This window comes from Schistosoma haematobium, chromosome 6, assembly GCF_000699445.3.
Source record: "Schistosoma haematobium chromosome 6, whole genome shotgun sequence".
NCBI lineage: Eukaryota > Metazoa > Platyhelminthes > Trematoda > Strigeidida > Schistosomatidae > Schistosoma > Schistosoma haematobium.
Genome location: NC_067201.1, coordinates 24,437,967 through 24,544,425, shown reverse-complemented (window position 1 = coordinate 24,544,425; position 106,459 = coordinate 24,437,967). Strand labels below are relative to the sequence as shown.

Sequence of the window (106,459 nt, the reverse complement as noted above, 5' to 3'; positions counted from 1 at the left end):
TTGATCTTATGATGCGTTCCCACACACCACCTCGATGACTTGCCCTAGGTGGGTTGAAACGCCACTCACATTCTCGTTCTTTAAGGTGGTTTTCTATTTTATTTGTATTCCAGGAACGTATAATCTGTCTCAAACTAGCGTCTGCACCTCGGAAGTTTGTGCCGTTATCACTAAAAATACGCTTTGGGCATCCTCATCTGGCAATAAATCTTGATAATGCACATAGAAATGAATCTGTATCTAAAGAGTAGGCCATTTCGATGTGAACAGCTCTGATAGATAAGCAGGTGAATAAACAGCCATAACGTTTCTCGACAACTCTACCTCGTTTGGCATAGAACGGTCCGAAGTAATCCACACCTACTCGACTGAAGAGTGGTGAATGAGTCTCGACTCGGTATTCCGGTAACGGTGCCATTATTTGGGAGCATGGCATAGAGTAAAGTCTTCTACATAAGTAGCATCGTTTTAGGACCTTCCGAACAGTAGAATATCCTCTAACAATCCAATACTTCTCACGAATACTACTCAGAAATTGAGTAACTCCAACGTGTGCGTTAATCACATGATAACGCATTATAATCATATCTGTAACAAAATGATTATTAGGAAGAATAATCGGATATTTGGTTTCAAAGGGTAAACATGATAACTTCAAACGTCCTTCCACGCGGATCTTGCCTTCTAACATAAAAGGGTTGAGATTTCTTATAGAACTTTGACGAATTAATTTTTTTTTTCTGATCACCTCGTCCATTGCTTCTTGACCTTTTTGCTGTCTAGAAGCGTTATCTCCGAGCGTCAACGGTGAGCTGTTTAGAATTCTTTTTTCGGCCGGGAACGCGATGCTTCGGACTAGTTTAATTATGTCACTCTTCGAATTTTCGATATCCTCAGCACTTAGCGCACCTAAGGTTAGACGATTTCCGTTCCTCTTGTTCAACATATTATTGATAAGCCGTCTGCAGTAAGAAAATACCCTTAGAAGTCTGGAACACGACTTGCACGTACGAAATCGATCTGGGAACTCATCATTGTGTCTTGGGAGTCCGAGATCCTCTGTCAATACATGGGCTATAGTGTTCTCAATCTTTTCTAGGTTAGGCCACTTATTTACTTCCTCCCACAAGAATCTCGCCCCTTGTAACCACTCTCTTACCTTAGCCTTATCATTTAGTGATAATCCACGAGACGCGTGATCTGCAGGATTCAATTTACCTTTCACATATCTCCATTGGCTCGGCGTAGACAACTCGTGTATAGTTTCTAACCTGTTACTCACAAACCTTTCAAACCTTTTAGTCGTATTTTTTATACAATGAAGCACAACTGTCGAATCGGTCCAATAAATGACTGACGAAATGGGGATATTTAACTGTTCCCTCACGTGTCTTCCGATCTTAGCACACAGAACACAGGCCGTTAATTCCATTCTGGGTATAGTAACAAGTTTTAGAGGAGCAACCCTAGACTTTGGTAGCAGGAACGAACAATGGATCTGACCAAAAAACACTTTCATAACGAATATACGCAACAACACCATACGCAAGCTCGGAGGCGTCGGGAAAACAATGAATTTGCCCAGATGATGGCTCAAACCCTGGTTTCAAACACCTTGGCATTCTTAAGTGGTCTAACCCTTTTATATGTCTACACCAAATATTCCATTTTGCTTGACAATCTATGGGTAACTCGGCATCCCAGTCTAGTTTCTGACGACAAGTACCTTGTAAGATCACTTTAGCTGGTAATATTATTGGGGCTACAAACCCAATTGGATCAAAGTTAGATGCTACATACGATAAAACATCCCTTCTGGTTGGGATTCCGTGAAATTCATGAACTTTGTAACATAATTCGTAGGTTCGGACGTTCTACTCTATTCCCAGAGTTCGTTTACTTGTCTCATTGGAATCGCAGACAAAAATGTTTCCTTCAGCACGGTCTTCTTTTGGAATGAATTCCAGCACTTCAACGCTATTACTAGTCCATTTAGTTAATTTCACAAGTTGAAATCATGAGCCAATTGAAGCTAGACCACCATGGAAAACCTGGAAGCACTGGACGGCCGTTTCGTCCTAGTATGGGACTCCTCCCAAACTTAGGAGTCTTTTAAAGTGTGAATATGTCAGTTTGGCTTCTTCTATAGTATCCACACTTATCAATAAATCATCCACATAGAACTGTTCTTTAGCTGCTTGCGTAACAACCCTGGGAAATTTATCTTGATTATCAGAAATCGTTTTCTGTAAAGCAAAGGTGGCGCAACATGGCGATGAAGTTACCCCGAACAGGTGGACCTTCATTCTATAGATCTCGGGTTCCTTTTCTAAGTTTCCACTTGGCCACCACAAATATCTAAGAACATCTCGATCATGCGGCGGAACTATTACTTAGTGGAACATAGCTTCAATGTCCGCCGTAAAACCTACTGGTCGTTGCCGGAACCTGGTGAAAACGTCTACTAGGTTATTGACTAAATCAGGCCCAGAATAAAGGTTCTTATTTAAAGACGTTCCAGCATACTGAGCTGCACAATCGGACACTATTCTTAGCTTTTTAGGTTTCTTGGAGTGAAAGACTGGATGATGAGGAAGATACCAAATTTGCCCATCAGAGTGGTTATCGTTTACCTTTTCAGCGTAATCTCGTTCTACATACCGAGTCATGGAGTCTACATTAGTCTTGGAACAACTTCTTATCCCGAATAAGTCGACCCTTCAAACAGCTAAGTCCACGTTCTGCTAATTCTCTGTTATTAGGTAACTTGTGTTTGTGCCTCCAAGGCAGAGCTATTTGATAGTGTCCGTTTAACCTTTGTACTGAATTTGATATAGCACTGAGTGCTATACGATCTTCTACAGACAACGATATAGTACGACTAAGTGGATCTTTGAATTCAGTTGAGTACAACTGTTCGAACTTATCCTCTAATTCCTCCTTAGCTGAGAGGTGATTGAGTGCACGATTACTTTTACAAGGTTCCCCATAGGAACCGAACAGCGTCTTCACGGCGAATGGTTCATTCGGCTTTCCAGTTCTTATCTCTTTCATTTCGTGTACACTCGGTGCGTTGCATCCGATCAACAGTTTGACATTCTCATCCTTTACTCTCGGAAAACTTATGTCTTTTAAATGCGTCCAGGATGTCATTTGAGACGTCGTTGGTACCGTCCTGCGCAACATAGGTAATCTCTCGACTGTCCATACATTTGGGATTCTAAATGACGAAGACGAGTCTAAGGAGGAAACCTCTAGTTGGACCTCTTTACACTGAATTGTGGACTGGTTATCCAACGTTCTCAATGAAATCGTCTTAGGCTCTCCTTCTAAATTCAACCTTTCTAGCTAGATCTCCTGTAATAAGCGAGGCATCCGACCCACTATCTAAGAAGGCGCAAGTCTGTGCTACGTTTTCTCCATTTCTTACCAGTACAGGCACTATTGCGAATGCTGCTTGTTTCTGTATACGCTCAACACTTTTCTCTGTACATAGCTGGGTGTTAATGTGTGCATTATTGTTATTATCTCCTTGCTCTTCCCGCTTCCTATGTAACAACGTATGATGCCTCCAATCACATCCTTCGACGGTACATGACCTCGGTGCTCGACAGTTTCTTGCTATGTGGTTCGCTTTTAGACAGACATTACACAACTTCTTTTTTGATACAAATTCTATCCTTTCATTAACATTCTTGTCTCTAAACCTTTCACATTGATCTAAGAGGTGGTTTCCAGTACATAATAAACATGACAACCCAAGAGTCCTTGGTCTTACATATGGAGTGACATCAGACTCATTCGTGTTAGCGAACGACACTCTCGTCTTATATCCTGAATCAAAGTGTCCTTTAGTATCAGCCACAGATTGTCTTTGGTTGCGATTAAAAGGGTCACCGGTGACAAGTAATCCATATCTAGTATTAGCAATGCCAGCTTGCTCCTTTACAAACTCAACAAGATCGGTGAATAGAGGCTCTCGGCCTCCTCTAATAATCTTATAAGCTACTTTTAGCCACTCTTGTTGAATGTGTGTTGGCAATTTCAGAACCACAGTTTCAATAGTTCTAGGAGAGTTCAAATCAGAGACTTAATTCATCGGTTCGAGAGTCAAACCACATGCTTGCATTTCTCAAGATAGTCTTCTCAACCCATCTGGTTGATTCCTCCTTATATTGGGAAAGTTTAACAAGTTGTTAATAAACGTGCGTGCTACGACGTGTTTTTGGCCAAACGTTTCCTCTAAAAGCTTTAGGGCCTGATGGTAACCTATCTATGGTTCTAGTATAGTACAATAAAGGATAGCGGCTTTCGATTCTCCGTCACAATATTGAATCAAGTAATTTAGCTTAGCTCTAAATCCAATATTCTCACTCTCAATGCATTCTTCGAAATTTCTAATGAAATTCCAATAATTTGTCGGTGTACCATCGAATCTTAAGACTTCTCTTTTTGGTAAATACAGATTTTTTAATATTGTATTCTCACTATTACTTATTGATTGACCGAAACTTTCACACTTCTGGAGGCGTAACTTTTCCAGTTCAATTTCCTCTTCTAACTGGGTTATGCGTAACCTAGCTAACTCTAGTTCTATCATGCTATTGTTTTGAAGTTCGTTCTTTTCATGTTGATCCTCTTTATAAACTCCTAAATGATGGGGTGATAACTCTGGAATGCCATCGGAATCGTAGTATTTAATGGAAGTCATTTCAGTAGGTATATTGAATTTACTATTCAAAACTTTGTAGGAAGCAATTTCCTACAGATTCAACTTTAAGCTAATCTCTAGATTGTCGAATACAGAGTCTTGGTTCGGCCAAAGTCAGAACAAGCAAGCTAAATTGGCTAGATAAAATGTTCGTTTTATCTTGATCGATCTTATTGTAATTTTTATTTCATTATTATTATCATTATTATTATTATTTTTGTTGTTGTTGTTATTGTTGTCGTTGGATTGACGATTTCTTCCTTTTTTTATTTTTCTTTTATTGTTCTTACTATTATTATTTAAGTAATTCTATATGAAAATATCATTATTGATTATTGTAGAAAAAATATATCAGTTTCTTGTTTATATGATGATCAAGTTTCTATGTGTTTTTACTTAGTTTATTGTCACTATGACAACTCAATTGCCTTCATATATATATAATGAACATCTAGGATGCAGTTGGACTTTGCAGATGATCTGGCCCTCCTATGGCAATCGCAACAACAAATGCAGGAGAAGACGAATAGTGTAGCAGCAGCCTCAGCAGCAGTAGGTCTCAATATACACAAAAGGAAAAGTAGGATTCTCCGATACAACACAGCATGCACCAATCCAATCACACTTGACAGAGAAGATTTGGAAGATGTAAAAACCTTTACATATTTGGGCAGCATCACTCATGAACACGGTGGGTCTGATGCAGATGTGAAGGCTCGGATCGGCAAAGCAAGAGCAACATATTTACAACTGAGGAACATCTGGAACTCAAAGCAACTGTCAACCAACACCAAGGTCAGGATTTTCAATACAAATGTCAAGACAGTTCTACTGTATGGGATGGAAACCTGTAGAACTACGAAAGCCATCATCCAGAAGATACAAGTGTTTATTAACAGTTGTCTACGCAAAATACTTCGGATCCGTTGGCCAGACATTATCAGCAACAACTTATTGTGGGAGAGCACAAAGCAGATTGCAGTGGAGGAAGAAATCAGGAAGAAGCGCTGGAAGTGGATAGGACACATATTGAGGAAAGCACCCAACTGTGTCACAAGACAAGCCCTCACTTGGAATCCTCAAGGCCAAAGGCTGAGAGGAAGACCAAACAACACATTACGCCGAGAAATGGAAATAGACATGAAAAAAATGAACAAGAATTGGATGGAATTAGAAAAGAAGGCCCAGGACAGAGTGGGTTGGAGAATGGTGGTCAGCGGCCTATGCTCCATTAGGAGTAACAGGCGTAAGTAAAGTAAGTAAATAATATAATGAGCTCGAAAGAATTGCCCAGGACAGGGTTGGATAGATTGCTGGTGGGTGGCCTATGCTCCTCCACGAAGAGTAACAGGTCTAAGTAAATATATATATATAATGATGAAGAGTTATCGATAGAATTACATATATATAGAAGTTTTGTTGCTGTTGTTGATAGGTGACTCTTAACATCTAATTAAATGACGTTTAAGATTGAAGGTTATTTGTTTGATTTTTACTTTCACGATCATGGATATAAATAATGTTGATGATGAATTCTATATTGAGGTGAAATAACTGTGTATTGGTTTTTAGTTAGTTTTTTTTAAATGGTAGTTTAGTTTATATTAATTCAACATATAAACAAATCGCGGCGAGACTCTAATTTACGGACGAACCAATCCGAGGCGTTTTACAGATTTCAAGGTTACGGCGCCAACTCCAGTGCTTCATGCTAACATACGATCGGTTCACAGGGAATTTTGTACAAAACGTGATAATTGAGAGGCTATAACAAATAAAACGGCAAGACTATGATTTGTCGACGAATCAGGTATAAGATAATAGATCTCGGGTTTTAACGCGAAATCCTTTCATCCATTTGGCTAAATAAATTTTTGGCATTATAGCTGATATCAGTTCGTGATGAAAACCCCATTTATAATTCCTGACTAAGGCAAATTATGACAATTATCGAGAACTGGATAGTAAAAGCACCAGTAACACTGGCTGCAGCCACGTACTACAATATATACGAATGATTGGAGAGCGTATAGACTCCTACATAGGCTTCGTTATGTGCATCGTGTCGTTATCCACAAGTAGCATTTTGTGCACATAAACAATATTGAAGCTATGTGACCGAGGCTGAAAGAGTTTTTGTGACTTGATCATGGCTCCAGAGGCCGACTATTTTGTAGCCGTATGGACGATTTCCTCTACTGTATGCATTACTTTAGAACCTCTGAGCCTCTTTCTAACCTTGACAAGTTTTTGAACCACGTATAGAAGTGTATCCACTTTATTTCATTGGTTTTGTATAACACATTTTTACTCTATACCGACTGTTTGTTGATTGGTTAATATTTCTCAAGGTGGCTTAAGATCCGTTCAAAGGTTGTCTATAAATCAGTCTCGCCCAAATCGCATTACAGAAAAAGGTTTTATGGATATTATTGCAATTCTAAGAGTTGAGATCATGAGTAAATGGAAGCTAGATCACCATGGACAACCTGGAAGCACTGGATGGCCGTTTCATCCTAGTATCGGACTCGTCAACAGTGCGCATCCACGATACCGCCTCGCGAGATTCGTACCCAGGACCCGTCAGTATCGCGTGCGAACGCTTAACCTCTAACCCACTAAGCCGGCATCCAACGGTGTTAATGTCTAACTTCAACGAATTCAAGAAATTGCGCCACCATCCACTATTATCCTAAGTGAATTACTATCTCACAACAGACCTGGTTGAACTCCACTAGTGGTCTAGAGGTTAAGGATTTGAGCGCGAGACCGATAGGTCCTGGGTTAGGATCCTCAGGTACGAGGTCGTGGGCATGCACTTCTGAGGAGTCTCATACTAGGACGAAGCATTCATCCAGTGCTTCTAGGTTTTCCATGATGGTCTAGCTTCAATTTACTCATGATCTCAACTATTAAGATCGCTTTATCTTAAGATATTTTTTTATTCGTTGAGAAAATTAAATATTTCTCATGTTTCGTATTCAAGTTTGAATTGATCTCTTGATATAGACGTATATAGTTTGATCATTGGATTTATGGACTAAAGTTGTGGAGTTTAATTGTAGGTTGTTCAAAATATCCCATCTCCATTCGTATTGTTTAATACATCCCTGGAAATCAAGTGCTTAATATAATTCTTCAGTTCATATTTATGTTATTTCCCTATATGGTCATTATTCCTTTGATTATTTTACTCGTCTTCATCTATTCATCTTTAGAGTCTTTACAGCCTTAGCTGAAGTGCTTAATCTACTTGGAGAAACTGTTTTCTTTAATCATTCAAACGTAATGTAGAACTTGACACATTTGACATCGGTTCATTTTGCTGTACCTGATTACCACCGGCATTAGGTGGCAACAAGATTAATGGTTAGAGAAAAGATAAGTCATCCAAGATACAATTCGAGAACAAAATATTGATTAATGGAGTGAAAGAATTGATAAGGAATCTAGGAACTCAGAATTTAAAAGGAAGATAAATAGTGAATGCATCGTGGTCATTGAGAAATATTTCGTATCTTGTCAATCAAAGTCTCAATAACCACTGATTGCGATGACCATGAAAACCTTAAATAGGCAATCTACACTGTTAACATGGCTCAGCCTAATTGTCAGTGAGTTAATGGACTGATACGTTGCTATGATTTGGGCGCCGTGAATTTCTTCCAACCTACTTCTACATAAAACAACATTACCCGTAGAGGTTTTCTGTGGATGGGCACATGTAAAACGTGTCCCTACTTTCTCATTACCTTGTCAGTCTATTTCCCATAATTATCTAGTACTCAGAATACTAACTTCACATTCTCTGGTGCAAAAACCGTAGCAGTTGGTTTTCTTAGGAGGCCACACCTCGAGTTTTGTCCTAAAGGTCTAATCCACAAGGTAGTGGAGCAACGTGAAGAGATGTAGCCCCATGGTAACCAGTAACCAATAATTGATTCATACGCCATTTGTTCCTTCAGGATACTGGAACCCATGTATACTATTGATTTGAAATGAAGGTTTCCTAACTCCCCCTAGATGAATTCTGCATATCCACCAATCCAGTTAAAGCTCTGGACATTCGCTTTTTATCATCTCAATTTCTTAAACAACGCCGCCGCCGCCGCCGTGAGAACGCAATAAGTAGGACTTCCCTGTCAGTGATTGTATGCACATAGCCAATATGAGAGTATTTGTAGAGGGGAGAGCTGATTCTCCCCACTCTCAGTTGTACAAAGGTATTTGAGTTAGTAACAAGCGTAAGTAAATAGGTAAAAAAAACTTTTCGACAGTACAGCATACTCATATAAATCAACAAGAGATTCCATTCAAAATTTATAGGTGCTTAACAACAAATCAATTCTTTTCTGTTATTATTGATATGAAAGAGAGAGAAAAAGAGAGAGAGAGAAAAAAAAGAAGAAAAGAAAAACTTTGGTCAATTTTTTATTTTCATAGTGTAAGATTTACATGAAAACCATAACATTAAACTAATACATTCAAGGCTAAATATAGTAAATTGTATCATCTTATGAAATGATCTAGCTAAATTAAATAAATTAAATAATAAACAAATAATAATGAATTGACAACAAAATATTAAAAATTTATATAGTGGAAAATTATTAGTAGTATTAATATTGAAGTGCTTGTTACTATGACAACCATAGAACAACAATAAAGATGATGATTGTGATGATGATGAGGGGGAGGAGGAGGATGAGGATGAGGAGCACGAGGAGGAGGAAGATGACGATTGAATAATATGAACTATACCAAATTGTAATAACCATATTGATGTACATAATAGAATGAAAGTACTGGATATAATATGATGAAATTGTAAAATAGATGAATAATGTAAAAAGAAACTAGAAATACTAAAATAAAATAATAAAAAAGAAAAAAAAAGAGAAGATGGAAAATCAATACTGGAAATGAAATTTAAAAAGAATTTCTATCCATTTAAATCAATCAATCAATCAGCAACAACTTGGAACTTCGTACATACATACGTGCACTACTAAGGAGTCGCATACAACAGTGAAACAGTTATTCAGTACTTCTAGGTTTTTCATAATAGTTTAGCTTCATGAATTGTTTCGAATAATCTTAACTATTAAACATTATTATAATATCCACACGCAAAAGATAAGTTCAGAGAAGAGTTCTGTTCTCGGCGAATTCATTTTCAGAGCTGTACAATCGCAATGGTTCAATAATTCAACACTTAGTAAACTCAAGTCACTCAATCAAGATAGATTCTGCTTTCAAAGTCATCTACAAAGTAAGTAGAAGTCTTCCTAAGACAATTAGACTGTATCTTCTGTGCATTGCCGAAGCACTAGACATATATCTGGAAAAATCAGAATTGTGTGTAAAAAAGTGACTGGTACAACCTCTTATTCTACTATGGTCTTAATGTCTTATAACTTTTTCTCTCTCTTTCTTCACACTCTTCGTCCTTAACAGCCATCTGCTTCACTTTCCATCTTCCCCTTATATCTTCTAACCCCAATTGGTTTATTTTGTTTCCAAGATTATTGTGATTACATTTAATCTCAATTTCAACGCTTTATGTTATTATGCTGAGCCATCCTTTTCCAATCATAATTTCCCTCACAATTGATTGATCACTGGGCGGTGATCAATGTCATGTATATCAGGTCCTTCTCAGTGCAGATCGAATGCTATCGACTATGTTGCAATGTGACCACTAGTCTAGGTGACTCGACATTGCGTGCACTATGTTGAGATAGAATGGTAGTTGGAAGTAGTCGACAGGAAACTCTGGACCCGGGTTTCGTGTTACTTGGCACTCGTCAGCAAAACGTACCTGTAATTAAGGGAACTGACGCTCGCTGACAGACTGAGATGTACTTACAATCGATTCATCACTACAGGAGGACAGTCCTAGCCCGAAGAGTCGGATGGTAACTTCTCTGACTATGAATTTGAGTGACAAGGGATCGAATTCGTCAAGGAGCTTCAGTTCCCAAATGATTACAGGTAAACTCTTATGACAAGTCCTAAGTAGCACGAATCCAAGATCCAGGGTTTCCTGTTGACTTCCTTCAATCACCATCTTATGATGAGTTTCCCTATCTATCTTTTGATGAATGCTTAAGACGTTAACAATCAAACGATTATTAAACTTTCCTTGTTTTTAAAAGAATTTCTTCATAACTTTGTTTATTTAACCTCACTGTCAACATGTCTAACTGATGTTTATTATCAGTATTATCATCCTGTAAAAATAAGTATATATATTTGCGATTGTACAGCTTTCAAAATGAATTCGCTGAAAAGAGAACTCCTCGCTGAACTAATCTTCCTTATTTAATATCTTAATGGGTATATTAAGATGGTGGAGAAGATTTGTAGCTCAGGTGGATGATTTTGATGGAGTTTTGTTTTCTGAGCTGAATGGTTTGGTCGTGGGGCTTTCATCGTTCTTCTGAACGACATCATCAGTACAAACTTCAGATAGAAGTGAAGTGTTCGAATTTCTCTATATGTGTTTCAAAGCTTGTTCTGTATACCTCGACGTTGATTGGTCCTTATTGACCGTTGTTTTGATTGTGTCTCCCGTTGGTTTGATTATTGTTTTTATGTTTGTACAAAATTTTCCTGATTGGTTGATAAATTGGATTGATTTCAATATGCTTGTTGATTGCTGATTGACCTGAGTGCCAGGCTTCTAAAAACTTTCTGGTGTTTTTGGAATTTCCTCTGTCACAGATTTCCACATTTTTCCAATCGAATGAGTGTCCACAGTTGTCCACGTGTATTGATATAAGTGACTGCTATTTGATGTTAATATAGGAGATGAAGCGGGAATCCGCTTTGTCCGAAGTAGTGTTTTTCACACTTGGCACAATTTATTTTATAGATGATTTTTGATTTGTTTTCGAACACTTTACTTCTACCTGAAGTTTGTGCTGATGATGTTGTTAAGAAGAACAATGAAAAATTCACGACTAAACCATTTAGCTCAGAGAACAAAACTTCATCGAAATGGGTATATTCCATTTATGCAGGATCGTGGATGCGCACTGCTGAGGAGTCCCATTCTAGGACGAAACGGCCGTCCAGTGCTTCCAGGTTTCCCATGGTGGTCTAGCTTCAACTGACTCATGATTTCAATCTGTGAAAATTTCTAAAATCTCCACAAACCCCTTCTGACAATATAACTATGATCATTTGTTTTTTTTAGCTCATCTCTAGATCCCCTATAGTAACAACACACATACACACATCATATTGATTAACTCACTTATAATAATCCAATAATTGAATTCTTTCAATAAATAATATCCAATCATTTAACATCAATAAATTAATAATCAATAATAAAATAAATAAACGACATTTAATTAAATAATATAATTTTAATTGATATTTTATTATTTGATATTGATTATTATCATTATTATTATTATTGATTAATTGAATGAATGGATTATGATTATGATTACATAATGATTTTTGTATATTCTTAATATAATTTTGTTGATCAAATAAAATATTCTAAAATAGAAAAGAAAGAAAGAAAAACCGGGAGAAAAATAAATAAATGAAAATAATTCATTAAAATTTGATAAATAAAAATAGTATAGGACTCTTTAACACTGTGCATCCACGATCCAGAAACCCCCCCCCTCACTTTCATTATAATCATCATATATTCATTAGTGATTGGCTTTAAGAGGTATTTCCTCGAGTTCGAAATAGGAAGATGTGATCAGTGGAGTTTAAACCAGGTCTGTTCTGAGATAGCAACTCACTGAAGACAATGGTGGATGGTGGCGCAATTTCGTGGATTGGATGCCGACCAGCCGTTTCATATTAGTATAGGACTCTTCAGATATGTGGATTCATATTCTCAACGTGGTAGTTTTGTTTTTATATACAACCTATTTAACAAAGATGGATAGTGCCTAGCACTGGAATCCAGTTTGACGCGCGTTTCGTTCTATTTGGGACTCGTCAGCTAGATGTACCTGCATCACATTGCAAAAGCAGGTGGCTATCACGAATCAGAAACTAAATAGATAACGCGATGGCGTCTGAAGCGGACGGTACCGGGTTCTAGTCCCTGGGTGAACATCAACTCTGGGATGGAGGTACATCCGGCTGACGAGTCCCAAATAAGACGAAACGCACATCCTGGATTCCACTGTTAGTTATCATCCACCTTTGCCTAAAACGTTCGTGACTTAAGGCTGTATCAAGGCAATCCGAACAGGATGCACATATGCAAACATGAGACGGATCAATTGCAGTCCTAAATAACCAGTAAAACAACACCAAGTGAATCTATTTGACAAAGTTTAGATTTATATATTACAGTTTAAGATAATGAATTATTTGTTCAACACTTGGTGATATTACTCAATCATACGTAATAATTCAAGTATTTTTTGTAGAAATCTATATAGTTCAACATTTCTTTATTACACAATATACTTAGAATGTTAACATATCTGAGTAGTAGTAGGGTTAGATTAATTCATCTTTATAATCAAACTACTGATTTAAATTTCAGTAGTATAAAAGATTTTTTCATCTGAAAGATTATCTGATACTATTGATGATGAATATTTCACACTGTTAACATGTTTAAACTCTATTGATTACAAATTATATTTACATTATTTCAGTTATAAGATGAATAACACAATATTGAACTAATGAATTCGAGATTAAAATAATTTCTAACTTGTATTTCAACTAATTCGTGATCATCATAATCATCAGACAAGAGATTGAAGGCCCCGGGTTCGAATCCTGCGAGCGGGACCGTGGATGTGCACTGCTGAGGAGTCCCACAATAAGACGAAACAGCCGTCAAGTGCTTTTAAGTTTTTAATGGTGGTCTAAGATCAATCGGTTCATGATCTCAATTAAAACTTAACAATCTCCACAACCCCTATATTGATTAAATCATTATTGGTTGGATCAGAGCTGTTTTATTCTTGGTTGAATGAACACAGAACAAGTCAATAGATAATTGAAATGAATAATTAAATGAACAAAGTTTTGGAATAATGACAATGATAATAATAATAATAATAACACAATAAATACAATCATAAGTATTATTACTTACATTGATCAATAATAATAAGCTGAGTAAGAGAACAGCCAATGATTCAGTTAATAACCAAGCAATAGATAGAATAAACAATGTTGAAACATTCATAATCCATGTAGAAGATGAAATACTGAAAATAAATAGATGTTTGCAAATTGGGAATTGGGGAACAGGGAGCAAGGGGGATAGAGAGAGAAAGAGGGTGGTAATAAATTGATAGAGTTAGTAATACAAAGAAAGTAGTCAGTTATATCATAACAAATATCAATATACTAATGTGCATGAAGCAAAAATTAGCAAGTATAGAGCGTTGATTGTCAGTGTCTGTACCATATGCGCTAAATTTTTGTTACTGTGCTATGGATTAAGATATTACTCCAGTTGGAGATAATCGACAAGAAACTATTTCTGACCCAGGTTTCTGTCTATTTGATTACTCATTAGTACATCAGCCGGAACAATTTAATGATAACATTTTACACTGCGAAAATAGATTATGTGGATTTGAATATCATTTAAGATGTGGTTATAGAAATAACACACATGACACTAGGCGATCAGCTGTGTACATTCACCTCAATTAAATTATAGACCATCCCATGCAATGAATACATTCTGATAACATATTCAACTCTGCCTGAAGCCCCTTTGAGGCTATTGCCGGTCCGAAGCTCGGATAAAAGAGGAGAGTTGGGCATCCCGTAGAAAACTAACTCGTTAAAAAATGTTTACCACAAAAAATAATTCAAATCATTTAATTTCTGTCCTAGGAGTTAGAAGGTCTTTAATTAGAAAAGTTATGACGCCTCATGGTGAAAGCCAAGTTCCTTCGGAAATCACGAGGCTGATGCCCCTTTTGACAAACAGAGCAACTATTAATTTAGGTACATGGAATGCTCATATAATGCGGGACAGCGAGAGAGTTATCCAAATTGCTGATCACATATTTCCTTTGAGCTACTCTGCATGCTGGCCACCATTGGTAAAATGCTCTCTTCTTCTGAACTGAACACAAAGATTTAACTGTTATTTCTATTAAGAAAGGTTACAGTTTTACTTGAATTAATTTATTTTATGATTCTTTTTCATAGATACAAAAATATGAAATTCATCCTCATCTTAACTAATCTATATAAAGTAGGTTGGAAATCCAACTTGGAATAAATTTTGTCGACTTAAGTGTTTGGCTTAGAGACGATTTTTTTTTCTATCACCATCGATGCCAGTTGGAGAGTTAATAATATCATACTATTGACGACTACTGACTGTAACAAAATGTAAGCCATTTCTTTTGTATTCGTCATGAAATTTGTATTTTGAATCGACACTACTAAAAAACTTTCAAACTAAGAGCAAACAGCTGTCTTTTTAACCCTTATGATTGTTTAGCTGTTATCCCTTGATTATAACTGAATAGATGTTCGAGTGTTCACACTGTGATGATCCAATCGAGTCACATTGGCTGGAATACAGTAAGACTTAAAGCGAAAAACTTTGGGTTACAAAGGTGAAGTCGTATCAATGACTGTAATAGACAGTGATGAGAGTACGATGTTTTCCTTAGGCAAGCAACATCTGCAGGGATGCGACATTCCCTCTTAAAAATACCACATTTTATCTTTTACCATAAGTTTCCGTAGCCTCCAACAAGACCTTGACAATACGAAATGAACACATTAAGTATTACTTATAAAAAAGTCACATGCAACCGACCACAATTCAGTTTCTTTTTGAGTTCAGCAAATATACTCCCAAGTCTAAGGTCATTTTTCAAATATCTCAACAAGAAGTAAACAAATGAATAGTAAAAACAATCACCTCCATATTCTCAAATAGTTACTTCCTTACGCCGGTTACTCCCAATGGAGCATAGGCCGCCGACCAGCATTCTCCAATCCACTCTGTCCTGAGCATTCTTTTCTAGTTCCATCCAATTATTGTTCATTCTTCTCATGTCTCTATTTCTCAAAGTAATGTGCTGTTTGGTCTTCCTCTCCGCATTTGGCCTTGAAGATTCCATGTGAGGGATTGCCTTATGTTGCAGTTCGATGCTTTCCCCAATGTGTGTCCTATCCACTTCCATCACTTCTTCCTGATTTCTTCCTCCACTGGGATCTCGTTTGTTCTCTCCCACAGTAGATTGTTGCTGATAATGTCTGGCCAACAAGTCCAAAGTATTTTGTGAAGACAACTGTTAATAAACACTTGTATCTTCTGGATGATGGCTTTCGTAGTTATCGAAGTTTCTGACCCATACAGTAGAACTGTCTTGACATTTGTATTGAAAATCCTGGCTTTGGTGTTAGTTGACAGTTGTCCTGAGTTCCAGATGTTCTCTAGTTGTAGATATGCGGCTCTTGCTTTGCCGATTCGTGCCTTCACATCTGCATCAGATCCACTGTGTTCATGAGTGATGCTGCCCAGATATGTAAAGGTTTTTACATCTTCCAAATTTTCCCTGTCAAGTGTGATTCGATTGGTGCATGACGTGCTTTTCGCTTTGTGCATGTTGAGACCTACTGCTGCTACACTGGTCGTCTTCTCCTGCATTTGTTGTTGTGTTTGCGATAGACGAGCCAGATCATCTGCGAAGTGTAGATCGTTCAGCTGCACTCTAGCTGTCCACTGTATACCATGTTTCCTCTCACATGTTGACGTCTTCATGATCCAGTTGATCACCAGATGAAAGAGAAAGGATGAGAGTAAGCAACCTTGCCTGACACCGGCTTTTACTTCCAATGAGCCTTTCAATTGTCCTCCATACAGAATTTGGAGTTTAATCCATCATAGGGATTGTGTATGACAATAACAATCTTCTCAGGCACATCGTGATATCAAAGAAGCCCCAATAATGTCTTGTCCATGTTATCAAATACTTTCTCGTAGTCAATGATTCTCAAACAGTACTCCATTGTCCTATTACATCATCATTAATATAACTCAGTTAAAATATAATAAACAAAATTCTCTTCCAATTTAATCAACATACATATCAAAGAAGAAGAAGAAGCAAAAAAACAAATACTTACACATTATCATTATGTTTCATTATAGAATAATTATTCCGATGAATGAATTGCGACGATGATGATGATGATGATGATGATGATGATGATGATGATGATGATGATGATGATGATGATGATGATGATGATGATGATGATGATGATAATGATAATAAGAATAAAAATCCTTTATCAATAATAACATTTAATAATGGTATTATAAATCCATATGGTATTGATATAATCAATAATGGTAAATGATTTAAAATCAATATTAAATTATTAGAAAAATCAATAAATGATAATATTTTGATTGTATGAATGAAACGTAAACCAAGTTGTCCAATTTGTTGTAATTCAATCCATTCAGAATAACTAATTGAATAAAGAAAAAAAAATGAAGATTTACGATGATATTATCAGTAGGGGTTTGTGGAGATTTTAGAAAGTTCACAGATTGAAATCATGAGTCAATTAAAGCTAGACCACCATGGAAAACCTGGAAGCACTGGACGGCCGTTTCGTCCTAGTACGGGACTCCTCAGCAGTGCGCATCCACGATCCCGCACCCCGCGAGATTCGAACCCAGGACCTATCAGTCTTTGTAAAATATCTTTGCAAAATATAAGAACAGTAGAGTAAATAATTCATTCGTGAATCTTCTATCAATTGTCTTTTATATTCTGTTTGGTTCTTTAAATTCATAATTTATTCCTATTTCTATTTTCATTAATCCGATCTTTTTAGCCTTCTGGAGCTACTTACTACTTAAGTCTGTCGACATAAGTAGCATACACTGCAGTACAAGGAAGCGTGAAACATATATATGCCACAGAAATCATTCGATGTGTGAGGGATGGAATACTGCCCAGGTGCCTAAATCGAGACAGAGGGTTTGCTTAAGGAGTCAAACCCCGAGCCTTTGACCTAGAGGTCTAATCCATAAGGGAGTAGAGCAATGTCAGGAGATGCAGTCTCTTGGTAGTCGGTGACTAACAATAGGTTCACACTCCATATGTTCCCTCAGGATCCTGGAGCCCATATGCACCATTGGTTTGGAATGAGGGTTTTACAACTCCCCTAGGTGGATCCTCCATATCCACCAACCCGGTTAAAGTGCCGAACATTCACTTATGGTCCTCTCAATTTCGTAAACAACAGTAATGTCGCTAAAAGACAGTGAGTAGGACTTCTCTGGCAATGGCTGTATACTCATGGTCATGTGAGAACATTTCGAGAAGGAGAGCTGACTCTCTCCACCCTTGACTGTAGTACCAGGGCATATCTATCTAATAGACAATATACGGATTAAGATTCTAAACATTTTGTTCCACAACATATACAGTATATTAGTTTTATCCTTTTTAAAATACACATTTATAATAAAATACTTAATAAACTTCTATTTCCATTCTTCAAAACTTTTATCGGAACTCCTAATAAATTAAATTCTTTAGTTCTCTTTTCCAGCTTGTTACAATGAAATTGAACACTCATCCTTTTTGGGTAACATGAAAATTGAGTTCAGAAAGATTGAACATTTACAATATTCTGTATGTTTCAGAATAAGGAATATAACTGGACTATTTTGTAATTGATGGATAGTGGCTAGCAGTGGAATCCAGGACGCACGTTTCGTCCTATTTTGGGGCTCGTCAGCATACGCACAGTATTTACATATGCCAATAACAGACTGATCAATTGCAGTCTTAAACCTCAATGGGAAGATACAAGCCAAACAATAACAAGTGTATTTTGTAATTGGCTAAATTATCTTAGAGGATACAGCGAATAACTAACTTCAACGAACAAACCATTTAACCAGCTTCATAGAAATAACTCAAGTAATAAATGAACATTCCCTTAAGGCTATATCGAGACAATATGCACAGTATGGGTATATACCAATGAAAGACTGATCAATTGTAGTCCTAAACATCAATGGGAAAATTCGAACAAACAATATCAAGTGAATTTAAACTTCACTCCATTGCACAAGCAAGTGATTATCAGGACTCAGTAGCTAATTGGATAACGCGATGGTGTTTGAAGTGAACGGTATTGAGTTCCAGTCCCAGAGTAAACATTAACTCTGAGATGCAGGTACATCCAGCTGACGATTCCCAAATAGAACGAAACGCTCATCAAACTAGATTCCACTGTTAGCCACTATCCATCTTTACATAATAAATGAACAATAAGTTATTCGTAATAATTTAATCTTCTTCCATAGCTTCATATAAAAGATTGATTATGATAGGTAAGTTGTTGTATCAAGATTTATTAAGTAATATATCACTTCGATTGATTTTCTCTATATTGTATTCAAGTACATTACAGGTGAATATATTCTTGAAATATATAGTTTATAAATAGTAATTTTCCACAGAATTAATTACATGAATATCTTCATGGACAACGAGTGAAACCTTATTATTTTCTTATGATTGTTATTTCTTGTGATATCACGATGAGGAGAGAATTGTATATAATACGGTTTGTAGTTGAAAGGATTCGACAAGAAACCCTATTTTACTGGAATAAGTATCGCGTCACTTAGGTTTACAGTCAAAGAATTTATCACTAAGCAGTTCAATTGACAACTAAAGTCATTTAGACCTGAGATGTACGTCCCTGTCTATGAAACTAGACAACGTAGGGTCATAAATGCGCCAAGCAAAATCAGTTCCTTCAAAGTTACAAGTACATTTTGTTGAACAAAGCCATATAGCACGAAAAGTATGTAGAACAAGATATTCTGTCAACTTCCTTCAGCCATCATTATCTTACATCTCAATATATTCCATGAGATATCGAGTTATTTAGACTAATGGGTGGTGAATTGCAACTTGCTCTACAAAACTTGATTAACATTAAAATGAACATGACATAGATGATACTGGTCACTATACAATGTTCAATTAATTGTAAACTTAATCGTATAGCCATAAAGAATAGAAAAATCAATTACATATTTTAAAATGATGATTTCATACAATGAACTCAGTTTCTATCCAAAAATTAAACCCATTTTACAATTTTTCAAAACACTTCAGGCTTAAACAATAACAATAGTCCCCATTCCATTTTCAAGGGATGAGATATAAACCATTGATGGATTGTTTAATGGTATAAAAGACATATACATGTAATTTGAATAATCAAATAAACTTCCTAACCCAAAATTTGTCTTTAATCTAGAGTAGAGCGAATTATGTGTATAGGAAGAGTGAATATGAATATTAGATATTGGACATTGGGTGTCACAACAGTATACACATTGTAACTACTTTCAAAAAAAAAAATACATAAATACATATACATTACATAATTGATAACTTACGGTAAAGATATTAGTTGAAAACTGAGAAAATGTAGTAAAACAACAACTTGATGATAATATATCTCACGAATTATTGATAAGAAGTTATGATGAGAGATTGGCAAGAAATGATCTACAACATATTTGTTTTCAACAAAAAAATAATAATATCAAAAGAGGTTTTGTGGATATTATTATGGTAATTTTAATAGTTGAGATCATAAGTCAATCGAACCTAGACTACCATGGGAAAACTGGAAGCACTGAAAAGCCGTTTCGTCGTAATATGAAACTCCTCAACAGTGTGCATCCACGATCCCACCTCGCGAGACCAATAGATCCTGAGTTCGAATCTTTCGAGGCAGGATAGTGGATGCACACTGCTGAGTCTCATAATAGAATCAAAAGGTCGTCCAGTGTTTCCAGGTTTGCCATGGTGGTCTAGCTTCAATTGACACATGATCTCAACTATTAAAAAACTAATAATAAATGAATCTACTAACAAGATTTCATAATATCATATATAAAAACAAAGTGAATTTCAATAGAATTGAAAATTGTCTATTTTTCATTAAAAATGAGAAATCTTAGTGAAAACTGGACAATAAGAAAGATGGATGATAGCTAATAGTGGAATTCAAGACGCGAGTTTCATCCCATATCGGACGGAGTGAATATCAACTCTAGGATGCAAGTACATCAAGCTGACGAGTCCCAAAATAGGACGAAACGTGTGTCCTGCATCCCATTACTAGCCACCAATTTCTGCTTATAATGCTTGTAACTTAAGATAATACCAAGGCCATTCGCCAGGATGCATATATGTTAATAACAGACCGATCAATCGCAATCCAAAACATGAATGGGAAATATCAAATAAACAATACAAAAATAAATTAAGACAATAAGAAGTCTTATTGAGATGAAAGGTATTTGAGAAGATTATTCAATTTGAAGATTGCTTATAACAGAAATTGATCAAACAACTACTAAAAAATGAGAGAACACTGGAAAATCATTCCATTCTATTGTAGGACTTTTCGATGATAACCTTGTCAAGCATTGATGGTACAACATCGTGTGTTTTGGGGGTTTATGCATTATTTGATTGAAATGATTGCAGTGGTTGAACTGACCCTTTTCTAAATACTAGATGAATACTTATTGAGATACTAAAACAATTATACAGTAACGATACTTAATAATTAATCAAGTATGAATATATGAGTTAGAAAGCTAAAATCCCATTCATTTCTGCCTGTCAAATCATCAGACACAAATTAATTTTCAAATGTAAATAATACCAATTAGGCGATCAAGATCATTTTCTGCCGATAAAAAAATATGATCTTCACTTGTAAAAGCTTCAACAATAAAAACATACTCTAAAAGTAAAATTTAAAAAGCAATGACCAGTGGAATTCAGTAGGGTCTGTTGTGAGATAGTAACTCATTGAAGACAATAGTGGATATGTCGCTCGATGTCGTGGATTGGTTGAAGTTAGACATTTAACACCGTTGGATGTCGGTTCAGTGATCTAGAGGTTAATCGTTCGTACGCGAGACTGATAGGTTCTGGATTCGAATCTCGTGGTGTGAGATAGTGGATGCGCACTGCTGAGGAGTCCCACAATAAGACGAAACGGCCACCCAGTGCTTCCATGTTTTCAATAGTGGTCTGGTTTCAATTGACTGATGATCTCAACCACTAAAAATAATAAGTAGCTCAATTGGTCCGATATTCAATTTTCGATACTAGAACAACTGATACTTGTGATAATTGGTGTTTTTTTGTGTAATGATAAAAATTATGCCAGTAGTATAACTGGTGAATGTAATGTACAAAAGCCTTTAAGGATGTATACCAGTGTTTACTGAAGCCTTGGCTATACAGAAACTGAATCCTCCTTTATGCGTTCAAAAACAATTTGTCCTTACACTTAACCTACCCTGGTAATACTGATTTATTATTCAGAATGGTTATCACATTGTTTTTGTGTACTTTGTTACGGCTTACCTCTAATCTGTCTAGTTGACCTTTTTAATTTTCATATATAAGTGTTCTTAACAAGTGTATGTGTGATCAGATTGTTCGGAATGTATTACGCTAATATATCATCACATAATTCTGATAAACCACGTCTTCTTATTGCATTATCCAAATGTAATATAACTGAATAAATTGAAATTTCCAAAAGGACAATTGCTATTTGATTTGATGAGCTAATTAAAATTCCTTCCTTATTGTTTCCATTCTTTTTTCTTTAGAATAATTGAGATTGTGTACACGAAAACTGAATGTTCTAGTATCAAATTCTCAGGGATCGCAAGTGACAACATATATGAAATTTGGTCATGAGAATTGAAACAATCGAATTACTGATTGATGAGTAAATAATGACCCATGTTATTGTTTATTTAGTCTTTCAATGATGATCGAATTCTATCAACAGATCAGTAGTGATTGGAATAGTTCTATGGTTCCTCTATATTTGAGGCGATGACGAGTTCACCTAGTCTGAGAACAGAACAAAAACTCTGTGACCAAAGAGCAATAAGCTAGCTATTCCCATGTGTCCAAGTACAGCTAACTAGAAAAACAAGTCCAAGTTCGAGACGGGGAAATATATTCCGCAAGCAGCCAGAAGCATGAGCAGTTACAACAAGCACAAATCAAACGTATATATACAGCATAAAATTGTCTATGGGAAGCGTTACAAAACAGTATACTAAAAGTAACAACGAACCAATAGCGTTTAAGATTCTCCCAAGTGGGAAATACGACATGAAAGTGAAAATGGACGCTTTTGGCGCGAAAACAAGAAAATACAAAATATTAAAATAAAATTACAAAAATAAGGTGTTTACCAAGTGAGTTCTGAGGAAGTAACATCCCCAACAGTGGTAATAACTTACAATTTGAAGTTGAGTGATATGGGTTCGAATCCTATATGACTTGTTGAAAAACACATTAACTAGCATAAAACCTTAGTTTACTCAAAAGTATTCTATACAAAATAAAATTATAATAGTTAATGTAATCGTCAAACTATTTAAAAAAGATGAAAACCATAGCAACTTTGATACAACTAATTATTGAACTTACTTTCATTAAATGAGATTAATCGAAATGTTAATATAACTAATGATAATACTAAATGTCCACATAGTAATCCACCAAAATGTGTACAATGAAGACGAATCAACTATAGTTTTTTTAACGAAAAAAGAAGAAATGAATGATGAAATGAAAATTTTATAATTTATTATTAAGTGTAACGCATCAAAACCATATAGAAACAATAATAAACTAATGCCGGCTCAGTGATCTAATACTTAAGCGTTCACGTGCGAGACTGATAGGTCTTGGGTTCAAATCTCGCAGGACGGGATCATGGATACGCACTGTTGAGGAGTCCCACAATAGAACGAAATGGCTATCCAGTACTTCCAGTTTTTCCATGATGGTCTGGCTTCCATTGATTGATGAATACACTTATTAAAATTACAAAAATCTCCACAAAACGCCCTTATGATAATAATCTCTTTAAATAAAAAATAAGTGATAAATACACAAGATATGAATAGGTTTGATGTGAATTGGTTTCAAATGTTGAGAAATGAGAACTTCTACACACACACACAATATGGAAAACAGATGTATTACATGAATATAAAGTACGGATCTGAATAGTTCAAAATTATGTCTCTGAAGAAAAAGAACATACGAATAAACAACTTAATGTGATTAGGAATACATGATATTTCTCTTTCAATCTATTAATATATTTGGCAAAGTTTGCAGCAGACAAATCAAACGAGGGAAGATGTTCAAATCATCTTAATCACTGAAATATGTATCAAGATAGATTAAACATTGGTATATAATGTGTTAAGGTTTAAACTTTTATGTTGTTGATGATGACTAACAATCAATCATTCTTATATTGATAGATGTACATTTTGATTAGATTGTCTCAATATTAACATTTTAACACAGGTTCCATTTTGATAAATTGTTTCACTTAATATCGACAGTGAGAATACTTAATACTTGATGTTTATTAATTTCAGAAGGGCGTTTTGTGGAGATTCTAGTGATTTTAATAGTTGAATTCATGAGTCAATTAAAGATAGACCACCATGGAGAACCTTGAAGCACTGAAAGGCTGTTTCGTCCTAATAGTATGAGACACCTCAACAGCGCGCATACATGATCGCGCCCCGCAAGATTCGAACCCAGATCCTATTGGTCACATGCGTGAATGCTTAAATTCAGTGGTTTATAATTTCATTGCCTATTGAACAAGTTAATAATTATCTGGATTTAGTAGAAAATAATGTAAAGTGCACTGTCGTTTAAAGCTAAAAAGCATTGAATATCAACACTATAATTCAGGTATATACAATTAGCTAATCAGAGTTAAATAAATATCCTGGATCAAACTGACAGACACAACTAAACTTTACTGAATATTTCCATTTAGTCATTATCAGGTCTCTAAATAAACGTTATACATATGTATGATTTGAAGTTCCTGTTGAAAGGATCCAAGAGAAATTCTCAAGTGAATATGACTATAATAATTAGTTTCAGTTACTTTGCCAAGATTCCTTGTTACGTCCTTGATCTGTCTACCCACTTTTGGTGCTGAGGATAACTTGTCTAATCTAGATTAAGACCTTGATGCGATAGGTTGACCGGCTTAAACTTAAGGCGAATACACGTGAGTTCGAAGTAGGGTAGAGAGAGAAGAAAACTATTCTATCAACCGATTGGTTGACAAGCACGCAAATGAGAAGACAAGACAACTGGAACACTACTCAATCTATTCTCGATTTCCTGATTTCCGATTAGTGTAAAAAGGTACATGAATAAATAGGTGACTAACCCGACCACAACGTACAATAATTAGGAAAAATACAATTATATTCAAAGCTCGGAATTAGAGTAGAACATAGGGTGCAAAATATTATGTTTAAATGACAATAACTTCGTGACAGAAAAGGGTGTAGCAATGAATCATACATCGAACGTAAGCTTATGTTCTATAGAGTAGATTAAGGACGAAAATAAATGTCAGCGTTTTACAAGCTTTGCATAAAATGAAATAAAGTTCCGAAAAATAACTTTCATAGTTTGTCAGGGCTTCTTGTTTCTCTGTTCGCACCATTCATAGAAAGATTTTTTGGAAAAAAGCAACAAACAAACAGACAATTTACGAAATTCAATACACAAAAAAAGAAAAAAATTTTTGAAAGAAAAAATAAAGAAAGAAAATTGATTAAAAATACTAATTTTATTAAATACTGACCAATCAGCAGCAACTATTCTTTCCGCCTCAAGGTCATCTAATGAACCAATCACAATCGAGATGAAATGAAACTTTCATTTTCTAATCAACTAATGATAATGATTGCAGTATGTTGGTTCAACAATTAGCCAAAACAGTTAGTAATAGTATGAAGGAATTTATCAGGAAATCATTGTGAACAAATTATAGTAAGTTAAATTGATTTCAATCATTTAAAATGATGATTCTCATTGTTAGAAAGGAGGTTTTTTTTCTTTTTGTGTGAATATTATTTGTCATTTTAATAGTTCAGTTCATGAATCAATTGAAGTTAGAGCAACACATGAAAGGACGAGTATACTGTGCGGCAGTCCGTTTCGTTTTACTTTACGGCAGCGAAACATGGCCTTTAAGAGTAGAAGAAACCCGTAAGCTACTAGTATTTGACCACAGATGCCTTAGAAATATTGCTGACGTCTGTTGGGATCACCGGGTAAGTAATAGTGAGGTTAGACGCAGGGTATTGGGGAATGATGGTAAGTCAGTTGATGAGGTTGTGAATCTTCATCGACTGAGATGGTTGGGCCACGTGTTACGTATGCCTGAACACCGATTACCACATCGTGCAATGCTCACTAGTGTTGGACATGGTTGGAAGAAAATTAGAGGTGGCCAAACCGAAATGTGGCATCAGTGATTGAAGTCACTAACTTCTAGTCTTAGGCATGTTGGTAGATGCAGACTACTTGGTTGGGGTCCGCGTGACTATCGTAACCGATGGTTGGAGACTCTTGGTGACAAGGCTCAGAATCCATCATAATGGCGTCGGTATATACACTGTTTGTCTTCCCTTAAACTATGAGATTAAAATCGCTTCATATCTTTCTTTTTACGAACTTATTCTTTGTTTCTTTACTATATAAGCAATCTTTCTTTTATATATTACTACCACTGAAGTGACTGTTTCTATCAATTTCATGTTCATCTTGTTGTGCTAATGAGGTATGGCAAGTTGGACTGATGCATATATGTGCTTGGTCCTACGTTGTAGCTGACTGACTGACTGAACACATCATAGAAAACCTGGAAGTACTAAATAGCTGTTTCGTTAGGATGTAGGAACCTCCACAGAAATGTGTTTTAATATAACTAACTAATTAATCATATGAATGAGTTTGATTTTAAGTTAAACAAAACGAGATTACAATGAGATGGATTATTTTTTGAATTATAATTGTTTCTAATTTATAAATAGACAAATGAAACAACCGTTTAGTGGTTTCAAGTTTTCTATAGGGATCTAGCTTCAATTGATTCATAAATTCAACTATTAAAATTACTACAATCACCACAAAAAACCCCCTTTCTGATAAGAATTTATAAACTTTTTCGATTGTTATAAATTAATCACAGGTGAATATGATAATTAATTTTTTGAGAGTAAATTACCTCTTTAAGACGATAATGTTTCGACGTATAACTTATATTTACAGTGTTTTTGAAATGGTAGAAAACATTTGTAGCTCAGGTGGATGATTCTGATGGAGTTTTGTTCTCTGAGCTGGATAGTTTGGTCGTGGAGCTTCAGATAGATCTGAAGTTTGTGCTGATAATGTCATTCAGAGGAACAATGAAAGCTCCACGATCAAACCATCCACCTCAGAGAACAAAACTCCATCAAAATCTATATTGTTTGTTGTATTTCTGAATTGTAGCTACAATTCAAAACCAGAAAGCATACCTGTTAAATAAGTCGGTTGTTTACATAACTTAGTAGTTTAGATAATAGTAAGTTTACGCTTGAACAGATAAACATTAGGTTCGAGTATTAATGCAATAAAGTAATGTAATGATACCCAATATATATTCAGTTGATAACTGGATTCCACTGCTATCTAATAACCAAAATTATAGTACTCCCTAATAAAAATGGTTCTTTGTAAGCTGATGGAAAAAGGTTTATAGTCTATAAGTAGGACATTGAAGGTATTGTATTGATTTGTCCTTATGTGAGTAAGTTAACATAAAAGGGTTCGTGTTACTAATTAATACGTATAAGTTAAATCTTGTAATAGAAAATGCATAGATTATTGAAACTCAATTCTTCTATCCATTATAGTTAGAAACATATTGAAGAAGTATCGAATGATTGTTACACCACTGTTTGAGACTTTAATCTCAGAGTTTTAATTAATTCTCTGTCTGATATCATACTTGAATAAAAACAATAGTTAAATGATTCTAAATACACTCGAAATAACATAAATGAAGAATTCATAGGTTAGAATCTTAAATCATAGATTATTCGTGTTTAAGATAACTGATTTGAGCATCTGGTTACCTAAAAGATAGTCAGTCAGTCAGCTACAACGTAGGATCAGGCACATACATGCATCAGTCCAACTTGCCATACCTCATTAGCACAACAAGATGAACATGAAATTGATAGAAACAGTCACTTCAGTGGTAGTAATATATAAAAGAAAGATTGCTTATATAGTAAAGAAACAAAGAATAAGTTCGTAAAAAGAAAGATATGAAGCGATTTTAATCTCATAGTTTAAGGGAAGACAAACAGTGTATATACCGACGCCATTATGATGGATTCTGAGCCTTGTCACCAAGAGTCTCCAACCATCGGTTACGATAGTCACGCGGACCCCAACCAAGTAGTCTGCATCTACCAACATGCCTAAGACTAGAAGTTAGTGACTTCAATCACTGATGCCACATTTCGGTTTGGCCACCTCTAATTTTCTTCCAACCATGTCCAACACTAGTGAGCATTGCGCGTGGTGGTAATCTGCGTTCAGACATATGCAACACGTGGCCCAACCATCTCAGTCGATGAAGATTCACAACCTCATCAACTGATTCACCATCATTCCTTAATATCTAAAAGATAACTAACAAGTGAGTAATACTGAAATTAAAGACATAAAACAATACATAGAAATGATTATGATTAGTAGATAATTCTAAGTAGTATCCGCCAACTAAACATTTTGGCACATACTTCATTCTTAACTACTTACAGTCCAACTGAAAGTTTTAGCTAAATTTTGCGCCTCAGTTGTTCAGTTTTAAGATACATATACTCTTACATTACCACCTCAAAATTATCTACATCATTTTGGTCATTGTTTCTCCATTAGATAATATATATTCTATTCTTCAATCGATATGTTTGAGTTGAAAATATTGCGTCACCTCTCAGAACCGCCATTCATCCAACTACGTCAACATACCGATGAATCGGATAGAAGTACAAGCAATTCATTATCACGTGATCTTACGTTTAACACTGATCAAAAAGCTCAAATACTCACTATGCCAATCAGTTTATATCGTAGAAAATACCTTCAAAAAGTGAATCAATGGGTAAAAGATACTACTAACATTGACAATACTGCTGATAAAAATACTAATTATTTCAATAATACACAAGAAACAAGTCAATCAACAACTCATATTGATCATCATCATCAACAACAACTAGATCCCGAAACTACTAACAATTTCATCAGTAGTTCTAATTGTAACAATTATTCAAAGTATTATTTACTTAAAAGTAATCATCAACTTGAAATGATACAATCGATGAGTAATTCAACACATTTCTTCTTCACATTGGCTAGTCAAATACAACCTGGTAGTTATGATAAAAATGGTTATCGTAAACCATTATGGACACATAGAGAACAAAGTAATGGGCAAAGAAAAGAAAAATTAAAACAAACACGAGAACTTAATAGAAAACAACAAACTAAAGGTAAATAGACATATATATATATGTACTACTTAGATGGCATACAATATAAATTCCAATTCGCCGAGGTAAAGGTTACCTTATAGTATTCGATCTCTAGACCTTAATCAACAGCTATGAGGTTTGATCATTTATGACGATCGAATTCTAGAAACAAGGTTTGTATTGAACACAGAGTATATTGAAAGATGCAGCGTAGCGGTGCAGTTCATCTGATAATGGAATAGCTAGGTATAATCACTAGGAACGTCTTTTTTTATCTAAACATTGTGTTAATTGATACCTGGTCACCATGATTGACATAACATTGACTATTGATCATTGTGATCATTCGTGTGAGATGATTTTGTTTGCACAAAAAAACCAATCATGAAGTGAACAGTTCTCAATGATAAAGTCCCTGATACAGTCAGTCAGTCAGCTACAATGTAGAACCGATCACATATATGCATCGGTTCAACTTGCCATACCTCATTAGCACAACAAGATAAACAACAAATTCATAGTAGTTACTGCAACAGTAGTAATGTACAAAAGAAAGATTGCATATAAGGAAATAATACAGATAGAAAAAATTAGTTCGTAAAAAGAAAGATATAAATCAATTTTAATCTCGTAGTTTAAAGAAAGATAGAGAGTGTAAACACCTACGCCACTGTGATCAATTTTGAGCCATATCACCCAGAGTCTCTAACCATTGGTTATGATAGTTACGCGAACCCTAACCAAGTAGTGTAGTCCTTCATACAGCCACTATACAACCTCATCTTGAATCTATATCACATTGTAAGCATATTTTATTTATCGAAGGTCAACTGATATTATATTATAGCCCAAAACCGCTAACCAGAAGCAGTGGATTATCGATCGGACTAAGGACGCGTAAAACACGTGCGAGCAGTCTAGAGTCCTCGATTGGTCCTACATCCCGCCTAGCCCAGCCAGTTAAGTCGAGTTTCAGCCTCTGTATTATGAATCCTTATATTTCAAACATACTGAATTTATATACCAATTAAACAGACCAAAACGTGCCAATAAAATATGAAACAATATTTGTACAAGATTTGGCCAGATGTGGCTGTGAATGTGGGAGGCAGTGACTAATAGACAGGGCATAATTCAAAAATGGTCAAACGTATAATAATGGTTCATAGGTCAAAATGAAGCTTATAATAAGAGGAACATGAATGTGGATAGCTTAGTTATATAACAAATATACGATAATAATATACACACATAGTATCGGTCCATAAATGGATCCTAAAGTTACCATTCATTATGTTTATCGGGACCTAACACATTGAAATCTAGATACAAAAGTTCTAACACTTAAGTAAAACCCATGGATACCAATAATTTTCTTTTTGTTCCAAAAAAAAAACGCATCAAATATTCTTAATAAAAGTACATTGAATTCTATTGTAAATCAATTAATTAGTGTAAATAATTTTTAGATAAAAATTATCTGTACTAATGAAGTAAACTATTTAATTGAAATAATCCATTTTAGTAGTAGCTTTCAAAAGTACATCAATATTATATATATATATATATATATATATATATATATATATATATATATATATATATATATATATATATATGGATAGAGAGATATATCAATGGAGCAATAATTCGGTGCGTAATTTGTTTATCTTTTAAATAAGAACTATTCTTGAAGTGTATTAACTTTAGGTAAAAGGATATATTAATGATAAATAAAGATTGTAAGTATAAAACAAATTACTTTAAATAATTTGTTTATATTTATGTATGATATAATAGAATTATGTATTGTTTTCGTCATAATCTATCCTAACAACGATGAGAGATATTCACTAACTTATCAATTAAGTTGTCTGATTGTACATTCAATATAGTTTTCTCTGCAGGAGCAGCTGAATTCACGCACTCACATGGGTATGGCGAAACCAAGAAATGAATCTGTTATATCCTAGTGAAGATTAAATTACGAGTAACTTCCGAAAACTATTAATGGGTTAATATTATATATATATCTTCCTACTGTATAACTGTTCAGTAATTAGATTATGTATATCTATATTCCTCTTATTATAAGCTTCATTTTAATTCGTAGATTGTTATTATACGATATACTGTTCTTAAGTTATGTTCAGTGAATTGATTACTGTCTCCCACGTTCACAGTCATATTTTGGCTTGATCTTGTATAAATGTTATTTCCTATTCTATGGTGTGATGTGCTCTGTTTGGCTGGTATATAAACCAAGTATGTTTGACACAAATGATTCGCATAATGAGAAGCTGTTATCAGTGTTCTAGACTCAACTGAACAGTCTAGGCGAACAAAGAATCATTAAAGACACTAGGCTACTCTATTCATACTGATTGAACGTCATTGGTTTAGCACACTTCTAAGACTGAATAAGTTATATTTGTTTAAATTAAAGCATAAATAAATAGAAAAAATCCCGTGTGGTGCGAGATCGTGGATGCGCACTGCTGAGGAGTCCCGTACCAGGACGAAACGGCCGTCCAGTGCTTCCAGGTTTTCAATGGTGGTCTAGCTTCAACTGACTCATGATTTCAACCTGTGAAATTTCTAAAACTCTCCACAAAACCCATTCTGAGAAAATAAGGACTCGAACCTGAGATAGGACAGTTGAAATTTAATCTAACTATTCAAAATATCAATAAATGATGTACATATTATGGGATTATTGACTTGATCTGAACGTATACCTTAAAATGAACTAGTATCGTTGTACAACTATAAAATTGATTAAAACTAAGTGCTCCTTATTGGCTATTTATTCTTTTTATTATAATGATAGGAATGCAATCATTCAATATAGCTGATAATAAACATCCAATTCATGATGCTGTATACGATTCATCATCAAATTTTCTACTACATTGTATGACAATTGATGAATGTTTAGATATAGGAAAACCTAATACAATATCATCATCTTTTATACTTGAAGAAGATAATGGAATGCTTACAAGAACAACATCAATTAGTGAAATGATGCAAAATGGTAAGTTATATCAACTAAATGAAGGTTAATCATTGAAATGTAATTCAAACAAGAACATCAAAGATAGTCTTATAGCATGAATCAAATAATAATAATATTATAATAATGAACAAAAAACCAGGACAACTGCTTTCATCACATTGACGAAGGTTTTAAACCCATTATTTTTATTAAAATGATGAACCAATATAAGTTAGAAAGTTATTGGGAACTACAAAGCATTAACATCGTTTTGTCTTAGTACGGGACTCATCAAACGTGTGTATCCGTGACCCCATCATAGGCAGTCGATTCGAAGACTCTCGGTCTCGCACGTGATTTCTCAACTGTCTAGAACACAGTAGAGATTCAAGAGTGTACACACTCAACTTCAATAAGTGTGTGTGTGATATTGCGTAACCATATTCCATTGTCTCTGGTGAGTTCGTTACACGACTGATGCGACTAAACTGCATTGGTTGCAACTTCTAACCAGAACTAGTCACTAGTGATCACATAACAATCGTCAGTATGGGGTTTTGAAGAATATTGATTTCTATTGGGATCACGAAGTTAGTCAAGTTAGACGATACCGTGAATTGACTGCAAGTAGACGACTTATATACCAACGGACTCCAACTTAGTGGTATAAAGATGTGATGTCATGTCACACAGAGTCTCCAATCATTTGTTACGATAGTCACGTGGATCCCGACCAAGTGGTCTGCATCTACCAACATGGCTAAGACTAGAAGTTAGTGACTTCAAGCACTGATAATAGGGATAGATATCTCAAAGATGATGATATACTACCCAGATATATAGTATATCATTATCCTGATTATCACCATATTATGTTATTACTTTAAAAAATTCGGATCAGTGCCATGAATCGATCATTGAGTTTAATTCCAAAATACTAACCTATTAACACTCATTCTTTGATACATTTCAACTTTAAATCTGTAGAATACATCCATGTATTAATAATCAGATGGCTTATAGTCACCTAAAAGGTACTTTTAGATTGTTAGATGTTATGCCATCAAATCGGTCATAATTATACAAATATATATATATTCACTATCTGTTACGTATCAAATAATTATCATGCGAAATGTTTACATTCTTCATTATTATAATTTTCTAAATCTTAAACTTAATGTTATTTCATAACCTTACATTATGTAATATCATTAGTGTGTGGAGATTATGTTTAGTTACACTTCTTTATTTATTATCTTGTTAACCTAAGTCTTTACACAATTATGTTGAAGAATAAATTTGCCCCCAAATGCCCTGGTACGACCAAGGATGGGGACAGTTAACTCTCCCTCTACAAATGCTCTCACATGACCACGTACATACAACCACTGACATGGAAGTACTACTGTTATAACTCTGTTTTCTTACGGTTATGACCCAGCTATTCCTATTGCTTAGTATTCTCGGACACCGATTCACTCGACAAGTCCCCAAATCAGAACACGGTTGAACAGGAAAGAGATTATATTCCAAATAGCAAGTCAGAAGCCAGTAGGAAGCACAATAGAGAAAACGTCAGTATATTTATAGTTTTTACATGAGAAGATTCTAGAGTATTCTCCAACTATCGACTAGTGCTGATTGGATAAGAATTAGCCAATCACAGTGCACCAAAGCAATCATGCATTGAGCATGCTTTAATCCAGCCTATGTCCCGCTAACACCTCCCCTTTGAGCAGATTCGTAGGATCTGGTGCAAGGTCCAACTGCAACTGAGTGACTGGCTTGTGCTATCGATTAGTCCATCGTCTAGGCAATGAAGAATTATCAGTTTTTCCTTGCACTGAGACTGACATGTCTGTTCCCGGCGTTTTGATTTTTCTTAAAAAAAAGTATGCATAACTTTTAATTCTCCAACATTCTCCTCCTCCGCGAAACAATGTCGGATCCTTATATCTCCAAGTTACAAATAATAGGACTTTATTTAAACGACGTTTCTCGCATTGAATGTCGGATCCACTAGAAACGACTAGATGATAATGAACGACCTTTGATTTGAGGTCAAAGTTTAATTCTTCTGAAGCATTACTTTCAAATCCATTAGAAATTTCATCAGTGGATAATGGATCATTACGGAAATCATCATGTAACAAAATTAAATTAGACTTTTGACCATAATTTGACTCAGCTGATATATTTTCCTGAATTTTATAAGAAATTTCATCAAAATAACATGCATTGTTCTGAGAACCCATGTCTGATACATTGTCATTAGAAATCGGATAAGCTGATTCAATATAAGTTTCTGTCTCACAATGATTTTGAGTAACATTCGGTATAATTGGGTTCGTTGTGTCACTACAGTTATTTTCTGAATACGAGTCCCCATAGCTTTCTTGGCTAATATCACGTGGACCATAAATTTGTTCTAGCTGAAAGTTATTTTCAGAGCTAGACAGGACCAGTAGTGCTTCATTCAATTCTGCACTCCGGGCTTCATCTACAGGGTCTGGCTCTTGATAATCTCGTATTGCCACAACTTTATGAGCATTCAGCACAGGATTTTCTTGCTGTGAGCCGGAAACGTTACAAATATTACGTTCTGATTCAGGTATAAAGGGATTTGAACCCTCCACTAGATATGCTTCTGAAATGTCTGTTACTGCATCATAAACAGATCTCTTATTTTCTGGTCGAGTGAAAAGTGTGCTCAATAGTTGTTGTTGCAAGGCTAACAACTTTTGCTGGTGCTGTAATATTAACCGCAACTGTTCTAAAGAAATCGCCATTTTTCTTTAGTTTTTCCCCGTCGCCACTGTTATAATCTCTTTCTTACGGTTAAGACCCAGCTATTCCTATTGCTTAGTATTCTCGGACACCGATTCACTCGACAAGTCCCCAAATCAGAACACGGTTGAACAGGAAAGAGATTATATTCCAAATAGCAAGTCAGAAGCCAGTAGGAAGCACAATAGAGAAAACGTCAGTATATTTATAGTTTTTACATGAGAAGATTCTAGAGTATTCTCCAACTATCGACTAGTGCTGATTGGATAAGAATTAGCCAATCACAGTGCACCAAAGCAATCATGCATTGAGCATGCTTTAATCCAGCCTATGTCCCGCTAACAACTACTCACCGCCTTCTCGCGGCATTACTGTTGTTTACGAAATTGTGAGGACGATAAGCTAATGTCCGATGTTTTAACCAGGTTGGTGGACACGGGGGGTCCACCTAGGTGAGTTGGAAAACTCTCATTCCAAAACAATGGTGCACATGGGCTGGCTCCAGGATCCTAAGGAAATAAATGGCATATGAACCAATTATTGGCCATTGGCTACCATGGGACTGTATCTAATAACGTTGCTCCACTGACTTGTGGATCAGACCTTTAAGTCGAAGGCTCCGGGTGTGACGCCTTAAGAAAACCACGTGGTTTGATCTAGGCACTCGGGCAGTATCACAATCCGCACACAAACCAATTGACTTGTGTGGTGCATATGTATTCGGTGCACCTTTGTACCAATACTTATATATTTATGATCATGATGGTGATAGATATAAATCTTAAATCTGATTAACTGAAAAATATTTTTCATATTTGATCTAATAAATCAAAAAAAGATAATGATGATGTTGATAATTAAAAAAAAGGTTTATTTAAAACTCTTTTTTCTCTTTCATATCCATAGATACTACTGCCACTACTACTACTACTACAAATTCTACTTATGAATGTATTCGATTAAAGAAACGTAAAACAGTGAATATTCCTAATTGTGAATTCATTCCAAAACAAATAAATCGGTATAAATTTCATAAACATAGGAAATATGTAAATCAACCATTCAAATTGACAACCAAAACAACAACGACAACAACAACACAACAGAATACATTAAAACGTCCAGATCCATTTGCATAGTTTCATTCCACTACTTTTTCCTTTTTTTTTTCTTTTTTTTTAAAGGAGGAACTAATTTATTACACAAATGTGTATACATTTTCTTAAATAATATTTCTATCTGAGAGATTTTCTTTACAAAAAAAAAGGAGGGGGAAATGACAATACCACAGTTATTTTATATGTACACATTAAATATAAAGATACAATTCTTGTCATCAACACAATAATGTTTGTTACTTTTTCCTCTATATAGATATACACACTCAAACAAAAAAAATTAGTGAGACTATAATTCTATGGATGACCTTTGAACAACACTGAAATGACCTTATGAATGACCATCTACTTACTTCTGTTAAATGAGGTATATAAACCAATGTGAGGAATTAGGAGCTTCAGTTGATGGTTAGGATTAGGAATTGAATTCAGGGTTTTCATTACGAACTAATATTAGCCATAATTCTAAAACGCTATTTAAACAAATGGATGAATGATAAGTGAAGATGGATAGTGGCTAGCATTGGAATCCAGGACGTGTGTTTCGTTCTATTTGGGACTCGTCAGCTGGATGTACCTGCATTCCAGAGTTGATGTTCACTCTAGGACTCGAACCCATTACCGATAATTTTTGTGCCGAAATCTAAGATCTATTATCTTAAATCTGATTAGTTCGTTCATAAATTAATCTATCAATCCTAAAGGTAATTTGCATATAGACGAGACAGGTTGAACTCTATAATGTTAAATAATTCAAGCTTTAATTTTTATCGTTATTGGTGAAACTTGGATTATTTAACATCGTAGAGTTCAACCTGTCTTGTCTATATTCAAATTATAAGAAGGGGTTTTGTGGGGATTTTTAGAAATTTCAATGGTTGAAATCATGAGCCAATTGAAGCTAGACCACCATGGGGAACTTGGGAGCACTGGATGGCCGTTTCGTCCTAGTATGGGACTCCTCAGCAGAACGCATCCACGATCCCGTCCTCCGCGAGATTCGAACCCAAAACCTATCAGCCTTGCGCGCGAGCGCTTAACCTCTAACCCACTAAGCCGGTATCCAACGGTGTTAATGTCCAACTTCAACCAATTCACGAAATTGCGCCACCATCCACTATGGTCTTAAGTGAATTACTATCTCACAACAGACCTGGTTGTACTCCACTGGTAACGGCTTCTCACTAGATCTCCAGGAAATGCCTCTTGAAGTCAGTCACTAGTGAGCAGATGATTATTATCAGAAGTGGTTTTGTGGACGAAACGGCCGTCCAGTGCTTCCAGGTTTTCCATGGTGGTCTAGCATCAACTGACTCATGATTTCAACTATATTCAAAATATCTTTAGGATCATATTTATGCCAATCTAATAAGTAGCATACTTTGGGAAATAAACCTTGGCGGGTTGATGTTTGACGAAATATTGGCACTGATAAAAACTTCAACTAACTTTGGTCAACTTACATCATTTGTGACGTACGTGGGAAGATTATTTACCAACCAAAGGACGAGTATATTGAATAGTAGTTCATCCTATTCTACATTATAGTGTTGGCCTTAAAAATATACTATAATTGTAGGTTACAAGAATCGGATTATAGTTGGGTTCAAATTGTTTCTGGAGTATATGGGGACTAATGAATAAGTAACACTGAAGTTATAAGCAAGCAATTAATTAATGAGGCTGTGAATCGTCATCAACTGAATGAGGTGGTTAGGACATGAATTAAGTGTGCTAAATCACTGCTTAACCTGACGGGAAATATCTGCCGGTGTAGAAGTAGTATGAGATAAAGTTAGGAACAGTCAAATTAAGACATAACATCACTTGATAAAGTCATTGATTGATAAGATGACCTATGCACGTAAGTGTAGTAGAATGCCTGTTTAAGGTCCGAGTGATAACCACGATCACTGGTTAGAGAAATTAACATGGGACAGAATTGGTCACTGTAACATACATGAATCCGTTCATTGTCTATCCTTAGATCCTGAGTTTAAAAATTGCCTTTCACTTTTTATAACTAAGATTCATTCTTTTTTCTTGGACTATATTACTTATGCTAAGTTTTTGCTTGTATTACTAATACTACTGATACAAATACTACTTTTTCTACTCTAGCATTTCTTATGATAATTTCATCTCACTGTACTAATATAGCGTGATAACTTGAATTTATGCATACACGTTAATTTTAACTAACTGATCATATCACGCAGTTTCGTATATAATTTAAAAGATATTTCGTCGATTGTGTCTACACTCCCTCCCCCATTAACTGCTTTTACACTAGACAAATATCACTCGGGTATTAGTTCAAAATTTGAGGTAAAAATGTACTAGCTACGACGTAGTGTGCATTTTCAAAAACGTGTCAGTTGTTAAGAATATTGTAGATAACTTTGATAATTAAGAGTATAAAGTATAAGATACAAGTATTTATAAATAGTTGTCTACGCAAGATACTCAACATTCTTTGGCCGGATACCATCAGTAACAGTCTACTGTAGGAAAGGACAAACCAGCTTCCAGCTAAAGAGGAAATTAGGAAAAGACGATGGAAATGGATAGGACATACATTACGGAAATCATCAAACTGCATCACGAGGTAAGTCCTAACTTGGAATCTTGGAGGGAAGTGGAAAGGAGGAAGCCCAAAGAACATATTACGTCGGGAAACAGAAGCATATATTAAAAGGATGAATAACAAATGAAAAGAGCTGGAAAGGATTGCCTAGGACGGGGTTAGATGAAGAGTGCTAGTGGATGGCCTATACTCCTCCACGAGGACTAACAGACGTAAGTAGGTAAATAAAAGATTTCGACCAATCTCAAAGACGTAAACCACAGAGATGTAAAATAATCATATTCATACAAACATAAATACCTCATTAATAATAAATTAAACATCTACTGGATTACTTACTTGAGAAAACCAACTAATTAGAGAATAATAAAAAGACACTTCATAAACACAATTTGGATCCAAATAGAAATCAATAAATGAAGGAGATTCTTTTAAATAATTTGAAAAGGATATCGATGATATTGGAAGTTGAAAAGATATTTCTGTTTTGTCATTTCTATAAAGAAAGAAAAAAATATCATTTAAGTTGATAATATGAAAAGTAACTATTATATTCTGATGAGCATAATGAATGGTGGTAACTGTTGGGATCTATTTTTGGACTAATACTATACATATATTCTTATTGTATAATTGTTAAGTAACTAAATTATTCATATTCATATTCCTCTTATTATAAGCTTTACTTTGACCCATAGATGATTATTATACGATTTACCATTTTTAAGTTATGCCCAGTCTATTAATTACAGTCTACCACATTCACAACCACTTTTGGTTAAATCTTGTACAGATGCTGTTTCCTAATTTATGGTACGATGTGGTTTGTCTGGTTAGTATATGAACTTAGTATGATTGAAATACGTGATTTATATCCATGAGGCTGAAATTGGTGTTCTGGTCTCTAATAGGCAGGGCTAGACAGGAAGTAGGACCAATAAGGACTCTAGACTCCTCGTACATGTTTATGCGTCATTGGTCCGGTCGATAAATCACTGTTTCTCTAATTGGCGGTATCATTATGTTATATATAATAATAGATCACAAAGCCACAAGTTATAACAAATATGCTAACGAGAATCAATCAACAATAAACCTAGTTTGGTTAGGGTCTCCTATTGACTACCTTTAGAACACCTCAATCCTGTGGCGCAACCACACAGGTACCAAGCACCGTAGTGGACTATTCACACACTGATTACCGTAAGTTAACCAATCAGAATGAAGACAACACCTCAAATATTTCGCGCGAAATTCAAAGTGCAATGATAGATAATGTATATGTTATCATTGACAAAGTGAAAATTGTCATTATTTGATTCTTAAAATGCTTGAAGTTATTTAGAAGATATATTATCCCACCATAGAGCAAATTTAAGATAGTTCCTTAAACTCAGTTACAAAACATATTCGCTCTTAAGGTGGATTGTGCGTACAAGTATTTAATGTGATTCAGTACATAGTTTAATGAAGCTAGATAGTAGTCTTCAATACTAACTTAGTAGTTACTAGATTAAGAAAGATCGGCTTCTGACCAATCGACGATCTCATTACGTTCCTATTCAATATATATACATATTTCTTCAAAAAACCTTCAACGTAACCCTGTTTTAATCAACATATTATGAATAAACTCTAGTTCATTGTTTATGATGTCATCCTAGTTCTATTTGAAAGGCGCTCAACCAGATTTTGCTGATAACAAATGAATCCAAATCTAAAAACAAATGTTCATATTACCATGTGGTTGAACTTTTTTTAATATGCCCTTTATCACCAGACTCATCTGCTCCTTTGTTTAAGAAATCATAAAGGAAATATAATTTGTTCTGAAGCTCTTCCTAACAAGTAAATTTAATTGTCAAATGTATACTGATAAATTATTTCAAGAATTCTTATTCATCAATATTCTAAACGACGATAATGAAATTAGTGTTATTTTTGCTTGTACCTTCGAGTTCCGGAGTGAACATCAACTCTAGGATGCAGGTACATCTACCTGACGAGTTCTAAACAGGACAAAACGTGCGTCCTGGATTCCACTGCTAGCCACTATCCATCCTTGCTTATAAGGCTTGTGACTTTATCGAAGCAATTCGCACAGGATGCACGCAGGTCAATAAGAGACTGATCAATTGCAGTCCTAAACATCAATGGGAAGATACAAGCAAAAACAACACCAGGTGAATTTAAACTTCAACCCATTGCACAAGCAGGTGGCTATCACGACTCAGTAGCTAAGTGGATAACCCGATGGTGTTTGGAGTGAACGACACTGCGTTCGACTCCCGGAATGAACGCCAACCCGGAAACGCAGGTACATCCAGCTGACGAGTCCCAAATAGAACAAAACGCGCGTCGTGAATTCCAGTGCTAGCCAGTATCCATATTTGTTTAATAAGATCATTGTTTTCATAAATGAGACAGAACCGTGTCTTTTATCATATTTTAGTTAATATTACAATTTGGTCTAAACAATCTTTACTAAATAGTACATCTTCCTGTTAAAACAATCAGTATAAATCATTAACAATCAATTCATTATTGAGTAGTATGGATAATGTGTATATCAAGTTTTTTCTGTTTAGCGCTGATCAAATTCTATCAATCCAGTTGCAATGTGACCATGTCTCTGACTATGAAACTGGGTGACATGAGATTAAATTCACAAGGAAGTAGCAATTCGGTCAAGATGACAAATGTAACTTCACCAAGAAGTTTCAAATACCACGAACACTAGGTCAAACTGGGTTTTCTGTCGACTATCTTTAACCACTACCTTACAGCATAAATCACTTGACCATTTTGGATAGATTGAAAAGTTCTTAGTAATCAGATAAAAGATAATATCTCATTCTTTCTGTAATGTATTGAGATATAAAGTATTAAGGATGAAATTTCATATTTTTTTTATCAATTGAAGATGTTCAGTGAAACTTATTCTGATCATATTGATTGTGATGATCACTATTGTGATAAAACCATCGATGTACTTTTCAACACCAAACTATATTCAGATTCCTTGAATTTAAGATACAGTTTAACTCTGTTGATTAAGAGTTGTGTTTATTTATTTATTTGAACGTATAAATATTGATACAAATATGCACCGGATACATATGCACCACACAATTCACATGATTTGTGTGTGGGCTGCGATACTGCCCGAGTGCCCAGACCGAAGCAGAGATATGAAGTGACAGCGTCCACCATTAATGAACATACAAAAGAAGTATGACAACCTGGTATTAGCTCTCGAATTGAACATTACTGATAGAGCTAGAGCCTATGATGAACTGTTATTAGATATGTTAACCAAAAACGATATTCGTCAGAACTGTCCAGTTGTTGCATTTTGTGGATATTTTGTTAGATATAACAGTCTCATCGTTTAAATTTACAAATGTTGATCTATCCAACTAACAAAATGCACTTGGTAGCTTAGAATACACAGATAATTTAAGATCGCAATAAAAACTGTTATTATAAATTCGATAAGTTTATCAATACAGTTTACTTTTACTGTAAAATCATCATCCATTTTCATGTGAATCAAAATTAAAAAGAATACTCATAGTATTGGATTAAAATAATTGATAGACTTCTACTAGACATTTCTGCTAATGAAGTTGTTCAGAAGAAGAATAATGAAAACTCTACGACTAAATCATCTAACTCAAAAAATAAAAGCTCATTAAAATCATCCATCTATGCTAAAAAAAATCTTCGCTGATAACTTCTTTCATATAGAAGAAACAATAAATATAAAATAATGAAAATAGAATTGGAAAAGTTATTCGTTGGTGAGATCCAGAATACTCCTCGAAGAAAAACTCAAGGCTCTGAAAATATTGAGAAGCATCTTATTCAATCAGCGTTGACTAGAAGTTTTGCCAGAACTATCTTAAAAATGAAAAATACTATGTCGTGTTTCTGATTGAATGATTACTTATACTGCTTACTATGTTTAGTAGCATTCCGGAATTTTCAGGAAACCCAAGGATATCTAAAATACTATAAAAACCCTATATTCACTTGGCATTGTTTGGCTTGTATCTTCCCATTGAGGTTTAAGACTGCTATTGGCATATGTGCATACTGTGCGTATACCTCGATATTGCCTTAATTCACAAGCTGAGTGGATAACGCGATGGTGTTTGAGGCGAATGGTACTGGGTTCGAGTCCAAGAGTGAACATCAACTCTGAGATGCAGGTACATCCAGCTGACGAGTCCCAAATGGGAAGAAACGCGCGTCCTGGATTCCACTGTTAGCCACTATCCATCATTACTTACAAAAAACCCTATATTTTCTGAATTAAAACGAACCTTTGGAGTAAAGTGTTTCTAACATATTTCACACCTTTTCTCTTATGTTCAAGTCACTGTATAGATTTTAGCTTGAGGGTTATTAAAAGAGCTTAGGAACCAAATCTAGCGTTCAATTAGTAAAACTTATTAAATTTCTTCTTTTAACTTACTCAATTGTAACATAATGAAAATAATTACACCAAATTGTATTCAAAGTAACCATTCCCATAAATCCTATTACATTTTAAAAGATAAATATAAATATAAATGAATAAAATATTATATCCCTAATATTAATAAAATAGTAATATCAATTTCGATTAGTAATTACTGTGTATAGATCAATATGAAAAATGCATCAAATCGATTGATTAATTTCAGGTTTCTTGATGTTTCTTGAGATCTGTCGATTGTTATTTAACGTAATGCAATCAGTCAGAGAGTGTACATGATATGGCAATGAAACATGGCCAGTAAGATTAGAGGATATTCGTAGGTTACTACTATCCGATCATAGGTGTCTTCGAAGCATTGCTCGTATATCCTGGGACCATCGAGTAAGTAATGTAGTTATTAGGAAACGAGTACTAGGTAAAGATGGGAAATCAATTGATGAAGTAGTGAAACCGATAGTTAGAGACCTTGAATGACATGGCTCAAAATTGTTTGCAATGGCGCAGGTGCATCTACTCTTTGTGTACACCCAAATTCAAATCTTCTGAATTCTTCATGTCCCTTTTTTTCTCTTTCCAAATTTATTTCACTGTATTATACTCCTTGAATAACATCTTCAAACCCTAATGTTTCCGATTACTGCTTATAGTTTTACTACCTCTACCCTTTACGGGATTTGAATTGACAATTGCATCTATGTGCTAATATGGTATGGCAACTCAAACTGATGTAAGTACGTACGAATTTCGACGTTGTTGCTGAGTGACTGTACATGATAGAAGATTGTGATTTATCCAAGTATAATGTTCTGAATCGGCGATTTTTGAGTACTGATGGTTTCATCTAACCAACTCTATATTCATTTATCAATTTGTATCAGAAGGGAGTTTTGAGGATATTATAGAAATTTTAATAGTTGAGATCATGAGCCAATTGAAAGTAGACCACCATGGAAAACCTGGAAGCACTGGACGGTCGTTTCGTCCTACCGTGGGACTCCTCAGGAGTGTGCATCCACGATCCCGATTCACGAGATTCGAACCCAGGGCCTATCGGTCTCGCGCACGAACACTTAACCTTTAGACCACTGAGCCGGCAACCAGGTTTTCCATAGTGATCTAGTTTCAGTTGACTCATGATATCAGCTATTGAAATTTATCAATTTACCTACTCATGTAAAGCCAGGTATATAGGTCGTTCAATACGTACTTTATTCAAAAGAATTCAAGAAGATTACCTGGCTTCACTAAAAGGAGGATGAAACGGTTCAATAAAAAGCTCAATAATCAAAGACCTTGTGAACACAGGTCACTTAATAAGAGCGGACTCTGAGTTCAAAGTCATCTACAAGGTAAATGTACAAGGTTGCCAAAGGCAGTTATTTTAAATCTTTTATACATTACCGAAGTAATAGCTCGACATCTAGAGAAATCAGAATTATGTGTTCAAAAGAAATTGGTACAACATCTTCTTTTACTATGATCCTAATGTTTCATAACTTTCTTTCTTCTTCATACTTCCTTTACAACGATATTCTTCGCCTTTTATCTTCTCTATGAATCTTTTACCCTCGATTGGATAATTTCTATTTCGATGATCCTCCTAATTACATTTCATCTCAATTTCAATATTTTATTTTATCATGCTGACCTTTCAAACCCCAGTTTTAATTTCCTGATTCTCTCATGATGAATATTCAAGCCCTTAGCAATAAAAGTATTATTAGTTTCCTTGATAAAAAAAATAATGTTTTAATACCTTTATTTACTCTACTTAACTAATAGTCGAAACTAGAATACTTGGAACCATCAGTTTTTATATTTTTTTTTATTGGACAAACTGTCCAATATTCATATCTGATATCGTTTTATTCAGTTATTTAATGTCCAAATATTTCTGAAAATACTCTTTAGAATTTCGACAAATTTTTAACAAAAACACTATGGGCAAATAATTATTTTCATAATTTATATCACAAACTAATTTAAGTCATACCTCCACTGACAACCTAGGAGCAATGAACGACCTTTTTGTCCTGGTATTGGACCCTACAGAAGTACATGTCTACGACCACACACCAGGGAATCGGAACTGGAATCTTCATTCTCGGACGTAAACGCTTTACTCTCTGGATCATATAGTCGGAATCCAGCGATGCACACAGAAAACTTCAATCAATGAATGATTTTGCATAACCCTCATCCATTGACTGCGGCGGATAGCCATATCACATCCGACATGACTGAACATCACTGGTCATAGCTTCTAACTCGACGCAAAGGCGTTTCATCTTGAAACTATTCATGATATTAAATTGATTGAAGTTAGACCAATATACATAATTTATTGGGCCTAAGCTAAGTGGTCTTGAATCTAAGCACAAGCGAATGAGATCGAAAATCTTGGGTTCTGTACCTGAATGCAGTAACATGAGTTTGCACTCCTGAGGAGTTTATTTATTTATTTATTTCAACACATAGATATTGTTACAAAGAAGCACCAAATACAAATACGCCACACAAATCTCATTCGATATGTGTGAGGGCTGTGATACTGACCGTGTGCTCAAACCGAAGCAGGTGGTTTTCTTAGGGGGCCACTCCCCGAGCCTTCGACCTACAGGTCTGACCCACAAGGCAGTAGAGCATCGTAAGGAGATGCAGTCCCATGGAAGCCGGTGACCAACGATTGGTTCATACGCCATTTGTTCCCGCAGGATACTGGAGCCCATGTGCACCATTGGTTTGGAATCCGGTTAAAGCGCCGAACATTCGCTTTCCGTCCTCTCATTTTCATTAACAACACCCCCGCCACGAGAAGGCAGTGAGTAGGACTTCCCTGGCAGAGGCTATATACGCGTGGCCATGTGAGAGCATTTGGAGAGGGAGAGCGGACTCTCTCCACTCTCGGCCGTACCAGGGCATTTGGGACTCCTGAGGAGTCCCATGATAGAATCAAACAGCCATCCAGTGCTTCCAGATTTAAACAATATAAAAATTATACAATCTCCACAAATCCTTCTATAGTAAAAATACTATTTTTACCAAACAAAAAAAAAAGACTTACTTTTATCAGCAGAACAATTTGTTCGTTTAATCAATAAATTTGGTCCAATTGTAGATGAGCTTAGATAATAATTTTTATTCGGTAAATAAAAACGATGAAATACTCCTGTTATATTAGGATTGAAAGTTATTATGGAATTTTCACCAAAATAGGATGATATACTTGGATAATATGGTAGATTTGAATGAATTCGTTCAGTAGCATTATCGAATGTATCAAACAAGATTGTCATCTATAAATGCGTACAAAAGAAATGTAAGAAGTTGTGGGATAAAACTAGAATAAACATTTAGTTACCATTGTAAATGATAACACTTTTCAGTATAGGATTGTGGAGATGATTATGTTTCTGATTGAGATCATGAACCGACTGATGTTAGACCACCATTGAAAACCTGAAAGCACTGGATGGCCGTTTGGTCCTAATGTAGGACTCCTGAGCAGTGCTTATCCACGATCCCGCTCGCAGGGTTCGAACCCAGGACCTACTGGTCTCGCACGCGAACGCTTGACCTCTAGACCACTGAGTCGGCATCCAACTGTGTTAATGTCTAACCTCAACCAATCCACAAAATTGCACGACCATCTTCCATAGTACTGAGGTAGATACTTATCTCTACCCGACGCAGATGATACTACTAGATACATAGGCAGATGTGAACGTATATCTGACTGCTAGTTAACATCAACTGAAGGTTAAAGTATCTCAGTAGTGGGTATTTAAAATCTATCAGTACACCGAACTGATGATATTCTTGTTATGAGTAGGATATACAATGTCAAGTGACTAAGTGGTAAAGGGTTTTTTAGCTCTGATAGTATAAGTAAGCATTGTTGAATGGTGTATAAAATGTTAGCGGAATCTTGGTGAATAAACTAACCAACATAAAACGCACAACACTATAAACCAAGTATTGCTCGGATAAACATTCGAAATCAAGTTATAAGAAAAAGCTACAGATACAAAGTATACTACTTATTAGAAAAATAGTAACATATTCTATCTGTACAACATCAAACATTTTATTTAGACTATTCATCATCATCAAAATCAAAAGGTAAGTTAATAATCCTTTCCGATTTTTCTAATCCTACAACTTACATTTAACTAGTTAAATTATTTTTTTCAGTTCTGAAGTCATCTTTTAGTCGTTACGTAACCGCTCACTGATCGAGTGAATTTGTTAGGAAAATTCAATACATTATCTTATGTGTTAAATAATATTCAAAGAGCGTTAGGTAACGATTTCTCAATAGAATAGATAGGCTATAGTTAGTAGTGGAATCCAGTAAATTCAGGACTCGAATCTAATACCTCTTGCATTTAACTCAAACACATTATCTACTGAGTTAACTCAATCAATGAAACAACAAAACTATTCGAAAAGTAAGGTGTTAATAAGAGTTTAAATGATTCTGTTTTCGATAGTCCAGACTAAATTTTTATCAATCTTCATTGGCCTATGCGCATCATGTGTGTACTGAATTGATACAGATAACAAACTTGTTTAACTAATACTTATTAGTTTATATATTGGAAAAAAAGATAGTTGTCTAATAACTGGTAATACCATTTTAGTCAGTATTGTAAACAATTAGTGTACAACTTGATGAGATAAACAACTTTTCTAAACAAGTGTCAATACTCCATATCCATCAAATGATTAGTTAGTGAATCTTTGTTATGCACAAATATGATCATTGAGAGAATAATTTTTTCCACTGTATAACTTTTTAATGCATTGCAGTTTTTAATAAACCCGATTACGTCTGCTATCATGATGTAGTCATCGGACTATATTGACCAGGACATTCAATTATTTAGGTCATACCACGTTAATCTAGTTGGTAGGGTAACGATAGAGCCTTAAGCTGAAAATATAAAACTATGAAGTCAGTAACATATTTCCCATAGACAATATGCATCTGTAGAAATGGTGGTAGAGGAGATTAACCTTTAAAATAGTAAACATCACCTTTCGTTTAGGATTCGATCGTCGACGGCTAAGCTTTAAGATAACGAAGCTAACTCAACTAAATCGTGTGTGATAGGCCACAAACAGTTATTTGGTAGGACACTGATACGACATTCATAGGTCATCAAGATCACTCGTAAACAATTTTCTTATTCAAGTACCTTAAGAAGTATCCTTTCACTATGTAGGAGACCGGAGAATAAAAACCACCTTCATAACTCTAAAAATATTTGAGATTACCATGAGTAAAATTTACAAATATTGCATCAAAATACGCAATATACATATACTGGTTGACTACTGAGATATACGCAAAAAATGTAGCCTTTAAATTGTCCAGTGTTATAAAGTTTAAAAAAAACTTCGCCTGGAGACCCTCTGTGGCTACTGCCGGTCCCCAAGCCCGGATAAAGGAGGAGGATTGGGTGTGAGTTTAACGACCCCATCTCGTAGAAAACTAACTCGTTAAAAAATCGCTAATCAGCAAAAATGATTCAAATTATGAAGTTAAAAAAAAGATTGAGATCAAGTGGATCATGCCTTAATTTTTTTTTAATTTACTAGTTAATAGAGATTGGAAGGTTAACATAAAATGTAGGGTTCACAAATATACCATTTATTAAGGTTGATGGGTTACAATCATTCGAGTAAAGTAATGTACAAATACTATGAATTATAGAAGAGATGTTATATCATGGTTACAGTTATAATGATAATCACACCCTGAAATTTCTCATCAACGGTGGAGGGGTGAGTCACAAGCGCCTATCGGTCTCGCACGTAAATGATTAACCTCTAGACTACTGAACCGACATCCAATCGTGTTAATATCTTACTTCAACCAATTTACGAATAATATATTTATATATCACTAAATGAAAACTGGGGAAAAACTGATTACTGTTTTTATTAGTTGATAATAATGATTACTGAACTAGGAAATGTAATAACATGTTTATTGCACAAGTAATAAACTGATTTACATTGTAGTATTACTGTGATTTATTTTAACACAGTTATGCAAGTGTGAACGTATAATATAAATCATCATGATAAGATAATGAATAAGGTATGTGATAGTTATGCTAACCGTTAAGGATCGGTGAATGAATAAACTTTTACACTTTCCTAAATTAAGAATAATAATAATAAACGTTAGATTGTAACTGAGTTATTTTACTAATCTATTAAAAGTAAAAAATTGTTTCGAACTACACATTGTCCATTCTATGTAGTTAAGGTGGTAAGAAAATTTCTCTATGTATGCAGTAATATAAATCAATTATTGTGTTTGGTGAGTATGCGGTCAGTTTTTTGTTACGTAATATTAATGATAGCGAATGATTTGTATGACGCCGTCTGATTAAAATCACTAACTTACTGAATGTCATTTGTAAATGACATCGCAAATATCATTTATTTATAACGTTGAGATAGAGTGGTGATTGGAGGTAGTCAACAGGAAACCCTGGACCCGAGTTTCGTGCTCTTTGGTACTCGTCAGCAAGATGTACCTGTTATCTTGAGGGAACTTGTGCTCCCTGACGGATTCGATCCCGTGTCAACCAGCTCCACAGGTACACCTTGCTGACGAGTGCCAAGTAGCAAGAAACCCGGGTCCAGGGTTTCCTGTTGACTACCTTCAACCACCATTCTATCTCAACATAGTGCACGCAATGTCGAGTCACCTAGACTAGTGGCCACATTGCAACTTAGTCGATAGCATTCGATCTGCACTAAGAAGGACCTGAAATTGATCACCACCGAGTGATTAATCAATTGTGAATTTATAACGTCTAGAATCATCGGTTTTCTTTGTTAAATATAATGGACGAACATTAAAAAAATTCTATGTACATATTCGTAAGATTTGGGTACTTTTCAATAGTAAACCCGCAACAACTAAACGTTACAAAAGTGTTATTATTTTTGACAAGTCATTGAAATATTAATTGTATTCAGTACAAATTTATAGGCCTATATCTGACGTAATAAGTTTTTATGTCGATTGTACTGTTAAACACTAATAAGGTCAGTTGTATTAATTAATATTTAGCTATACGAACTTTTAAGATCAAAGAAGCCGCTTGCGGCTTCGCGAAACATCCCACTTATAAGCACTGGATTTCTTATGGTTCCTTACAACTCATTGAAGCCCGTTGGTCTACTCCGGGTGACCGTGAGTTTGACCACAAACGAAGGATGTTACGTAAGGAAATTGGGCAAAGCTTGCGTAAGGACCGAGAAGCCTGGTGGTCGAAGCGTGCTAATGAGCTGGAAGCAGCAGCTGCATCTGGTAATTACCGGAGGCTCTTCCAACTCATCCGGGCCACTGGCAGCAAGAAGTCTGGTGTGAGTGAAACAATCTGCGAGGATGATGGGATGCCAATCACTAACATCCATCGACGTCTTGGACGATGGGCAGAATTTTTCGAAGGGAAGTTCAACTAGCCTGCTGCTCCGGCAACACCTGTCAGACTGTCCTACCCTCCATGGCCGGGGACGACTGATCCACTAAATGAGGCGGACGTCCGCAAGGAACTCCAATTCTTGAAACGTTACAAATCACCTGGCCCAGATGACTTACCTCCGGCTCTTTTTAAAGATGGTGGTGACTTTCTGACTAAGGAACTGACGACGCTGTTTACAAAGGTTTGGGAACTAGAGAGTGTACCAACGTCATGGAATGAGTCGATAGTTGTCCCTATCTTTAAAAAGGGTTCACGTCGTTCCTGTAACAACTATCGGGGGATAAGTCTACTTCCGATTGCGTCAAAGCTATTGGCTTCCGTCATACTTCGTAGGTTGTTCAAAACCCGAGAAAGATTGACTCGCGAGGAGCAGGCTGGGTTTCGTTCTGGTCGAGGATGTATTGATCATATCTTCACCCTCCGCCAAATGTTAGAACACCGCCATAATTATCAAAGGCCAACAATCGTAGTGTTTCTTGACATCAGGGCTGCCTTCGATCCATTGGACAGGACTGCTCTCTAGAATTGTCTGTTGAAGAAGGGTGTGCCTGAGAAGTTTATTAACATCCTAAAGGCCCTATATACAAACATCTCAGATAGAGTGAGGGCATACAACCACCTTTCTCCATTGTTCAATTCGAGCAGTGGGGTTAGGCAGGGTTGCCCAATCTCACCATTTCTCTTCAACTTTGCCATCGATGACATTCTCGAAACAGCTCTGATGGATGTAAGTAATGGCAGTGTGGATCTGTTGCCTGGAGAAAGACTTCTCGACCTTGAGTATGCGGATGATATTGTCTTACTGTGCGATAATGCCCAAGTTATGCAATCCGCACTCAATCAGTTGGCAATCAGTGTCCGTAGGTATGGTATGTGCTTTGCACCTTCGAAGTGCAAAGTACTTCTACAAGACTGGCAGGATTCTAATCCTGTACTCACCCTGGATGGTGAGCAGATACAAGTAGTCGAGAAGTTCGTGTATCTGGGTAGCTGCATAAGTGCTGGTGGGGGTTTGAGTGATGAGATCAATGCACGTATAGTGAAAGCCAGAGCGGCTTATGCCAATCTGGGCCATCTTTGGCGCCTTCGTGATGTCAGTCTGGCTGTAAAAGGTCGGATCTACAACGCGTCGGTGAGAGCAGTTTTGCTCTATGCTTGTGAAACCTGGCCTCTCCGAGTTGAGCATGTTAGAAGACTCTCTGTGTTTGATCATCGCTGTCTCCGAAGGATTGCTGGCATCCAGTGGCAACACCATATCAGTAATGCAGAGGTTCGGCATCGTGTGTTCGGGCACAGAGATGATAATTCAATTGATGTCACCATCTTGAAACACCGACTTCGGTGACTTGGACATGTTCTCCGAATGTTGTCCCAGAGAATTCCACGTCGTGCATTATTTGCCGACACTGGGACTGGTTGGAAAAAGCGGAGAGGTAGTTGGCTTGTGTTGGTCCTTCACGACTCCCTGGTTGGGGTCCGAGAGATGGTGCAACATAGTGGCTAGAGACGTTATCCGATATGGCTCAGAATAGAAGCCAGTGGGGATCCTGCTGTAATCTTCTTTTACTTTCTTCATTAAAAAAATGGTTGTATCTTCCTTAACTGAAAGATTTCTTCTGGTTGTACCTTTCCGTTTCCCCCCATTATTATTATTATTATTATTATTATTATTATTATTATTATTATCATTATTATTATTATTACTACACTACCTTACACTAATCTGATCGTTATTGTCCTTCTTTTTTTCCTTTGCGCTCCTTACCTTTTTTCCTTTTCTCTTCCCGTCCTCATTGTTTTGTGTGGCGCATATATATTTGGTGCCCTCTTGTACCAATATTTATGTGTTCAAATAAATAATGTTGTTGTACTAGTGAATTGATCTTAGTACATAATTTCCGACTTATAGTACAGTAAACAAAGGTTAATGATAACTTAAGCTTATTCGTATTAATTTTCAGTAAACATTTAAAGATCAAAAAACTTTTTTTTATCAGTAGTGACTGAACTGTTTTACGTAGGAAAGGTGTTCACAGGCATTGATAAATACTATAATGATTTAAAACAATTAGTCCTTTTGACAAATTCCGATAATGCAATGAGAAGACGTAGTTTATCAGAATTATGTGATATATTTGCGCAATACATTTCGAACAATCTGATCACACATATACTTGTTAAGAACATTTATATATGAAAATTAAAAGGTCAACTAGACAGGTTAAGGGTAAGTCATAACAAAGGAAAAATAATAAAGCACACAAAAATAAATGTGATTACCACTCTGGTTAATAAATCAGTAATACCAGGGTAGGTTAAGTGTAAGCACAAATTGTTTTTGAACACATAAAGGGGGTTTCAATTTCCGTATAGCCAAGGCTTCAATAAACCTTAGTATACGTGCTTGAAAGCTTTTGTCTAACACTATAATGATTATTGATATTATCAGCAAGGGATTTGTGGAGATTTTAGTAATTTTATAGTTGAATTCATGAGTCAATTGACGCTAAACTATATTGGAAAACCTGGAAGCACTGGACGACCGTTTTGTCCTAGTATGGGACTCCTCAGTAATGAAACTGGTAGGCTCTGGGTTCGAATCTCGTAAGGTGGGATCGTGGGTGCGCATTCCGTACTAGGACGAAATGACCGTCCAGATCTTCCAGGTTTTCCATAGTGGTCTAGCTCCAATTGACTCATGAATTCAATTATTAAATGAAAAAAAATAGTTAGAAAAAAAAATACAAAAATCGCCATGTGTTTAATGATATCCCACCTCTCCTACAATGATTGAATTAACATAGAGCTGACAAACATTAAATACTGTTACAGAATATCTATTGAAGAGATATGTTAGAATGTTGCTAGCTATGTCAACTTCAAGTTAAAATGTTAGAACAAAAGACTTTGTTAAATATGTCGAACAGTTTAAGTATTATTTGTTAAACAAACACATACGTTTCTGGATATGAAATCAACTAGTAGATTAGAGACAAGAAAAGAACTCGTTCAATACACTGATTAATGACCTCATCATATCACAATGAAATGAAAATCACTACTTCTAAAAGGTCATACAATGAAGTCACAAGAATTAGGTTAAATAAATGAAATAATAGCGTTATGTTTTCGATAGTTAAATTTGGACTATATGAAAATGTAATATGATTTACACCCTTACGTTGAGACAAGAAACTGCGCAATTCACACAAACACCCATGAACTTACACATACATTCACATGTACACAATACACGTAAATAACCAGTGTACATTTATAGTCTGTAAAAATAACTGTAAGCATAAATAACAAGTAAATAGACTATTTCAATAAAGTGTCTAGATCTGTAAGTGATAGGTTAGGTTGTTCATATATATGAAATCACTCTTAAAACCACTGAATACCATGTTAAAGTGAACAGTTGTTTTGTTCTATTCTAAGACTACATAGCAATATACTTAGGCATCACTTACAACTGTACAATATACAAACAGTGTTAAATTTCATCAACTCAGTAGTTTGATAAAAGTGTGTAGTGCCCTCAATTCAAGATTACTAGTGTATTGTAATATTGGATTCATAGTCTGGTGGACATATAAACTCTGATCTGTTAAATTGTGGTGTCGGGTTTCATATCAAGCCCGCATAAGTTATTCTAGCTTTCGGAAAAACCAATTTATTCATTCTTCTCCAGTAGTCATATTTTCATCTTGTTAATCATTCGCTTAACTGATTGATGTAACCGTGTGTGTGTGTGTGTGTGTGTGTGTGTGTGTGTGTGTACTTCCTATCTTACTCATCATATGTCTGTAATTTATTTTTGTCAGACTATAAAATATTGAGTAACGCTTGGTTAAATTGAGTTGGCTCACTCACCATCTCGACTTCGCATCATTTCCATTTCGCCTCGTTTTTCTCATCTTCTATCCAGATCAACGATGGTATGAGATAAACGTATTCAAACTTCATTCTCATCATATGACTTATTTAATTCCGTTATTCACTAACGCGATTTAAGTCTATGATTATATATAAGGATTGACGACATATATATTTCAAGAATAATCATTCATACAATTCAAATGGAGTCGAATTTAGGACCACTAAAATTCATCAACAGTTAATTGCCATTGTGTATAGTTTTAGAGGAAACAATGTTATTGGCAGTCAGTTAGTTGCAACGTAGGACTGGGCACATATATGCATCGGTCCAACTTGCCATACCTCATTAGCACAACAAGACGAATACCAAATTCATAGAAGTAGTTAATTCAGTGGTTGTAATATATAAAAGAAAGATTGCATATAAGGACATAGTAAGAATTAGAAAGAATTAATTCGTAGAAAGAAAGATATGAAGCGATTTCAATTTCATGGTATTGGCAATAAACTAACTAACAATTTCAAATATCTGATAAGTAGTGGTTACTAATTGACTAGAGTGTGCAAAATATAAGTGGAGTTTAATCATGTATTGGACTAAATATAAATTCTATTTAAATATCAGATGTATTTTATATACGTAGAACAACAATATCACCAGTAAACCATAAAAGATGTACAGAATAATAGAATAGTGATTAGTTGAATCAGTTGATATGTAATCAGAAGGGATTTGGTGGAGATTGCAGTTATTTCAATAGTTGAGATCATGAGTCAATTGAAGCTAAACCACCATGGAAAACCTGGAAGCACTAGACGATCGTTTCGTCCTATTGTGGGACTCCTCAGCACTGCGCATCCACGACCCCGCCTCGCGGGATTCGAACCCATGATTTATCATTCTCGCGCGCGAGCGTTGCTTGTGCTGACCAACATATTATTGGTTTAGCACAGGGACAAGATAATCGAAATCGGTATTGTGATTAGCAATTTTGTCACGTGATAATTGACAGGAGAAAAAGTTATAACATTACCCTACATTTTTAAGACATACGCCCGTATAAGAATGTTTTTAAAAAATAATAAAAACGCTATGAAGTCTTAACATAAACAAAACCGATCAAAATAACTCACATTATCCCAAAATGGATTTATACCACTTGAGATTAATAAATACAACTTTAACTCATCAATCCTTTCTTGATTTGTAAGTGGTAGTGATAAGCTGTGAAACACATTTAATTTTTGTAACATTGGTAATGTAATTAAACCAGCTGCAATCGATCTTCCAGTTAATGGATCCGGTAACCAAGTGACAAGTGATGACGAAATCGGAACAAAATAATCACTATGATTGAAAGGAAATAGAACAATTGATTGAAAAGTTCATAAATAGAAAATTATAACTTTAATTACTGATCTAGTCCAACTGTGAAACAAGCGGATAATGATCAAGTATTATCGTGAAATACAAATCATTAATTGCTAACTCAGTGGGTCCAAATGCTAAGCATTCTCTGTGAGAACTGAAGTTAATGGGTTCAATCACTGGCGATGAACATCAATTAACATACTTTAAACTAAGATTAAACAACTTTCCAGCATACTTTTTTATTGGTTCTCAAGCTAAAGGTCAATCAATGGTGAAAATTATTCATAACTTTTGTAGGATCTCCAATTAAAGACATTAGTTCATATTGATAAATTTATTCAAAGATGTGTTAAGTTCGCTACATGATTTACGCAAAATACGGTATACAACTACGGAACTCGACCGTATAGAACCTCATAGTCGCAAATCAGAAGACTGGTTTGTTATGCTACTGTCCGATAGTAGCATGCCACGTTGATATTCTAGAATGCTCCGTCACGTTCTGATTGGATGTAAACTTTTCGGCTCCTTTAGGGCCTTTGGAGGCTCCGTTGTAGCTCTCGGAAGTCGTCCCAACAATATGACTATCACCAATATATATCAAGTATATTTCACTAAGAACCTATTTCATGTATATAGTTACGCTACGTAAAACTATTCAGTAACTCATGGCATCGCATGACCTAACGTGTAAAAACAAAATCTAAAGAATAGCCAAGATGACAACAACCGAACGTTCTGAGTTTGAGTCCCGCATGCGATATCATGGATGTGCATTGCTGAAGATTTCCATACCAGGACTAAACAGGTATTCAATGCTTCCAGGTTTTCAATGACGTTCTAGTTTAAATAAACTGGTGATTTTAACTGTGAAGAAGAAAACAGTTAATTTTTGTGCACAAAATAAACTTGTAACTGCTTACCAATGTTTATTACTTGTATGATTTATTTCAATGCATAAATGAAGCCAGTCGTCAGGTGCCTGAAAAGTTAAGAGTAATTAGGCAATTTAGTTTTTTTTTCCAAATAAGGATGAGAGGTTTGTGAACATTTACTTAATTTGAGTATATTTCACATCATGAAGTGATTGACTAACTAATTTTAGTAATATATAATCAATTAATTGAAATTGAAAATAAAGATCCACTGTATACTTACTCGTTGATTGTTATCTAAAGGATCTTAAAGGATTCAATGACTAGTACAGTCTTGGATGTGATAAAAACTGTTGATATGTCTCATACTAGGACACAACAAACTTGCTTAATGCTTCCTTTTGGTTTTCTCATGGTTATCCTTATACAAACTGTGTGATAGATTGGACTTACAAATCAACGGTTCGAAAACAGTACGTTAAAATAAACAACTGTTTCTATTCAAAAAGTTAGAAAGTAGTATCATGACTCTCGTATACAAAAAAAAAATGGACAAATAAAGAATCATTTAATTTGTTATCTACAATAATTGCCTCATTATCGACTTTATTAGCCTAATAGTTAATCTATGGAACACAAAAGTCCTGGGTTCAAGTTTGTGTAGAGTAATAACTGCTCAATACAGCGATAAAAAACCAAGACAAAAGTGTAGTGAAAAAAGTTAATACTTGAGCCGACTACAGTTTAGAACGGAAATTAAGTTGCTACCTATTATTAAAGACACAAAAAACCACCTTAATGAACACCTCATACACTATTATTAAACATGTTATTATTCATTGGTGACCCACTAGTTTATTGTTAATCACTAACTGAAAGACTACACAGTTATATTGTGAGTCAGTACTCATTTTAAAGATAATTAACATGGTGTATAACGTCTAGAAATTTGAACCGTTCAGAAGAGTTTAACCAAAAACAGATATTTATCTGGGATGACGTCTAACTGAATAAGACGAAATCTACATATTAAATTCTATTTCTGGAAATATAACGCCACTTAATAAAACCCTTCGGTTGTATTATTAACAGACTGACCTCAGTTGGGGATCCCTATTGGAAAGCAGGGAGAAATAAACAGTCACATTATCCTTGTATGAAAATTCATAGCAGTACCCATACGTATAACCTGACCAATGGCATTGGATGATCGCCATAATATATTGCAAATGGAATATACCACTGACAGCTGATTCAGTAGTTGCAATGGTTGAGAAGACCTGAAGGCCCTGGGTGCGATCTTTAACGGGATCATGGTAGCTCATTGCAAAAGAGTCCTACACTAGGACAAAACAGCTTTCCAGTGGTACCTAGTTTTCAATGGTATTAAAAATGAGATTAAACTGTAGGATAAATTCATCCCATAAATTCTTGATAAATACATAAAACCTAAACAAATCACTACAATAATCATAGAATTACATAACTTACATTAGTGACCAAGATCAAAATATGTTGTTCTGGATTGAAGAAAAATGGACCAAATTTAACTAGTAGACCATTATAGGGCTATAAAGACATAATGAGAAAAAATATTCAAACATTTCAATATAATCACCGATCCATAAATGTTGACTCATTAAATGAACAAAAGAATTATAGTTTTAATAGTTGAGATCATGAGTCAATTGAAGCTAGATCACCATGGAAAACCTGGAAGCACTGGACGGCCGTTTCGTCCTACTGTGGGACTTCTTAGTAGTGTGCTCACACGATCCCTTTTCACGAGATTCAAACCCAGGACCAATCAGTCTCACGCGCGAACGCTTAACCTCTAGACCACTGAGCCGGTATCCGGGTTTTCTATGGCGGTCTAGTTTCAATTGAATCGTGATCTCAACTATTGAAACATTAACGGTGTCAATGCCTAACTTCAACTAATCCACGAAATTGAGTGACACATCCACCATTGTCTTCAGTGAGTTAATACCTCACAACAGACCCGGTGGGATCGTGATGCGCACTGCTGAGGAGCCCCACAATGGGACGAAACGGCCGTCCAGTGCTCCCAGATTTTCCATGGTGATCTATCTTCAATTGGCTCATGATCTCAACTATTAAAATTACTATAATTTTCAAAAAACCCCTTCTAATTCTAAAAGAATAATAGATAACTGTTAACTAGTGAGCTCATGACTTCTTTTTCCGTATAATTTTCATTGATAAATCTATTTAATTTATTCTCTGAAAGTGAATCATAAACATAGTCAATTATGTTTATAGAAAAGAGATATTAGTAGATAATGTGTTCAGTAACTAGGGTAACCGTTAGTAAGTTCACAATGTTTTTTTCACGATAAAAACACGAATACGTATTTCTATAGCAATAAAGTTAAACATTTCTACAAGTCATCTACCTATTTCATTATGGTAAGAAAAAAAAAGATGAACGAGTCCAGAATTGGTTGTATCGGTAGATAAGATTAATGTATTTTCAGTAGTTAGTAAATTATTCTGTAAACATTTTGTTGTTGTTGTTTTCAATTTATCCCAAAGTAATGATGTTTGTAAACTTTAACCAATAGAAAAAATTGTCGTTATATTACGAACTCATCTTAGCTAGACGAATATTGAATACCTGAAAGCACGGAACAGAAGCTTCGTCTATCCACGACTCTGTCACAGGTGTAGTCAGACATTCAGTCTCGAGCGTGAACTCTTAAGCCCTAGACCACTGACATGAGATCCAACATTGATAATGTCTAACTTCACTCGGTTCACGATAATGCACGACCATTATCCATTACCTGTCGTAGGTAACTGTCTCACATCTGACATGAATGAACTACAATGCTTGCACCTTCTCATTAAGATATCAGGAGTTCCATCTTGAAGCTAGTCACCCTAAATTGAGAAACTAATAGTCAGTTAACTAAAAATGTAATAAAAAGTGTCTTATCCATTATTCATTGACCTTAATATGTTATACTCTGTTTTATTTCATTCGCATAGTTAAATGAGTCATAAATACTACTAATGAACTTTTGTCTGAACACCAATAGTTTAACCGACTGTTTTGAGAAGAAAAAACAGGATAATTCCCATGCCTTATTGATCATGTATGTAATGTATAAAGAAAAGAAAATAGTAAAATGTATTGTAGGACGTGTAAAAGATAGAGTTATAGAATTAAACCCTTAATATTTATTTTGATGACATGTACAGTAGTTAGCTAATAGCTACATACAACTACGAATGTAAAGATGGATTTACTGAACAATAGATTACGTTAAATTCACTTGGTATTGTTTTACTTTTATCGTTGTTTAGGACTACAACTGATCAGTCTCCTATTGGCATATGTGCATAATGTGTGGCTTGTCACAAAATTGCCTTAATTCACAAGCATTATAAGCAAAGATGGATAGTGGCTGGTATTGGAATCCAGGACGTGCGTTTCGCCCTATTTGAAACTCTTCATCAGCTGGATGTACCTGCATCTCAGAGTTGGTGTTCACTCTGGAACTCGAACCCAGTACCGTTCGCTGCAAACGCTTAACCTCTAGACTAATGAGCCGGCATTCATCAGTGTTACTGTCTAACCTCAACCAATCCATGAAATTGCACAACCATCTTCAACTGTGTCGGATGTGAGACAGTTATCCACTGAATCCCGAGTGCAGAATCATGGATGCGCGTTGCTGATGAATCTCATACTAAGACGAAACGGCCGTCCAGTAGTTCCAGGTTTACAATCGTGGTCTAACATTAATCGGTTCATGATGTCAACAAGAAAATTAATAATCTCCACAACTCTATACTGACAATACTACATACTTTCCAATTTCTTAATTCAATTTCTAGTTTGATGTAAAACATATGAAGTGCAAAACACATACTTACCACATAAAAATTCATGATATAATTCAGTTGATTTGTTTTATCAATCCAAAACATATCTGATGAAATTGTTTGTGACAATTTGAAGTTGGATTCTTGATAATTATCATGATCATGATGAATAGTATATGATAACAAAGGTCTTGTAATAAGTAGATTACGAAATACATTCAAACGACTGATAGGATCTGAAGAAAACTGAAGAAGAGAGAATGAACATTCAATTATAAAATTGAAACATTTACTTTTTCTTATTTTAAAAAGTCAACAGTTACCATTGTTAACAGTAGTTCTGTTAGGGCGAACTTTCATTGGTGTCCATGAAATAGAAAGATTTTAGAGATTGCTCAACTGCCAGTTCACAGGACAGAACAGATATTATTTGCAAATGAAGAAGTACTGGACAGCTATTTTGATCTCATGTGGGATTTATTAACAATGCGTACGCTCATGATCTCGGAATAGAACTAAGGATCTTTAGAACCAATAAAGATCAACATAAACTTAATAACTGTCTCAGCCTAATTTAGTACTCTTCATGCGAAATGGGTACCAACATAACCAAGACAAAACAAATCAAATCCAATAGCTTTCATATCTCTATGTAAATATGTTACCATTTAGTATATTAAATAAGTAGCTAGTGTATTACACTTCGATTTGATAAACATGACTTCTATTGTTCATTTTATATATACAAGTATGTATATTTTAGTAAATCTACATTGTGTACTATAGCTAATTAAAAACTTATATATATATGGAAAACCTGGAAGGACTGGACGGACGTTTCGTCCTATCGTGCAACTCCTCAGCAGTGCGCATCCACGATACCGAAGATGAAACAAAGTCATTATACATAACCCTGAAGGAAAATGAATATCCCGAGAAATTTATAAATAAAAACATAGCCAATAAAAGATACCATAGAGAATGCCCAACTGTAAATAAAAAGCCTCTGTATATACGCTTACAATTCAGAGGCGATGGACCGAGTGAAATGCTAAGACTTAAGTTATACAGATCAATTCAAAGGACTTTTAATGCGGGTAAACTACGACTAGTATTCTCCACACGACCAATAATCACTCCGAGGTTGAAAGATAAATTACTTAGACTAGTTACCTCTTTCTGTATCTATCAATTCAACTGTTCCTGTAGAGCAAGTTATATTGGCAGATATTCTAGGAATTTGTACATTCGGGCTCATCACTTATTGCACAATTTCATTTCGCTTATAAACTGACTCAAGTTGACAACCTCATATTAGTCAGCCCCCCAACATTAACGATCTGAATTGATTTTATCTATGACAAACAATAATTCTCAATTCACATAATACAATTTCCAAATGATTTACTCTCTGCCTTAAATCTGACCAATTTTATGAATGATTAATATGGATATAATAATTGTAGTATACATGATGAGAAATTATTGAAAAGAATATTCTTCATTCATACAATTGCGTTTCTGTTAGTTTTAAAATGCATAAACTTAATAACTTCTTGGAGCTTAATAACTTAATGAATAATGCGTTGGCGTTTAAAGATACTAGATTCAACTCTCAGTACGAATATCAATTCTTGACAAAAAATAGGATCAAGTACATTCATTAGTAGATAAGTTCCAAATAGTAGAGAATTCACATTTTTCGATTATATCGTTACTTATAACAATATACTCTGTCCATAAAAATGTATACAAGCATGTATAACACAACAATAACAAAACACAGATTGAAATCATGAGTCAGTTGAAGCTAGACCACCATTGAAAACCTGGAAGCACTGGACGGCCGTTTCGTCCTAGTATGGGACTCCTCAACAGTGAGCATCCACGATCCCGCACCACGCGGGGCTCGAACCCAAGACCTACTGGCATCAGTGCTTGAAGTCACTAACCTCTAGTCTGAGCCATGTTGGTAGATGCAGACTACTTGGTTGGGGTCCGCGTGACTATCGTAACCAATGGTTGGAGATTTGGTGAAATGGCTCAGAATCGATCACAATGGCGTCGGTGTATACACTCCCTGTCTTCCCTTAAACTATGAGATTAAAATCGCTTCATGTCTTTCTTGCTACAAACCAATTTTTTCTTCTTGTACTATATCTCTATATGCAATCTTTCTCTTATATATAACCACCTTTGACATAACCACTGCTATGAATCCGGTGTTCATCTTGTTGTGCTGATGCGGTATGGCAACCTGGACCGATGCACATATGTGCCTGGTCCTACATTGTAGCTGACTGACTGACCTACTGGCTTCGCGCGCGAGCACTTAACCATTAGACCACTGAGCCGGCATCCAACGGTGTTAATGTCTAACTTCAACCAATCCACGAAGTTGCGCGCGCGAATCCAGTAGGTCCTGGGTTCGAGTCCCGCGTGGTGCGGGATCGTGGATGCGCACTGTTGAGGAGTCCCATACTAGGACGAAACGGCCGTCCAGTGCTTCCAGGTTTTCAATGGTGGTCTAGCTTCAACTGACTCATGATTTCAATCTGCGAAAATTTCTAAAAATCTCCACAAACCCCTTCTGATAATAACAAAACAAACCCTGTGAACAAGTTTAACCTAAAAACAATCCATAAAAGGAGGAAAAAAACAACGAGTGGGATAGAGAGAGAGAGGAAGAAAGAAATAACGAAAAACAGACAACTCACTGAATTGTGTACAAGTAAACCTTTGTTCAATACCAACATCAATTGTAAACACCTATCATAATGAAGAACAAAAAATACTTTATGGAATATTAACTATGACAAAATTATATATGAAAGAAAAAAGGAATTGTTTCAATGTTTTGTTTTTCTTTCCCCTTTTATATTAAATAGAGAGATAGACAGAGTCAATCAGAGAAATGATTAATCACATAAAGAGAAGTAAGATAAAGAAATAAATATGAAAAATAGTCGATAACTACATCATAGTTAGAATCATGGACTGATTTCAGTTCATTGAAAACTAGAAAGCAATGGACAACTATTGCGTACTAGCATACAACTCTTTAATATTGTGAATTGATTGAAGTTAAACATGAAAACTACTGTATGCCGACCGAGTAGTCTAGAGGTTAAGCGTTTGCTGCAAGACCTGAAAGTATTGGTTTTGATGCTCGGTGATGTTGTGAATGTACACTGCTAGAAGAAAACGGCTGTCTAGCACATCTTGGTTTTCAATAACTGTCCAACCTATATCAGTCCGTGATGTAAACTTTGAAAGTGAGTGGTTTACACAAACCCCTATGGCAATCATATTATAGTATCAAATATATAGGATTTGTAAAAGTTCGCTTTAATATAGAGATAATGGAGAAAAATGTGCACTTATGCAAACAATGGCCATACAATTTACGAGAAAAACTCATATTCCAGGATAACAGGCTATTACTTAGTTGTAGTGGAGAAATGCCAATAACCCACTCTTCCTTTAGGAGTATTTTTTAATTTTGTTGTTGCCTAGAGAGGCAATGAAAGCTTTACGATTAAACTATCTAGTTTAGAGGAGATAGCATGCTTGAAAAACTCTCCGACATATTTGCTGAAAAAGTCATTTCAACTAGGTCTCTACACCAAATATTCGCTCATCTGAATTTACTACTCATTGGAAAAAGGATATATAAATAAATATAGATAAATTGGCTCGGTAACCAGGTGTTTCCGTATGAGCCACAATCTAGATATGAGGGGTAAAGATACTACCGGGCTGACTAGATCACATCCGGTGGAGTGGGGATCGAAACTGGGTTTTACAGGTTGTTAAAAGGTCAGTCAGCAATCAACAAGCACATCGAAATCGATCCAATTTATCAACCAATCAGAAAAATTATGAGCAAATATAGGACCAAAAAACAAATCAATGGGAGATACAACAAAAATAAAGTAAACAATGACAGGTTAAAGGTCAACAATAACCAATTAATACTGAGGTCTACAGGACAAGTTGTGAGCCATGTGTGGAGAAGTTCGAACACTTCACTCATATCCGAAGTTTGTGCTGATGTTTTGAAGACACCTATGATCAAATGCTAGTAACCTACGAATATCCTTTAATTTTAAACAACACGTTTCTCTGCCATTAAATAGAACGAAATGATCTGTTGCACAATAAACTCATCTTTTACTTGGTAGACGGATATCCCACCGACTCCACAAGTGATGTGAGTGAGGAGGAAATCTGTGAAGTAGTGATCACAGTATCCAATTCCTTAACATTCACTCGGTTGAATGTTCGAATCCCACTAAACATACTAATTCCACTAATGTTAGCATCAAAAAGTATGTTTCAAAGCTAAGTTCACAAAACATGTATTCAATAAATCTGTCAATTACACCTTAATCAATTTAGCTGGAAAATTAAAATTTTTTATAACTTACCAAAGAATACATCGATGATCACAAGACGCCCAAACATGCTGAATTGCAGATGTGGATAAACTGAGTGAATTTAAAACAGGATAAGCTTGATCAATATTTCCAAGTAAATCAGGAACCTACAAAAATAAAAATTACAGTATATTTGTAGGTGGAATACATACATTTTTATTGACAAATTAAAACTGAATACGTTACCAACTAAATGTGATTATTCGATTCGTAACACATTTGAATTCATAGGCTACTAATTTCTTCTTTCTATTATCGGATAGTTTATATTTTATTCTCTAATTATTACTGATTATTGTCGATTTCCTGCATTATCGTAAGAAAGTGTATTCTATGTGCTGAGTCATTCAGTCACCTCTTCTCTTCCAGATTCTTGCATATAAACCATATCGAAGACACCCCAAAATACAAAGAATCTTCAGGTTAGATATAAACCTCCCAAAAGTTGTATGTTACGGATTATAGTTTATTAAATAAAGAGTTAGATTTATGCTAACCAGACGAATGACCTTTAGATTAAACAATAACACAAAAGACTGATAAAAACAAGCAGAGATATCAACCCCTATTGATGCACATAGCTCTTTATCTCCCCAAAGGTCAAGAGGTGCAGGAAGATAGAAGACTTTCTATTTATTGTATTGTTCTATGACTTAAAAACGTACAAGATTACATCCTTCAGTGATAGGACTACAATAAATCACAGTATATTCATAATGAAGTCATAACTGATCTTAAACTCAGTAGTAGGTGTATAATTAAATAATAGTAATTTACGTAACGTATAACAGTTTCATCTTTCCTAATTTAACTTCATCTAAAATTTTCTGAAAATCATTGTGATAAATTCTTACCAAAATATAGACAGTATATAGTATGATGTACAATTTGCAATAGTTCTTAAGACTATAAGCAAAGATGGATAGTGGATGGCAGTGGAATCCAGAATGCGCGTTTCGTCCTATTTGGGAATCGTCAGCTGGATAATGTTTACTCCCGGGCTCGAACCCAGTCCCGTTCGCTTCAATCACCATCACATTATCCACTTATATACTGAGTCCTGATAGCCACTTTTGCTTGTGCAATGGGGTGAATTTTAAATTCACTTGGTGTTGTTTTACTTGAATCTTCCGATTGATGTTTAGGATTGCAATTGATCAGTCACTTATTGGCATATGTGCATACTGAAGCGAAAGATACTGGCTTCGACTCCCAGAGTAAACATCATCTCTGAAATCCAGGCACATCCAGATGACGAGTCTCAGACAGGACGAAACGCGCGTTCTTGATTCCACTGTTAGCCGATATCCATCTTTGTTTATAAAGCTTGTGACTTCAGGAAATATTAAGACAATCCGCAAAGTATGCACATATGGCAATAAGAAACTGATCAATTGCAGTTTTCAAAACATCAATGGTAAAATTCTAGTGTATAATAACCAAGTGAAGATCTTAACACTGTTAGAAAATATTTACCAAAGAATACTCTTGAAATTATACCAGAAACTGAAAGAACACATTAAGTCATTTACCATCATAATTACCTTAATTTTCAGTTTGTTAATTAACTCTGAAAGTAAAGCTTGAGAAAAAATATATAATTTTGATTATTTTCATCGTTCAGGTGGTAAAGTAGAATAGTTTAAAATTTAGTTAACAATTCTGATAAGTCGTGTGGACTGAACGCTATATTAGTTTCCTAAGCTATTCCGGTAACCCGCAGTCTAGAACTACACAGCGACTTGAACACCAGAGAGAAGACACAAGTATGAGAGAAAATACTTTATCCCAAGGTTTATTTTTGTACAGAAAATCATGGGTATTTATAGATGTTGGCGTCTGTTGAATCAACATCATATTTTCAGCCAATCCGTTAACGACATATTACGCTGCCGACCAATAGTAGCACGCCACATTGGAATTCTCGAATGTTCCATCATACTCTGATTGGCTAGGACCCTTCGGCTCCTTATGGGCCTCTGGAGGCTCCGTTGAAGTTCTCCGGAAGCCGACTCAACGAATTCAATATTTCAAGTATATAGCATACAGCTTATATAGTGTACTATTTCAGTTAGCTAGCATGAATAGATCAGATCATTGAGTAGTAACCAATTGTATGTTGGCTTAGTCATTCAGTATTTAACAAATTCTATCGGTTCTATTTAATTAAATTTCTTCGTTAACCGTACATTTTTATTCATATTATTCCACATGTACTAAATATGCATACATCACTGAATCCTATAGAAGGTAGACAAAATTAACCATTAAGAACCAGAAAGCAATGAACAGTCATGTCGTTCTATTATAGGACTCCTCATCAGTGCGCATTCATGACCCGAATGAAACTCAGGAACTTCGGACTCGCATGTGAACGCTTAACGCCTAGACCATTGAGCTGAGAAACAGTGGTGTTAAAGACTAAATTCAATAAATCCACGGTATTGTGCGACCGTTTTCCATTGTCTTGGATGGAAAACTTCCTCACACTCGACATGGTTGAACTCCACTGGTAGCACATTCTCACTAGAACTCTAGAAGTTGAATCTTGAAGCTAGTCACGATATTAAATTAACTTATATGTAAATCACTGTATTCCATCTCAGTGGTCTAGAAATTAAGCGTTTGCACGTGAGACCGAAGTTCCTGAGTTCGATTTCCGGACACAGGGTAATGGATGCACACATCTAAAGAGCCCTGTACTAGAACGAAACGGCCGTCCAGATTTTACATGCTTTTCCAACATAGACTGGTTTGTGATTCCAATTAAATTCAGCAACCTCTACAACCGCATAATGATATAAATTTTCTACTTAATGATGTCTACGTCCACCAACGAGCCTGATAAAATTATTGATCTATTCAAAACAGACGTAGCAAAGAAATCTAATTTAAGACTTTCATTAGTAAATAACAACATTTTTATATGGAATTATCATGAACAAATTACATAAAGTTTCGGCATTCAGTGTTTTACATTCTAACCAAGATTTATTTGTTCAGAATTACGTTCTTTTTCCAGTAAACAATCTTCAAACAGAGATTATTGGTTGACAATTTAGACGAAATGGCTCAGAGTCAGTTAAAGTGGAAGAGCTGCATTCACTGTTTAATCTTAACGAAGATCTTTAGTTTCAGTTTTTCCTCAAAATTATCTATTGATTCCATTCTGTTGAATCATACGCTTGATGTTTAGTTTGTCTTCTTATCATTGATGTAACGATTGTTTCGATTCCGTTATTCTTCACCTTGTTGGTATTGGCAACGTGAATCAACGAACATTCATGTCCAACTTCATCTTGATTACGAATAACTACCCGAGTCGAAATTAACTTGCTCAATAAAAAAAGAGGTGGGACTATAATTTATGGACGACGTTTTTGCGACGCTAAGGTGACCTTGAGAGTGGCCACCTAATAACTAGGACTAATTGAGGGTTATAAATTAATGTGAAGAAATAGAATTTTCAGATGATGGTCAAGGTAAGGAATTAGATTTATCGTTTTTCAACATGAACTGACATCAGCTATAATTCCCAAACGTTATTTAGCCAAATAAATGAATGAATTTTGAGTTAGAATTCAAGACCTGTTATCTTAAATCTGATTGATTTGTCCATAAATTATAGTCTCACTAAAAAAGCTTCCAACATTCCGAATGTAAAGTCTGTAACTCATGTTTTAAGTTAATACTATTTTCGCTATTAAATATAAACCACCTTTCAAAAGGATTTCAAATAATCAACTTCATAAGTATTTTATCAAATCACAATAGAATGTGATCATATACAATGTAGGACTAGGCACATATGTATTGGTTCAAGTTGCCGTACCTCATTAATTTATTAATTTCGACCGATGTCTATATATGTGTGCCAAACGATACTTTGATCATAACTAAATAACTGACTGACATAGTGAAAGAATAGTTAGCAAATTCTAATGAAGTTTTATAAAGAAAATTTGTAATTTTATGTCAATTGATGACTTTGAATTAACGACTATGTAGACTTGTGGTGAACGAGATTAAAGGGAAGAAAATCAATTTATTATATTATACAAAATTATAGAATATCTTCGTAAAATATAAGAACCATACACACTAAATGCTTCATTTGTAAATTTTCTATCAATTCTCTTTTACATTCTGTTTGATTCTTACAATTCACAATTCCTTTCTATTTTCTTCAATTCGACCTTCTCAGTCTTCTTTTCTGTTAGGAGTTCAACTTTTGATTGGTATTACATATTACTTATGTCTGTTAACATAATTAGCATACACCACAAACTTACATCTAGTGTTGAAACAGGTTTTTGTTAAAGAATTCAAAAACGTTGAAAATATATACAGACAGTAATGGCTAATTAATATAAACAATGAATGCTTACAATTCGATCTCGAGAACCACCTGTAATTGATATAATTACTAAAGGATAATTGGAAATATTTGAAATCTGATCCATATAATTGTGTATACGTTGATAAATTTGCGCCATTGAACGGTCTGGCAAAATAACTAAAGTTTATAGATAAGAAAAACGAAAAAAAACTATAATTTTTTAAAACAATCAGAGTAGTAGAAGTAGAAACAGTATCCGTGATAGTTTGACTGTACCTCTCACATTGACATAGAGGTTTTATCTGTATATTAGCTGGAATACCTATTTCCATAGGTTCAACCATGACAGCCACATAGGTTGGGGAACAGTCAAACCGAAAATAATAACTTAGGTCCAGAAAGCGAAAACCTACTGTTAATTGTATAGGGTTATGACTACAGCAACCCATTTTCATCAGTTGCAGAGATGCTGCACTCCCGACAACAGGTTAGAAAATGTCGGCCCTGAAAGTAGCACACTGTTATATCCGAACGATTAACAAATGAATGGTGACTTCCAGGAATTATCTATGACCTATTATTACATATATTCTTACTGGATAATTATTGAATAGCGAGATTATATATACATATAATACCTTTCATTTGACTTATTGGCTATATAGATACGATTTACTATCCTTAACTTCCAATTTATTAGGTACAGTCTCCCACACTCACAGCCACGTTTGGTTTGATCTTGTACAATTATTATTTTTCATTTTATAGTGTGACGCGGTCTGATCTGCTTGTATATGAACCACATATGTCCGAAATATACGATCTATACAATGAAGTTTAAGATTGTTTTCTGGACTCAATGGGCAGGGCAAGGCAAGTAGAACCAATAAGGACTCAGAGTTAACTCGAGGCTGTTCGTGCTGGTTGACGTATCATTAGTTTGATATAGGACCAAGATCATATAAGTTGGTGTTCTAATTGGGACACAGACCATAATACTAAGGGATCTAACTCTCAATAGTATCAGCTCATCAAACCGTCCAAGTAAATTGTCCATTATTAAGTCAACTTGAGAAATGTATTCGATTTATAATGTAGATGCCGGATCAGTTTCAAGAGAGAGTCATTATTAAATCTCCTGCCAACTCCGCTCCATAAGCCATTAATGATTAAACCAGTTACCGGAGCACAAACAAACAATATGAATAAATTAACTATTAAGATATTCTATTTTCTTTATTCAACTTATAAAGGTCAACCAATGATCAATATACTATAAGATAACCACATTTTACCAATAGTGACTAAGCTTTAGGGCGAGACTAGAATTTATGGAAGAAATAATTACATTTAAGATAACGAGTCTTGGATTTCGATACGAAATTCATTCATCCATACGGCTAAATAGGGTTTTACCATTACAGCTGACGTTAGTTCGCGATAAGAAACCTAAATCTAATTCCTAAACCTCACTTCATACTCTAAATCCCAATTCTGATTTCTCACATTAATTTATAACGCGCTTTAGATCCAGGGGGTGGATTTTCCCAAGGTCACTTTGGCATCGCTGAAAGGTCAGTCATAGACCATCGTCTCATCAGTTTTACTATCATAAGAATAAAGTTATGAATTACAATATTGCTCAACTACTTTTAATCAATTTGAAAATCGCTACGAAGAATATACTATCAGATTATATTTCAGGTAGTTGGTAGGAGACCTAGATTTAAAGTTTCATACCAGTATATACTTGTCAGAAAGGTTTACCTACAACATTCAGAAAATTAAAATCGATGTTGCCCAGCTTTATGGTCTAATACAATGTCACAGAGCTATTAGGGCATTGACATTAACTGGTCACCTAGAAGTTGTCGATATCATGTTTGTCTAGTGCTCGAAATTGATCTTATTCTCTATAACTCAATACTACTGCTCATTTTCCCTCAACTTAACAGATCATGACTGAATACGTAAAAAGACAACATAATCACATGGATTGGATCCCAAAAAGTTTCAACAACTTAATCGGACAATACCAAAGAGAAGACCTCACCAATTATATTCATCGATCCAAATTGCTACAACACTTCTACATAGCGAGATAAAATCAATTTCTTATCGGCTTACTTCTGCTCTAACATTCCACGACGAAGTAACTTGAGTACATTATTATTATTATTATTATTATTATTATTATTATTATTATTATTATTATTATTATTATTATTATTACAAATTACTCTTGAAATGATAGAAATGTCACAAACACACCATTGTATTATTGTCTGATGTATGTACTAGAAAGATTATTATTATTATTATTATTATTATTATTATTATTATTATTATTATTATTATTAGCTTTATTCAATATTATATTTTTGGTACAATATAGAATTCTCAGCGTAAAGTATTTCAACAAGTTTCCGTTTCTTTCTTCTTGGTCGGTCCTGGCGACAAATATTGAGTGATCGCCAGTCAGATGTTAGCAGTTCAGTAAATGAACATCTGAATAATCTGCATTCTTTTCGTTGTATATTGCCAGCAACCACATTGTCTCTTATTGAGTTTTTTGTAACTTTGACAACTAAAGGTTGTATACTTTTCAGAAACGCAGCAGAATAGGTTATGCGATTAATAAACATAATGATATATTAAAACAAACAAAAATAGATAACTTGTTGAAATATCTAGATGGCAGGAACAGGTAGCCCAGATGCTCAAGCAGGCCGCCCTAAACAGGAAAACCTACTTCCTATCTAACCCTGAAAAAAACATCTTGACAGCTTATATAAATGAGAGAATAATCAAGAATTCATAAGAATAATGAATTTTATGTAAAGTAATAGTAAAAATAATTTAAAAGTAGTTAAAAATGCTTTTTAAGCAAAGATGAGAAGTGGCTAGCACTGGAATCCAGAATGTGCATCTCACCCTATTTAGGAATCGTCAGCTGGATGTACCTGCATGGCAGAGTTGACGTCCATCCCGGGACTTGAACCCAGTACCGTTCGCTCCAAACGCCATCGCGTTACCCACTTAGCTACTGAATCGTAATAGCTACCTGCTTGTGCAATAGGGTAAAGTTTAAATTCACATCAACTCTGAGATGCAGGTACATCCAGCTGATAAAGAGTCTCAAATAGGGTGAAACGCGCGTCCTGGATTCCAGTGCTAGCCACTATCCATCTTTGCTTAAAAAGCTTGTGACTTAAGGTCATATCGAGGCAATCCGCACAGGATGCACATATGCCAACATGAGACTGACCAATTGCAGTCCTAAATAACAATGGGGAGATACAAGTAAAACAACACCAAGTGAATGTAGTTCAAAATGTTTTAGAATTAACTAGAAACAAAAGAAAAGAATACAATTTGTATACCAATAGTTACACCTTTTGTGAAAACAATGACAAAAAGAGAATCAGTTTTAGTCATCTCTCGAAAAGTTGTATATATGGATAATACTGAAACAATCTATCATGAAAGTTAAGACACGGGGCTTCACTTAGGATAGTTGGAAAACCTTCATTCCAAACAAATGGTGCACATGGGCTTCAGTATCCTGTAAGAAATGGCGTATGAACCAATTAATGGTCACCGGTTACCATGGGAATGCATCGCTCAACGTTGCTCCACTGCCTTGTAGATTAGACCTTTAGGTCAAAGGCTCCGGGTGTGCCCTCCTGAGAAAACCACGTGGTTCGGTTTAGGCACCCGGGCAGTATCACAAACCACACACAAATCAAGTGACTTATGAGCGCACATCTATTTGGCGACTCTTTGCATCAATATTTATGTATTCCAATAATTAAATAAATAATAAGACTAAATTAACCTACAAGACTTTTTCATAAAGATATAATCTAAATGAACTGAATTCGTTTGATCAGCTAAAAAGCAATTAAACTGAAATATGTAATCAATCACAAATTGATTGACTATTCTACTAGATTGTAGTAGGTTATTAAATAACTATGATTAGTGGTTGTACAAGCTGGATGATATGATTTAGAGTAGGATACAATGACATATATCTTTTCAAAGTAAATTCTCAATATTTAATCTTCTTGATTATTACTAAGTCCTTTCCTATACATCTTATTGATTTGATCTCATCGTGATCATGTGATATGGTACTTTAGGCCAAAACATATTTGTACCATATTCTACCTTGATCATGACTTACTAATATTTGATATTCAATGGAAAAAGTATAAACATTTAGAATATAAAAGAGAATTTTGACAAGTTGCATAAACAATTTGATAAAATTTGAAATACATCTAAAAAAAATATAGGAATAACACTCAATTCGTTAAGCGTAACTTTTAATCTTAATAGTTGAAATCATGAGCCAATTGAAGCTAGACCACCATGGAAAACCTGGAAGCATTGGAAGGCCGTTCCGACCTATTATGGGACTCCTCAGCAGTGCGAATCCACGGTCCCGCCTCGCGTGATTCCAACCCAGAATCTGTCAGTCTCGCGCGCGAACGCTTAACCTCTAGACCAGTGAGCCGGCATCCATAAGTGTTAATTTCTAACTTCAACCAATCCAAGAAGTTGCGCCACCGTCCACCATTGTCATCGGTGAGTCACTATCTCACGACAGAGTGATAGGTCCTGGGTTCGGATCTCACGAGGCGGGGTCGTAGACGCACACTGCTGAGGAGTCACATACTAGGACGAAACGGCCGTCCAGTGCTTCCAGGTTTTCCATGGTGGTTTGGTAACGGTGCAAGTTGAAATCACTCAATAATTTATAAAGTTATAAATTCTACGATAACCTCTCAAACGTCGATAATTATGTTTACTCTTATAAAATATCATTGGTAACTGAGTATTTTTTTTCTTTAACTTTTCCTCCGATACCTTTTACCACAAAACAAAATGGAAAACTGAGGATTTTTTGGATAGAACTATCGTAAAACTAAAACCTATACTTCATTTAAATTGGTTGTTTTGAACTTCCCGTTGATGTTTAGTGCTGCAATAGATCAGTCTTTTTATGGTATATGTGCCTACAGTGCGAATTACCTCAATATTGCCTTATATCATAAGCAAAATTCGAAAAAACCAATACAAATGAATTAAGCTTCGCCCCAATGCATAAATCAGTGGTTATTTGAACTCAGTAGCTAAATAAATAACGAGATGACGCTTAAAGACAACGGCGCTGTGTTCGAGTCCTCTCGGGTATAGGTACATCCACCTGATGAGTCCCAAGTAGGACGAAATGTGCGTTTTGGAGTTCATTGCTAACCATCATCCATCTCTGCTAACAAAACCTATGTTGTTGTGACGATACAATTGCGCAACCGACTGAATATATGTTTTACGGAATTGCTACTATTCTGTGTATGCGGATTTATTCATCCGAGTTATCATAGATAGGTAACATGTCTTAGAATCGATCACAGTGACATAGATACATCTTACTCTAAAATTTACGTCTCAGTAATCCTTCATAAAAAAACTTTTTCATTAGTTCTTCTCAAATCACATTTTTATCGTTAATTCTTTATGATTATCATTGTTATTTTGTCGTCTTTGATACTTAGTTTGTTAATTCCATTTGGTAGTTCAAATGTTATGTAGTAAATAAGGTCAAAGGACATTTGTTGCTAGGATCTATATTGATAACAACTAAATAACTATAAAACTTATCGGATAACAAATGAGTAATTAAGATAAAAGCAAACAATCATACTTTAATTAAGTCAATATAGGCAAAATGGTGATAACTAAAATAACTTGTAAAGCATATATTGACTTTATTTAATATAAAATTAAGTCTAATGTAATGTATAGCCACCTACACAGTGATTCTCTTCTTAGTCAAGGTTAAATGTTTCCCAATAATCCATCGTTTCCTGTATCTATGCCTCTCTCTCTCTCTCTCTCTCTCTCTCTATCTCTATATATATATATATATATATATATATATAATATTTTATGAAACTTTAACTATCAATTATCAAACTATTCTAACCTGGTTGATAAATTGGACCAGCCAAAGATAAAACTAATTTAACTTTAGTTTGAGTTATACTCCAACGTGATGATAACAAGTTGAAAATTACTACAGAACCCTATTGAAAAAAAAAACAGTAAAATGAGTGATAAAGGTAGATGAGAACAGGATAACAAAATATAAACTGATTGTAATAAGAGTTAATTGAAGCTAGACCATCATGGAAAACCTGGAAGCACTGGATGGTCTTTTCGTCCTAGTATGGGACTCTTCATTGTAATAAGAGAACAAGAGGAATCAATCGGTACAAATAATACATTGACAATTATCCCCCGTTAGTAATGGAAAATGGTTGTGCAATATTGTGAATTGATTGAGATTAGACATGTAAACCAAAGGATGCCAGCTCAATGGTTTAGAAGTTAAGTGTTCATCTGAGAAACCGAAGGTTCTAGGTTCGATTCCTTGTGTTGGGATAGTGGATGAGCACTCCTCACACACACACCTCATACTAGAATAATGCTTCCTGATTTTCAATGATTGTCTATCTTAGATCGATTTGCGATTTCAATAAAACTCAACAATCTCTACAACCCTCCATATTGATGGTTATTATTAACGTAGACCTTAGCATAAACATGCACTGATAGTGAGAAAGACTACACGTTGAAAATATAGTAGGAAAAGACAGGTTGAAAATATATATCAAGAATAGATATTGAAAATGATAAAGGGTGAATTTATCTATCCCCTCCTCACTGTAGCCGCGAACATAATGATCATACATAAAATTAACAAGTTGACAATGTCAAGAGACTGACCAGTTTAAGAAAAAAAGTCAGTCATAACTAAGACATTGAAAATTTAAGAAAAGTCATTTCTCTAATGAAACAGGTAACAAAAGGATAATCAGTTCAACTCTAAATAAAAAGTTTTCATTCATCATATCAATAGCATACATGTATCTAAAACTTCAAGTCTTTGTTGGTGAGTAATTTTAAGATTAATTCACTTGTATAGAATACTATGATCAGTATTTCTGAACTACTATATATGCTAAATATAAATCAATGAAATTATGTTTTCTTTTCTGTAAACTGTTATTGACATAAATTTCTGGTTTGGTTCATTGAACATCAGCTCCCAAATGCCCTGGTACAGCCGAGAGTGGAGAGAGTCAGCTCTCCCTCTCCAAATGCTCTCTTATGGACACGTGCATACAACCACTGACAGGGAACCCATAGTCACTGACTTCTCGTGTCATTGCTGTTGTTTACGGAATTGAGAGGACGAAAAGCGAATATCCGGCGCTTTAACCAGGTCGGTGAACACGGAGGGTCCACCTAGGGAGGTTGGAAAACCCTGATTCCAAACCAATGGTGCACATGGGCTGCATTTTGAAGGTAGTCATTGGTGAGTACATGATTATTATGGGAATATAGTTATGTGGAGATCATAAAATTTTCATTGGATCCTGACCGATTGATGTGGAGGGTAAGCATTCGTGGGTCGTGGGTTCGGTTAGCGAATGTGCACTGATGAGAAGTCCCATCACGGAGAAAATATCAACTTTCGGATGTATGTACAGACAGCTGACTAGTCCCAAATAAGATGAAATGCGCGTCGTAGATTTCACTGCTGGCCACATTTCATTTACTTTTTTTAAAAATAAATATGCGTGATAATCGGTTTATCAAGGCAATCCACACAGGATGTACATATACCAACTAAGACTAACCAAATTTTAGTCAAAGTATCAACAACGGAATAATTCATGTCACCACAATTTAAATGAATATAGGTGTTGTGGCTGTTTTGCTAATAGGGTCGTAGATATACTATGAATAAATGTAACAGAGGACCTAATGTGAGTGAATGGATAAACCAGACGACTATATGATAATATTTCAACGACGAAAAAGATAGTGAATATTGGATTTCAGGATAAAAAGTAATTAAATGAATAAAATTTAAAATAAAACTAATAACATTATTGTTTTTAGGAAAAAAGCACAACAGAATATTCGTTTCGTTTATCTTGTTACTTATCGGCTAAATGTATTTATTTTCTAGTGTACTGACGCTGACAATTATTCATAATATGTCATATCAATCCTCAAACAGACCTTCTTCTCTCAAAAGTCATTTGTAATCATGTATCAATAGCTCATTCTAGGAAAGTTCCACTCAAGTGGAGAGATTATTTCGATAGGATTTAAGAGGCCAAAGTAGACATCAAATGAATAAATCGAATTGGTGGAAGCGCAAAGTTCAGTTGGTGGAGTTGGAAAACCTTAATTTCACACTATTACTGAATAGTACTTCTGTAATCCTGTGGGAACGAATGACGTACAACCCTACTTTGGTCATCATCTACAGTAAAATAACATTTAACGTTGTTCCGTTACCTTAAGGTCTAGAACTTGAATTCAAAGGTGTAGCCTACAGACCAGCGATTCAGCAATCAATTTGATTTACGGTTCTAAAGGGTTACTAGCATAACAGTTGGCTTAGACTTTATCGTGGTGAGCTTGAGTTTTAATGAATACCACTGCGCACTGCTGAGGAGTCTCACAATAGGACGAAACGGCCGTCCAGTGATTCCAAGTTTTCCATGGTGTTCTAGCTTCAACTGACTCATGATCTTGACCATTGAAATTACTATAATATCCACAAAAGCCATCTGATTTTAATGAATAGTTAACATATTCCAACTCTTCTCCACTTTAGGTTAGACACTCAAGAAATATCATTAGCCGTCAGAGAAACTCAGTACACGAACATGTACTTGATAATCGATTAATATTAAATTAAACCATCTGAGTGGAATCGAAGGTTCGTATTTTATTTCATTTGAAACTCATCAGTTGAATGTACTTACATCACAGTGTTGGTATTCACATTGAGACTCAAACCTAGTAAGTTTCTTTTCAAACCTCAACACAATATCCACTGAATTATTGAATCGATATATCTATTCACTTGTTCAACAGATATGATAGTTTATATCATTATTAAATAAACCATTGATTTATCTTGGTCGTTGCTAATCACAACTAAATTTTAATGTAATCATTCTGAGATTACGAAATAGACAGACAGACAAAAAGCACAATTTTTCACGCGCGCATGTGTGTGTCTATGAAATCAACTTACAACAGAATGACCTATTAACACGATATGTTCAGGAGGATTAGGTCGGTTAGCATATGTTCCTAAAATAGTGTCGATCGCTTTATCCACAAAATCTAAAAGAAATTTAAAAGGATATTAATAATTGATAACTACCAGTTTGACGTTCAATAATTTCACCACTGAGAGCAGACGGTTCCTAAAATATAAACAAAGAAATAACTAAAATAGTTGAATCTATGAATTATTTTGTTGATAACAGTATTTATAACGAATTTCAATTAATTAATTTAAACACATAAACATTGGTACAAGGAAGCATCAAATAGATATGCATCACATAAATCATTCAATTTGTGTGAGGGCTGGGATACTGCTCGGGTGCCCAAACCGAACCACGTGGTTTTCTTAGGAAGCCACACACCTGAAGCATATGATCTAAATGTCTAATCCAAAAGGCAGTGGAGCAACGTGAGGAGATGCAGTCCCATGGTAGCCGGTGACCATTAATTGGTTCATATGCCATTTGTTTCCTTAGGATCCTGGAACCCTATTGGTTTGGAATCAGGGTTTCCCAACTTCCCTAGGTGGACCCTCCGTGTCCACCAACCTGGTTAAAGCGCCGGATATTCGCTTTTCGTCCTCTCAATTTCGTAAACAACAGTAATGCCACGAGAAGTCAGTGAGTAGGACTTCACTGGCAGTGGTTGTATGCACGTGGCGTTTGGAGACGGAGAGCTGACCCTCCCCACTCTTAGCCGTATCAGGGCAATGGGAGGCAACAAAGTTAATGATGCTGAAAATCGAGATAATGAAACTCTTACAAAAAAATTAGTTATCCAAATAAAATCGAATTAAAATATAACAATAATTTGTTGAAGTTAAGCTCTACACATAAATAAGATGTCGCTTATCTAGTAGGTTATTTGATCAATAAAATTTACATAGGAATAGGGAGATTTTTAATAAATATTGATTTTTATCACAAAAGTTTTGTGGAGATTTTAGTAATTTAATAGTTGAAAACCTGGAAGCCCATTCATGTCTTGTATGCGAATTCTTAACCATTAAATGACTAAGCTGCAATCCAATAATCGGCATGTTTAACTTCAATAAATTCGTGATATTGAACAACCGTTATCTGATACACTAGTGGGTTACTGCTTCCCTACTGACAAAATTGAACTTCACTGGTCATGACTTCATATCGGAAATCTATGAATTACTTTTGGGAATTAGTCACTAGTAAGCACATCGTTATGATTAATAGAGAGGTGACTGTAGTTTGTAGTTTGCGATACGGACGAACCTTTTGTGAACAAAACAACAACATATAAAGACGACAGGTCAAAGTTTACTATACCCTCAAAAATAGATCAAAAACTCACACTGATTTTTATGTTTCAGTTTCTTACTGATCAATAGTTAGATTTAAACACAATTTTAACTCAGTAGCATTTGACAGAGATCAATCAATAACTTGGTGTATAAACACGATTTACGATATCATAAGATTCAACTATTATAATCAACAAATGAAATTAATTTGCTGAGTTACATAACCATCCTCTTTTGAAATAATATTCTCCTTTTAATCATCTTACTGACACAGTCACTAACACTTCAGTATACTTTTAAATAATTTTTATCTCACTATGCTGATATAGCGTGACAATTTGGACCGAAATGCATTTGTTCTAAGTTCCTAATACTGCTTGTAACAGACTGCTTGGTTGGGGTCCGCGTGACTATCGTAACCAATGGTTGGAGATTTGGTGAAATGGCTCAGAATCGATCACAATGGCGTCGGTGTACACACTCCCTGTCTTCCTTTAAACTAAGAGATTAAAATCGCTTCATATCTTTCTTTCTACGAACCAATCTTTTCTTCTTGTACTATATCTCTATATGCAATCTTTCTATTATATATTATCACCTTTGACCTAACCACTGCTATGAATCCGGTGTTCATCTTGTTGTGCTGATGCGGCATGGCAACCTGGACCGATGCATATATGTGCCTGGTCCTACGTTGTAGCTGACTGACTGACTGACTGTAACAGACTGCCCCGAAATGCCCTGGTACGTCCGCTCTCCCTCTCTAAATGCTCTCACATGGCGACGCGTATATAGCCTCTGCCAGGGAAGTCCTACTCACTGCCTTCTCGCACCGCGGGTGTTGTTTACGAAAATGAGAGGACGAAAAACGAATGTCCGGCGCTTTAACCGGATTCCAAACCAATGGTGCACATGGGATCCAGTATCCTGCGGGAACAAATGGCGTATGAACCAACTGTTGATCACCGGCTTCCATGGGACTGCATCTCCTTACGATGCTCCACTGCCTTGTGGATCAGACCTTCAGGTCGAAGGCTCGGGAGTGGCCCCCTAAGAAAACCACCTGCTTCGGTTTGGGCATCCAGGCAGTATCACAGCCCTCACACATATCGAATGGGATTTGTGTGGCGCATATGTATTTGGTGCCTCCTTGTACCAATTTCTATGTGTTAAAATAAATAAATAAATTGTAACAGACTAAAACCGCCCTAACTAACAAACATAATTTAATTACTGAGTTATACACCTATCCCTTTCTAACGTCTTCTCCTCTTTTTAGTTAAATACATAGAAAAAAATTTTCATGTATACTAACTAACTAAATTAAAAAAACATTTATGCCGCGAACTGATCTGAGCTAAAATATCATTGAAAACCTGTAAACACTGGACGGCCATTTCGTCTTAGCATAGTACTATTCAACATTGCACATACACTACCTCGTGCACGCAAACGCTTAATTTCTAGAACACTAAGCCGGCATCCAAATGTAATAATGTTTGACTTCAAATAATCTTTGATCTTGAGCAACCATTCGTTCATTATTATTGTTATTATTAGTGGTTATATCATACTTAACATATTTTTCCTTACTTAAGTTTCGTCAATAAGTCACCAACTCTATTAATTTCTATAATTAAAATGTTCCTCGATCTTACGTATACACGTATATAGAGCTTCTAATGTGCCTGTAATAAACAGATGAACACTAGAATAGTAGAAAAAAAGCATTTCTAGAACATAAGCTAGTTTTCACCAACCAGTAATTCAACTATTTCCACTTAACTTGGAACTACTCAGTAATATGCAATCAAGTAAATATTATTTGATCTAATTCCTGATATTTATTTTAAAGTTTGTGATTGAAAAAATAATTTTAAGACGAACATTCCTAATCAACACTTCATCTCAATAATACTGATAACTGATCATTCACACTAGTTACTAGTTGGCTTTAGAATAAACTATAAAAGTTTCAGTCAAATGTGGTTGATGAAGTTCAACTATGTTAACGGTTAAACATGTCACTAATGGGGCTAAATAATCATGCCAAATTACTGATAATTAACTGAAGCAGGGAATTCCAAAGATTGAAAGACAATTAAACGGTTAAAAAACATGTGCAAGATATATATATATATATATATATATATATATATATATATATATATATATATATATATTAGTTCTTGCCAGTGACTAACTTCGAAAGGTAGTTTCGGAGATTTTTTGAGAAGCCGTGATCAGTGGAGTCGAACCGTATCAAGTGCAAGGCAGTTACCCAACAATGACATTGGGGGATGGCTGTGCGATATTATAAATTGATTGATTTCAAACATGTAAATGGTCGTATATTGACTCAGTAGTCTAGAGGCTGTACTCGCGTGCGATGCATTTGGTAAATCGTCTCAGTTGTTAGATATCAGTGCCATAATTTGGTGAGACATGAAACCGATTACTACGGTACGTCATTAGATATTGGCAACCGAGGGTGTGAAGGACCTAAGTGATGCTCACTGACAGATGGTCAGTTCAAAGGCTTAGTAACTATCTGGGATCTCCAGTTGCTTTATGAAACCGGGATTAGAACACTACTTTGCCACGACTTCATCGAGTCTTAGATTCAAACCTTCAAATAAATATGTGAAAGATGAATTATTATATCTTTGCAACTGAGTTTCTGAGGCGATGTTGTTAAAATACAGTCGGCATAATATTCATGCTCACCAATACCGAGCACCCTCAAAAACAAGAGGGTTTTCCATGCACCCCTATGTTCGATGTATCTCCTTAACGCTTGAAACATATACCGAAGATATTTTTATGTTCAGGATTGTAAATGAATACTGGAATGCTGTTGGAAGCTTTTTTTAAGAAAAGTACATGATATCGTGAGTGGATTGAAAGACTGGTTATCAAACAACTGGGTAGCAGTTGCAACCAACCACATTTGATAAACACCTAGGTCCCTCTGATGTTATGAAAGGATTCTATTTAGCTGACTAACCGAAATCAGGATCTTGAATTTGCTTCTCGATCGCTGCTGCTATGTTTCCGCTTGTTTGAGGCTCTTAGTGAACTTCACCAGAAATCAAGATCTAGGAAGCCTTTAAATTTTTATTGAAATCTCAAATCACTACCGGAATTTAGATAAAATGAGACAAGTCCAAGTCATAGTGACCCATCTTATTGAAAACTATCGGTGCACCAAAGTCTTACAACATTTTTCATAAAATAAAATGAATGAGCATTTTATTTTATCAGCTACTGAGAACTTATAGAACGACATATATATGAATACGTGTATCTAATCAGTGTATTAAAATAAGTATATACATCCCCTTACTTCATTGAAATCAACACTGTAGTAATCAAGTGATGAACTATATTGTGCAAAATTATAGACAGTTGTTGCTAATGATCTGACTGTCTTGAAACTTCCTTGAGAACCTGTAATAAACAAAACTGGCGAATTGTAGAGTCCGGATCTAAAATAAGCATTATAAAATTTTGTGAAATACCGGAATCTAGAACTGAAGAAAGAGAATAAATAAATAAACACAATAAAATGTTTGAATGTACCCTTCCCGATATTGATACAGGGCATAGCCTACGTAGCATTTCCGTTGGCAATCAACATTGACTTCCTAAAGATAAACTATTCAATAAAAATTTACTTTGTATTCGGGAAAACCCATCATCCGAGTGAGTATACATCTATTGGATTCTGAATCTGTATACCAGTGAACACCACTCCACAGCAGTAATAACACCAGGCATAAATTTATTGAAAAATATAATGTCTTTCCAATCGTATGGTATCCCATTTTTAGTTAAATAGGTCGGGCTAAAGTATGTAAAAAATAATAATTTGCCAAATATCTTTATTACCTGAATATATCATTTGAAAAACAGTAAAAGGAGAATAAGCGCGGAACAATTATCACTTTTGATAAGTCTACAGAAAAAATACAAAAATTAGTCAACCTAACCTTTTTCAATGAACAAATGTTTCCCGATCGCAGATGTGATTATTCAAAGGACCATCCCCCTACCATAATAAACTACGTACAACACATACTAGGGTCATAACAATTTACTTTACGATAAGTCAGTATTATCTAAAATATGCTGTCTATATGGCTAAGACTTCACCATCAGAAAACTTAACGTTGTGGCGTATATTTGGCATAAATTGAGGAGCAACGTTAGCTGAAGTAAGACACAGGATCACTTCAGGAGTCTAATTAATGCCGATTTAGTCTTCACAGATCACTGAGTTAATGCTTGTGAGATAATCATAATCTGTCGCTGGAGACTAATTACTAAAATAACAGCGAGTGACGATATAAACTACACATCTCCGCAAGACATCTGAAACGGTATCACAGCACCAAAAAACAGTCATAAATAAATGAAGTGATTTGCTTTAGTCCATTAAAACATCAAAAAAATTACAAATGGAACAGTGAAGTATTTGGAAGACATGTATACATTAATGTCAAGAAACTATACTAAAAATTGCAAAATTCAACTTTCTCAATATCCTAAATTTTAAACTACGACGAAAGTTTATGAATTCGCACTCCTGATGGTTAAGAACAATGAAGTAGTTGTTGAAACAAGAAATAGTGATCCAGAACCGGCTTTTTGGTCGTTTACTTATAACCATAGCAGCCTAATTTAGTGTCCTGCGATGGGATCAAGCTGAAGACTGTGAAGATGAAGATTGTTAAGCGTGTTTTGTTACACTCAATTTTCGATTCTACGATCCCAAAAACTCATCTCGAAAAACAAATAAACCCAACAAGGACAGGTTAGTGAATTACCATTGCCTAACGCAGAGAATTAACTGAAAGCTAATCAAAAGTGTCAGGAACCACCAAAGACCATCAAATACGGTGAAGTAATCGTCTATAACTCTCCTGGTACTTGGTATGAGTCTATAAACGTTAAGATATGACAACTATCAACCTATCAATTTTAGGAGCTCCTGCCTACGGTGACTTGAAATATTTTATATCATTTCACCTATCTAGACACATTCAAATACTTATTGAGAATTCGTTACGCACTATTGTTTATACACAACCAATCCATATAATATAAACGTTATAATGGATAACTAGATGTGAACTCACTTAACTATCTTTCAAAATGGACATTGACGTGGTACTGAAGGTTATTAGGATGATGATAACCAAACTAAGACTTCAGCTTATGCTAAAGTAGTTCAGAATATAAGCAACACAATGGGACAGGCAAAACACAAGAAGCATTTAAATGCCTTACAGCTTTCATTTTCTGATATCGCGCAACGTGAGTAAGAAAAACAAAAAGTACAATAGCAGACTGTATTGTCCCAATTTCATACAATATTGCTCCAAAAGTCAGAAATACTTGCCATGACATGATATCGAACTGATTCAAAGACTTTTAAACTACTGATGAATTTAAACGGTCGAAGTGGTTGATGACGTAATGAAAGGAGCTTTTACTTATTATACCTTCGTTTCTGGTAAAAATGGATAACCGGTGCCTCTAGTTACTGACCTCGATAAATGAAATAAAAAGAAATAAAGGAGATGTTGGCCAATTACTGAAATTTCACTTTGGGTACTTAAAAAGACATCATTGCTCCCTATTTAGGGACTGCTGGAAGGTTTCTTAAACGGCCCTAAATGTTAGTAAACCCCAAGGTTTGGCTAACTTTGTGGAGCAGAATCTGTCTTCAGTTTTCTGTTGGTTACCTTTAATACTATTTTGTTCCTTCCAGGTTTGTGTTTGTGCTGAACTTAGGCAAGTATCCTGCAGGTGATATACCCATCAAATGTTTATAGAGAGGGTCTAGGTATTTGAAGAATTGGTTGGTTCAAATCCTTCAATAAAAGGGACACGTTATACAGACCGAGCTGATCTTCACCAGACACTTGAAAATATCACATGACTAGAATGAAAGCATCCTAATTAATACGAAATTCCTTATAAGGTAAGTTTTGAGATGCTACATTTCAGAGCGTAATTTTTCAACCATATAAAAACGCATCAATAGTTTGTAGTGACTCACATTTATCACGAGAACACGACTGGTTTAATAAAAACAATTATTATTATAACCAACTGTACCAGCGTTTGTTTTAACGTGCTTTTGTTTGACTGTGCTAATGACAGCTATTTTGTGCTTCCATTCTTTTTACTTACACTTTGATTGTAACTTCGCGCGGATTCGGTTACGTTCTGTAACCAAGCTTGTATTCTGGCACGATCTCGGTATCCTTTCGATGCCACGAGATCGCCAGCGAATAAACATCGATTTGGTCCATTAACTGTCTTCTGATATTTGGCTTCTCGGAGATTTTATGGATTTATTTGGTTACGTCCAACCTTCGCCTTCTGATTCGCTTGGCACGTGTTTCTTTGTAGCGGCGTTCATAGTCAATTTCGACTCGACGCCACGCTACAATTGGTGACCCGTATTTTGGAACACGCCTCAACTTCTGATCAAATCTTCCAAAGAAGCCAATTCGGTGAGTCTATGGTTTATCCATCCACGTCTGTCGTATATTTTCATATTTTTTAATATATAATATACTCGACATGACGGATAACGATAAGAATAGTATTAATATAATAGACTCACATGTACGTGTACCGAACCCTTGTTACTTTTTATTCGCGTGACGATGAATTCCACGCTTTATTCGAGAAATTTTCCCCTATTAACTATTCTCCTCGCTGACCCGGCTGTTTGGTACGGAATGCATACGCATAAGCATATCTGTCTACCACCCAGCACCAAATGGTTAAGTAAACGGTTTCACTGCCAACTTAAAAGTGCTATATGAGCACACGAAAACGGCAACTGGCACGAAACCTTACCGCTCGTTCTTTTAGGGATCACAACGAGCTTGAAGGCAGATTTACAATGTTCCGCCGCTGAACTGGTATTCGGCACGACATTGCGTCTCCCTGGAGAATTCTTCACACCACGGAGCAGACCTAATTTCGGTAAATCAGACTACGTCCATCGACTGTCTGCATTTATGCGAACGCTGTCTCCGGTGTCAACTCGAATACAACATCGACAGGTCGCTCTCCCTCGAGAGTTATCTACCTGTTCACATGTTTTCATACGAGTAGATTCGGTACGCAAACCTTGGCAACAACCTTACGAAGGCCCTTTTCACGTGATCGCTCGTCACGAAAAGACCTTCAAGGTTGATCGATATGGACGCGTCGAGATCGTCAGCATTGATCGTCTCAAACCAGCACACGTCGATGACAGTGCCCTATCTGGTAACCTGAGATTCAATGCTGGACCTATCAAACCTGCTAGCAGGATCCTTAAATATTCTTCAGGTCCCATGCTAGATACATCTGAGACCTCATTCTCACGTCCCGGTCAACAGCACGCGTCATCTGCACCGTCTACGGACGAGACGATCGTCTCACGTTCCGGTCGCCGAGTACGGTTGCCCGTACGCTTCCGCGATTATCGCACAATCAACAACCAATACGGTGTAGGGTTATTCCTATACTACACGCATGCTACACTCTTCTCTTTTTTTGATTTTCTTTTTGTTTCCTGAGCCCACGCCTTCGACCATCTCCGTTTGGTTCCGTCGACTTCAGTCAACTTTGGCGAAAGCTGGATTGGCCACCCACGCTCTTGTCAACGCACTCAGTCGATATATTGGTTTCGAATGCTTGGCATACGCTTGGTCTCGAACTTGGTCGTTACGGTCGCTTCTGGTCTTTTGGCTCAACGTGGTTTCGTCCTACGTCTGCAGCGTTTCTGGTCCGCATTCCCTACGAACGCAATCTTCAGATTCTGGATACAAACCACTCTGGTGTAGCATGCCAACTCAAGCAACAAATACAGCACATCGCTCCTGGTACCGTTCTCCGAAAACGACCTTCGTTGGCAACTCGACGATCAACGATCGCTTTCCTGTTCGCCAATTCTTCCGTCCTACAATCGCTCGTTAGCCGATCAGTCCCACGATTTAAACCGCTATTTATCGAAAGTGTTAACCCTTTCTAGCGGGGGGCTCCTGTAGTGACTCACATTTATCACGAGAACACGACTGGTTTAATAAAAACAATTATTATTATAACCAACTGTACCAGCGTTTGTTTTAACGTGCTTTTGTTTGACTGTGCTAATGACAGCTATTTTGTGCTTCCATTCTTTTTACTTACACTTTGATTGTAACTTCGCGCGGATTCGGTTACGTTCTGTAACCAAGCTTGTATTCTGGCACGATCTCGGTATCCTTTCGATGCCACGAGATCGCCAGCAAATAAACATCGACTTGGTCCATTAACTGTCTTCTGATATTTGGCTTCTCGGAGATTTTATGGGTTTCTTTGGTTACGTTCAACCCTCGCCTTCTGATTCGCTTGGCACGTGTTTCTTTGTAGCGGTGTTCATAGTTTACCTCAACTCGACGCCACGCTACAAGTTGATCACGAACGCTGAACCTCTCTGAATATATGACGACTAGACTGACTTTGATACAAACTACATTAATTGCCCCAGATGTCTCCAGGACGCAGTCAACAGAGAATTGTTCATTTTTTCTCCTTCTCGGGCCTATCATATCGACCCTTCAATAGTGATGATACTGTGATACTGCAATATTCAAACAAGTATCAAATTAGTTTAGATGCTCTCAATGAATTAACGTTTTCCTCCTGCTCTACTTTTAATAGTCTTCCTTGTATATCATTATATGTGAAAATTATATTTGAAATAATCTTAGCGACTGAAAACTAAAATGATTCCAACGTCTTGTCTAGCAGACTTGTCTGAATTTTTATTATAACCCTGAGGAGTTCCAGAAAACTTCGCCGGACGAAACGTTGTAATTGTTTTAAATTTCAATCGCTGAGATGACTTCAAATATAATTTCCACAAATAATGACTTCTCTATACTCGATGCCCAATATTTTGTCAAACTATTGACGAACTTTCTTGTATGTTTTCGCAAAACCTCTCCCTCACCACAAATTCTCAACATTATTCACAAAATATAGACATGACATGACCGTCTAGTAAATGTCATTTCCCGGCAAAAAATGAGAAAAATCATCATCACACAGGTGATCTACAGATTCTGAATTTGTAAGACATTTTAACAACAGTGTATACTTGAATTTCAGTTGATACAACTATTTAATTTGTATTCCCAAGCTACATATCTCAGTCTTACTATGTAGTTACCTGGGATAATATGACAGCTCAACGTTCGTAGTATTTTTTTAAGTTATGTCATCCGCTAACTCTCTAGCATCGACATCCCTAATACTTCGTCTAAGCTACTCCATTTCCCTAGTGTACTCCGAAATAACACGTGGTTAAAATAGAGAAATAAAGTGAAGACAAATCGTGACCAAGTTGATGCTCGTGTCATCAACACATAGACACGTCACATAGGCAAAAAGTAGACGATTCGACGTGTAAATAAGCGTAAAGCATATATCTCCACGTGTTTTTGGGCAAAAATTAGACATTTCAACAACATTCCCAACACAAAGCGACAAAAAGGGAAATTTTTCTCATAATTTCCTCATGAAAGACGACAAGGGAAAATTTTCGCGAGTTTCCTCTTTATTCCTCCCTTACTTTCCTAAGTAATATTCCATTTTTTCCTCCTTGTTTGCCTTCATTTCTCCTTTGTTGATCACTTGCACCTAGTCCAGTGAAGTATTCGGAAAGCAAATCAACACATCCTAAGGTAGTTGTGGAATATAATACTATCAATGAAAAATGTGCCAGATAAGTTAAGTATGTGAAGCAATTAGCGATTTTCCAGATGGCGATACAAAATTCCTAAATTCTCAACTCGCAAAAAGTTGCGACAATGTCGAATTTGTTATATCCTGATGAGAACAATGAAAAATGACTGTTGAAATCTATTTCTGGACTAATACTATACGTACATTTTTATAATATAATTTTCGAATAAATAAACCGTTTTTCTTCGTGTTCCTCCTATTATTAATATCACTTTTCACAAACATCTTATGGTTACATGAGTGTTGTGAAGAAACCATTTCAAGCTTCTTTAAAAATGCAATAATACACGAGCTTAAATAATATTAGCACTATATTTGCCATATTTGAAAAAGGGAGTAATAATAATAGAATGATAATAATAAATCAGGTTCTGTGTAATTGAGTTTGAAGAAGAAAAGGGAGAAAATAAAGGAATAGAAATAAAGTAAACGTGAAATACTCAAATAGCTAATTAGGTGTGTTTATGAACACAGAACAAGAATAAACGACTATGTATGTATCGTCAAATTAATAAAAAAATAAAATAGAAAATAATTAAGTAAAAATAACTTATGATTGCAGTAAGTTGCGGCGCTAGAATAAATGTTTGCGCAGTCATATTTTGGAGTGATGCTATGAAAGTCACAATTAAGTAAAAAGGATAACCAAATATCAATATGTATGAGTCATACATACATAGTGAAGATAAATCGAGTGTATGAAGTTAAGTTACGTGTAACATAAGTTATTGTCTTAATTACAAACTTCGTAATCTTAAGTATAATATTTATTTAGAAAGTAAAAAGAGAGGGAAAATAAATGAACACCTATTGAAAGTGTTAAAGCATGATAATAATAATAGTGTAATGAATATCGACCTCTGAAGTAAACCAACAATTAAAAAAATAAGATAAAAACCCGTTATTGCACTCAGATAAAAACACGTAGATTTATGTAACAGTATACAGAGTGGAACCAGATATTAGTATCAAGAATGATGCTATTAAAGTCACAATTAATTGCAAAGAATAATCAAATACAGATTTCTGTGTGTTATATATGTGTTGATGATAAAATGAATCTGAGAAGTTAATTTGTTTAAGTGTACGGTGAGATAATTTGCTTCTAGTTTTAGACTTTGGATGTCTAGGAATAATATATGCTTAGAATGATAAGAAGAGATGAGAAGAATATCTAATGTGTTGAGGGACCAATAATGATATTAATAGCGGTAATAATTATAGATGCGATTATAAGCAGACCTCAGACATTAAGATGAGTAGAAATAAAATAGACGTGAAAAGTTTCAAAGGTTACATTTTGATTTTCGGTCAATAACACGGATGACGGACTTGTTTTTATAAATCATTATTAAACACATTGGTATTCAATAGGTGACACAATCCGCTTTTGGAAAGAAAATCATCAAGGAGACTTCTGAACCGGGTTGTAGTTTCACTGCAGCAGAGGTTCACTGGCAGTCTGTTCCACATTGTTGAGTGGCGAATAACGAAAAAATTCTAGCGTAAGTTTGGGCGGGTTCTTGGAACCGCTAGAATATTTTCCTTATTGCGTAGATTGTGGGATGATATCATAGAGTAGGAAACATCGTTAATCAGCCGGTAGATAAGAACAAAGTTTAATTTGATACGCCTGATTCAGAGAGGTTCTAATTTGAGTTCTTGACATATTTGGTGATAGTCTTTGTAGTCGGAATACCCCAGAACAGCTTTGGTGAACCTTCTCTGAACACCTTCAATTTTATTCAGGTCATTATGCCTGCAATTAATGTAAACTAAAATGCCATATTCAGGAATGGGTAAGATACATTCTTTGTATTATAATAATCTCTATTCGATATCATTGAAGTTTATCATTATCAATCCGATGAGCTTTCTGGTTTTGGATTCTTGAGATGCAATATGCTCAGAAAAGTTCAAAGTCTTCTTCTATAAAAGATTTGAGCCAAGTTAAAAGAGGATTCTGTATGCCAAATGAAGAGAGTTTTAGAAGAAGTTTGTGTGAGACACTGTCGAGACTTACTTACTTACACCTGTTACTCCTCGTGAAGGAGCATAGGTCGCTCACCAGCATTCTCCATCCAACCCTGTCCTGGGCAATCCTTTCCAGCTCCTTCCAGTTGTAATTCATCCTTTTCATATCCGCTTCTATTATCCGACGTAATGTGTTCTTTGGCCTTCCTCTTTTCCGCTTCCCTTCAGGATTCCAAGTTAGAGCTTGCCTCGTGATGCAGTTTGACGATTTGCGTAATGTATGTCCTATCCATTTCCATCGTCTTTTCCTAATTTCCTCTTCAGCTGGAAGTTGGTTTGTTCTCTCCCACAGAAGGCTATTGCTGATGGTATCCGGCCAATGGATGTTGAGTATCTTGCGTAGACAGCTATTTATAAATACTTGTACTTTCTTGATGGTGGTTGTTGTAGTTCTCCAAGTTTCAGCTCCATACAGTAGAATTGCCTTGACGTTCGTATTGAAGATTCTCACTTTGATATTGGTTGAAAGTTGTTTTGAGTTCCATATGTTCTTCAATTGTAGGAATGCGGCCCTTGCTTTGCCAATCCTCGCCTTTACGTCTGCATCTGAACCTCCATGTCTATCGACGATGCTTCCCAGATATGTGAAGGATTCTACATGTTCCAGAGTTTCGCCATCAAGGGTGATTGGATTGCTGTTCTCCGCTTTGAATTTGAGGACCTTGGTTTTCCCTTTGTGTATGTTGAGGCCTACTGATGCAGAGACTCCTGCTACATTGGCTGTCTTTATCTGAATCTGTTCACGTGTACGTGATAGGAGGGCTAGGTCATCTGCGAAGTCCAGATCGTCTAATTGGTTCTGAGCTGTCCATTGTATTCCGTGTTTTCCTTCAGATGTCGAGGTCTTCATAATCCAGTCGACCACCAGAAGAAAGAGGAAGGGAGAGAGTAAACAGCCTTGTCTGACTCCGGTCCTTACTTGGAATGCATCTGTCAGCTGTCCTCCATGCACTACTTTGCACTGTAGTCCGTCGTATGAGTTCCGGATAATATTGACAATCTTCTCAGGAACTCCGTAGTGTCGAAGAAGTTTCCATAATGTCCTCCTATCTACACTGTCGAATGCCTTTTCATAATCAATGAAGTTGATGTATAGTGACGAGTTCCACTCAACTGATTGTTCGACGATGATCCGTAGTGTTGCAATTTGGTCTGTGCACGACCGATCCTTTCGGAATCCAGCTTGTTGATCTCGAAGTTGGGCATCTACTGCATCCTTCATCCGGTTCAGCAACACCCTGTTGAAGACTTTCCCTGGTATTGACAGTAGTGTAATGCCTCTGTAGTTTTCACATTTGCTCAGATCTCCTTTCTTTGGAATCTTGATGAGGTGTCCTTCTTTCCAGTCCATTGGCACTTGTTCCTCCTCCCAAATCTTTTTGAATAGAAGGTAAAGCATGCTTGTGGTTACTTCGACGTCTGATTTCAGTGCTTCAGCTGGTATGTTGTCGGGTCCTGCTGCTTTCCCGTTCTTGATTTGTCTGACGGCCATTCTGATTTCTTCCGTCGTTAGTGGGTTGACATCTATAGGAAGATCTGTGTGTGCTGCTTCGATGTTCGGTGGATTCATTGGAGCCGGCCTATTCAGGAGTTCCTCGAAGTATTCTACCCATCTGTTTCGCTGTTGTTGAATTTCAGTGATTGGCTTGCCTTCTTTGTCTTTGACCGGCCTCTCTGGTTTACTGTATTTCCCTGATAGTTTCTTCGTTGTATCGTAGAGCTGTTTCATATTTCCTTCTCTAGCAGCTTTTTCTGCCGTCGTTGCTAATTCTTCCACGTATTTCTTCTTGTCGGCTCTAATGCTCCTCTTCACTTGCTTGTTTGCTTCTATGTATTCAGCTTGTGCTTGGACTTTCTCTGCTCGTGTTTGGCTGTTGTTAATTGCTGTCTTCTTGTTCTTCCTTTCTTTGATCTTGTCCAGTGTTTCTATAGGGATCCATTCCTTATGATGGTGTTTCTTTAGGCCCAGAACCTCTTGACACGTTGAAGTCAATGTTTCTTTGATGCCTTTCCAGTTGTCCTCCATGGTAGTTTCTTCTTCCTTCAGTAGATCTTGAAAGGCTTGGAATCTGTTGTTGAGAGCTATCTTGAATTCATTGAGTTTGTCAGTATCTCGAAGGAAGGCTGTATTGAACCTTTGTATTGCTGTTTGTCCACTTGTCCAGTTCTTTTTTAGCTTCAGTTTTAAATCGGCTACAACTAGGTGGTGATCTGAAGCTACGTCAGCTCCTCTCCTGGTTCTCACATCTTCCATTGTCCTTCGGAATTTTTTGTTGATGCAAATATGGTCTATCTGGTTCTCTGTAGTGTGGTCCGGTGAGATCCATGTAGCCTTGTGTATACGTTTGTGTGGAAATATTGTGCCTCCTATGACTAATTTGTTGAATGCACACAAATTTGCAAATCTTTCTCCATTTTCCTTCCTCTCTCCCAGTCCATGTCGTCCCATAATATCTTCATATCCAGTGTTGTTTATTCCGACCTTGGCATTTAGATCTCCCATCAGAATGGTGAGGTCCTTTCTTGAGCATTTCTCTATGATTGACTGAAGCCGCTCGTAGAATTGATCTTTAATGTCGTCGTTGCTATCATTGGTGGGTGCATAACATTGGATAATATTCATTAAGATCCCCTCCTTCTTTGTTTTGAATGATGCTTTGATGATTCTGGATCCGTGGGGTTCCCATCCTACAAGTGCATTTCGTGCTACTTTGGACAGCATTAGAGCAACTCCCTGAGTGTGTGGAGCATTTTCCTCTTCGTGACCGGAGTATAGCAGCATCTCTCCCGTAGCTAGCCTTTTCTGTCCAGCTTGGGTCCAGTGGGTTTCGCTGATTCCCAGTACTGCTAAGTTGTATCTCCTCATTTCCGTTGCAAGTTGACTGGTCTTCCCGGTTTCCCACATTGTTCTAACGTTCCATGTACCTATAAAAATTTTTGCTCTGGTTGTTAGAAGGGGCATCGGCCTCGTGGCTTCCGAACGAACTCGGCTTTCACCATGAAGCGTCATAATTCTTCTAAGTGAAGACCTTCTAACTCTCAGGGCAGAGTTAAAATGGTTTGAATTATTTTTTCTGGTAAGCGTTTTTTTAGCGAGTTAGTTTTCTACGGGATGGGGACGCTAACCCCATGCCCAACCCTCCTCCTTTACCCGGGCTTGGGACCGGCAGTAACTCTAGAAGAGCTACAGGCGGAGTTGAGACACTGTCGAGAGCCTTACTAAAATCGAAGTAAAGAATTATCACTCACTGACCAACATCTCTTCTCTAGGCAATTTGGTCAAAACATTCCATGTGCGATGTGGAGTATGAGCCTTTAGTCAGAAATCCGTGTTCGGATGGGCTAATCAGACTTGCCGAAAGCAAAAATGATAATAGCTGTTTGTGGATGATTTTTTCCATGGTTCTTGAGAGCACGGATGTTAAATTAACTGGCCTACAGCTAACAATATCACTACGTGATCCTGTTTTGAATCTAGGGGTGATAAGAGATAGTTTCCATACAGATGGATAGGTCCCATATTCCATAAATAGGTTGAAAAGTTTCAGACAAAAAAGTGGGACTGTAGTGGCATTGGACCATAACCACACAATCATCAAAGTTGAATACGAGACTACTCGGAAAGTAGATATTCAATATTTAACGCAGAGAAAAACCCAACGGTGGAGAAGGCGGAGCAATGAATTGAAAAAAATTGAATTGATCAGATGGAATGACTCGGCCATGTAGGCGTGGTCCCTATTGAATGTTACCTTATATCTTCTATTCATATTAAATATATTGTTCTTTCTCTAGCCTAACCTTGTTCTCCATTATATATTGATGATTGTTACGATGCGATAAGTCGGTGCAGATGATGATGTGACTTCCGGGTAAGATCTTATAGATTAGGCAGTTATATCATGACATATCTACAATTTTAGGATTAGGTCTATTATTAGAGCAGTACTAATATCATAGTAGACCATAGTTCTATAGGGTCACAAACTGGACGGTTTGCGATTTATAAACAAATAAAACACTGTGGTCCCATAGTACATTACTATAGTATAAACCATTATGTTAACTCCCTGGTATATCTGTACGACTATACTTCAGCTTGTAGTGACCTATTTTTATTAAGAGAACGCGATTGGTTTAATGCAAACAATTACTGTTATAACCAATTGTACCAGGGATTGTTTTACCGTGCTTGTTTCTTTAACTATACCAATATACACAAGTTCTTCCGTTGACTGTGACCTTGCACGAATTCGGTTACGCTCAGCAACCACACCTGTAAACTGGCACGATCTCGGTATTCTTTCGATACCACGAGATCGCCGAAAAATACATCTCGACTACAGCCATCAACTGCCTTCTGATATTTGGCCTACGAGGGATCTTATCGGTTAACTGGCACGTAGTCTTCCTGTAGTGGTCATCATAGTCAAACGCGACTCGACGCCACACTACAAGTTTATTTTCGTTAAATTTACTAATTTAACAACCTACTTGAGGAGTATATTATTCGTAAACCAAGGTTGTGAATTATCTCGCATGCCTGTAAAAATACCGAGTAACTTCTCTGTAAGAAATGAATATTATAAACATAGTCTAAAAATCAAAAACTCACATATATGTACAATCACCCATTCATCTATTTTCATATTGCAAACTAATCGTATTATTTAAATATAAATGACCCATGTTATCCTACTTACTAAAGTCAACACCTGAATATGATTGTATAAGCATACCATATATTTGATTTGATCCCTAGTCATTGTATGCCATCATATATTCGCTCTGTTATAACTTGTGGTTTCCTTCCCCCTTTTAATGTATACTGTAATGGTATCACCAATCTCAGCCTCTGCAATATGAACCATTTATTTCAAACATACTGGGTTTATATACAAACCAAACAGATCACATCGTACCATAAAATAGAAAACAACAATTGTACAAGACCTATCCAAATGTGGCTGTGAATGTGGTAGACTGTATTTAATAGGCTGGGCATAACTTAAGAATGGTAAATCGTATAATAACAGACTGTAGGTCAAAATAAAGCTTATGATAAGACAGACATGAATATGAATAGTTTGGTTTATTAACAACTATACGATGAAAATATAGGCATAACATTGGTCCACAAATGGATCCCAAAAATTACCACTCATTATTCTTATCGGGACATAACAGGTAGTCGACAGCACTTCTCGCAATGATACAATAGTGGAACTGAAAGCTTTATCAATACATTTTCGATGCTGACATCCAGACACCTATTGAAGATTGATTTCATACCCTCCAACATCAAGCAGGCCATAGCTTCCCTGAAAAAGTCTTATGATGATGGACCTGTCGGGATACTTTCATCATTTGTGAAACTCTGTAGTTGAGAAGTCCTGTAGAATTATGGTCTACTATGATATTAGTACTGCTCTAATAATAGACCTAATCCTAAAATTGTAGATATGTCATGATATAACTGCCTAATCTATAAGATCTTACCCGGAAGTCACATCATCATCTGCACCGACTTATCGCATCGTAACAATCATCAATATATAATGGAGAACAAGGTTAGGCTAGAGAAAGAACAATATATTTAATATGAATAGAAGATATAAGGTAACATTCAATAGGGACCACGCCTACATGGCCGAGTCATTCCATCTGATCAATTCAATTTTTTTCAATTCATTGCTCCGCCTTCTCCACCGTTGGGTTTTTCTCTGCGTTAAATATTGAATATCTACTTTCCGAGTAGTCTCGTATTCAACTTTGATGATTGTGTGGTTACGTCTCAATGCCAATACAACTTTGCGTATCGCAAATCACTATCAATATTGTCTTTTGCGTGTTAAAATTGTATGGTTGCTACTCATTCGTGCAATGTAATTGTTCAATACATCAATTATTTTTAAGTAGTATGTTGAAAGGCACTTGGTGTGAGCTTTGACATTGCAGAATACTTGCAGTTGGTTTGTTTCGAATTTGTATCAGGCATATGAAGAAGCCCCAAACCTGTACATTGCGAATGTGATGCCGAAAAATGCTGATGATAAGTGTTTATTTATTTCCATTAGAAGTAATAATAAAACATACAAGTTAGAAGTGTCTTTTGAAACTCCCATATGTATATTGAACAAAAACCAAGAAATACAAAATTGTAATGACAAAATATTCGGTTCAATTTCTGTCATTATAACAATGTATGTGAAACAAACAGGTTGGACAGATATAGGGTTCAGTGTGTTAAGAAGGAGAGCTAGTACAATACCACCTATTCTGTTCAGGCTGTTCTTGTTATCCCATAAGTTGTGACGTAGAGATCTGCAAGATTCAACACATTGCAAAGCTAAGAATGGGAACTCAATGAAGGACGGTTCGTACAATATTTCGGTCAAACTTTACGGTTCCAAAAGAAGCATGGAAAAGACAGCAGTTCTAATGCCTGTCTCATATGTGAGGAACTAAATTATGATTTGGTTCTAGAAAGCAAAGGAGCCTAGATAAACATATGAACTGTGAATAACACTTCTGTCCATATATTACTGACTTACGCCTGCCACCCCTCGTGGAGGAGCATAGGCCACTCAACAGCATTATCCATCTAAATCTGACCTGCGAAATACTTTCCAGTTGCCATCCATCCTTTTCATGCCTGCTCCCAATTTCCGACTCCATGTGTTCTTTGGCCTTCCTCTCTTCCGTTACCTTCCAGGATTCCATGTTAGCGCTTGACTCGTTATGCAGTTTGATGATTTCCTCAGTGTGTCATATTCACTTCCAACATCTTTTCCTTATTTTCTCTTCAACTTGATGTTGGTTTGTCCTCTTCTACAGTAGGCTGCTGCTGATGGTACCCGGCCAGCGGACATTCAGTGTCCTGCGTAAACAACTTGTACACTTTTGATGATAATTGTGATAGTTCTCTAAATTTCAGCTCCGTACAGTAGGACTGTTTTGACGTTCATGTTGAAGATTGTGACTATGATGTTTGTTGACAGTTGCTTTGATCTCCATATGATTTTCAACTGTAGGAATGCTCTCCTTGCTTTGCCGATCCTCGCATTTACGTCTGTGACACATCCTCCACGTTCATCGATGATGCTACACAGATATGTGAAACTTTCCACTTCATCCAGATTTTCTCTATCAAGTGTCATTGGGTTGGTGCTTTCAGCGTTGTATTTCAGGGTCTTTCTTTTTAAGTTGTGTATTTTGAGGCCTACTAATGCACAGGCTTATACTATACTAAATATCTTGACGTGCACTTGTTTCTGTGTATGAGACAGAAGAGCTGGGTCATGTGAAAGGTCAGAATGATCCAAGCTATCCACTGCACTCCATGTTTCGCCTCAGACGTAGAGTTCTTCATAATCCAGTCGACCACCAGAGAGAGAGAGTAAGCGGCCTTGCTGCAAAAGCTGTTAATATATAATTAGAGGTAAATTTACAAATATTCTTTTGTGGGATAACAGTGGATCTATGAACAGTGGTCGAGCTAATACAATCAAGAAATCATCGGTTGATTATGCAAAACCCCTAAAACACAGCAGTTGTAACAGTGGGAACACCTAAAGGATATGTGTTTTCTGAGGTTATGAAGCAATCGGGGAGGAGTCTTGGTTTGGGTATGACGCTCAGGATGCACACCGAGTTTCGGATGAGCGTTTAGAAGACAGAAATCATCCGTTTCATGTGCGTAACAAGGCTGACGACATTGTTGAACCCAGACCATATAGACTCCTTGGGGCAATCACAGGGTAGGAGCAACGTGATCTGTTAATAGCGCTCGTTGTCACGACAATATTGACATTCAAGTAGAACCTGATGTGTCCCTGGAAGATAGAATAAAAGGTAAAACAGCACCAACTGAACTGGAAACCGGTTGACAATATGTGCTTATTCAAGATTATTTTCCATGAATCTCAGGTATTGAACTTTTGTTAATTAACTATCACTTTTATTGTTTAACACATGAATTTGCGTTAGAAAAATCATTGACTATACGGCGCAGGCTGTACCATTTCAGGTAATTCATACTTTTGATATGACTTATTCTTTTTCTCAATCTGGAACCGTTTAAATTGAACACAAAGTCCGCGTTTTGGTATGATTTAATACGAGTCTTTCAAAATCTCTCTGTATGCTACACAGAAGAATGTAGTCTTGCCTAATCGGATGAATTTTAGTCTGTTGGTTCTGTGTTCAAATCGAATATTAATATTTTGGTCGTCGCGCTGACCATCGGTCATAGTAGCGAGTGGTGACCACCCGTTCTCATCATTTGGGGTATATTACTTCGGTTGAGTATTCACTTGTCAACAATTGGGAGCTGTGCATCTGGCGGTAGCATTCAATTTTACCACTGGAAGAACATGAATTAAGTGGTCTCGTAAATGAATAAACCTTAACGGATGAGTGTCTTATAGCTTCTATGATAGAAGCTTTCTTTCTAGAACAACCTTAACAATCTCGAGGCAATAACACAGATCAAGCTGTTTCTGTGAACAGAGAACCAAAGAAGCTATGCTAGACAGCAAAAGCTATTTTTGAGGGACATTATTTCACTTAATCCAAAGCTTGTAAAATGCTAACACTTGGTTTTGACCCTAGTTTACTCTACAAGATATAAGCTTTCGTTTGATAGATGTTCCACTGTCATACCTCTCTCTGTTCCAAAGCGATTGTAATCTAAGCGGAACATTTTGTACTCTGTTTTTCTACCCTAACACCTAGTATGGACATATTGGTATTTTCCTAATTGTTTGTGCCTTGTGGTAATGATAGTCATCTATTTATTTATATATCTTTTTGCACTAATCTAAATCGGAGTTGGGGATCGGGAAACAGGAATAGATTGAGTAGTTTTGTAACAGGTTAGGTTGGTTGGTTAAGAGTTGACCCCAAACAACCAAGCGTATGCCAAAACAGTATTGTTCAAGTATTCATTCACTTCCTTATTTTCTATAGGCGTTGTATTCCCTATGATCTTATATTGAATGTTGAGAGGCTTTGTTTGTCTGAACAGATAATCCCACACTCCACTGTGACTGCGCGAGAATCGAAATAAAGACCTATTCACTACTTCTCTGGTTTCTTCTATCAATAGCACGAGGGTTCCCTTAAGGCACGAAAGTGGTGAGCCCTTTTTGAACACAAATTTAACCTCATTTCTGTTATTAACATTTTTTTTACTTAATCGTAAAAGTAGACCTGATTATCCGTAAACTAAGTTGAGTATATAACTAGTTTATTCCGTATTATCTTAAGTTATTCGTGTTATAGTAACCACTTTTTGTGCTAACTTTATTGCTATATTTGTCACATACCTCATGTCAGACTCAATAGAAACCCATAATCTGGAGGATTTGTCACCAGTGGAGATAGACACTGTTATGACTACGAAATCCCGACTTCCAGAATTTGATCGTAGTGATTCTGAGTTGTGGTTTGCTCAACTAGAGCATTATTTCACGAGACACAATATCAAATCTGAAGGGATTCGCTATAGAGACTTGTATTCCATCCTTCCTCCTTCAGTCGCCAAAGAAGTCCGTGACTTGATTTTAGACCCACCATCACCACAACCATATACCATCTTAAGACGAGAGATAATGAACCGTTTATCATTATCAGATAGTCAAAGAATCCAATGACTTTTTCAAGGTGAAACACTAGGTGATCGGTCGCCGTCACAGTTTTTACGTCACCTCCAAGTCTTAGTGGGTGATAACACAGTGGGTGAAGCAGTCCTAAAACAAGGATGGATACAAGCTCTCCCATGCTACGTCCAACACTGTTTGGATGCACAAGATCCTGAAACCTCATTATCTCATTTAGCGCGTATAGCCGATAGAATAATGGAAAGAGGTACTCCAACTGGATCAGGCACAATAAATCACACACAAAAAGTAGAATCAGCAAAAGATTCCATCATAGAAGGACTCATTGCGAGTGTTAAGAGTCTCACTGAGGCTGTCACCAGAATGCAAATGGTCATAGAAACAGGAGCAGGTCACCACAACGACCACGATCCAAGTCACAAAACAGGTCACAAATGTCCAGACAATCTGGGCAGTTTTGTTGGTACCACTGGAAGTTTGGTGTCAACTCAACCAAGTGCATGCAACCACGCGCCTGGCCTAAGCATAATTCTAAGACAGCGGGAAACGAGTAACCCCTCCCCAGATCGCGACGACTGAGGAGGGGCGCCTAAACAGTTGCTTGTTTTATGTTAGAGACAGAAACTCTGGCTTGAATTTCTTGGTGGATACTGGCGCTGCTCTTAGCATCATCCCTCAAAATAAAACTGAGATTAGTCGAGAAACATCATCAATTACACTTCAAGCTGCAAATAAAATTGCGACATTTGGGCAGAAAACTTTAACCCTAGATTTGGGGTTCAGGAGGCAATTTCCTTAGGTTTTCACGGTAGCCGACTTAGATCTGGCAATACTGGGGATGAACTTTCTAGAGAGATACGAATTTCTAGTTGACACCAAGAAACGGCGATTAACACTAAAAGAAACTTCGTATTACACAAAAGGCAAAGAAAGTCACATCAGCTCTCTTAACTTGATTCAAACTCCTCCAGTAACAACAGCGAAATTCCAAGATATACTCGCGGAATTTCCAAACTTAACTAAACCAAACCCACAGCCTTCTAAAGACAAGCTAAAAGTAAGTCACACTATCAAAACCGAAGGTGCACCGGTTTTTGCAAAACCCAGGAGACTAGCACCAGATAAGCTCAAAATCGCTAGGGCTGAGTTTGATTATATGCTACAACTGGGTATTATCCGTCCCTCTGATAGTCAATGGGCATCACCTTTGCATATGGTCCCAAAGAAGAATGAAGGTGACTGGCGACCGTGCGGGGATTACAGAGCCCTAAACCGTCAAACCGTACCAGATAGGTACCCAATACCGCATATCCAAGATTTCACAAACGGTTTACAGGGTATGAACATATTCACTAAAATTGACTTAGGGCATATCACAATATCCCAGTGGCTGATGAAGATATTCCCAAGACAGCTATTACAATACCCTTTGGCTTATTCGAGTTTGTACGCATGCCATTCGGCCTGAGAAATGCAGTACAGACATTTCAAAGATTCATAGACAACCTACTTCGAGATATGCCATTTGCGCAGAGGTATATAAACGACTTGTTAATTGCCAGCCCCGATTTGTAATCACACGAACAGCATGTACAAACAGTGTTGAAAAGACTGGATGAACATGGAATAAAAATACGTCAAAGTAAGTGTGTATTAGGTGTTCAAACTTTAGAATTTCTCGGTCACACAATAAGCCCAGAAGGGATTAAACCGATCAAAAAAGAAGTAGACACCATCAAACAATACCCCATACCTAGTTCTCTAACACAACTGAGAAGTTTTCTAGGTCTAATTAACTTTTATCGAAGATTCATACCAGGTTGTGCACAATTAATGCAACCTTTGACGGATTCACTCAAAGGAAAATCAAAAGAATTCAAACTGTCTTCTGACGCCGTCGAAGCTATTAAACAGCTTAAAGATAAATTAGCTCAACCAACTACGTTGATGTATCCGAATTCTCTTTCCCCACTTGCTTTGATGGTGGATGCTTCAGATAAAGCAGTAGGCGGTACCCTTAACCAACTGGTTAAACGCCTGGAAACCAATTGCTCTCTTCTCAAAGAGACTCGCTCCAGCAGAGACAAGGTATTCTACCTTCGGGCGAGAACTTCTTGCGATCTACCTAACCATTAAACACTTCCGACACATGTTAGAAGGTAGGGAATTTATAGTCTTTACGGATCACAAACCACTAACGAATGCACTAAAAGCGAGAGCTGATAAATACTCACCTCGAGAAGTCCGACACCTTGACTATATATCACAGTTCACAAGCGATATCCGACATGTCAAAGGTCAGGACAATCAGGCGGCAGATGTATTATCTAGGCTAGAAATGAACGTGCTACAGCAGTCTACAGTAAACTTCGAGACGTTGAGAAACGAACAAGAGCAGGATCTAGAATTACAAAACCTGCTTAAAACAAACAATTCAAGTCTTAATTTAAAACAGTTCTCATCACCTGTCAATGGTATTCTAATCTACTGTGACACGACCAAGGCAATGCCGTGACCTTTCGTTCCCAAAAGTATGCAAAAGTTGATATATAATAACTTTCATTCTTTGTCTCATCCTGGCGCAAAAGCTTCAACAAAACTAATCAATGCCAGATATATATGGCCGAATTTACAGAAGGATGTACACAAGTGGGTTAGAGAGTGTTCAGCATGTCAACAATCAAAGATTAATCGTCACACAAATTCACCCATAGGTGTTTTCTCGCAACCAGATGCACGTTTTGCCCATGTGCATATCGACTTGGTAGGTCCTTTACCACGTTCAAACGGTTTTAATTATCTTTTTACATGCATAGATCGATTTACCAGATTCCTTATAGCCATCCGATAGCGGACATCACAGCGGAAACAGTAGCCACAGTTTTCATGCAGAACTGGGTAAACATTTTTCGTACACCCATAACAATAACGACGGATAGAGGAGCGCAATTCGAATCCGAACTATTTAATAACTTGGCTAAACTTCTAGGCTCCAAAAGGATACGCTGCACTGCATATCATCCTCAGGCTAATGGGATGGTAGAACGTTTTCAACGTCAGCTAAAAACCGCCCTTATATCTCACTCAAACCCCAATCAGTGGACAGAATTCCTACCGTTAGTTATGTTGGGAATACGAACATCTGTCAAAACTGACGCACAGTGTTCAGCTGCGGAACTGGTTTTCGGAACAACACTGAGACTACCCGGTGAATTTATTAACCCTAATACTAACAGTCAAAAACTTAATTTAGAAAATTATGTAGATCAACTACGGGACCACATGTCTAAACTTGAGCCGATTAATACTCGTGAACAATGGCGCGCCGTATATATACCTAAAGACCTAAGCAATTGCACACACGTCTGGATAAGATGTGACAAAATAAAAGCACCACTCAGTCCTCCATTTGAAGGTCCTTTCAAAGCCATCTCAAGAAAATCTAAATATTTCGTGATAGAAAAACATGGAAACATCGACACAATAAGTATTGATAGGCTGACGCCGGCTTATCTAGATCATGAACCACCATACGTGTTGTTAGATCGTTTAACTGACAAATCCATTACGGAATCGAAATGTAAAGATGATAAATAATTCGCTGGGCACATCCAATTAGTCAGTCAAGGATGTTGACAGTTTCGGCTGCAGGATAAAATCTAACCACGTAGTTAATCAGACCATGCATCTACTTAAAAATAATTTTTTTTCCTCATTCCGCCTCACCGACAACTCTCCAGACCTTTTACTTTGGATATATTAGTGTTATGTTAATTTTTTTTAAATACTGGACAAATAAGCTAGGTATTCCGAAACGACGGCTGAGGATTTTATTCAAACTCATACAACTAACACTGGCAAATACAACGAATTCAAAAAGCAACCCAGGCGAGTTTTATAATTTCTTTTTCTGGTTAATTAACTATGTTGGCTGTACTTCTTATATATCTATATACGTTTTTCACGTAGACTGGCTATACATATATACAACATGAACTAATTCTAAAAGTTTTCGGTCGAAGATATGTTTAGTAGCTTGATACGATTAATACTACTATTAATAAGTGGTTTTTTAAACAAAACATTTTGGATTAAACCATGGTCAAGTACTTATTAAAGTACTCATCTTTTTTTTTAATGTTTAGGAAACATACGTAATGACTTAACCAGTTTTCCTGCAGCATGCTTTTAAGTGTCATCATATAACCCATCTTTATTGGCAATATTCAGATTTTTTAAATTTCTGACATTTAAGAATCAATAACCGTGAAGATATAGTACAGTGCGTTACTGTAAGGTTACTATGTTAGCCGCGTTGATTCCACATACCTAATTTTAAACACAACTTATAAAGGAACTGTTAAGCAATCATAACATTGAACTGACGATATGAGTATCGTGGCTATGTTAACGTTAGACCAATCATTATTAGTGGTCCATACAAAACCCTGGAACTTAACACTAGCGTTATAAAAAAGACATGTTATGTCAATAGCTTATATATATACTTTTTTTCTCGTTGGTTTAATGATAACTTAAAATGGAAATCTACCAAACTTGTAGTTTTTTCTATAGTATTATTATTAATACAAACAAAGAACTTGTACTGTTCCAATATGGCACTTTGACATATCAATCCGTCCTCCTGTTATCTTTCTCTCATATCCGAGCAACTTATGGCCAAAAAACATCGTATTGAAGGGGGTTTTGGTGAACAGAAACGCAGGCCCCACGCACTCGAACCTCTGCCCTCCTGAATGCTGGACCATGTGCCTAGCGATTAGACCACATCAAACCACGGGGGAATGACTGCAATTTTTCCTTTTACCGACTAATCATTCATAATACTAATGAGTAATAGGACTTACATACTTCTAAGGTGCAGACAAATTCGTTACTTGGATGAATTGACGAAATATTGCTTCAATATATCATACATACTTAGCTCAAACCAGAAAAGAGTATTTGACACAACTGTACTTGATCCTCATAATCTACACAATTTTTTCCTCCTTAACCGTATATTCTTTTCCGTTTTGTGGAGTACAATTATGCACCCTTGGTTACGTACCTGGTTATAAAAGGCGGTCGTCAAAGGCCCAAGGTCATACATTTGATCGGGTTTGACAATGAGTCC

General features: G+C 36.0%; 3 protein-coding genes across 5 annotated transcripts; 1 reads left to right on the top strand and 2 right to left on the bottom strand.

Annotated features, from left to right (window-relative positions):
- Positions 1-2,679: 2,679 nt before the first annotated feature.
- Positions 2,680-4,711, bottom strand: MS3_00008868 (uncharacterized protein; the record flags this gene model as incomplete). Its single annotated transcript, XM_012942024.3, has 3 exons — positions 2,680-3,348; positions 3,431-4,067; positions 4,464-4,711. The coding sequence occupies 3 exons, from the start codon at positions 4,709-4,711 to the stop codon at positions 2,680-2,682; spliced, it is 1,554 nt and encodes a 517-aa protein (XP_012797478.2).
- An 874-nt stretch (positions 4,712-5,585) lies between these two features.
- MS3_00008866 (uncharacterized protein) lies at positions 5,586-85,171 on the bottom strand. 2 transcript variants are annotated; one of them, XM_051217209.1, is made up of 22 exons: positions 85,006-85,171; positions 83,542-83,711; positions 83,211-83,511; positions 78,683-78,725; positions 78,551-78,642; positions 75,413-75,512; positions 69,467-69,594; positions 65,070-65,185; positions 63,357-63,408; positions 60,691-60,885; positions 58,279-58,356; positions 56,836-56,894; positions 55,675-55,888; positions 46,212-46,443; positions 43,142-43,205; positions 39,001-39,157; positions 23,227-23,326; positions 20,142-20,253; positions 16,823-17,173; positions 13,809-13,923; positions 11,973-12,226; positions 5,586-9,576 (listed from the first exon to the last, which is right to left on the bottom strand). In XM_051217209.1, the coding sequence occupies exons 3-22, from the start codon at positions 83,469-83,471 to the stop codon at positions 9,135-9,137; spliced, it is 3,165 nt and encodes a 1,054-aa protein (XP_051065858.1). In that variant the 5' UTR covers positions 83,472-83,511; positions 83,542-83,711; positions 85,006-85,171; the 3' UTR covers positions 5,586-9,134. The 2 variants fall into 2 exon arrangements, with proteins under 2 accessions (XP_051065858.1, XP_051065859.1); XM_051217210.1 differs by having other exon boundaries at positions 65,070-69,594; positions 83,211-83,397; positions 83,447-83,711.
- Positions 25,524-36,263, top strand: MS3_00008867 (uncharacterized protein; the record flags this gene model as incomplete). Of its 2 annotated transcripts, none has more annotated exons than XM_051217211.1 (4): positions 25,524-25,623; positions 28,570-29,186; positions 31,999-32,205; positions 35,863-36,263. In XM_051217211.1, 3 exons carry the CDS (start codon positions 28,598-28,600, stop codon positions 36,093-36,095), a joined length of 1,029 nt encoding a protein of 342 aa, XP_051065860.1. The 2 variants fall into 2 exon arrangements, with proteins under 2 accessions (XP_051065860.1, XP_035587915.2); XM_035734329.2 differs by lacking the exon at positions 25,524-25,623 and adding an exon at positions 28,012-28,083 and having other exon boundaries at positions 28,607-29,186; positions 35,863-36,095.
- Positions 85,172-106,459: the final 21,288 nt, after the last annotated feature.

Excerpts from the sequence above, each read along its gene's own strand:
- MS3_00008866 (XM_051217209.1), bottom strand. The coding sequence starts at position 83,471 with ATGCCCTGTATCAATATCGGGAAGGGTACATTCAAACATTTTATTGTG. Across the intron at positions 65,186-69,466 it reads GTGGTTCTCGAGATCGAATT|GTTCCTGATTTACTTGGAAA; the intron begins GTAAGCATTCAT and ends TTATTTTTGTAG. Across the intron at positions 9,577-11,972 it reads CAATTATTGGATTATTATAA|TATTTCTAGTTTCTTTTTAC; the intron begins GTGAGTTAATCA and ends ATTTTATTTTAG.